A 130,634-nucleotide genomic window follows, 5' to 3' on the forward strand; every position below is an offset into this window, starting at 1 on the left:
ACACAAATAGAGGACATACTTCTTCTTTGAACAGATGCTTGCTGTACAGACATACCCTCAGTATGGGGAAGAAAAACGTCAAGGGAGCTGTGTGGTCATGTGACCATCAAATAAAAAAGGTACAAAAGTACATAACTTATTTTTTTATAAACGTCAATGTGATTTGAGTTTTAAAAAAATCCTATGTGCTACATTGCTATTGGCTTTAATAGTGCTGGTTTTCAAGTACTTTAATACCTATTGCCAGTGTCAATTTCCTTTTATCAGAAATAGCAGAGAAGTGAAGTGGTGTTATGGAGTGGAAAAGGGATGACTTGTCCTTTTTTTCCCCCAACACATAAAACAAACCTGTAGAGGCAAAAACATAACAAGAAAAACCTATAGGCTGGCCTTACATGGCTCAATCCCTTCCCAAGGCGTTAGGTCTTCAGTAAGATTTGGCCATGTAGGGGTCCACCTAAGAGTCAACAGTGAATATGTCTCTGTGCATGCTGGCTCCCAATGAGTAGAGGAAAGGAAGGCAGACACAGACACTGCTTTAGTCTGAGCAACAATGGCAGGCCCCAGCACTACAAATAAGAGGTAGACATCTTGGAGGGATATCTGTCTGTCTATGCCTAGCCTAATGCCGCATACACACGATCGGACATTCCGACAACAAAATCCATGGGATTTATTCCGACGGATGTTGGCTCAAACTTGTCTTGCATACAAACGGTCACGCGAAGTTGGTTGGAAATTCCGAACATCAAGAACGCGGTGACATACAACACGCACGACAAGCTGAGAAAATTTAAGTTCAATAGCCACTCAATAGCCAGTGCGGCTCTTCTGCTTGATTCCGAGCATGCGTAGAACTTTGTGCTTCGGAATTGTGTACACGCAATCAGAATTTCTGATGAAGGATTTTGTTGTCTGAAAATTTGAGACCCAGACCCCAAATTTTGTGCGTCGGAAATTCCAATGGAAAATGTCCGATGGGGCCTACACACGGTCAGAATTTCCGACAAAAAGCTCCCATTAAACATTTTCTGTTGGAAAATCCGACCGTGTGTATGGGCATAACAGTAATCAAAATGTTTGAAATGGAACTTAGGACAAAACTTTTTTTTTTTTTTTTACATTTAATAAAGAGTGAGAATGGTTAGAACTTACACTGATGTTTTAATTGCTGTCTGCATCTCTTCTCAATCTCCTTATGTTAGGGCACAGGAAGTAAAAAAAAAAAAAAAAAAAAAATCTATTCAAGTAAGCAACAAAAACCTGACAGGGGTTGTAACATTCAAGTGTGTCACCACTGAAAAGATTATCCTCACTTCCTGTCTAATAAGGGAATGATTTGGATGTTTTCCCATTTGGGACACATAGCATCAAATAATATTTTTTTAGAACAAATAAATAAATAAATAAATAAAAAGGTTCTTCTTGTCAAAGAATACCATGTATATGTTTTTACAGGTTGTAAGAGGCCACATGAGAAGCCCATTGTTGTAAAACACTTATGTGTGACTACTTTACAATGATCCTAGGAGTTGCATCTTGTCAAATCAGCTCTGTCAGTTACAGGGTTTACCGATTTTTGTTGTTCGTATTACTTCTTCGGAGGGAATTTTCTTCTTCAGTTGTGATAAGGCTTCCATGAGATTCTCTTTAGTCTGGCTGGGCAGCTCCAGAATACATTTCCATCTCTTTATATCTTCCAGCACCACCACCCGCTAAAGACAACAACAAGGTAGAAGGCATCTAGCATAATTAGTAAGCAATAATTAGATAAAAAGTAGACCTCTGATGTCTCATTAAAGAGAACCTGTCTTAAAATATTATACTTTTTAGTCCCCTATGTGATATAATGAAAGTTTTACTGAAAGCAAAAAAAGGGGGGTCAAAAAATAAAGTTACACCCAAGTTAAAATATTTTGGGCCTGCCCCACCCCCACATGCATGCACACACAAACATAAATGCACATAAATGTTGCTTGTCATACACATATATTTAAAGAAATACTAATGCGCTCCACCTAGCAGTTAACTATAGGACTAAGGCCGCGTACACACGCGGGGACTGTTCGCCCAACTTCGTCAAACAGTTTCGGCAAACAGTCCGCTCAAAATTAGCATGGACGGACATGGCCACACACGACGAACGAACAGTTTGCTGAAACCGTGCGCGATGACGTGAACGGCACGTACGACGGGACGAAAAATACGACGTCCTATACACTGCATTATAACTTTCGGCGTGAAAGTCCTTTCTGAGCATGCACGCAACTTTGTTTGACGAACAAGCCTACACACGAGCGGACTGTTCGCTGAAACAAGGTTTCAGCGGACAGTTTTACGGAATTTCCGAAAAACCTTGTTCGTCAAACTGTCCTCTGAAACTGTCCGCTGAAAGCCCACACACGAGCGGACTGTCCGCCCAAACACTGTTCAGCGGACAAAGTTGGGCGAACAGTCCGCCCGTGTGTACGCGGCCTAACTGAATAAATTTCCATACACAGGAAGCAGCCAGCAAAAGGAACGGTGATCTCAACACCAAAAATACGTGAATAAATAAATAAATAGATGCGGCGCTACCTAAAATTGCATAAATATAAATGAAAGTGAAATGTCCAAATAGGACTAAAGTGCCAGTGGGATACTACCCCACTACCGTGATAAATGGTGAAAATGCGAATGAAGCATATATTGAACAATAAATAAAATTAAAACACTGCATATATATTCCAAATAAATACAGGAATGCAAATAAAGTGTAAAAATATGTGAAAAGATGTGAAAAAAATAAATATATATACCAATCAAGTGGCTGTGTGCAAAAATAGCAAGTGATTGTCCACAAAACCATGCACAAATATTTATAAACTTTTCAGAAAAAACACAAAGTCCATGCAAAAAATGTAGAAGTGATTTCCAAAGGTGACAATTCACTGCAAACTTCAGTGCCTATTGTGTGCACCACCTATTTCCCCCAGCCTCTCACCTCCAATGAATGGCAAAAAGGCGCTGTATGTAATCAAATTGCTGCTAAATCCTCATCCATCCAGCCTCAGTATTTTACCGCTGTTAGTGTATCGCTGTATAGCGCTGTGTGCTAGCAGTTGTTATTCTCCCAATTTCTCCAAAGGTATCCAGTAAGTATGGAATGGAAGAAGACAAATAGGGCTTTTTGTCTTCTTCCATTCCATACTTACTGGATACCTTTGGAGAAATTGGGAGAATAACAACTGCTAGCACACAGCGCTATACAGCGATACACTAACAGCGGTAAAATACTGAGGCTGGATGGATGAGGATTTAGCAGCAATTTGATTACATACAGCGCCTTTTTGCCATTCATTGGAGGTGAGAGGCTGGGGGAAATAGGTGGTGCACACAATAGGCACTGAAGTTTGCAGTGGATTGTCACCTTTGGAAATCACTTCTACATTTTTTGCATGGACTTTGTGTTTTTTCTGAAAAGTTTATAAATATTTGTGCATGGTTTTGTGGACAATCACTTGCTATTTTTGCATTTTTGCACACAGTCACTTGATTGGTATATATATATTTATTTTTTTCACATCTTTTCACATATTTTTACACTTTATTTGCATTCCTGTATTTATTTGGAATATATATGCAGTGTTTTAATTTTATTTATTGTTCAATATATGCTTCATTCGCATTTTCACCATTTATCACGGTAGTGGGGTAGTATCCCACTGGCACTTTAGTCCTATTTGGACATTTCACTTTCATTTATATTTATGCAATTTTAGGTAGCGCCGCATCTATTTATTTATTTATTCACATACACATATATTGCCACACGTTAGAGAGAGAGCAAAAATTCCAGGGCCATGACTAACTCTAAACTGATGACCTGCAGGCCCCCTTCACATGGGCTTTCCGATCAGGTCCGCCTATCAGTTTATCAGGTGGACTCGATCGAATGCGCCATTCAGCCATATGGAGCGGTGGATGTCAGCGGTGACATATCAGCTGACAGCCGCTGCTATCTGATCCTATCTGTGAAATACAGATGGATGGAGACCCAATTTTCCATCCGTATTGCGAATTGGATGAAAACAGACAGGTGGCATTTTCACAATAAAATAGTACAAAAGTGTTTGTAATGAATGCGTAAAGCAGCAAATATAAACATAATGTATATTTATCCAAACATTTGCAGATCGGAATATTATCTCTTTTAATGTATGTTTCTTCAATTTGAGGTCTCTGCTGAAGATATTGTTGCCATTTTCCATATCTCTATGGGGTGACCCCTGTATTTGTTATTCTAAAATGTAACTTTATCAAAATGCTTCTCAATCTTCATGTATTTTTGACGAATAAAGCATTATGTCACATAAGTTCAAATTACCAATCAGCTTATGACACTCAGTAATGTACAGATATGCTGAATATTGATATTTCCCTGAAAGGAGTCTACCCTTAGAAACAAAGAGATCCCTTCCCTTGGCTTCCCAATTGAGGACCCCGGCTAGGGAGTAGTCCCCAATCTAGGCTTGTCAGGGAGTATGTAAGAGGACCCTCATTTTATATCAGAGTTCATATAGGGTTAAAGATATAAAGGATAAAGAATGAGAGAAGAAAGAAGGAAGGAGACATAAAGAACGACCCTGCTCACCAATTCCAGCCACCCTGAGGCCGCTCTACCCTGGCATAGATCGGGGGTCCCCCATCACATACCGGACCCACGGGTCCCAGATTTTCTCAAACATCTGCATTCTATCGTTTAAGCTTTCTGTCATACGTTCAATGAGCATAATCCAGGAAAGTTTGCATTTGAGCTGGTCGAACGGCACTACTGCCGATTTCCAAGATTTCGCTATTATAATTTTTGCTGCCATGAATATAAACGCTATGAGACGTCTCTGGAACTTCCAACCCAGCAGTGCCTGTCTCGAGGACTTGATAAGGTTTACTTGGGTGAGAGTGTAAATAAAGTTATACATCCTAGTCCAGTACAGCCTCACCTTAGGGCACTGCCACCACACATGGTGCATCGTTCCCTGCTGTTAGCATCTACAGAAAGATAAGGGAGACACCCCCGGGATAAATGTAACCAGTCTTGCCGGGACCATGTACCATCTTAGTATTACATTATAATTTGCATCTATCATAGATGTGTTTATGATGGATTTTGAGGCCCCTTAGGCTATTGTATGCCATTCTTCCAGCTCAATACTTTCATGTAGGTCTGCTTCCCATCTTGCTATATACTCTAGATTTACAGAGGAGTATGCCAAAACAGTGTAAATTTTCAGAGATACTGTACATCCCTTGATTTTATCAAACTGACACAAATATTCCATAGGGGACATAGTAGTTATATCAGAATTCTGCAATATGGTATTCAAGTATGTTAGCTGCGTATTTAGGAAGAACTCTGAGGTCGGCATTTGGTATTTCTCTACTAGTACACTTCTTCTCAGTATTCCCTTATGAGCGCATAAGTCTGCTATAGGCAACACCATTCAAATGTTCTGGGGGTGAGGCCTGGGTGAAGTTCTCATTTCCAAGAATAGGAGCCAGTGGGGAATGCTTGGATTTAAATTTATGAGAGTTTGTCAATCTGTCCCAGGATATTCAAAGAGGTGGAGAGACCTGGGCATAAAATTGGGGACCTTTCCTTGGGTGATAGCCAAAGGATAGAGGTAATTGATCTCTCCCAACAGGCACAAGCATCTATCTGCATCCAGATTGGGTGGAGCTGCGTACTGTGGAATCTGGCTATGTGGGCCAACTGTGCTGCATAGTAATATTTTTGTAAGTCTGGGACCCCCAGCCTACTTCTTCTCGGGGGGGGGGGGGGGTGTAAATAACGTATGCTTGTTCACCCTAAGCCTCCTACCTCTCCAGATAAAGGATAGAAGTTTAGTCTGAAATATGCTCAAGTCCAATCGGACCAGTGCCACCAACATGCGAAACAGATATAGCACTTTTGGAATTACATTCATCTTCACTGAATACAGTCGGCCAAACTACGACATCGGGTGGAGCAGCCACCTGGCCTGATCAACTCCTATGCATTTAAATAATGTAGGATCATTTTGTGAATATAATGTGCTCTAGGACAGGATGAAATTAATACCCAAATATGAGAGAGCTTCTGCCTGCCATATGAAGTTATAGAAATGTTTCAGGATGGAGAGTGCGCTTTCCCCCAGTGAAATATTCATAGCCTGTGACTTATCATGGTTTATTTTGGAGTCCCGAGATTATGGTGAATGGCTTGAGTATGGTGTATAAGTTGGGGAGGGTGCTGATATGGATTGAAACCAACATCAAAATGTCGTCCGCAAAAAGGATGCATTTATGTTCACTATTACCACATTCTACTCCTTGAATAGCAATGGAGGTATGAATTTTTATTGCTAGAGGTCCTAGGGCCAAGGCAAAGAGTAATGGGGACAGTGGGCATCCTTGACGCACCCCCCCTTTAAATAGCAATGGTGTTAGAAAAGTAGCCATCTGTCAATAAAGCTGCTGTCAGGGAGCTGTGGAGGATTTGCAATGTGGACATAAAGTTTGATCCGAAACCCACCTGGGCCAGGACAAAAAAAAAAAAAGTAATCCCAAGACCAGCAATCGAATGCTTTGTGTATGTACCTGTCTTGGTCCTTTCCCATCTCAGCCAGAGTCAATTGCCGAAATGTCTATGACTCTTCTAGTTTGGTCTGTCGCTCGATGCCCAGGAACAAAGCCCGCTGGTCCGGATGGATATATTTGGCAAGAAATTAGTTCAACCTATCCACCAGGATTTTTGTCATAATATTTAAATCTGTATTTATCAACGAGATTGGGCGATGGATCAAGGGCTTTGCGTGAACTTTTCTCGGTTTCAGTATTGCGTGTATATACGCTGTGTTTTTCTGTGCTGGAAGACCTGTGCCCTGTCTGATTGCATAAAAAATAAAAAAAAATAAAATAAAAAAAACGTACAGAGACGCGGGGTTAAGACCTCTTGAAATTTCCTGTAGTATTGTCCTGAAAACCCATCTGGGCCCAGGGTTCAAACTTTTTATAGACTGTCCTATTTCTATTTGAGAATTCTTTATCCATTAGTTCCGAGTGTTCTTGCGTCAATTTGGGCATGGAAAGATTGCAAAATATTACTGAAAAACTCTTCCATTTTACCTTGTCCCACTTTTGCTGGGTCGCTGTACAATTTGGAGTAAATCTTGGTAAATTCTGTAATAATGCGTTCTGGGTTCTGACTCGACTGCCCGTTGTTTAGTCTAAGTTTAGGCAATGCTGGTGTGTAGGGGCGGGGAACTAGTTTTTGTGCTAATAGCGTGGTGGGTTTGTCCCCCATCCTGTAATATCTGTGTTGTGACCACCGTCTGCGCTTTTCTGCCTGAGTGGCGAGACTCAAGTTTAATGCCAGTCTGGCCCCATTAATTTTATGCCTAATATCTATCAGTGGCGATGCTCTTTGTTCACACGGTAGGTCATTCAATTCCGTCACTTGTTGTATAATTGTACTGTCTCTGGATCGTTTGAGTCTGGCCGTTATTTTTAATAACTTACCATGAATAGTGGCCATGTGGGCTGCCCAATTTATAATCAGGGACATGGCCGAGGACAAATTCTCCCTATGAAATTAGCGTATATCGGCTTCTATCTCCGTTAGCAGTCCCGGGACATTTAATAAGGTTGCATTGAGTTTTTACAGAGAGGGATATGGCTTTTTCCACAGGTCTGGAAGGGATAATCTAACAGGTGAGTGATCTGACCAGGGAGTGGTAAGAATTCTAACTGAGGTGAGCCTGCCTGCTCTGGGAGCTCCAGGGGCGCTCTGGGACACAGGGAAGGAGATTCAGCTTCATGATCCACCTCATGTTCCCCTGATGACTGGGAGGAGAAGGGTTCCCTCATATCTGCTCTGGGAGAGGGATCTGCATTATGTGGTGAGCTAGGCTGTTTATTGCTTAGGCCGCCTTGTGTGTCCTGCTTACCCGGCGCCATCTTGGGAGAAGGAGTCTGCCCAAGGGGTTGGTTTGTATTGCCTTTTCTGATGTTGCATGGCAGTCTCCGGGTGGTCTGCAACCCGATTCGGGTGTTCTCCCACTCCTCCTGCACTGATTATAGCTAGGTTTGTAGCCGGTGGTGTGCGGAGCTTGGTCGCAGCATGACCGGTCCCGTGGCCCTATGCATGCTCACTCCAGTCACCTGGTTTTACAGGTACCCACTCACACTTCTGCTTGCACTGCCTTGGTGATCTGCGCAGAGGTCCTCCCCGGCAGCAACCTTTTGGGATGCATCATAGGTCCCAGAAGACTGTGGGACTTTTAAAATGCAGCGCAGCTCGCACATGTGCAGTGGGCAGCCAGCTGTGAAGCTGCAAGAAGGTGGTGAAGAATTGGCCTGGGTGGGGATCGTGCGGAATCCCTGGACCGGTGAGTGTCTCGTTATTAAAAGTCAGCAGCTACAGTTTTTTGCAGAACTGACTGAAGCTATGCCGAGTATCAACTTACTTGGTGTAACCCAATTTTTTTTTTTTTGTGTGTGATATATTGCATCTGTGCCCCAAAACTAACTTTAGTGGGTTTTTTGTTTGGTTTTTTTACTGAAAATCTGCACCTGACAAACCAACCATATAGTGACAAAATTGGACTAAGGCTGCAACTAACGATTATTTTCACAATCGATTAGTTGACCGATTATTGTTTCGATTAATCGGTTAATAGCCTTAAAAAAAAGTGTGGTGTATAATTTAGTTAATATGTAAAGTTTTAAAAAAAAGGCAATTTATTCTTAAATATCTCTATATGCAGTGGTAAATATAAATAACCAACTATATGGTTGGGAGCGAAATATCTAATCCACTCTGAGATTAGAGGAGATATACTGTATATACTATATATACTATTAGAGGATATATACTGTATATACTATTAGAGGAGAAATATACTATTATAGGCTATATACTGTATATACTTTTAGAGGAGAGATACTGTATATACTATTAGAGGGGATCTATTGTATATACCATTAGAGGGGAGATATCGTGTATACCATTAGAGGGGAGATATCGTGTATATATTATTAGAGGAGAGATATAGTGTATATATTATTAGAGGAGAGATATAGTGTATATACTATTAGAGGAGAGATATTGTGTATATACTATTAGAGGAGAGATATAGTGTATATACTATTAGAGGAGAGATATAGTGTATATACTATTAGAGGAGAGATATAGTGTATATACTATTAGAGGAGAGATATAGTGTATATACTATTAGAGGAGAGATATAGTGTATATACTATTAGAGGAGAGATATAGTGTATATACTATTAGAGGAGAGATATAGTGTATATACTATTAGAGGAGAGATATAGTGTATATACTATTAGAGGAGAGATATAGTGTATATACTATTAGAGGAGAGATATAGTGTATATACTATTAGAGGAGAGATATAGTGTATATACTATTAGAGGAGAGATATAGTGCATATACTATTAGAGGAGAGATATAGTGCATATACTATTAGAGGAGAGATATAGTGTATTTACTATTAAAGGGTCAAGCTGGTAAATATCATCAGACTCATTAACTTTAACCCCATTTTGTTACTGGCCGATTAATCTATTATGAAAATAGTAATCGATTAATTTCATAATCGATTAATTTCATAATCGATTAATCGATTAGTTGTTTCAGCCCCAAATTGGACCTCACCACTGTTTCATTTGCCAGGGTCTCTGCTTTCAATAAATATACGTTTCGGGGATTTTAACTAATCTTCTGGCCTAAAATTGTTTTTAAACGTGTGCAAAAAAAAAAAATGCAAAAACTGGTTCTGGCAGTGAAAGGATTAAAAGCATGAACAAAGCTGCTGTGAACACAGATAGGGACGTGTACCCCACCCCCCACAGATATCATACAAGCTGAAGCCAAAGTGAACAAGGCCTATGTTACACTCAGGCGTGCAGACATTTTTTTTTTAGAAAAGAACACAGGTTTAGCAGGAGTGCCTGTAGCCAGCATTAATAATCACCTTCAAGGAGAACAGGGTGGCCTGGCCCATGGAACCTTTCTTTTTCACAGCTGGACCCTTCTCGTCCCTGGCCTGCGGTTTTGGGTTTCTGATGAGGAACCGGTCCATGTTGTTTGTATTGCTACTTTGCGTTTCACGCTGGATATCCACATCCGCTTCCGGTATCCGTCGCGCCCTGATGACACCGACCAACGCAAGCGGCGTGCTTGGCGTCAGGACGCGGCTGCAGTATCCGGAAGCGATTGAGAGGAGAAAGATGGCGGCATCACGGATGTTTTGCAGCGCAGCGTTGTTGCTGTTTTGTAGCTGGGGGGCTCTGGGCTCCTTGGACACCGCTCTGGGGGACAGCTCGTCCTGCCACCATGTCTGTGAGGGCACCTACCCCCTGCACACCTACCCTGAGGTGAGTGTGAGACCAAACACGCCGGGCTCCGCCTCCTCCAGTTCTACAACATAAACATCCATGGCCGGGGTGCAGATCTGAGCACAACATCCGGCATGGAGCTTCTCTCTGCAGCTTATTCTGGACACAGACAGGCAGATGTGGGAAATCAATCATGAATATATAGATCAGAAGTGCAGCCATTGGGGGTGATGATGTCCCTGTGTACATCCCAGTGCTGTACTTACTATGTACTCCACCTGGAAGCCTGAGATTGGGGCGGCGATCGCAGCGTAACGAGAGGTTTAAAGGGTTAGTTCACCTCCACCGCAAAACGCCTAATCAGGTAGATGGAGATAAAGACAAACTGTGCAGCTTTGACCAAATAATAGGTGTAGATTTTTTTTTTTGGAGTGCAGCTGTCCAGAGTCTTCCAATTATCCTCAGCAATCAAAGGGGTTAAAGTGGTTGTAAACCCTTACAACAAACTTTGACCTACAGGTAAGCCTATATTAAGGCTTACCTTTAGGTCCAAGAAATATCTCCTAAACGGTTTAGGAGATATTTGCCGAAAGACAGGCACCGCTGTCTACGGTGCACTGAGCGCGCCCGCGGTCAATGGCGATATGCCGCTAGTGGCGGCTCCCGTGCACATGCGCGGGAGTGACATCATTGCGGCTTCGCCGGTTGACAGCGGCGGAGTAGCAAGACCCACGAGAAGATGGATGCACCGCACTACAGGGGACAGCGGTGACTTTGCTGGCTCCTGTGTCAGGTAAGTGACACATAATGGACTACTATGAGATGCATAGTAGTCCATTATGCTTTACCTTTGCAGGTAATGAAAGAGAAAGTAAACTCATCAGGGTTTACTTCCTCTTTAACTGCGTGCCTAAGTTGTGCTTAGTCACTGTAGGGGAGGTGCTTTGACTAAGGGAAGGAACCTGTTCCTGCTGAGCAGAAACACACAGGATCTGTGCCTTCCCATCTGATAGAATGACAATCTGCCTTGTTTACATAGGCAGATTGTCATTCTGCCTGTGTAATCTGTGGGTGCTGGCGGACATCGAGTTCATGGTCTGGTCTCCCGCTGTGTGAGATCACAGCAGGAGCAGGTCGCAGGCGGCGCGTCCGCCCCAGTCCTGGAAGTGTCACTAGGTACGTGATCTGGTGCAGAGTGGCCGCCCTGCCTCAGTATATCTACAGTGGGCAGTCCGCAAGTGGTTAACTGGGGTTGTATAATTGGCTACCTTAGGAAACTGTGTGTGATTTCTGTTTTGCTTTTATATACCAAATATCTTTGTGGTAGTGTGTGACTAATAGAAATAGGTGAGGTTAGTATTCCAAATAGGGACAGTACTGAGGCCGAATGTAAACCTTGTAAATGATAGAAATTGAAGTGTTCTGTTCTCCATGGGTGTACCTGGATCCTGTTTCCTCCCACACTCCAATGACGTGCTGCTAGGTTAACTGTCTCCTCTCCAAATTTTGTCTAAATTCACCTTAGTATGTCTGTTGTATTTATGCATGTGCGTTAGGCCCTTTTCACACTTGTGCGACTTGTCCTTTGGCTTGGGACTAAAGTTGCATGACAAGTTGTACCCCATGATTTTCAATGAGGACCATTCATATTTGTGCGACTTCATCGTCCCTGCCCTATTTTGACCCGACTTTGATGTGAGTTGAGGTCTATGCGCCTCAAGGTTAAACGCAGGCATTTCCTGAAATTGTGCGACTTTCAAGTTGCGGCAGTGTGAATAGGGCATTAGTGACCTTTTAATTGCAAGATCCTTGAGAACTGGGACTGATATATGAATGTACAATATGTAAAGTGCTGCATAAATTGTCTGCAATATATAAATACCTATTATAATATTATCATAAATAACATCCTCTATTGCTGTACAGGAGGAGGAGCTCTTTGCCTGTCATAGAGGATGTCGTCTTTTCTCTATCTGTCAGTTTGCGGGGATTGGAGAAGACTTGAACAAGACTAAGCTGGAATGTGAATCAGGTGATGATACATACGAAGAGCGTACTTGCAATTTTTTAGGCCAATATACTGAGGGATTTTGTAATTTCACATCAAATGCCAATCGTACATGAACTCTTAGCAACCAATTACAAATCTGGTTTTGTTGGGCTTGCGACACCACACTGTAATGTTGGTAACAGGGCATTATGGAATGCAGTACTGAAGTACACTTGTGTTTATAATCTATTCTAATATAGGGTAAGTGAAGGACTGATATGGGGGGCAGTCAGAGATTAGATGCAGAACCGGCACACATAGTGGTGTAGTAGCTTTGTTCTCTGCCATGCTGTTCTGTCTAAGAACTGAAATCTGAAAAAAAAAAAATATATAATTTACATGGCCAGTGTAGAAAAAGTTGGGAATCCTGTTTGCTGCCGAAATTGCTGCTTTGTAATTCCAGCACCAGACGTGATCTCTACTAAGTGGGTAAATTAGAGTTTGGAATTACTCATTCTGCCCTGCGGTGGATCTCTTGTGGCTATTTGCCCATGCAGTTGCCACTGTGGAATCCCAGAGCAGAAGTTTATTTGGTGGCATTGTGATAAGCTGCAATATCATCTTGTTTTAAATCTACTACTATTGTCCCAATACCTGTTTAAAAAAACAAACAAACAAAAAAAAAAAATCTGCAGTAACATGCTTACATTTAACGTCTAGTTGTTTTAACTCCTATCATCACAATGTGTTTTGAGAGCCTTATATTATATCTTAAGACAAGCATCCCTGTTGATCTCAGTGGTGTGGAAATGAAAAAAAAATGTGCCCAAGGGACTAAATTGAGGTCCCAATCTACTTGGCCTGATAAAAATTATTATTATTTTAAATTATTATTAATTAGGGGTGCACAATACCATTTATATTTATTTTTTTAAGTACTCGCCCATACCTACAGCAACTGTTTTGTTTTAACTTCAGTTGTCAGCAATGGTACAAAGCATTGAAAAGTTATTTATAAATTGATATTTTTATTTTTTATTTTTTTTGCGCTTTTTCAATGTGAAATGTGTAAAAAAAATTACTAACAAAGCAAACAAAAGTTTGAAATGTTTGTTTATCTTTTATAAAATAGACAGGAACAAAAGAAAAAAATAGGAAAATAATAATTAAATGGAGGAGAGTAGGGAGTTAATTAAGGCTGATTAGAGTAAATTAAGGGTTAATAAGGGGTTAAACAGAGGAACATTTGTTAATCCCTTTGATCTGCAGATGAAGAAACAGAAATATACAAAAAGAAACAATGTTTCTTTTTATTTGTGTTTCAGGGCTGAGCAATGTTCTTAATAAACATTGCTGGCTGTTTTTTTTTTTTTTTTTTTTTTTTTTTTTATTTATTTTTTTTTTTGACGGCTCCAATTACCGGACTTCTTTAACACTGGGCAGACCCGCTGACAGCTCAAAGAACCGAGATTTTCAGGTATCGGTGCATTTGCGAGTACTGATACTTGTGCAAATACTCCAGTATCACTGCAACCCTAATAAATAAATACAAATATCTATATCTCAATGCATTTTTATTAGGTTTTAGTGTGTGTGTGTGTGTGTGTGTGTTGTTTTTTTTTATAAGCAGAAGGCCTAGAGAATAAGTGGATGTTGCAATTTTTTTGTCACAAAAATTTTCATTTTTAGCAATTTCTTTTAATGCAAAATAACACCATACATAACCCAGTTTTATGGTAAAATTATAAAAGATGTTACGCTGAGGAGTAAATAGATGCCAAACATCATCATATCACTGAGGCGGACAAAGACCGGAGCTGCTCTGTCGAAGCATGGAAGAGCTCAGGGATAGGGATGGAGGAATCCATGAATTATTATAAAGGTAGAGTGGAGGGGGCCAATGGCTAAAGGATGGAAGAGTTTGGAGATAGGAACTAAAGGATTATAAGAATTGGAGGATGGAGTTAGGAACTTTAAGAACTGAAGGCTGGAGGAGTCCAAGGATAGAGATGGCAGACGGAGAGAAGCCCTTGTGGTGTGACTTCTTACTATATGTGTGGCCCTTCTAGTATCAGTTATGCCCTCAGGTGAGATTGTCATTATGGAGTCATCCAGGTTAATTGTATCTGTGCTAGAGAAGCTCCTGTGATGTATAGATTGCAAAGCGAAATGTAAAAAAATAAATAAATAAAAAAACCTCTTGCCTGGTGCCTAGAACTGCATGTCCCAGGCTTCAGGTGATGGGAATTGCACATTTCTGTGATCTGGATAAGTATTTGGTTTTCCTATCGAGCAAACAAATCCACAGATGGTGCAATTTCAGTTGCTTTGCATACTGCTTTAACCACTTCAGCCCCGACAGAATTCACCACCTTCCTGACAGGCCAGTTTTTGCAATATGTCACTGTGTCACTTTAACTGACAAAAGCACTACAGAAGGTTTGTCACCTAATGCATAGAATGCATTTAAGGTTAAAAAACACAAGGGTTTACAACCCCTTTAAGGCTTTTGGTCCGTTTCTATCATTGCACCATTAAGATTATTCACCACTGTGCGGTAGTGTGGTATGCCAGCTGCAGGGCGGAGGATAAGTGTCTTGTGTGGTGAAAATGGCACAGATCTATCAAATTTGGATACAGCATATGCCAGCTGAAAAAAATACTAGGTAAAAAAAAAAAAAAAATACCAAGAATCGTATAATGGTTGGTTTGCGCAAAAGTTATAGCTTCTACAAACTAGGGGATATTTTTATTTTTTCTAGTGGGACTGCGATATTGCGCCGAGCACCGAGTCTGACTGCATCAATTTTAACTCCAGCTCTGCAACTTTCACTGGCCCTCTTATGACACCCCCCCCCCCCCCCCCAGCAAACTCTGTGAGAGGGGGGCTAGGTCTAGCCTGATGACCAGACAAACAGGAAGTGGGCTGTATAAGGGATTTATTGGCAAAAAAAAAAGTTTTACTATCCAACGTTAAAACCACAAGGGCAGAAGATTTAATGGCTGGAAAGTTGAAAGAAAAATGACTGAAGATCCACTTAAAGTTGTTGCTGTACTCTGCACAAGCACAGTGTGACACATTTAGTCTTTGTTCGCCGCTATGTGAAAATTTAGCAAAACTTGAAAGCTTACATTGCCCGGAGATGTTTACTGCATTCCATCAACTATTTATAAAACATGGTCTGCCCAGTTTGGTTACAGCCATGCAACAAGTCCTATTCTTTGCTGTACTCGGAGTGCATTCCTTGTACGTACTTCTGAAACTGTGCAGAAGATCTCTGCTGGGCCCTTCCCACTGATTGTATGCATATATGCAGATTGCAGCCTCATTGGGCTGGGCTTTTTTCTGTGGGGCCGCATATGTGCGTACCTCGATTTGTGCTGCGCGCTCACACTAACGATCAGGACCCGGATCACCTCATCTATGTGATGGCTCTGATTGATCAATCACTCTGCAGCCCGTCCATGTGTTTACTTCCTCTTCTGAACTTTGTAGCAGGAGAGGAAGCTGTTTAAAAAATAAAAATGTAAATAAATCAAGGATAGACCTAGGTCAGTGCCATGGTTAGTATTTGGCTCGGTTCACACTTGTGCGATGCCAAAGATCACATGTAATTTGCAGCGCTTTGCTGTGCAGCTCACATGCAATGTCTGTGTGATTGTGAATTCAGCCATACAGTTCAGCTGCAGATTCTCCACAGGATTACTTTTATAGGTGGCGGAGAGGTGACCCCCCTCCTGCCACTTCCTGGTCGTCTTAAGCAACAGGTCCAGTAAGCCCGGTGTAACGACATTCTGCAACCCATCTCGGTTTGCTACGGAAGTGACTTTCCGTCGCCGTCATCTTGCTACACCCCACACTCGTCCACAATAAGGAAGGGGAAAGCGGACATGTTACACCCATCGGGGTTTTGCATTTTACACATATTTATAACAGTAAAGTCAGTTTCTGTAGTGAAATACAGGACTTGCAACTCCGTATGACTACTTAGATGTTGAATTTTAAAAGCAGCGGCAACCCTGCTCATCTCACAGGTTTGCTAATCTAACACAAGTTCGCTGCTTTTAAAATTCAACATCTAAGTAGTCAGACGGAGTAGCAAGTCCTGTATTGCACTATAGAAACTGACTTTAGCATTTTACACGTATTTATAACGGTAAACTCCGGTGGGTGTAACATGTCCGCTTTCCCCGTTCTTAGTATATCCTTACTGTGGATGGGTGTAGCAAGATGGCGGCGAAGGAACGTCACTTCAGTAGCAAATTGCGATGGGTCGCTGAACAGTGGCACCAATCCAAACCTCTCCGTGGCTGCCCAGGAAGCCAGGGCAGGATAGCCTGCACTTAGAGCTGTGCCCTTGGAGGACCAGAGTGACATGCCTTCCAGCCTTAAAGGGATGATTTTTTTTTTTTTTTTTTCCATCTCTTAAAGGCAAAATTACTTTTACCTTTTAAAAAAAACCTTTGACCCCAGATCTCTCAATAAAGAGCACCAGTAATGCTTATTTCTATTACAATGTTTATATTCCTTGTAATCGGAATAATAAAAGTGATACTTTTCATTTTTACACCGTCCCAAAAAAAAAAAGTTAAATAAATGAGAAACAAATTAAAGTGCCCTGTCCCTTCTTGCTCACGCACAGAAGCCAACACATATGCAAGTCGCACCTACATATGTAAACGATTTTTAAACCACACATGTGAGATATCGCCAAAATCGTTACAGTGAGAGTAATTTAGCACTAGATCTCTTCTGTAACTTTAAACAGGTAACCAGTAAAACATTTTTTAAAGCATTGCTTATGGAGATTAAGTGTCGTAGTTTGTTGCCCTTCCACGAGTGTGTGCAATTTTAAAGCATGACATATTGGGTATCTAGTTACTCGGCATAACAACATCTTTCACATTATTAAAAAAAAAAAAATGGGCTAACTTTTTACTGCTGTGTGGTTGTGTGTTTTTTGAATAAAAAAGTGTGTTTTCCAAATAAATTGCGTTTGTAAGACTGCTGCGCAAATATGGTGTGACATAAAATTTTGCAATGGTCGCCATTTTATTCTCCAGGGTCTCTGCTAAAAAATAAGTGTATGTTTGGGGGTTCTGAGTAATTTCCTAGCAAAAAATACAAATTTTAAACTTATAAGCAAAGTGTTCCGGAAAAGCCCTTGTCTTAAAGCAGATCACATTGTCTGGCTGCTGTTGCTATAGTCCCAAGGTACTTGGAATATAAAGAAAGTGAGCGTGCTATGCCTTAAATGAAAATATATACTAACCCAGTCTGTGTAAATATTGGCAAGTTCTGTCTCTAATTTTTCCTCCAACCATTTTACCAATTAAAAAAAAAAAAAAAAAAAAAAACACCCCCATCAACTCCTGAAGTTGTAATACGACTTAAGACTGCAAAGTTGCATGACGATTGCTTTCCAATGACTACCGTTCATATTAGTATGACTTCAAGGAGAGCCAACCTGCCACAGTACAACTGTGGCGGCTGGTCGCTAAATGGTTTACCACTTGCTTACTAGGCACTTATACCACCACCCCGCCCCCCCTCCCGCCCAGACCAATCTTCAGCTTTCAGTGCTCCACTTTGCAAAATTGTTATAACTAAATATTCAGTGTCTTTCAAACAGGTAATTTTTCTCCTTCACTGATGAGGGGGCTCTGTTGGGCACTGATAGGTGGCACAGAAGCTGCGGCTTCAAAAAAATAACTGCCATCTGTTTTGTTATTTCCGTGATCAGCGGTCATTGGCTGACAGCTGATCACACGGTAAAGGGCCTGCTGTGATTAGCCCTTTACCTGACCTATGCTCAGCCGAGTCTCATGGACTCTGCTATCACAGACCGTGCTCCAGGAAGTGGGAGAACGTCTATGGATTCCCTCCTGGCAATTTAAGCCTGTGCTGTAGCCGACTTTCGGCTATAGTGTGGGCGGCAAATGGTTAATAAGAGATTGAACGCGGGGTAAAGATTCAGTTGCCGCATAGCAATGTGACTGCTTCTATCTCACCCAGTGAGAAACTGCAACATCCATATCCAGAACTATGTGTCCATATATGTGGTGTGTGTGTGTGTGGTGTGTTTTCTTTGTTAAAGGATAAGTTCACCTTTTGACAAAAATAATAAATGCATATATTTTGCAGGATAAAAAAAAAGTGCTTTTTATTTTTTTGGGGAGCCTATAAAGTTTTACACCAGCGATCAACAGATCGCTGGTGCCATGCAGGTCTCCTTCAGATCTGTCAGTGTATCGGTTTGCTTGTACCTTTTTTATAAGAAAGCCGATACATTCTGACAGGAAGACTCAATGAATTGCCACAGTGATCGCAGCACCATGGTAAGTGATTGAAAACTAAAAGCCGTCAGCTGCAAAGGCTGCTGAACCGTGTGATTTTTGCGGGGACCAGTACAGTCGTAACATGTTACACCCTGAATATGGGTGTGACATGTTATGAAAGATGAACTTCTTCTTTACAACCCATCATAAGTCCATACATATGAGAGACACTGTTGGTGTTAACCTGGCCTAATTTTTGTGTAACATCTCTCCTTGCCTTTTCCTACAGCCTGTACAGAAGCTTACCCCCAGTCCAATGAGCAGTATGCTTGTATCCTGGGCTGTAACAGCCAGATGCCTTTTGCAGAGAAGCGTCAAGAAGAGGTTGGTGCTACATTGGATTAATTAAAATGTTGCTTCTTTTATGCTTTGTTAAAATGGCTCGACTTTCTGTAATGGTCTTCATGATGATGTTTGTTAATATTTGCAGCTCTCAGACATGGTGCCTCGTATACATGTCCTCTTCCCTCTGACTATGGTGAAAGCTTTCTGGAGTGACATGATGGATTCTGCTCAAAGTTTCATATCATCGTCGTGGACATTCTACATTCAAGCAGATAATGGGCGTATTCTGATAGTACAGGTATGTGCAGGAGAAATAAACTATACACCTTTACAACAATGTATACATGGGATAAGGTAATTGTAATTATGTGTATTATTTCTACCTCTGTGGCTTTGAGATTAACTGGTTCCCACCAAGCCTATGGAGGAGTGACAGCCAGGCAGGCCTCTCGATCTGGGTGAACATGGCGCGATCTGTCACTACGCTAGACACAGCCGATGACTGATCACCGTACCTGCCCGCTGCCAGTACCTTTTGACCGCCGTTGCCAATCACAGCAGGTCACATGACCGTTGTAAACAATGGATAGCTTCCTTTCAAACCATCCATTTTGTGCTGCTAGCTGTGATTGATTACATGGGAAAAATCAGTCCCTATCTGTGCCATGTGATCAGCTGTGGCCAATCACAGCAAAATAAACAGTTAATAGAGTACACTGCTGATAGCTGAAAGTAAAAAAAATAAAACCATCGGAATCTGGAACCCCACTTTACTAACCCCAAGATCCCACCCCTTATATGAATGACTAATTCTGCTCGTTCACTAAAAAGTTAAAAAAATATAAAAAAACATTCCATTTATTAAAAAAAAAACGAAACCGTACCACCCAGTGTAGATCCAGCATCAACCACGCTAAATGCTGCCGCCTACTGACCCAGCCCAAATTGGGTCTGTGCTGTTATGGGGGGGGTGGGGTCACTTGGTAACCCTGCCCATTAGCTAACTGTCAGATGGCGGGCAGCGCTGTTCATCGTTATTGACATCGGATCTAAACTGGGGACATTGTTTTTTGTAAAAAATTTTTTTTAAAGCATGTAACTTCCACTTATCCAGTTAAAATCTATTTGGCAGATCTGATCTGCTTCTGCTGTGACAAGTCACGTGCCCTCTACCCAGAAGTGCAGAATCACATATGTGATTCTGCACGGCAACCCTTGTAGCAGTAAATCTGCTATGGGGCGGTTGGCAAGTGTTACGTTGCTACTTTATTTCTATTTACAATGTGTTTTATGTCTTTTGGGACTGGCAGAGTATTTAAAGAGGAAGTAAACCCTGATGGGTTTACTTCCTCTTTTTTTCCCTGCAAAGGTAAAGCATAATGGACTACTATGCATCGCATAGTAGCTCATTATGTGTCACTTACCTGACACAGGAGCCAGCGAAGTCGCCGCTGTCACCTGTAGTCCGCCGCATCCATCTTGGTTGTGGCGTCTCTCGCAGCTCCGACGAATGACAGCGGAGAAGCCGCGATGACGTCACTCCCGCGCATGCGCACGGGAGTCGCGTCTCGGAGCTCCGACGCTGCCATTCGCCGGAGCCGCGATGACGTCACTCCCGCGCATGCGCACGGGAGTAGACAAATTTGGCAAATCCATTCTTGGACTTGCCGCATTTAGTGCGCCTGCGCGCCGCTGTCTACGGCGCATGCGCCGTAGACAGCGGTGCCCATTTTCGGGCAAATATCTCCTAAACCATATAGGTTTAGGAGATATTACTTGGACCTACAGGTAAGCCTTAATCTAGGCTTACCTGTAGGTCAAAGTTGTTTGGAAGGGTTTACTTCCATTTTAATTACTGAAAATGATTTCCTTTTTTTCCTTGCCTGGTTAGTCTCCACCAGAAATTCAGCAAATGCCACCATTGTACTCAGAAAACCCATCTGCAAGAGGCAACTTGCTGGATACTGTTCAAAGTAAGTCTTGATACAAGATATTACGATCTCGTTTATATGTCAGTCTTCCTCCAGTTTAATGTCATGGATTTGACAGATTGTGTCTTGTATTTTGGCAGACCTAGTACCTGAAGACCGTGCAGGAGAGGGACCATGGAGCAAAAGAGGCGATTTCATGGAATTAGAAAGAGGAGCCAGCATTATGAAGTGTCTAGCAATGTATGTGGTGTGTGTGTGTGTGTGTGTGTGTGTGTGTGTGTGTGTATATGTGTGTGTGTATGTATGTATATATATATATATATATATATATATATATATATATGTATGTATGTATGTATGTATATGTGTGTATAATATATTTAGAAATTCACCCCCATGATTATACTCTACTTATTACATTAGTTTGTATTTGTTTTGTGCAGGAATTCCAACTGGCTCCTCACAGCCACATTGATTCTTTCTATCTTGGTTCTGCTCTGGATTTGTTGTGCTACAGTAGCTACCGCATCTGATCAGTGTGTACTTTCTGAGGTGAGTTCTGTGTATATGTCCAAAGAGAGTACCCTCCTGATGCTATTTTATTCGCAGTGCCACAGACATACTACATAAAGACTGAGGAGTGCTAAAACGTTGATGTAAACAACATATAGGCAATACTATTGCCTAGTTATTCTGAGCAGTTTGCAAGTGCTGGGTTACACTTACAAAGTGTGAACTGAAAATGGCAGGACTACAAAGTGATCAATCCAGGTTTGTTTTTGAGATGTCAGAAAACAAAAAAAAAACTTTCTTGGGCAGTTAGTCAGTGTGCATGTATGGTATAACATTATTTTAGAAAAGAGAAAAGAGTTGCTGCTGCCATACCCCCTGTTGCTCACAGCAATATCACCTTAATACCCTTTGGCAAAATCCTCTAGTTCATTACAGAAATATATTCTACCTTTTTATTTTACTTGGTTACATATTAAGCGCTCCTTCATTGGGTTTCCTATATCTCCACTAAATGCTATTGACATCATTAATATACTTTCAACTATAGGGGGTTTTAGCTGACTATTCTGTGATATTGTTTAAGCACTTCTTCTATAAAGGTATAGGGCATTGATCCCAATTGGAGTTTCACATTGTATAGCGCTGCTTTTATAAAGCTGTGTCGCCTTTATTCTTGTTTTGGTATTTTGAACAGCAGAAAAACTAGTCTAGCTTTCTGGGACCTAGGCCAAATGTTTGTGATTGTGGTTTGCCATGGCTACTATCAGTTAATCCTGGTACCTTTCTGTACATATACCAGAAATATTCAAATATTAGTGTCATATGTCAAGAAGATAAATGACTGCAGTCTTATTGCTAATGGATAATGTTCAGAAATGTAATGTTAAGTATTATGCAAGTGTGTATTTTCTGTTGAAGTTAATTTAAAGGCTAAGGTCCCCTTTTACAAAAAAAAAAAAAAAGAAATAAATGCACATCTTTTTGCAGGGTAGAGGCAGACAATAGATGCAGCACTACAGAAGGTTTTTTCACCTTAATGCATAAAATACATTACGGTGAAAAACTATGAGGGTTTACAACCCCTTTAAGCTTTCACAATAAAACCTAGAAGCTTATTGGTTACTGTGCACAGTTGCGCCAGAATCTGCGTGCACTAGTTTTATTAATTCTCCCCCATAGTGTTTGCATGGTCAGAACCCACTCCAATTCCTGATTCTCTCTCTCTCTCTCTCTCTCTCTCTCTCGTCTTCTCTCTCTGTCTCTCTCTCTCTGTCTCTCTCTCTCTGCTCTCTGTCTCTCTCTCTCTGTCTCTCTCTCTCTGTCTCTCTCTCTCTGTCTCTCTCTCTCTGTCTCTCTCTCTCTGTCTCTCTCTCTCTGTCTCTCTCTCTCTGTCTCTCTCTCTCTGTCTCTCTCTCTCTGTCTCTCTGTCTCTGTCTCTCTCTCTCTCTGTCTCTCTGTCTCTGTCTCTCTGTCTCTCGCTCTGTCTCTCTCTGTGTCTCTATCTCTATGTGTCTCTATCTCTATGTGTCTCTATCTCTATGTGTCTCTATCTCTATGTGTCTCTATCTCTATGTTCTCTATCTCTATGTGTCTCTATCTCTATGTGTCTCTATCTCTATGTGTCTCTATCTCCTATGTGCTCTATCTCTATGTGTCTCTATCTCTATGTGTCTCTATCTCTATGTGTCTCTATCTCTATGTGTCTCTATCTCTATGTGTCTCTATCTCTATGTGTCTCTATTTCAACTATCTCTATATCCATCCATCTCTCTCTCTCTCTCTTCTCTCTCTCTCTCTCTCTCTCTCTCTCTCTCTCTCTCTCTCTCTCTCTCTCTCTCTCTCTCTCTCTCTCTCTCTCTCTCTCTCTCTCTCTCTCTCTCTCTCTCTCTCTCTCTCTCTCTCTCTCTCTCTCTCTCTCTCTCTCTCTCTCTCTCTCTCTCTCTCTCTCTCTCTCTCTCTCTCTCTCTCTCTCTCTCTCTCTCTCTCTCTCTCTCTCTCTCTCTCTCTCTCTCTCTCTCTCTCTCTCTCTCTCTCTCTCTCTCTCTCTCTCTCTCTCTCTCTCTCTCTCTCTCTCTCTCTCTCTCTCTCTCTCTCTCTCTCTCTCTCTCTCTCTCTCTCTCTCTCTCTCTCTCTCTCTCTCTCTCTCTCTCTCTCTCTCTCTCTCTCTCTCTCTCTCTCTCTCTCTCTCTCTCTCTCTCTCTCTCTCTCTCTCTCTCTCTCTCCTCTCTCTCTTCCCCACCCAACATCCATCTATCTAACAATATCTCTCTCTCTCATTATGTGAGCACACTGCAGTTCCTGTTTTGTTTTTTGGGGAAATTTCTTTATTGTAAAACATACATTGATAAGGGACTATTAAATATAATGGCTTTACTACTCATTAAAAAAAACAAAACAAATCCATTGCTCCACCTTTTTAGTAAATTGTTCAAATATGATGTGTTAAGACTATTAACAGCAAAGCTGTGCGACTCTTTCTTTCAGAAGCTGAGTATATATGGGGATCTTGAATATCTAAATGATGAGAAGCTATACAAGTACCCTCCTGCATCGTTGGTGGTCGTTCATGGCGTCCCACAGGAAAATGAAGAAGCGGGTCCCTTTGCCTACAAAGGTAGACTTGGCCAAGTCTGCCATATAACCAGCCACGCAGCCTTCAATTATCGCTTCCTGTGACCATGTACAAGGGGCGGGCGCCCTGTAGCGCTATGGATTTCTAGAGAAACTACAGACTTCTATAAACTCTCCATCAGATTAACAACTTCCATGTGGTGTGTGGGATACGGGGTTCTCTAATCTGAGTTATATATTACCATCTAGGACTGGATCTAATTGCACAGCTAGTCTTTTGCATAATCTTTTTGCTGCTGGGTGAATATTCTCCTGATTTTGCATCCTGGTCTCATTGACTGTAAACCTGTTCTTATCCGAAGGTGGGATACAATGATACATCAATCTGTATCTGCTTTTCAAGCCTCTCCTACGTGACACACAAGTCCTGGATGAAACTGCCAATGTGTCTGTTTCACACAGTTACATTCACTGAGCACTTTGTGTTTGTTTACATGGGAACTTGTGAACTTTAGCAAAGGAATCGGTGACCTGTAATAAGCTTGCTTGTATAATTCCTACCAGAAAGCAGCAGAGCATTACATACAATGCACCATTGTTAATGAGCCGGAAAATGAGTCAGCCATTGAAGTGTACTATAAACGCAGTTTATTCTTAGAGGTAGGATACATTTTACTGTTTCAGCATAGGATCTTTGCATAAGGATTGATGAGCTTTGAATTGCACAGACACCTTCTATGGCATTTTAAGAATTAAGTGTATGTATTGTCAAAACAACTTTTTTTTTTTTTTTTTTTTTTTAGTTTTGGATAGAGCAGGAAGGATTAGAGCCTCTGTAGGTTTTTTGTTTTTTTACAGCTATTGCAAGCTCTGTGACAGATTTCCTCCCTCTTCCTTTTTACGTGGCAAGTTTCACCATGCAGGAAGTGAAGCACAATCTACAACAGGGAAATTAAGCAACAAAAGCTAATAGAGACTTTGCTACTGCAAGGGATCTGGTGTATGTATGCCACACATCAAGGATCACGTTTTCCATACCTGTCCTGGTATGTTTAGTAAAATGAAACTGCTTAATTCTCTTGTTTGTCTTGCTTAACTCTAAGATTTATTGTGAAGATGAAGTGCTTACTGCCTACTCACTGAAGGCATTTTCATTTCTAATGTTGCTGTTGCATATTTTCGCCTCTTCTCTGGTGAGCCAGGCTTGTAAAAGAGAAAAATCTTTATGAGGGAGCCAATATAGCAGTAAAAAATCAAAACCGAGGTTCTAACCAAAGCTAATAATATAAAAAAAACAAAAGAAAACTACATTTGGTTTGACATACACTTTATTGGTGTTCTCCTGTTGCATGTAAAATACTATTACTCATGCACTGTTGGTAGGTAGGCGAACACCATGCAGAAGTGTGGGTTGCCTGCTTGACTCTCTCTTTTTTTTTTTTTTTATTTTTTTTTTTTTCTAAAGGCGCAACCCTGCAAGTCTTTTTTTTTCTTTTTTAAATCTCTGTATTTTATTACTGATTGGGGCTGCCATTTCTGCTTTGAGCTCATTTTCGAAAAGTAGCTCAGGGCTTCCTACTCCTGGGTCCCGTGAAGGGGAGGGGAGGTTCAGTGGTGCTCCCGGTATGGAACTTAGTCTTGATGAAAGATTGAAGTAAAATCGTAGACTTTATTATAAATCCAATGTCTACAGTGAGATTGAAATGTTTTAGCCACCTATATGGACCTTGGTCATTTTATTATGACTAAGGCCCATACAGGTGGCTGAAACGTGTCAATCTTGCTGTAGGAGTTTTTTTTTTTTTTTTTTTTTATGTCTTGATGGATTTGTAATAAATTCTATGATTTTACTTCAAGCTGCTCCAGTGCTGGACCTCCTGTCTTTCATTGATTCTATAAATGGCAAGTACAGTGTGTGTCCAGGCATGGGCGTTTGATCGTCATCCTTTTTATGTGTGGGATAGGGGTTGTAGCATTGCAATCTGCTTCTTTCCATGGAACCTAGTCTGGACCTTGTAAAGAACATGGGCAGTCAATGTCCATTTGCTTTCTCTGATTTGTGTGTTTTTTTTTTTTTTTTTTTCCCCTCTGAATTCTGGTGTGTTTCCCCCTCAAAGTTCTCATGACACGTCTTACTCTTTATTGTAGACACATTCTTGCAGTCCTACATATATGACCCTCTGCATTTCTCTAGCCAGATGTTGGTACAGCGTGGTCCATTTTTAAACTTTAGTGCAGGGATCTCAAACTGGCGGCCCTCCAGCTGTTGCAAAACTGCCATATAGTACCATAAGTCCCATGAGGTATTGCAAGGCTGACAGTTATAAGCATGACTATCACAGGCAAAAGCATGATGGGACTTGTAGTTTTGCAACAGCTGGAGGGCCGCAAGTTTGAGACTATGCTTTAGTGTTTTATAATGCCCCTTTTACAACAAAGCTGTTTGAGAGATTGCAATCTAAAATGTATCTTGCTGTTCTAACTTTAACCTGGTGAAGTGCTTGATGTAAAGGTCTTCTAGTATCTAGGAGAGTTTTGAGATTCTTGAGAACATTGTGGATAACTGGTCTTGCCTTTTGTGTAGTACATAAATGTGGATTTTTCCATATAACCAGCTACACCTTTTTAGTCAGATCGAATGTTCTCAAGAAGCTCTCCATTGGTAGGGATTTTTTGACCTTGTGGTTTTACACCGACTGGTGGAACACACATCCCCTATGTTAATCATCTCTGCTTGCTGTAAGGCATTGGTGTTCTGTTTATCTCCACTCACAAAGGTCGTGGTTCATCTCCAATCAACAGAAAATCATTTTACTGACCCAAAATCTGGCCTGTTCGCAGCCTCTTTGTAATGGAGTTGGACAGCTGAGCCATAAGTTTTTGCTACTAGAGGACCAAGGTATAAGATGTCCAGTGATGTAACACAAACTAATATGTTCTTAAAGAAACCTAATGGATGAAAACCGCTACCAACAGATTATAAAACAATTTGGTAATGAGGATCTAAATGTTTACAAGGGGTTTGAAGTGTAATTATACAGTTTTCCTGTAATAAATAATCACAAACTGTGAGTTTCTTGGTGAGACTTTTATTTATTCTGTCCAGTGGTAAAATCTGTGAGTAAAAGACATACAGTATATTGGGGATATGCAATTAGCGGACCTCCAGCTGTTGTAGAACTGCAAGACTCTGACAGCCACAAGCATGACACCCAGAGGCATGATGGGACTTGTAGTTTTGCAACAGCTGGAGGTCTGCTAATTGCATATCCCTGCAGTATATCAATGCTGCAGTATATGTTTGATACTTTTATAAAGTAACCATTCCAGACTCCTGGTGCTTATTGACATATGGCCTTTATTTTATCACAGTTATGTGATAGTTTACATTTTTGGGGTTGTGTTCAAGATGTGCAGAAAGAGATCACACAAATACTTATAACATTTAATCGGTAATGACCGATACAGATGATAAATGTAATAATCAAAAATATAAAAAGAATACTTGACTAAAGATGCTGTTTCACCACGGGATCCCACCCGTTTCTTTTGGCGTGGCACAGATGATCAGATACATGCATGATCGCAGCTCTGATACGGGATTTAATATTCCAAGTTTTAGCTATAGTAAATGGCAACGTTTCTCAAACCCAGTCCTCAAGTACCCCTAAGAGGTCATGTTTTCAGGCTTTCCATTATTTTGCACAGGTGATTGATCCGTTTCACTGCCTTAGTGATTACCACAGCCGTTTCATCTGAGGGAAATCCTGAAAACATGACCTGTTGGGGGTACTTTACTGGAGTTGAGAAACATTAACGTATATATGACTTGTAAGCAATATGACCTTTTAAGGACTTGGTCAATTAGAAATTCAGTTTCTTTGGTATGAAGTCAGCTAAAGGTAATCAGGACATTGGACACTGTAGATATTGTGAGACAACGTTAATAAGCAAATATGCAATTTCCCCATCAGCCTTCCAGCACTGTTTTTTATTTTTTTTATTTTTTTTACACAATGAGCTGCAATTATTTAAATTTAAAGTAGGATTCTTGGATATGGTTAAATCTTAAACATACTCCTTTGCTTACTAACCTGTGTAAAAAGAGATGTACTGTACCTACTTATCTATTTTCATAACGCTTTGGTCTTGTCGCATGATCTGGCTCTCTTATGTCAGCCAGTGCCGCGGGAGGGGAGGGAGCGCCAAAAAACAGATGGGCCTTTGGGTGACGCCACTGCTCCCGGAATTACCAGCTGTTGAGTACGCTCTTCCCTCCCCTTTAGCTGGCCGCTGCCTAACACTGGAGATCACATGACTAGACCAGAGTGGCATGAAAATAGGTAGGTATATTTATCTTTTTTACACAGAATAGCAAGCTTGGGTGTTAGGAGGGGTATTTTTAAGATTAGTTCGGTTTAGGCTTGGTTCACGCCTATGCAGTTGCACTTTTGATTGTTTCTGCAGTGCTTTTTGCTGTGAATTTTTTGCTCATGTGATTTTAAAGCTATTTGCATTTCTAAGCTTATTTTTTTCTTTTGGGCAATTTGTTGTTGTGCAGATTAACCACTTCCAAACCGCACATATTGTGCAGCAGGGTGGACTGGCTGTACAAACTGATGTACCTGTACATCTGTCCAAGCATTAGATACAGCAGGCACGTGCCCATTGTGGGAGCTCGCCTCCGGGTCTGGTGGACTCAATGTCTGCTGGCCATCCGTGATGGTGGTAAAGAGAGGCCAAACGGGGATCTGCTTATGCAAAACAAGGCGGATCCCCGTTCTAACAGGGCAGGAGAGAGAGAGAGATCAGATGTTTCTAGTGACCAGGAACAGAAATCTCTCTCTACTCCCAGTAAGTATGTAACCCCTGACAGTTAGAAAGCACCTTCCTAGGGAACACTTAACACTTTGATCCTAGTGTTGAACACTTCCCGGCCAGTGCCATTTACACAATGATCAGTGTATATTTGTAGCACTGATCACTGTATTGGTGTAACTGGTCACCAAAAAGTGTCACTTGGGGTCAGATTTGTCCTCTACAGTGTTGTAGTCCCGCAAAAAAATCAATTATCCCCACCATTACTAGTAAAAACAAGAAGTCTCTAAATCTTTTCTCTATTTTGTAGACGCCACAACTTTTGTGCAAGCCAATCAAATATGTGCTTGTTGCGATTTTATTTATTTTATTTTTTTCTAAAAATATGTAGCAGAATACATATTGGCCTAAACTGATGAATACATTTTTAGTGTTTTTATTTATTTTTATTTTTTGTTTATAGAATGAAAACCCGCAGAGGTGATCAAATACCACCAAAAGAAAGCTCTATTTGTGGGAAAAAATGGACATCAATTTTATTTGGGTACAGTGACGCACGAGCGCTCAATTGTCAGTTAAAGCGACGCAGTGCTGTATAGCAAAAAATGGCCTGGTCATTAAGGGGGTAAATCCTTCTGATAAAAATGCAAATTTTGGCAAAATTGATGCAAAAAACGCACTACATGCTTTTCTGCAGCTTCTCCATTGAAGTCTATTAAGCAAAAATAAAAGCACTGTTTGTGTTTAATAAAAAAAAGATGCGCCTGGAAAAAGCATAGATGTGAACGTGTCGCATAGGAAACCATGTTAAATGAACTGTAATACATTTCTGCAAAAAGCGCCAATAAATGCATAGCTGTAAACTGAGCCCTACCTGGAATTCATATTTTAGATGTGTTTTGTATCATGGGCATATCAAGGGGCCAGATTTCACAAAACTGGTTATCTTAAAGAGGAGGTCCACCTAAAAAATAAAAAAATAAAATATATTAAAAGCCAGCAACTACAAATACTGCAGCTGCTGACTTTTAATAAATGGACACTTACCTTTCCAAGGGTCCAGCAATGTCGGAAGCCGATCAGTCACTCGGCTCTCTGCAGCTGCCGCTGCCATCCTCAGTGAGTGAATCAGGAAGTGTTGTGGCTTCACTTCTCGGTTCCCTACTGTGCATGCGTGAGTCACTCTGCACATTTTAACTGATCGCTGCTATCTCCTGGGACTTGTGCATGTCCCAGCAGACAGCGCGGGGGGACGGGAAGAGGTGTCGATTCCTGTGGGAATCTATGCCCCGAAGTGGGTGCAAATACCTGTCTTGTGTATCTGCACTACCCCCCCCCCCCCCGAAAGGTGTCAAATGTGATACCAGAGGGGGGGTTCCGAAAAGCGGAGGTTCAATTTTTGTGTGAACCTCCACTTTAATAATGAACAAAAGAGGGGTGTAACCTGACCACCACCACAATGTCAAACCTCCATCCCTGGTATACATATTAAATCAGAGGAGAAAAATAGTGGGACTTTAAAATGTGTATCGCCTGTATGTGGAATGTTCCAATGTATGTGTATATATAATTATTATATATATATATATATATATATATATATATATATATATATATATATAAAATTGTATTTTATTTTTTAAACACTATATGAAATATCTGTCTCCAGTGACATCCTTCATTTAAAGTCCCACTATTTTCCACCTCTGATTTTATAGGTTATCTTAATATATTTCAGGACTGGTATTCATAGAGCATGGGTTATGTGCAGGCTACCTTTTGGTGATTGGGCCTGTTCTGCTGTAGAGAAGTTTTTATTATTTTTTATTTTTAAACCATTACATTTTTTTTTCTCTCTGAAGCTTCTATCAAGATCTGACTGCTTATGGCCCTGAGCAGTTTCTGGATCCGTTCCTCTGTGTAGGACTGACCTGTAATACTTGCTTTGGGCACTGGATCCCGGGTTAGTTGCTTACTTTGGCATGCAGTTCAATGTGTGTATTTATTTAGCTGCAGGGTGCTATAGAGGTCCATGGAGATGGCCCATTTCTATGGTTAATCGAACCCTGCTGAACCCTTAGGAGGGATGTCCACCATGACAGGTAAAGCCTGGATCTCGACTAAGCCCAGCTTTGTGACTAAGGTAAGACTGGAGGTTTGCCATCTAATTTTATTTTTTTTGCATGAGTGTCCTGTCAGTCCACAGATGGGGAACACCGGTTAAAGAGCTGGACTGTGGATGCACAATTCTATGGGTCTACTCTGGTTGCCATTAATAAAAGTAGTTCTGGTCGAATGGCCATATCTGCTGGAATTTTTAGCAAAATTTGGTTTTGGTGGCACCTTTATCAGGTGGGTGCAGCTACTCTACTCAAAACCCACCGCTAGACTAAGAGTAAATGCGGCTGTGTCTGATCCCTTTCTGATAAAGAGAGGCACTAGACAGGGATGTCCCCTGTCGCCGCTGCTATTTGCATTGGCGATAGAACCTCTGGCGGCGCTAATAAGATCTAGTGGGGAGGTAGTGGGATTGACGATTGGGAGTCTGGAAGAAAAGGTATCTTTATACGCTGATATATTGATTTACCTGTCGGCCCCCCAATCGTCTCTCCCAACCCTGCTGGAAATTATTAGGAGGTTTGGACACTTTTCTAGGTTCCAGGTTAAATGGGACAAATCCATTATGTTTATGATAGACCAAGCAACATCAATAGTGTTACCTCCCTCCTGTCCCTTACAAATAGTCAGCTCCTTCTGATATCTGGGGGTTATGATGCAACAACCAATCTCCTACACCAAAATTAACCTAGATCCTCTTATCGGAAGACTAAGAACCACATTAAAGACGTGGACCAACCTCCCCCTAACACTGCTAGGTAGGATAAACATTTTTAAAATGATCTTTTTGCTGCGATTTCTGTACATCCCGGGTAATTCGCCAGTATGTGTGAATAAGGTCAAATTTAAGGAAATAGACTCAATTCTCACCACTTTCATTTGGAGGGGGGGGGGGGGGGGAAGCAGTTAGGATCCCGAGAAACACCCTACAGTTGCCAGTGATGGAGGGCAGACTAGCTTTACTTTGCCTTCAAACCTATTATATCGCCTCACAGTTGGCCCACGCGCACTGGTGGTTTTATCCTGAAACCAACAATGCTGTGCTCACCTCATATGAATCCCTTCAAAACTTGATTCATCGTATGTCCCTTAGAGGGAGGTAGGGCACGGCTATACTAGCGATGACCCTATGGATTTTTAGGCTCACTAAAATGCTGTCATTCAACGAACGCAATACCTACTCACCAAATACCCCGCTATGGGGAAATCCAAATTTGCAGGAATTCTACCATAGAACTGATGGGGGGTTTTGGCCTAAACGGGGAGTGAAAACGATCATGCACCTATTTTCAAATAATGTGTTCAGCCCTTTTGAGGAATTTTGTTGGGAATATAACCTACCCAATACGGCCTTTTTCTATATTTGCAGATATGTCACACTGCTGCAACGTAGTTTGGCCTTCGTAACATAGTTGTTCAACTCACTCCACTAGAATGATTGCTGACAGATTCTTCTCACACTAAACTGGTTTCAGCTTATTATAGATCCCTCCTACATTCTACAACTCATAGGCTTAGCAGTACGGCTGATAAATGGAGTGCTGACATCCCTGAATTGACAGAGGACATCTGGCAGGAAGTTCTTCCCCTCCAGGTCCCCTCAGTCATTTCTTCTCGTGATAAGGTGATGCAGACAAAATTGTTATATAGATCCTACTTTACACCATGTTTACTATACAAATTAAACAGATTGCCCTCTGCAGTATGCCCTCGATGTGGTACGACAGATGGCACATTTTTCTCAAATCGCCTTTCAGGACAACCCCGGAGAGAGTGTAGCTCCACCTTGTAATTAGGAAACACATGCCCACTTTAAAAACACCTCCTCTTCCTCCATGGCTTCAGTTATTGTGTTTCCTCCTTGGAGGAAGCATGTGCCTGAACCAGGGAGAGCTACACTCTCTGCAGGGGAGTAAGGCTTACCTTTCGTTGCAGGTTGTTTCTTTTTGACCCCCAGCAGCATCTCCACGGGGAGAGGACTCCTGGAGCTCCTGGTCCCGCCATCTCATGGGAGTAAGGACCCTCGGAGTGCCGGCGTCGGGTGCCCGGTGTCCGCTGGTTAGCGCAAGGAGGGCTCTGTTGCTGGCGGAGGCCGCTGTAGGTCAGCGGCATGGCTCCGTTTTCGGCGCGGGGTCCCGGGCGACGGCGTCGTTCACGGTGACGCGCGGGCGCTCTGAGGTGGGTGTGGCGCCGTGGTTCAAGCGCCTGGAACGCAGGGATCATGGGGCGGGTCAGGTGACCGCGTGCTTCCGCTTCCGGCCGGCCCTGATGACGCGGCGGCCGGGAAAATTTAAAATGACAGAGCTGTTTGTGATAGCTGCCTCACTCAAACGATGGAAGAGTGTAAGCCAGCTATGGCGAAGACAGGCGCCCCTAGCACCGGTCCAGCCCAGGTACGTAAGGTGCACTGGCACCCTCTGCTTTACTGTTGGGCTATGTCTTTGTCTGTTCCCCCCTCTTGGGGGCCTGTCGCTGCAGGTCAGAGGTGGACTTCGCTCTGACCGTTTGCAGCCTAGTTCTGGGGTCTCACTAGTGGTCTGTTTGGTGGTGGGTCTCTGCACTGGCCTGGTGTTAAGCAACTGGTTGTTGAGAGCTTTTAGTGAGTTAAACCTGTATGTCGTTTCAGGAAAAATCACTAGGAAAAGCTAGACCAGGTCAGAGAAAATGTCCTTCTTGCAAGACCCCCCTCAGAGATTCATGGCAGAAGGCAATGTGCAGAAATTGTATCAGAGAATTGGTGGAAGAGGAAACATCTCAACAATATAAGGATTTGTTTTCTTCGGTTAAAGAGCTGACAAACTCCTTGAGTTCAGTCAGGTCCATCCTGATACAAAACCCTCCCGCACAGACCGAGCCTCAGAACTTGCCGCCCAGCCCCAGGGCGTCGTCATCCAGACAGGTGGAAACTGAAGAGTCTGGAGTCGAAGGGGGTAGTACTCTCATCTCCTTCAGGGATTCTGAGGAGGAGGAAGAGGAAGAAGATAGCAGGGGCTCCAAATTCAAGCTATCACTAGAGGAAGTAGATGATATTCTTAAAGCAATCTACACTACTCTGGAAATTCAAGAAGAAAAAGTACAACTGTCAGTTCATGACAAAATGTACCAGTGGTTGGACGAAACAAAACGGAGAGTTTTTCCAGTCCACAGGGTCCTCTCAGACTCGGTGAGAAAGGAGTGGAAGGACCCAGAAAAAGCCCCTTTCTTCTCTAAAGCTCTCAAGAGAAGGTTTCCCTTCGAAGATAAGGACTCAGAGGTTTGGAACAAGAAACCCAGAGTCGATGCAGCTTTCTCGCAGGTATCCAGACGAACGGATCTAGCCTTTGAGGATATGGGGATCCTTAAAGACCCAATGGACAAAAAAGCTGACTCCATCCTTAAAAAGGCTTGGGATGCTGCGTCAGTCAGTCTAAAACCAGCTATGGCAGCTACGGTAGTGACCAGGAACCTGAAATGTTGGGTAGAGAAACTGAAGAGCCATATTGAGGCGGGGACACCCCGCAAGGATCTCTTAGAGTCCTTTCCACTGATCCTGAATGCAGTCAAATACATGGTGGATGCATCAGCAGAATCGGTTAAACTGGCCGCTAGGTCTTTGGCTCTTGTAAATTCAGCCAGGAGAGCAGTTTGGCTGAAAACATGGTCTGGGGACACTGCTTCTAAGGTCAAGCTGTGTGGTCTTCCCTTCTCGGGTGATTTGCTCTTTGGTCCCGATTTAGAGTCTGTGCTGGATAGAACAGCCGATAAAAAGAAGGCTTTTCCAGTTAAGAAAAAGCAGGTTGCCAAAAAGAATTTTCGTGCTTTTCAGCAGTCCCATAAAAAAGACCAGGAGTGCAAGAGCAGATGGGGTTCACAGAAGGGCAAAGGCAAGGGTGGAGTCCTCTTTAGATCTCCCCCAGAGCAGTCCCCTAAGAGCAAGTGACAATATCTCCCCAGTGGGGGGGAGACTGTCAGCTTTTCGCGAACAATGGGACAGGCTGTCTCCAAATCTGTTCGTGAAGAGCGTTGTCGATCAGGGGTACAGGTTGGAGTTTTCAGAACTACCCCCGAGCAGGTTTTACGTGACAACATTGCCAAGGGATCAGGAGAAGGCCTCTGCAATGAAGCTTTTGTTACAGGAGCTGATACAGCAAGAGTTTCTGATTCAAGTCCCAGTAAACCAGCAGGGCAAGGGTTTTTATTCACATATTTTTCTGGTGAAAAAACCCTCAGGGAAGTACCGTCTAATCCTGAATCTGAAAGTTCTGAACAGGTTCATTCGGTACAAACATTTCAGGATGGATACAATTTTCTCCATCACAAAGCTGTTGACCCCAGAATGCTTCATGGCATCCCTGGATCTAAGGGATGCCTACCTTCATATACCAATTCATCAGGCATCGCAGCAGTTCCTGCGCCTGGCATTGAAGGTGGGGAGTTCGGTATGGCACCTCCAATTCAGGGCTCTGCCATTTGGACTCTCGTCCTCTCCCAGGGTCTTTACGAAGATTATGGCAGAGGCTTTTGAGCCCCTGAAATTGAAGGGGATTCCAGTCGTCCCTTACCTGGACGACCTTTTGTTTTTTGCAGACTCCAGGGAGCAGGTCCTAGTCAATCTCCAGAGGGCCCAGTCTCACCTCGAGGGCCTGGGATGGCTTCTAAATCTAGAGAAGTCAATCCTGACCCCCTCACAGGAAATGACATTTCTGGGGTATACGTTAAATTCGATTCTCCAGAAAGTTTTCCTGCCGTTGGAAAAACAGGAAAAGTTGCAGCTAGCTGTACAGCGGATACAGAGCAACCAGACAGTCTCAGTCAGGACGGCTATGGCAGTTCTGGGCCTGCTTACGGCAGCAATCCCGGCTGTTCAGTGGGCCAGGTTCCATTCCAGACCCCTTCAGAGGGAGGTTCTGTCAAGCTGGTCCCATCAGGATCCTTTGGGAAAAACAGCTAAAAATTTCGTCAAGGACGAAAAGGGCTCTTTGGTGGTGGAGAGACCAGGCAAACCTCTCAAGGGGCCTGGTGTGGACCTTTCCTGTGGACCTTTCCTGTGGACAAGCGCCTTACTACAGACGCAAGTGCCTGGGGCTGGGGAGCCCATCTGGATGGTCAGACATCTCAGGGGGTTTGGTCCAAACAGGAAGCTCAAAGATCATCCAACTGGAGGGAGTTGAAGGCGATCTTTCTGGGATTAGTGGCCTTTCAGCAGAGTTTGAGAGGCCACCATGTCCAGGTGTTGTTAGACAACACAACAGCGGTTACCTACATTATGAAGCAAGGGGGAACCAGAAGCAGGAGCTTGATGGAGCTGGCCAATCTGTTGTTAGCCTGGGCAGAGCAGAACACAGCCTCACTATCGGCAGTGCATCTGAAGGGCTCTCAGAATTTGTTTGCGGACCTCCTAAGCAGGCGCAAATTGCTAGAGGCAGAGTGGAGTCTGAATCAGGAGGTGTTCCTGATGATCTCCGAGGCTTGGGGGGGTTCCACAGGTAGACCTTTTTGCCAGCCAGCAGAACTCAAAGGTGGACAGATTCTTTTCTCTTCACCGAGGAGATGCAGCAATAGGGTTGGATGCATTGGCTCACCCCTGGCATTACCAGCTGTGCTACACCTTTCCCCCCTTTCCTCTAATTCCACTAGTACTGAGGAAATTCAGGGAAGAAAGGACAGACTTAATACTAGTCACTCCTTTTTGGCCAAAAAGGCCCTGGTTCGCGGGTCTTCGAAACCTAGCCTCGAAGCCCCCATGGAGGTTACCACTCAGAAAAGATCTGTTATCCCAGGGGACAGTAAGTCATCCAGAGGTGGAACTCCTACAGCTAACCGCCTGGTTTCTGAGGAGGACCTATTAAAAGCCAAAGGTCTCTCAGATAAAGTAGTAAAGACCCTGCTGTCTAGTAGGAAGGCAGTTACACAGGCAATTTACATGAAGGTCTGCAAAAAGTTCAACTCCTGGTGCAGTTCTAGAGAACTCAAGGTCAAGAGCACGGTGTCCGTCTTGGAGTTTCTCCATGAAGGAATGGAGAAGGGTCTCGCAGCCAGTACCCTGAAGACTCAGGTGGCTGCCTTATCAGTTTTCTTTGAAAAGACTTTATCTAAAGAAACTTTAATTTCTAGATTTTTTAGGGCTCTTGCTCGAAATAGACCAGTAGCCCTTAAAGACTTTCCCAGTTGGGATTTGTCTACAGTTTTACAGGGTCTGTCGGGAGCACCGTTTGAACCCTTACAGGAAGCTTCTTTACAGAAGGTGGTTTTAAAAACAATCTTTTTGGTGGCCATCACCTCGGCCAGGAGAGTCAGCGAGCTCCAAGCTCTAGCTATTACAGAACCCTTCCTTAGAATTTATCAGGACAGGGTGGTACTGAGGACGGATCCAGCATTCCTACCGAAAGTATCCTCAGCTTTCCATCGATCGCAGGAAATAGTGTTACCTACATTCTCTGCAACCCCAGCAAATGCAGGAGAGGAAGTTTTTCACACATTGGATGTGAGAAGGTGTCTATTACAGTTTCTGAAAGTTACTAAAGATTTTAGAAAATCAAACGCCCTCTTTGTGATATTTTCTGGATCACGCAAGGGGGAGAAAGCTTCTAAAAGTACGCTGGGTAGGTGGCTTAAGTTGGCTATAACAGAAGCCTATAAAGCAAAAGGAGAAATGCCTCCCTCAGGTATTGCTGCCCACTCTACTAGATCCACGGCAGTTTCCTGGGCTGAAAGGGCCGGTGCAACGCCTGAACAAATCTGCAAGGCTGCTACTTGGTCCAGTTATTCGACATTTCTCCGGCACTACCGGTTAGATCTACTGTCTGCAGCAGATCAGGCCTTCGGCAGGAAGGTACTGCAGGCAGTAGTCCCGCCCTAGGGTAAGTTTCTCGGTTATCCTCTCCGGGGGTGTCCTGAAAGGCGATTTGAGAAAGACTAAGTTAGACTTACCGGTGACGGTATTTCTAAGAGCCTTTCAGGACAACCGTTACTTCCCTCCCTAGGTTATGCTTAGTAAATGTATTAAGTTCTACCATGGTGTTGTGCTTTCTGTGCTTTGTTTTCCAGCGTCGGAAGGCCACAATAACTGAAGCCATGGAGGAAGAGGAGGTGTTTTTAAAGTGGGCATGTGTTTCCTAATTACAAGGTGGAGCTACACTCTCTCCGGGGTTGTCCTGAAAGGCTCTTAGAAATACCGTCACCGGTAAGTCTAACTTAGTCTTTCCATCTGATGTGGGAGTGCACCCCGATTAGGAAGTTCTGGTCAGAGGTCACGGCCTTCATCAGCTCCTTGACCCAGATACCCAATATCTGCAACCCTCTACGGTGCTTACTGGGATATATTGATGATGAAGGTGTATCTAAAAAAGTACAAACCTTTCTGCGCATAGTATTGTTCTATGCTAAGAAATTGATAACTATATCCACTGGAAGTCTCAATCCTCACCCACCTTAGCCTTTTGGATCACTACCATTAATCGTGCAATACCATTATATAAGTTGAGGTATGAGGCCAGAGGATGCCCAAAAAAATTCCTTAAGATTTGGGGCTCTTGTGTCAGCTCCGAAAGTACCATACCACCGACTCCTTGTAAGAATAAATGAAGCCCCTTGCTCATTACTTGACTCCAATTAAGCAGAATGGACATTGAACCTTTAGGTTGTCACACATTCACTAAATGTATGCCAGTTTACCAGATTATGTATTGGTTTAAGCGATGTTCACTTTATCTCCAGTTTGTTTTCTGTATTGTTTTGTTGTGTATGAAAATAAATAAAATGATACTTTAAAAAAAAAAAAAAAAGTAGTTCTAAACACAAAAGGAGGTTCCTCCCCTCACAAAATGCATTAAGGTAAGAAATCTTCCACTAGCTATTCCACTTACCTTACCAGCAAAACCGCCTGGCTCAGTAGTAGTTTAGTAGTGCCCCCGTATGAGTACTCCCAAAGCATATCTTGCTATGAGGGCAATCGGAGAAGAGGAGGAGGGGAAAGTACCAGAGGGGAACCTGGAGAAAAAAAAATGAGGTAAGGGACTGCTTGCCACACCCCTAAACACATTGTCGTAAATTATCTCATGAAATTACGCTATTAAATGTTTTATACAGAGTTTAGGTTACAAAAAATAAATAACAATATTAACAAAACATATCAGTGCAGCAGGGATCACAGGGAGGATTGGCAGCCGGAAAAAAAACAGAGCGGGGATCTCCCGCTGTAATACGGCTTGAAGATAAAACACCGACTGCTGTCAAACAAATTCCTGTCTCCTGGACCAGAGGTTGTGTTTCATACCCAAGCTGTGTCACAGTGGTGATTCCCGCTCTGTGTGATCTGGCTGGCTCTCCTCCTGACAGTTTCCTGGCTAATCGCTTCAGCAAAAAGCGTTCAGCAAGGAAACTGTTGGCCCAGTCCGCCCCAGCTCCACACTCGACCTCAGCTCATTTTCACTCGCCAAATGCGAGCAGGCGTGTGGAAGTTTTGAGGTCTGCAGGTTTCCACAGGTGGCAAGAGCACCCATCTTCCAAAGAAACCTAAGGCACGTCTGGTAAGTCTCCTCCCTTGTTGGAGGTTAAGAAAAGTCATTTTCATTACTTCACATCTGCAAATTCCAAGTCCAGAACTAAGCCGGGCTCCCAGTTCAGTCACGAGGCCTGGAGCTCCAAGCTTTGCAAACCCCTAGGTGCCTTACCCCTAGGCACCAGTGAGCTCCGTTGGAGTTTACCTGCTCCGTAGGGAATCTGTCTGCTGATTCCCACTGATCGGGCAGATGGCTGGTCCGTGTCTGCTCTGCTTATACAGAGAGGACACAGACCCAGCCCGCTCTCCTGTATGGGTGGTCGGATGTAAATGGACCACCTGTTCGTTTATACCAAACTACCATCTGATCTGCCAGATGGATCCCCATCCGTCTGTTTTTAGCAGATCGGATTTGATGTTCATTGACACGTGCCACTACATAAAAGAAACTGGAGGGCACGATTTGGTCCGCCTGAAAAACTGACAGGCGGACCCGGTTGTCATGTGAAAGGGCCCTTAGCCAAATATGATTCAGCATTAAGGTGTGATGTCTGTTAGTCTTTAGGAATAATTGGATAGCATTAGGGCTGAAACGATTAATCGATATTATCGATAATAATCGATAATGAAAATCGTTGTCAACGATTTTCATTATTGATTAGTTGGTCCGCACCTTGCGATCTGCGGAGTGGGCCGCGGCCTTAGGAAAGGCCGTGGCTTTGGCCTAGCTCCGGAGCTGGCGGCCATCTTGGTACACCCGGCGGTGGCGGCGGCGAGCTGCGCGCTGACGTCACCCCCAGCGCGTTGTTCAGCCTGTGTCAGCCCAAGTGAAGGAATTCTGGAGGAGTCACGCTGGATGCCTTGCCTGCCCTCATTCAAAACTTCTTTTATGCAGGTACCACTACATTTATTATCTAATCTAACCTAATAACTAACTACTATCTATTAGATAGTAGTTGGTTATTATCTAATCCTATCTAAGTCTTTCCACTTGCTCGGCACAGCCACATTGTTGATTTAAATAAAAGGTACAACACTATCTCTCCCCCCCAATAAAATGCAGCTTATTACAAGCATAAAAACATAGCATGTCGCTGACGATTTGCGCCAATAGGCATCCCGGGACTCATCACAGAGGTCTGTTTGGAGGAACTTTGATCGCTGGTGAGCTTGGCGCAAATCATCAGTGATATGCTGACTATGTTTTTATGCTTGTAATAAGCTGCATTTTATTGGGGGGGAGATAGTGTTATACCTTTTATTTCAATAAACAATGTGGCTGTGGGGGGCGGGGATAGTGTTGTTGTTTTTTTTGCTGATCCGAAAATGTATCCGATCTGTGACTCTGATCCGAGGAACGATCCGATCCGTGAGTTTTTTGATCCGTTGCACCCCTAGTCCGCACCTTCCCCCCCTGCCGGTCCGTTAGAATCTTGTGTATCCTCCCGTGTCCTACGCATGTACCACGTCCATGAGCATGCAGCTATGCCTGCTTGCATTCTCCACCCAGCTGACGTCCCACCAGCAAAGCGCCTGCGCTGCTTTCGGCTCCTCCTCCCCCCTCTACCCAGCAGCCTTCCGATAGACCCGCCGCAGAGCACAGGCGCGGCAAGCCCTCGCCAGGCCGCTTTCCAGCGCTGCCGTGATTGGAGGTTGTGCTCTGCACATGCGTGCATCCATTTCCTGGCTTCGGGGTGCCCTTCGCTCCATTCGGAGGAGTTGGCCGAGTCACGTGTGGCGGGTCCGGACTGAGACTCCGCCCCACACCACCCCAGCACACCGAGGAGGAGCCTCTGTCACCATGAAGGGGTGAGAAAACCCGAGACATCGGAGGGGGGGGGGGGGGGGAGCACTGAGAGGAGGTGGGGCAGTGACACCATGTGAGAGGGGAGGAATGTGTCATTTATACTGGGGGGGGACACGTGTGTGTGTGTGTGTGTGTGTGTGTGTGTGTGTGTGTGTGTGTGTGTGTGTGTGTGTGTGTGTGTGTGTGTGTATGTGTGTGTATATATATATTTCTCCCCTTTTTCAGTTTTTTTTTTAATCCGATTAATCGTAAAAATAATCGGCCGATTAATCGATTATGAAAATAATCGTTAGTTGCAGCCCTAGATAGCATGCATCTCCGATGCAGTTGTGTTTTTTTTTTTTTTGTTTTTGTTTTACACCAATTTTTTCCTCAGTTTAGGCCGATATGTATTCTTCTACATATTTTTGGTATAAAAAAAAAAAAGCAATAAGCATGTATTTGTGCAAAAGCTATAGCGCCTACAAAATAGGGGTTCCATTAATGGCATTTTTTTTATTTATTTTTTTTATTTATTTTTTAAATTTTTTTTTTTTTTTTTTTACTAGTAATTAGGGATGAGCCGAACACCCCCCGGTTCGGTTCGCACCAGAACTTTCGAACGGACCCCAAATTCGTACGAACGTTAGAACCCTATTGAAGTCTATGGGACTCGAACGTTCGAAATGAAAAGTGTTAATTTTAACGGCTAATATGCAAGATACTGTCCTAAAAAGGGTTTGGGGACCTGGCTCCTGCCCCAGGGGACATGGGTCAATGCAAAAAAAACTTTCAAAAACGGCCATTTTGGCGGGAGCACTGATTTTAATGACGATTAAAGTGAAAAAAAAAGTGAAATATTCCTTTAAATATCGTGCCTGGGGGGTGTCTGTAGTATGCCTGTGAAGTGCCACGTGTTTCCCGTGTTTAGAACAGTCCCTGCACAAAATGACATTTAACGGAAATAACGTCATTTAAAGCTGCTTGCGGTTTTAATGTTATATCTGGTTCCTGCAATATGGTTGAAAATCATTGAGAAAAATGGCATGGGTAGCCCTCCCTGCCCATTACCAGCCCCTTTGGGTCTTGTACGCATATTAAGGGGAACCCTGTACCCATATTAAAAAAAGGAAATGCGTGTGGCCCCCAGGCCCTATATACTCAGAACAGCAGTATACAGGCGGTGCAAACAAGACAGGGACTGTGTAGGTTTGTTGTGTTAAGTTGAATCTGTTTGTAATTTTCAACCGGTACATTTTTAAAGTGTAGCTCCAGTCAAAAAAACTATTTTTAAGCTTTTTGGAAAACATAGGGAAGGGTTATCACCCCTATATAATTTGTTTTACCGTTCGTCTTTTTCAGAGCATGCAGACAGCACGCACAATCTCCTACCGCTGACTGCAAGCTCTATTTAAAACGAGCAAGATATTTAGTTATATAGGTGGATATAGCGGTGTATACTGCGTTCAGAGCACGCAGACAGTATGCACAATCTCCTAACACTGACTAAAAGCTCTATTTAAAACGAGCAAGATATTTAGCTATATAGGTGGATATAGCGGTGTATACTGCGTTCAGAGCATGCAGACAGCACGCACAATCTCCTAACACTGACTGACAGCTCTATTATAAAAGATAGATATATCGCTAGATATATAGGTGAATATAGCGGTGTATACTGCGGTCAGGGCACGCAGACAACAACCACTAAAGAAGAGCAAGAACGAAAAATCGGCCGATAACGATCGGTGTATACTGTGTTGAAGGTACACAGAACACCCACTAACTGCTACAGATGCCAACACACTACACAAGGCCGCCGCGCTGGCGGCCTTATATAGTGTGGGGCGTGTACTACACAGCCTGAGCTATGATTGGCCACAGGCATCCTGCCTGTGGCCAATCATGGCTCTCCTCGCTGCGGCGCTGTGATTGGCCAAGCATGTGGGGTCACAGTGCATGCTTGGCCAATCATGAGCCAGCAATGCACTGCGCCATCGCAGTGCATTGTGGGCCGGGAGCGCCACACGAATTTGGTGTGAACGGGCCATAACGTTCGGAATGGGCGAACAGCCGATGTTCGAGTCGAACGTATGTTCGACTCGAACACGAAGCTCATCCCTACTAGTAATGTAGGCGATCTGCGAATTTTATCATGCCTGTGACATTGCGGGGGGACATATGACACTATTTTGGGACCATTCACATTTATACAGCGATCAGTGCTATAAAAACTGGCAGGGAAGCGGTTAAATGTGTTACCTAGGGAGTTATTCTAACTGTAGGGGGAGGAGACCGATCAGTGTTCCTCTGTGCTGGGAACACACTATCAGTCTACTCACCTGACAAGACGTGGACACACAGATCCACGGTCCTGCTCTGTTTTCGTGCAACCGTGGGTGCCTGGAGGACATCATTGCCACTGGGCACGTGCATCGGCTCCCGAGTGGCGCAGCGGGCGTGCGCCCCCCTAGATGGCCGGGAAGCCGAGGACGTCATATGACACTCACTCAGGATGGGAGATCGCTCCTGCGGGCATCATTTGACGGTAGCTGGGATGGGAAATGGTTAAAGTGAGGTAAACCTGTACTGTTATTATGTTAAGATTATTATTATCTTCATTTTTTTAGTAGGTGAATGTGACCCTCCATTCATTCACATTCATTGAATCCGACCCTCCATGCATTCACATACATTGAATGCGGCCCTTAAGTGGAAGAAGGTTCCTGACCCTCGGCTGTAGACAAAGCTGGAAAGCAGTGTTCTACTCCCATACTATGACTGCTCATCTTGGCAGGCCGCATAGCTACTTCTTGGTGTGTCCCAAATGATTTTTTGGAATGAAATGAAGCATGTAATATGTGATTTCCCTGCTGGCAGACACACTGAGTTCAGGTCATTATCCGTGTAATAAGCAGGTGACTAATTGTGTACATCAGTGTCGGGTCCCCTCAGCTACAAAGTTGTCGGTGTTTGGCTGGTCTCCTGGTAACTGGAATCAGGGCTGGTTCTCTGTATAACCTTCTAGCAGGAACATAGATAGACGCACAGTGCACACCTGTGGAGCCAAAAAGTTCACCTGCAACTCAATCTGCGATTAAATAGCCCTAAACCATGAACCGGACCTACCCAAAGGTGAGAAAATGAAGATGGGATTGGGTCAGTTTACCCTACATGCTCGCTAGTTTTTAGGAAGCGATTGCAATATGAATTGTTTATAAGCTATTAGCAAAGAAAAGTTGTCATAGGAGAAATATGTCACAGGCACGGTCCAGCCATTTTTGTTTTTGATAGAGTGAGGGAAGGTTGTGAAATTGTCCGGTTCTTAAGGGTCCTTTCATATGATCGCAATCTGCTCCATTCAGCGGGGAATCCGTGAGCAGATCATATCAGCTGAATCACAGCAAAATGGGAGAGATGTCACTTTCGGTGACATTCGTGCCTGTTCAGTTTTGTGTCTGCATTTCTATGGTGGACTGTGGTGGACCCCGTGTTGGATCCAAGGACTCCTGGATGTAAAAAGGACTTGTCTGTTAACCACTGGACCTCTGAAAGATTTACCTCTCTTCATGACCAGGCCATTTTTTGCTTTTTGGTGTTGTGTTGCTTTAACTGATAATTGCATGGTCATGCAACGCTGTTCACTAATTAAATTTAGACCATTTTTTTTTCACACAATGGTGGTATTTCATCACCACTGGGTTTTTTTTTTTGCCCTATAAACCAAAAAAAGACATGAAAAAAACAAAACAAAAAAAACAATATTTTGTTGTAAAAGATCAACGTTCTTCATAAATTTAGGCCAATATGTATTCTGCTACATATTTTTGATAACAAAAATCCCAATAAGCGTATATTAATTGGTTTGCGTGAAAATTATATTGTCGTCTACAAACAATGGTATATATACTGGAATTTTTTTTATATACTAGTAATGGGAGTGACCAGCAACTTATAGCAGGAATGTGATCGTGTTAGATTGCCCACCACACTGACACTTTTGAAACTTTGTGGGAACCAGTAACACCAATACAGTGATCAGTGCTAAAAATATGCACTCTTACTGTACTAATGACACTGGCTGGGAAGAGGTTAATCATTCTAGAGCAATCAACGGGTCCTGCAAGCCGCATCTTTGCAGTGCTGTAGGAGCGGTGTATTTACCGTTCCTAAAGCACCCCTTTCCATAGAAAACTATGGGGCAACACTGCAAAGTGTCACCGCAGCGGTGCTTTGCGGGCAGTTTTAACCCTTTTCGTCCGCTGGCGGCCGAACAGCGCCGCTAAAACGGCGGTAAAGCGGTGCTAAATATAGCAGCGCTTTACCGCCCGCGCCCATAAACGCCCCAGTGTGAAAAGTAGCCTAAGGGATGTGCTAATTTTTATTCCCTGCAGCTACAAGCATAACCCCAGTATTAAAATTTTCAGCTGGCAGTTGCCTTTAATGCAAAAGTGATCTGGGTGACTGAACACTGCAACCCCCCCCCCCTGCCAAATATAGTAAAAACATTTTTTTTAAAAGCGCCCCCCTATGCTTATGTGCAAATCCGAACAGATACATAAGTCCTGCACGCATATGTAAACAGTGATCGCATCACACATATGAGGTATCCCTGTGAATAACAGAATGAGAGCAATAATTCTAGCACCAGATCTCCTCTGTAACTCTAAACTGGTAACCTGCAAACATTTTAAAACGTCGCTTATGGAGATTTTTAAGTACCGTAGCTTGGCGCCATTGCATGGGCATATGCAATTTGAAAGCGTGACATGTTTGGTATCTATTTACATTTATATCTTTTACATTTCACCAAAAAATTGGTTATTATGTTGTGTTTGTGTGCAATAAAATTCATTAAAGTGTATTTTTGGCGAAAAATTGCATTTGAAAAAAAAAATGACAGTGTGATTGAAAAAAAAATAAAAAAATTACAAAACCCACCAATTTATTCTACAGTGCCTCTACTAATATAAATAGAAGGGTTTAAACTGCAGGAAGAGGGGTTGCAATCACTCCATCATGGTTGGTTGGAAGTTGGGGAGTATTTTCCAATAGCAGGGTATAACTGTTCTGGCTGTGGATCAGAAATGCCTAAGGACATATTTTGTGCAGTCTTGAGGGGTCCAGGAATCGTGGAGAGGTGCACCACCATAGGGGAGAGTGAGTTTTGGGTACCCATGAGTTTACAGGATAGGGTAAGGATTCACAACCAAAATGCATGGATGGGGGACAGTCCCACTATATATGAGGCATGGAGCCTTTGGTTATTGAACACAACCCCAAAAACGTGACAAAACACACCTGCTTATAAGTTTGAACCCTTTTTCTTGAGTCTTGGTTGCACGTAATAATTAGTGGGTCAAAATGAAATACTTTTCCCAAAGGGGCTGACTTTTATTAATATTTTTTTAAAGAGGTGCCTCAGCCAGGTTCCAAATAATTAAAAGTCAGCGGCCACAAAAGCAGTGAAGAATCCTGTCTGAATCGCATGCATTTTCTCCCACCGCTCTTGTGTGTGTGAACCCAGTAAAGAAAGGGAAGCACCATATAGTGCAGCAATAGACAGTTTATTAACCACTTACAGACCGGACCATTTTGCTGGCTTAAGACCAGGCCACTTTTTGCGATTCGGCACTGCGTCGCTTTAACTGACAATTGCGCGGTCGTGCGATGTGGCTCCCAAACAAAATTGACGTCCTTTTTTTTCCCACAAATAGAGCTTTCTTTTGGTGGTGTTTGATCACCCCTGCGGTTTTTATTTTTTGCGCTATAAACAAAAAAAGAGCATCAATTTTGATTGGTTTGCGCAAAATTTATAGTGTTTACAAAATAGGGGATAGTTTTATGGCATTTTTATTATTATTTTTTTTACTAGTAATGGTGGCGATCAGCGATTTTTACTATGACTGCGACATTATGGCGGACATATTGGACATTTTTGGGACCATTGTCATTTATACAGCAATCAGTGCTATACAAATGCACTGATTCCTGTGTAAATGACACTGGCAGTGAAGTGGTTTACCAGGGGGTGGCAGTGTAGGGGTTATGTGTGTCCTAGGGGCGTGTTACTAACTGTGGGAGGCTGGGCTGTGTGTTAGTGAACACTGATGTCTGCTCCAATCACAGGGAGCAGAGATCAGTGTCACTTTTTTTTTTTTTATTCTTTTATTGAGTTTTAATGCAAGATATACAAAGTAAACAATACATTCTGAAAACATAACAATTTGGCTCGGTCATACACTTCAATTCAATGTATGAACAGTAAAAGATATGGAATTGAATGCTGAAAACGTTTAAACACCTATACAGTGTACACAAGCGCTGATCTGCATGGACGTACCGTGCCGTCCTTAGCAAAAAAAAAAAAAACTGGGAACCAGGGGGTCTCCAGTATCCCAGTGACACCTCCCAGAGAGCAACATTATAGATCAGCCGTTTCATAGCCATTCGGTCCATGCAGGTCCGTACCAGCGAGATCAGTGTCACTTGTTGCTAGGCAGAACGGGGAGATGCTGTTTACATCAGCATCTCCCCATTCAGCCTCCCCGTGAGACGATTGCGGGTATCCCCGCGGCGATTGAGTCCGCGGGACTCGCGGGGGTCCCGACCGGCACGTGCGCGGCAGGCTGGCAATTTCAACTGGACGTACCTGTACACCAGTTTGCCTGCCCGTGCCATTCTGCCGACGTACATCGTCATGCGCCAGTCGGGAACTGGTTAAAATGTTATAACAACTCACAAAGTAAATACCTCGTCAATTCCATATTTTCAGTGTCCCTGTCCCACTGATGATAGCAAACCATGGCTGCTGGAGGCGCTCACAGGGTTGGAGATGTTCCGGATCTCCTTTGGGTATAAGGCGGAAGTGATGTCAGCTTGGGGGCAGACCGCTGGACATCTCCCCCAGCCCTGTAAGCACCTTTAGCAAGTTTGGGGTGGAAGAACCTTACTGGCCTGCACAGAGTTCTGACCTCAACCTTATAGAACACCTTTAGGATGAATTAGAGCAGAGACTGCGAGCCTAACCTCACAAATGTGCTTCTGGAAGAATGGTCAACATTCCCATAGACACACTGCTAAACCTTGTGGACAGCCTTCCCAGAAGAGTTGAAGCTGTTATAGCTGCAAAGGGTGGGCCAACTCAATATTGAACCCTACGGGCTAAGACTGGGATGCCATTAAAGTTCATATGCGTGTAAAGGCAGACATCCCAATAGTCTTGGTAAAATAGTGTTTGTACCACAGTCCTTGTACCCACAAAATAAGCTTTATTTACTCTGCCAAATTTGAAAACTACAACATAGTTTTATAATTGTAAAGCTGGCCATACACACATAGTAATATTTAATTAGAAAATTTTTGTTTTAAGAATCTTTGTTGGATTTTCTAATTGTTAGTGTGGTTAAATTGATGATCGATTTCGACCGCAGTGATTAGAAAACTCAAAGCAGCAGGGTGGAAATGTATTTTTCTCAAACATTTACATCCACTTTAAGCAGGTGGCTTAACGGACAAATTACTGAAGTTTGAAGTTATAAATTCCATCTAGTAATTTCACAGTAAATAGATAAATAATAAATTATCTTATAACATATAGCATAATAATATATGATTTAGCTTGATTATAACAGTACCTTTTCAACAGCAGCAGATTCTCATTCTCCCTCTTAACGGTGCTAGAAAAACATGGGATTGTGAGTAAATATTTTACCCATAAACCCATGTATTTCCTTGTATTTAAGAGGGCTGGGCTGGAAGGGAGCATTTGTTTTCAGACATGTCTTCTATGATACTGCAGTGAGAGGCATGCCTCCACTGAAGCATTTTTATTGGACAGCTGGGGCTAATACACTTTACCATTGGTCCAAGACTCCAAGCTGTTCATTGAGCTCAGTGCCTCTGACAAGAAGTGAGGAGAGGCACTGTAAGCTCAACCTCTCAGTCTGCTGCTAACAGAGTGTGCCAGCTTGTATTTAAACGGGCTGCTCTGTATGTAGCTTCTGACAGGCTGCTCAAGGAGCCCTGGATCTCCGGAGCAATAGGTTGTAGGAGCCCCACATTTTTACCAGTGATGGGGTAGGACTTAGGCTACAGAGGGGACTTTCTGATCTCTGGTCACTGAACTACTACCCTCAAAGCTCAATTTGTTATTTTATTTTTTCATTTTCATGGCAGGTGAGGCTCTGCCTTCCCTGCCTCCTCTGACTGCACATCTCTGATATAATGTCCTCCTTCCTAAAAGGAAGTATTTTTTTTATTTCATGTAATTAAGATAAACTGGTTTAACCTAAACCCTGAATGCTGTCAGAATTGAATGCATTAACTGCCTGAAGCACTGGTAAAAACACTTTACTGATCAATTTATACCCCATTGATTCCATAGGTAAGGCTAGGAAAAACAAAACCAAAAAAATTTCCAGCTCAACTTACCGACTAGAATTAACCTGTCTAACAGTATGCCTTAAAAACTGAGGTTTTCGTTTGCCCACATTTGCAAATACATGCAGAAGCTGAAGAGCCCCTTCAAGGCACCCCAGTATTGTCTACAGTCGTATGACTAAATTTTGAGAGCCTCCACAGTGGAAGTAGGCAGAGGGCAGGTGAGCCTGGAGGGAGCTCACTCCACCTTAAAGGCACAGGGGTGCAATGGACACCCAGCATATAGCACAATGGCAGAAAAAGGTGTCCAGTGCATCCCCTCACCAATATTTCAACTGTACAAACAAATGGCTACTGCCCTCACCTATAACTAACTGGCCTTTGCAGCAAGGAGGTTAGGCTTTTGTCAGACTTAAAAAGGTCTGGCACAAGATCTTTGAAGATGATCTCATACCTGATTCTAACAACTCTACTAAAATGTGTTATTGTTTCTTTGTGTCCTCGTAAGATATTTGCCATCATTTCCTGTCCTGACAATTACAATAGGGGCATTGGCAGAAATAAAACAGAGTCCCTAAGGCACGGTTCACACAGGGGCGACTTGTCCAGGCGACTTCGCCGCCTGACAAGTCGCGCCCCGTTCTGTACTACGGAACCGTTCTAATAGAAGCGACTCAAGTCGCTCCGACTTCGAAAAAAGGTTCCTGTACTACTTTTGCGGTGACTTCGGGCGACTTGCATTGACTTCTATACAGAAGTTGTTTTGCAAGTCGCCGCTGAGGTCGCGGCAGGTTGCGGCGCTGCAAGTCGTGCCGCCCGCTGTGTGAACCGACCCTAACTTAGTCTCTCTCAACCAGGGTTCTGTGGAACCGTAGGGTTCCTCCAGAGGTTACTAGCAGTTCCTTGATCAATGAGTACTTTCTGCCTCTCAGATAAGCAACCACTAACACCAATGATCTTTTTAGCTATCTGTAAGAGGTGGGGTGATCTCTTTGTGCTCCACAAATGTAAGGAGCATTCTTCCCACTCACCATCATGCTAACGACCAATGAATTGTGGATATAATTATTATTAGCAGAGGTTCCTTAGGACCGAAAAGTTATTTCAAATGGTTCTCAATGTTAAAAAGACTTTGAAAAGCTGCTCTAAACCTACACTTTAGCAAGAATTGGACTTTATAGTATCTGAAAAAAAAAAATTTTGGACAGTGAAGTCATTTTACAGTGATGCCAAGAATGAAAGGAAGTATATGGTTACCGTTAGAAATACAATTCTTCAAACACTTAGATAACTAAGGCATGGTGGCATAAACACACAAGGACACCACTTTAATGGTGGCTTGGACACCCTGCAAACTGGGCCGTACAAAAAAAAAAAAAAGGGGGACCAGACAAACCAGTCACCCTGTTTCCCATGATCCATGAAAACAAATGTATCCCTAGCAGCTGACTACACGATTATAAATTATAACAGTTTGCCTTTAAAGTATTCCTGTTTGTGTTCATTATTCCAGAGGAGAAGTATGGATGCCACCTCGTTTGGCTCTACAGTGACAATGCTCTCCAGAACTGAAAAAGGTAATAGGACCAGATATTACCCATTTCTCTCCATCCCTAACTTTATCTAGCTTTGCTGTGTCCTGATAAAGGGGTGTTCTGTTTTTTCCTCAGACTTGTGTTGCGGCTGTACCAGACGTTGTGTGTGTATAACATCTCTCATTTTTTTCACCCTGATGATTGTTGCAGCTGTCATTGCATGTACAGTTGTTTTTGCCCTTCCTGCAAAAACACCAGGTAACTTGCGACCATATTAATATTATTACTCAGCTATAGGCATATTAATAATTAATAACAGTTCCTTTGTTTGCCTGTAGAGAGTCGCTATTGTGTCATAGGAAATTACACGGGATTCCTGTGCAATGATAGGATTACATGTCTGCTGCCATCACAGGTCTGTGACTCCCTCAGTGACTGCGGAAGTGGGGAGGATGAAGTTTCTTCTATGTGCAGTAAGTACAACCCGCTGTTGGATGGGATAGTCTAAGTATGGGCAAAATCAAAGATGAAATATTTGCTGCAGTTTGTTAATAGCATTAGTATGTTGGGGTTGTTTTCTGAGCCGCCCGTAGCAGTTTTTATTACCTGTTGTTGATTCTGCAAGTAGATCCGAAATGTTTCTACTTCTTGTAACAGACCAAGCTGTCCAGCAAAAAGGGCAATTATAAGGGTTGGGAGAAACCATAAACCATCCATGTTCAACTATTTCCCAAAAGAAAAAGAACAGCTACTGTAACTGCTAAGAAAGTGTTAGTTGGAGTTGTGCTTTAATTTGTCTAATGCCGTGTAACGTGACCGGACTTTCCGGCAGAAAAGGTCCGATGGTCTTCCCGACAAAGTTCCGACCAAACGGACGTGCCCACACACGAACAGACCAAAGTCCGTTAGTTTTGAACGTGATGATCTACAACGGGACTAGAAAAGGAAGTTCAATAGCCAGTAGCCAATAGCTGCCTTTGCGTTGTATTTGGTCCGTCGGACCAGCATACAGACGAGCGGTTTTCTCGATAGAAATTGATTCCGTCGGACAGATTTGAAACATGTTCTATTTCTAGGTCCGTCTGAATTTTTGAAGAAAAAAGTCCAATAAAGCCCACACACAATCGTACTATCCGACAGAAGGATTCGATCTGACCGGAAAGTCTGGTTGTGTGTACACGGCATAAGGCTACATTGACGTGGAAGTTTAGCCATGGATAGGGGTAGCTAAGCACTGCCTCTGCACGTAGCAACAGCCTGCACTGTGGCCGCATACAAACTGGCTGATTACTCCTGTGCATTGCGCACGGGAGCCGTCACTAACGGCATATCGCGATGGCAAACCGCAGGCTCTTGAAGAGGATACCAGGGTTATGGTAGCTAGCTGCTACCATAACAACGGTATTCCTCTTCAAAGACAGGACGTATATAGTTCTCCTGCAGGAAGGAAGCGGTTAACTAAAATGAATTTGTCATCTCCCTGCTTGGCCCCTTCCACATGGGCTGTCTGATCTGGTTCGCCTGTCAGTTTTTCAGGCGGACCTGATGGGACCCTTAGCGGGGATATGGCGGTCTTGTGTCCCTGCAAGGCAGGAAATAAAAGCAGTCACATTCGTTCTAGTTGTCTTTCTGTGTAAATTTAAGATTGGTTAATTTTTATATTGAAATTAAAGCTTTGTCAGTCGTTAAAAAAAAAAAAAAACACAACACCTGGCTCCTAACTTTTTTAGCTGGCTCCTAGATTCCAGGCAAATTTGTCATGCCCTGCAGTAATACATTCCAATTTCAGAATTCCCCACAACGCACTGAGGGGGAGGCACTGTGCCCCCCACATACTGTAAAAGATAGGAAACATTGTTTGGTTCTCTAACTTTGCTGTAGCTGTGATCGTCAGCTTTTGTGATGGGGAAGAGATTGGGTGCAGTTCTGCTGAGGGGGGGGGGGGGCAGTCCCTGTTTCCAGGAGGAGGAGGACTGTCATGACTACTACTAAAGCCAATCACAGTCCTGCTAGCCCCACCCACCATTTGGAGGAAGATGACTCGCTTGGTTGCCACTACCAATCTCAGAAAGAAGGGATTTCACTGTGATTGAGAAAACCACAATCAGGTGACAGTTTGTGGAATTACTGTTGAGCTTCTGGGAACTTTGTTGAAATTATTCCTGAACCTTTGTGTCACTTACTACTGAACCCCGACACTCTGTGCCACAGCCAGTATTCAGAGCAATGAAAATCACACCCAACCACTTTTTTCTCAGCTGCAGGGGCCCAATCTATGATCCTGCACACATGCCCACTGCTTTCAGAAAATGCCCCTGACCTGAGCTCATCATTGCGCATCCAGTCTAGATGCTTGTATGCGACATCCCATACATCACATACAAGCACGTGGGCTGGATGCGAGAGGTGGATCAGCAGGATGAATGTGCCAGGACAGGTAGATGTGTCTCATCTCTGCTTCCTTTCACCAGTCTGTATATCACACATATCATAGATGAGAAGAGGGTACAGCGGTGGGGAAAATGAGCAGGAGAGGTTCAGAAGTGGAGCAGATGAGCGGGAGGGTACAGCCGTGGGGAAAATTAGCAGGAGGGTACAGCCGTGGGGCAGATGTGCAGGGAAGTACAGTGGTGGAAGAGATGAGAAGGGGGTTCAATGATGGGCCAGATGAGCAGGGGGGTTCAGTGTTGGGGCAAAAAAGCAGAGGGGTAGAGCAGTAGGGCAGATGTGAAAGGAGGTGTAGTGGTGGGAGATATGAGCAGGGGGAACAGAGGTGAGACAGAAGTGCAGGAGCTACTTTGGTGGGGCAGATGAGTTCAGTGTAAGGACAGATGAGAAGGTGATTCAGTAGTGACACAGAAGAGTATGGGGATACGGCGGTGGAGCAGATGTGCAGGGAGGTACAGTAGTGGGGCAGATGAGGAAAGGGGTACAATGATGAGGCAGATAAACAGGGGGGTACAGTGGTGGGAGGGATGAGAAGGGGTTCAGTGGTGGGACAAAAAAACAGGGGGGTACAGTGATGGGGCAGATGAGCAGGGGGTTACAGTGGTGGGACAGGTGAATGGGGTTCAGTGTTGGACCAGATGAGAAGGGTGTTACAGTGGTGGGAAAGATGAGCAGGTGGGTTCAGTGTTGGGGCAGAGGAGAAAGGAGGTACATTGGTGGAACAGATGATCAGGGGGTACAGAGGTGGGGAAGAGATGTGCAGAGGAGAAAGGAGGTACATCGGTGGAACACATGACCTGAGGGTTACTGTGGTGAGGAAGCAGAAGTGGGGCAGATAAGAAAGGGGGTTACAATGGTTGGGCAGATGAGCAGATATGTTCAGTGTAAGAACAGATGAGTATATGATTCAGTGGTGGGGCAGGTGAGCAGGGGGTTACAATGGTGGGACAGAAGAGCAGGGTGGTACAGTGGTGGGGCAGGTGAGCAGGGGGTTACAATGGTGAGACAGAAGAGCAGGGTGGTACAGTGGTGGGGCAGACGTACAGGGGGTTACAGTGGTGGCACAGATGAGTATGGGATACAGAGGTGGGGCAGATGTGCAGGGTAGTACAGTGGTGGGGCAGATGAGAAAGGGGGTACATTGGTGGGACAGATGAGCAGGGGGTTACAGTGGTGGGGCAGATGAGAAAGGGGGTACATTGGTGGGACAGATGGGCAGGGTGGTACAGTGGTGGAGCAGATGAACAGGGAGGTTACAGTGGTGGAGCAGATGAGCGGGGGGGGGGGGGGTACAGTGGTGAGGCAGATGTGGAGGGAGGTACAGTGGTGGGAGGGATGAGAAGGGGGTTCAGTGATGGGCCAGATGAGCAGGGGGTTCAGTTTTGGGGCAGAAAAGCAGGAGGGTAGAGCAGTGGGGCAGATGAGAAAGGTAGTACTGAGATGGGGCAGATGTGCAGACGGTTACAGTGGTGAGGCAGATGAGAAAGGGGGTACTTTGTTGGGGTAGATGAGCCAGGGTTACAGTGGTGGGGCAAAATGAGAAAGGGGATACATTGGTGGGGCAGATGAGAAAGGGGGTACATTGGTGGAACAGATGAGCAGGGTGGTACAGTGGTGGGGCAGATGAGCAGGGGGGGTACAGTGGTGAAACAGATTTGCAGGAGGTACAGTGATCTGAGGTGTGAAGGTGCAGGAATTGGGGCTTATCTGAGGTGTGGAGTTGCAGAAAGTGGGGCTGATCTGAGGTGTGAGAGTGCAGGGTGTTAATTTCTCACTACTAAATTAGTTTACAGCATTTACTTTATAAAAAATCCTTTTCGTGATTAAGAGTGTGAAGTTGACATTTTTTTTTATAAAATCGGCACGCTGTGCTCAAGAGGTTGCCTACCCCTTGTTTATAGTATATGTTGTGTTTACAGTTTGTATTGTTTAGGGTATTATGATAAGGAGGGGAATATCCTCCTGTGGGGTATAAAATATATGCCTGAGTTTCAATAAAAAGTAATTCCTTTGGAGTTTACCTCAACATCTTGTATGTTTTGGGTAAAAGGCTAGTATTAGCTCTTGGTCTGCTTTAACGGTTTAGAGGGCAGAAGGCACTGTTTGGCGGAAGCACCTAATCGGGGTGCCAAGCAGTTCAGTCGCAGAAGCCTTAAAGTGTTACTAAACCCACATCTGTAAAATTAGTCTGTATATGCAGTAAAGCACTATACTCACTGAAGAACCAAAGGGGTTAATCCTCTGCATTGTGTAAAAAAGGCCGTTTGATCCTGTCTTCTCTGATCCTCCCCTTCTTCCAGTCCCCAATGGATCTCCTGATAGAACAGAGCTTGGGGCCACTCGGCACATGCTCAGTTTGATGTGTATTGCTAGAGTTTTTTCTTTTTGGGAGAGAATATGTGATTAGCACAAGGCCAATCAGCACTGTCCAGACAGAGGGTCAGGGGTCATGCAGCGGCCTGCAGGCGCACTATCGCTGTTAGCAGCATGCCGCTGCTAACGGCGATATGCCGTTAGGGACAGCTCCCATGCGCAATGCGCGGGAGTGATGGCATTGCTGCCCTGGCACTGTGAGTGGCCGGAGCAGCAATACCTGGAAGAAGATGGATGCTCCATGTTACAGGGGACAGCGGTGACTTCGCTGGCTCCTGTGTCAGGTAAGTGACACATAATGGGCTACTATGCGATGCACAGTAGTCCATTATGCTTTACCTTTGCAGGGAGACAAAGAGGAAGTAAACCCATCAGGGTTTACTTCCGCTTTAAAACATTATGTTACAGTATATCTATTAATCATGTTAGAATTTTAGTTCTGTGTTCACTTCTAGAGGAAACAGGATAGTAAATATCCCTCTGTATTTACAGTACAGGGCTACAGAATGATTGGCCTCTATGCTGTGGAAGTTGGAGAGTAGGGAGGGTCTGAGTAGTTTGTTAAAGTCTGGTACACACAGGCCAAAAATCAACTGGTTCAACAGAAACCGGCCAACGCTCGGGCCCATGCGTACGGCAGCCGGTCCGGCTTCTGTTGAATGGGCATGCTGGAAAAACAGCAGCAGTGTTCTAGCGGGAGGTGGGGGCTCTCCCCCTGTTAGGACACAATATTTCAAAGGGGAGATCACTAACATCACATAGTTAGTACAGAGACCTCCTCAGTTTTTTTTTTCCCGTTCAGCCTGCTGGGTTGAACAAAAAATAAAATAAAATGACCATGTGTACCAGGCATTTCTCATAACATCAATAAAAATCTACTGCAACAGGAAGGTTATATTCGGTTTACAACACTGCATCTATTGCAGGGTTTCTAGTAAACCTTGTCTTCATCCTGGTGCTTTGACGCCTGCTCTAGCTGTGATTGTGTAGGTGTTCTTTGTTGTATTGAGCTCTATCTAAACATCAGACAAGGAGCAATGCTAAATAAGAAAAGCACGCAACAACTTTGTTTATTGGTTACTGTGGAGTATTATCAGCCTACTCAGGGCCGCTGATAAGGCAGTACAGCCAGCCTCACCTGTTAAAAAAGGGGGGCCCGGGCCTCTGTTGAGCAGGACAACGGCTGTACTGTCTTATAGCTGACACTAGGGATCCAGTGCAGCTGAGGCTGCAGAGAAAGGGACTGATGAATCTCTGTCCTCAGTCCCTTTCTCTGTCTCTGTCTAAAATGTGATATTTCACCAAAGCCTTCCTGTCAACAGGGCAGTTAAAATAAATAAATAAAAAAAAAATTACATTCTTGAAACCAAATTATTATTATTTTTTTCTTAGGACTTGTTCAAATGTTTTATATTGCCTCCTCACTGCCTGCTTTAAACCCACACTAGCACACCACAATGGCATGCTTTGCATAAGGGTATTGTTTCTGCCATGGCTGTGAAGCATACAATCACAAGCCATGGCATTTTAGCAAAAATATAATTTGATATTTTCGGAGGTGGGGAGGGCTGTATGGGGTCCTGTGATTTCTAACAGCAGCCCTGAGCCTATTTCACTGCACCTTGGTTCTAACGACCTGTATTCTGTGCTGTATTTACTAGGCAACCTCCCTAATAATCTACCTGGATATCTGATATTCCGCTGTGGAAACCCGCAGATCTGGATCTACAGTAATTACAAGTGTAATGGGATCAATAACTGTGGTGACTGTTCAGATGAATCTACAGCATGTAAGTATAAGAGACATTGTACTGTGATCAGGAATTGATAGTATGAAAACTCGTTTTGTACGTTTGCATAACAAAGTTCCATATGACTAATGTGCAACTTTTAACTAATACATTGCTCAATTATAGCATGTTGTATGCTGCTATGCCTTCCAAAAAGCCATTAAGTAATGTATCATAGCACATAACATGACCAGGAAGAAGGTTCTGTATGGGGCCAGGGATAGCAAGAAACGAGGCATCGGAAGCAGTGGATAATTCTATAGAAACGGTAGTAAAAATATTTCCCATCACAAGTTGTAGACCTCAATGTGTTCATTTCTAGCTGGCCATAGACATAGCAAACTGCCGCTGGTTCCTGATAAAGTTCACTCAGTGGGACGCCCCGCTGGCCACATCCCACCCAACATCCTTCAATTGAAAAATCGAAGGAGCCAAGCAAGATGCAGATGCAGGCATTGTTCAGATATTTTGGCAGCTGACGGGGCCGGTTCTCAAAATACAATGGTCACAGCAAGAGATTCGACCATCCGCACCATACAGCATGGATGGAGGGATCTGTTAAGACTAAATCTATACTGTATGTGTATGGCCAGCTTTAGGCTTTGGTAGCAGTGAGCTTCCTGACCAAAAAGGCAGCAGGTGGCAGTCGCATGACTGCCAGGTTCCCACCTATGCTTTTTTTAGAGCGTTTTGCAGTTTTCAGAAACACACTACAGTCCATTTAACATGGTTTCCTATGGTACAAGTTCAGATCTATGCGTTTTGTAGCCGGTGCGTTTTTGGAAAGGGTCGGAGACTTTTTTTTACCGTGATTTGTGGGTAATAGACTTCAATGGAGTTGCACCAAAAATGAGTGTTGTGTTTGTGATGCGATTTTTTTTTTTTTTTTTGCGTTTTGCATTTTTTATTTTTAAACACTGTATATAGCTGGTTCCTAAGCAGGGGGGCGGGAAACTGGCCGCTGTGTCCTTAACAACTTAGTCAATGAAAAAGAAAAAAACGGCATGGCCCCCCCCCTCCCCCCAAAAATCAATACCAGACCCTTATCTGAACATGCTGCCTGGCAGGTCAGGAAAGGGAGGGGACGAGCAAGCAAGTGCCCCACCCCCCTCCTGAACCATACCAGGCCACATGCCCTTGCCCATGGCAAGGGGTGGTGTGCTCTGCTTCCCCCACCCCAAAACACCTTGCCCACATGTTGCGGAGAACAAGTGCCCTGGTTGATGGTTGTCAGGGTCTGTGAGCAGGGGGCTTATCAGAACCCGTTTAAGAACGGGAGCCCCCAGATCCCCCCCCCCTTATGTGAATGGGTATCGGGTACATCGCACCCCTATCCATTCACCTGAAAAAGAAGTGAAATGTAGAAAAAAAAAAAAAAAAAACTGTTTTTCACAAGTCCTTTATTAGTAAAATAGCTCTGAGCTGTCTTCTCCCCGAGCCGTCATCTCCAAGTGTCGTCTGGTCTTGTAGTAAGGCGGTCTTTCTCCGTTGTGATGTTCCTGCTGTCCATCAACTCTTATATTAGGCATGGGGCGTGGCGTCACCCGGACAGCCTGCCCCTTACGACATCACTTGATGGCCTGGTGCGGACCTGGGAGCGAGAACCGCACGCCGTTTTTTTTCATAATTTTATTTGCCGGCAATTTTTTTTTTTTTTTTTTTACATTGAGCAGGGAAGCCCACTGATGACTCATCGGTTGTTAAGGATGTGGCAGGCGGCTTCCTGGCCCCCATCGTTCGCAAGCAGCTACAGTTGTGCTCATAAGTTTACATACCCTGACAGAATTTATGATTTCTTGGCCATTTTTCAGACAATAAAAATGATAACACAAAAAAAGTCTTTCACTCATGGTTAGTGTTTGGCTGAAGCCATTTATTATCAATCAACTCTTTTTAAATCATGACGACAACAAAAACTACCCACAATGACTCTGATCAAAAGTTTACATACCCCGGTGATTTTGGCCTGAGAACATGCACACAAGTTGACACAAAGGGGTTTGAATGGTCATTAAAGAGGGGTGTGGGGGTGTGTGTGTGTGTGTGTGTGTGTGTGTATCAGCAGTGTTCAAACTCTAATCAAGAAGTGGAAAATGAGGGGTTCTGTTGAAACCAAACCATGGTCAGGTAGACCAACTGCTGGGAAAATTGTTTGGGATGCAAAGAAAACCCCACAAATAACTTTAGGTGAAATACAGCACTCTCTGAAAACATGTGGTGTGGCTGTTTCAAGATACACAATAAGGAGGCACTTGAAGAAAGATGAACTGCATGGTGGAGTCACTAGAAGAAAGCAATTACTACACAAATGCCACAAAATATCCGCTTACAATATGCCAAACAGCACAGAGACAAGCCTCAAACCTTCTGGCACAAAGTCATTTGGAGTGATGAGACCAAAATGTAGGTTTTTTGGCTACAACCATATAAACACTACATTTGGAGAGGAGTCAACAAGGCCTATGATGAAAGGTACGGAGGTGGATCGCTGATGTTTTGGGGATGTGTGAGATACAAAAGGCACAGGAAATTTGGTCAAAATGGTTGGCAAGATGAATGCATTATGTTATCAAAAAATACTGGAGAAACATTTGCATTCATCAGCTACGAAGCTGCGCATGGGACGTACTTGGACATTCCAACATGACAATGATCCAAAACACAAAGCCAAGTCGACCTGTCATTGGCTACAGCAGAATAAAGTGAAGGTTCTGTAGTGGCCATCTCAGTCTCCTGACCTCAATATCATTGAGCCACTCTGGGGAGATCTCAAACGTGCAGTTCATGCAAGACAGCCCAAAAATTTACAGGAACTGGAGCCCTTTGCCAAGAGGAATGGGCAGCTTTACCATCTGAGAAGATAAAGAGCCTCTTCCACAAATACCACAAAAGAATTCAAGCTGTTAATACACGGTATTAAGAACTGGGGTATGTCAAGTTTTGATCAGGGCAATTTGAGTAGTTGTTGCCATGATTTAAAAAGAGTAAACTCAGTTGATTAATAATAAAATCAATCATATTCTCTGAAAAATGGCCAAGAAATCAAATTCTGCCAGGGTATGTAAACTTATGAGCACAACTGTATATACAGTGCATTTAAAGGGGGGGGGGGGGGGGAATTTAAATGTTGGTTTAAAAACACAGAATGCACTGCAAAACGTGCCTGAAAAGCACAGCCACATGTGAACCGAGACTTAGTGCTGCACTCAGCAGCCATATTACACTAGGCTCTGGCCTAGAAGACCAGAAGAGAAATCCAGACCTGTAAGAATGTTAAGGTAATGCAAGCCTATGATCCCTTAGTATCGTAATAAAGAATTCAATTGATAATTTAAAAAGAAATGTATAGTACTGTTGTAAACTAACCCTAAAGTTCAACTCTTGGAAACCTGCTCATTTAGTCTAGGAAGCCTTTACTTACATGATCCTCAGCTCCTCCAGCAGATGGCGCTCCCCTACAGTCCAGTGATGGACTGTCCCCCAGTGTCCTCAAGTCCAGTGCAGGGCAGGGCTATAGACTCTGCACTGGTCTTGATGTCAGGATCTTAGACTGGTGAAGTGTGGGGGAGAACACAGTGTGGAGAGCGGTCTAGCAGTGGGGAGGAAGTAAATCAGCTTTTCTGTGTCTTTTCTTAAAAAAGCAATTAACCCTTGCAGTGTGCAATTAACCCTTCCCACTGCAAGGTATAATTTTATGGTTTCCTGGAGTTGGGCTTTTTTTTTTTTCTTAAAAAAGCCCATTTACACATCTAGCTGATTGATCAGGGGAGTGACTCATCCCTCCTCTATTCATGTAAGACTTATGCCACGTACATTCAATCTGACTTTCCGCCAACAAAACCGTGGATTTTTGTTCGAAGGTTGTTGGCTCAAACTTGTCTTGAATACACACAGTCAAACAAATGTTGGGCAACAATTCCGAGCGGTGACATACAAGACATACGACAAGCCACGAAAAAGGAAGTTCAATACCCAGTGCAGCTCCTTCTGCTTGATTCAGAGCATGCAAGAACTTTTGTGCGACAGACTTGTGTACACACGAGCGGACTTTCCGCCAACACTTTGTTGGCGGAAAATTTGAGAACCTTCTAGCAAACATTTGTTGGCGGAAAGTCCCACAGCAAATGTTCGATGGAGCATAGGATTTTCCGGCAACAAGCTCACATCCAACATTTCCCGCCGGAAAACCCGATCATGTGTACACGGCATAAGGCTGGGTTCACACATGTGTGGCTGCGGTTAACAGTCTGGAGTCCAGTGGGTTTCTGGCGCCAGTTTTTTACCTGAATTTGCACCTGAACCAGACCCAAAAACACACTAAACCTTTTTCAAAACTACACCACGGCCCTGCACATATGTGAACCAGCTCCATTGAAAGCCGGTCACATTCACGTGTTATGCAAATTGGATGCGGTTAAAAATACATAAAAATTTTATAGAAAAAATAAAACAAAAATACATTTTACAAAAAATAAAAATAAACCAAACCCATTTTAGTTATCCTTTGATTTAGGAATAGTACAATAAATTGCTCAGACCCAGCAGATGAAGGATCTGAACTTGGCATGTTTACAACGTCCTAAACTACTCTAGTGTTCTGCTAAGAATCTCTTATCTATCTGTGCTCTCTGTCTCTTAGTGGCATCCTGTCCTGCATGTGGTTCTCAGTGGTGGTCATGCAACCCCGTCCTTTACCAATACTGCTACTGCATCCCTCGCAGCCTGTGCCAGAATGGAGTCCAAGACTGTGAGGACTGGTCTGATGAATACGTGTGCATCAAATAACAAGGACAGAGATCTCAATATGTACGATATACTGTACTTGTATATACACATTACGGTACAAAACTGGAGCTTACAATAGATTAGCACTAACAGTATATAAGATTAAGTTGTTTTTTTTTTAAAGTTCAAAGCAGACTCCAAAAACTTTTTTTTTTTTTTTAATCTTAGGAGGCTGACAGATCTGCTCTCCATAGAAAAAATAAATAAAAGCCTATCTCCAAGAAAAATAAAAACACTCCTGCCTCACACCACAAGGGCTAAAAGCCTGTTTATGTCTAGGGTATCAGAAAAAACAAAACAAATTTAAACTTTGCTCTGCTCCCCTATACTCTAGCAGTGGCATGTCTATTATGCAGGGCTATGGACCATGCAACATACTTGAAGACCTCAACTGCCATAGCATAGGGGTAAAAAGGCTGCAGAGACCCATATAGCAGTGCATAAGTACCCTGTGGGAGGATTAGGTGAGTAAAAGTGCTTTTTGCTCTACCCTGGACCCAACAAGCATTTAACCCTTGCAGTGAGGAGGCAGCCGCACTGAAAGGGAGAATTTTGTGCGTTTCCTGGGAGTTTAGCTTTAAGATTTCAATGTCTGTGTTGTGAAAATGATCATCTCCACAATGCTTACAGATACAGAGGTGAATGCAATCTTGTTTTAAAGTCCTTTTACTGCCTGTTCATAAGATGTAAATACTGCAATGTGCATGATTTGGCCACAGGTTCTCTTTAATTATGAAAAGCAACTGGCAACAAATAGTTCCATATTTTGTACTTAACAGAAGAAGGCAATTTAATGCCTGGCATGCAAGGATACTTTATGTCCCTTTCACACGGGCATCATCTGTTCAGTCATGTTTTTGGTAACAAAAAACAGATTCCGTTTTTCATCTGTATGAATCTGTTTTCCTCTGCTTCCATTTTAAATGGAAGAAAAAACGCAGACGCGTTCCATTCAAAAACTGAATCGGACGAAAAAAACTGATGTAAAACGGTAATCTGTTTGCCCACAGGAATCCATTGCTGTCCGTTGTTCATCCATCAATAGACGGATGAAAGGAAAATGGACAAATGGAACACCCGTGTGAAAGGGGTCTTTGCTCCCACACCTGAAATAGAAGGAGTGGGACTCTGTCACAAACTTCAGCCAAATGTTTTTGTTTTTACATTTTTTATTGCTGCCTGTGTCTTTGTTTTTACATTTTTATCTGTGTCCCCACAAATTTAACCTCACTTCCTTGCCTTGTGTAAAGATGTCAGAGGGACAGGAAGTGAAGAGATATCCCTACAGTGAGGACAAACAGCAATACCCAAGCACATGCAGATGAATATAATGCAGCTGATCTTTGAAAGTGAAGCTCCAGCTTAAAGCTGGATTACCTTTACGGTCAGTTTAACAAGTTTGTTTGGGCCAAGCTGGTCCAAGACAACTATTTTCTACACCAACAGATGCAACTGCTGGGAGCACTAAATAAACTGTATGTAGCCTCAGCTACATGCAGTATACAGCGCTGTGTTTTGGCAGTGGGATGGGAACGTCCCTTTCCACACCTGGAACAAAACTTGAATCAGGCCAAGGGCTGCTCAGGCATTCATAGGCCCCTTTCACACGGGCTGGCCAATCAGGTCCACCTGTCAGTTTTTCAGTGGACCCGATTGAACCCTACAGTCTCTTCTATGGACAGCGGACATGACAACCGCCACTTTCCGATCTGCCAAAAACAGATGGATGGTTGTCCTATTCTTCATCCGTCTGGCAAATCGGAAAGAAAAGAGGCAGTCCGTTTCCACCTGATTGCCCCATAGAATGAAGTGGGACCGTGTCCGTTCCGCTATGCAGGATCCATCATCCGCCTGTTCAGCGCTGAGCAAGCGGATTTGGCTTAGCAGAGGCACCCGTGTGAAAGGGGCCATAGGCAGCTTTGTAATCGATGAATGAATACAAGGCTACCGCTAAAGCGTAGAGGTAGGTGGGTGGGTGAGGTCAGGATCTTCAACAGGAGGAAGCTTTGTATTCAGACACTGTACAAATACTGTACAAAGCTCAGCCTGACTATTTTGTTCCGGGTGTGAGAAGGCTACATATGGTGTATACAGCGTTCCCAACTGTCAGTGTAAAATTAGTTCATTTGAGCTAGCTTGGCCCAAATCAAACTACCGGTAGTTAAAAGTGACGATAAAAGGTGAAGATTATTATTAAAGGCTGCAGAAAAATAACACCAAAAACTTAGCTGAAAGAAAAAACATGACTCACAGGCAACAGATTGGAAAAAAAAAAAAAAAAAAAACACACCACCACACACTTCTGATTGTTAACCAACCAACAGAAAGATTGTTGTTGACATGAATTACCTGCACATACACTTTTAGGAATGCACTTTTATACAGTTACTGTAGGTTGAAGATCCCTTACCTCTGGCAGATCATGAACCACTAAATGGTTATTCTGATGATGCAAGCTTGAATTGTTGGAGTATATTTTTGCCCTGATTTTCAGTTCTATTCTATTGACAAATGTCTTTACCAGTGTATTACAGCATAGCAGATAGGATAAATGATGAAAGAAATGTTAAGTATGCAGGAAGCTGTACAAAGTACCAAAATAGAGTTTATTTTGAGAACATAAAAACACAGAAACCTTATTATTTTCTATATACAGTATATTCTTTGTAAATGCCAACTTTCACAGGGATGTTTCAGTCTTCATATTCCAAATAAGGACACTGCATATCAACAGATATTTTCTGTACCTACTGCAAATGTTCTTAGCTTGAATACAAATGCAGCCACCACATCCAAGGAATAAGCTGCAATTTATTAGTTTTGATTTTGGGCTTCACTATCCGTTTACAATCCCTGCACTCTTGTGAAACTATATGACCCCCCACCTATTGTTCCTAAAGAACCATTGACCCCCACAAACATCCAAAACCTCGCTTAAGCCTTGCAATTAATAGTTTACAATGATGAACATCTTGCTGACCACATAACACATATGTGCAGTAGCAAAGAAGATAGGTCCCAAAGCCTGGTTCACACCTACGCGTTTGAGGCTTTTTGCAGAAACACACTACAGTTGATTTACCATGGTTTCCTATAGAACGCATTCACATCTATGCTTTTTTCAGCCACTTTGTTTGTGAAAAGGGTCAGGGACTTTTTTAAATGCAAAACTGTGCTTTTTTGGGGTTAATCAATTGCCACTAAATCATGTACCTGTACTACATTAGACTTCAAGTGGTTATACCAGAGTGATACCTGCATAAAAAATAAATAAAAAAAAAAGTATTTTTTTGCTCCCAAAAACTGCATTTAAAAAAACGCTGCACAAATACCGTGTGACAAAAAAAAATTGCAAAACCCACCAATTTATGAAAAAAAAAAAAAAAAAAAAAAAAAAAAGTATGATGTTTGGGGCTCCAACTTTTATATTTTTTTGCTAGAAAATAAGTTGGAGCCCCAATCATACTTTTTTTTTTTTTGCTAGAAAATAAGATTTTCACTTGTAAACAAAATGTGCCAGAAAATGCCTGGTCTTCCACTGGTTAATAGACTTCAATGAAGAAGCTGCAGAAAAGCATGTAGTGCGTTTTTGCGGTGATTTGTGGTTTTTAATCTGCCCAAAAAAAAAAAAAAAAAAGAAGAGCACAAATAATGCAAAATCACGTGTGCAAACAAAAAAAAAAACACACACTACAGAAAGGATCAAAGGCAAATTGCATAGGTGTGAACCAAGCCTAAACATCCATCCATGGCAGCTGAAGTTTCTGTGCTGAGAGTATGTTTACCGTGCGCTACCAGCACAGTGACGGAGCTGTCCCTGACGGATCCAAACCTCTATTTGTGATCAGGATCCAGCAAAATGGGCTCCCAGTCATGTGACCATTGTGAAAGCCAATCACAGTGGTCACATGATCGGAAAATCTGTTCCGTTCTCATACCTAAAACGGATTGTGGTGGGCATAAAGGGGCAATAGACACTAAAAAAAGTCTTCAGTTTGCTTTTTTTTTTTTTTTTAAAGATAGGCATATGTTTAAAAAATGTAGGGGTCTGAAATCATTTAAATGCATCCAGACTATGGACGTTTAACTTTTTTGTTAAGAATATGTAAATCGTTTAGGAGCTTTAGAACAAGCCATCCCTGATCTTTCCAAAGTGGAGATTTACTAAAACAGGAGTACTCAGAATCTGGTGTAGCTGTGCATGGTAGCCAATCAGCTTCAGCTTGGATAATAAAACCTAGAACCGGATTGGTTTCTATGCACCATATTTTGCACTGTCCAGCTTTAGTAAATCACCACCAAATGTGAAGTTGATCTATCACAAGGTTCCTCAAATATCACACCACACACCTTGAAGTCAGGTTTCAGACAGTTTCCAACAGCTCAGAAATGCCTAACGTGTGTTTATATTAAGGCTGGCAGGCTGCCCAGATCTGCTCTTATAGAAAAAAAAAAAAAATTAAGATTTCAAGGCCTGTGTTGTGAAACGTGAAAAGATTTCTGCACAATGCTTATAGATACAGGGGTGATGAGTGGCTCGTTTTAAAGTGCTTTTACAGATTGTTCACAATAGGTACATATTTTAGTGTGCATTAGCAGGGCACAAGCTCACTTTAAATTATTAACAGCAACTTGCAACAAATAGTTCTGCATTGTGTATTTAGCAGAAAGGGCTAGTTTAGTTTAGAACTGCTTGGTATGCATGGTTGCTTTATTCTGTTTGCACACTACAGTTGCTGGGGCAATAATTGTGCCCATACCTGAAATACAAGGAGGTGGGTTCTGTGTTGGGCTTGATCTACCATAAACAGTTAAGCAGATAAATCCCCTCCCATCTCAGCTGGAGATCAGGGGTGAGCAAAAGCGATGGTATTAGATGTGGCATGTAAATAAACTTTAGAGATTGGAGACTAGGTAGTGCTAAACAATCTTTAAAAAAAAAAAAGGAGATAGTAACCAAAGCTTTATCATTTTGCAGTGTGGAATCGGTCATTCTCTTAGTGGTTGATGGGTCTTTTTGTAAATTAAGGTTCGTATCTAAGGTTTGACAAACCAAGTAACCCCAGGCGAAGGCAAATCTTATCCAACCTTTAGTAAAGCATTCACATCACCATGTTCCTGCTGGAACCATGCAGTGTCACGTGGGTACAGATGTTCTCTGTGCTATATAATACCAAGCAGGTTAGTTTTCCCATTCTGCGCCAAATAAACAGTGTGTACTCAGTGTGGCTCCTCCTTGATCGTGGAGACAGAATTAGGTAAGCAGTGGCTCAGTAAGAATTTAGCAAGTCCAAGTCCTCTGCAGATAAAGACACACAAAGTCTTTTTGCAGGAGCAGAAGAGATGGCGTCTTGAGTTTTATCATCGCGAGTCCTTTTCACTGGAAATTGTCCCGATAGGGTTGTAAATATCTCTTTGTCCTGACTGTAAAACTGCAGTGGTCTAAATTGTGCTATTGCTGAAAAATTTATGGTAGAGGCCTGCAGATCTCTATGGCTTACCTTTTCTTTTCCATCTATATAAAAAAAAAAAAAAAAAAAAAAATTATGAATTATAATTGCATTACATCATCGAATTACAATAATAAGGGGGATCCACAAGTAATGCCCACAGCAAGTAAATGAAGTGGGGAAAATGATGCAAAAGGTCCCCAATAGTGGTGCACCAAAATGAAAATTCTGGACCAAAGCTGAAAATTCAGGATGCCCTTGGCAGAAAACCAAAATGGAGTTTTAAAATACATTTAAAAAAAATTTTTTTTTAATTTTTAATATCAAGAATTTAAATGAATATGAATGTATTTTTGGTCATCATCTGTCCCTTTTTTGGCCGACAGGCTGCTTTCACATGGAGCAGGTTTTAAAGCACCTTTGCGTTAAAAACAGCGCAAGAAAAGCTCAAGAAAAAAATGCCTCCCTTTAACTTCTATGCATGTCTTCACACTGGTCTGTTTGTGTTAAAAATCCTGCCTACCGCATTTTTGGTGCATATTTGGTCAGTAAAAAAAAAAAAAAAAAAAAAAAACGTACCTCCCAATTGAAAACATAGCAAAAAAACACACCAGTGTTGCGTTTTTGAGTCACATGACCTATGAAAAATGCACTGTAAACCTGCGGCAAAATTCAGTGTCGAATATACATTTCACACAAAATTATATATATATAGCGATATGAAAGTATTTCCAGACACTTACAAAAGTACTGAGCTGCAGTCCTGGATTTCAAGGACTCTTTTGGCTTAGCAGCTGATGCAACAACTGTGTTCCACTGATTCAAAAGCTGAAATACAAGATTCATCAAACTAAGTGGACTAGTCTCAGATCATACTGTGTACAATACAACACAGATACATTTACAAAATTCCTTCTTAAATCCTATGCTGATGAAAACATTTTTGCAAACATTCCAACAGGTGCTAATCAACATTTACCAACCCTTCTGATGTGAACATTCCTCCTTTGGGGCAAAAGTATATCATTTAGCCTAAAATATTTACTTCAATTGCAGATTAAGCAATGCATCCTCCTCCAATATCTGCTGAGGCACACACTGCCACCATGTATCTTCATTACATTTCCACTTTCTTCCCTTATTCCTGCAAAATGAAGGTTCAGTCCTAAGCATGTCTCTCCCTCCGATTCCTGCTTTGTTGTAGAGGTTATGCTCTACAGCTAAATTTGTAATGGGTTTTGAATAAATCTGCATTATCTACCACCGTTTTTAGCTTTTATTCCCCAGATAGATAATGAAGGTTTTTAAAATAATTATCATCATCTTCCATATACCGAGCTGAAAATATATTTGCCCTTGCATGTCCCTCCAAAATCAGAAGCCAAACCTCCCTGTGTCGATGGGCTTGTGTTCATGCTAGAGGGGTTTTTCATTCCCCAACAAGTCTATAGGAATGCAAAACCTGCTTGAAGTAGGTCAACCACTGGTCAGAAGGAGGTCAACTGCCAGTCAGGTGCACCTGCCATTGAATTCTGAAGGATTTCAAACTGATGCCATTGACACAAACCCATCAAGTCCATCTGCATAGACAGGGACAGACTTCAGCAGGACTCCAGGATTTTGAATCTGTATTAAATTAAATCTGTCATGAGCACTGGGCCTGTCATTGTGGATTTCCTTCTGACAATGCTAGCGTTCTGGCTGTTATGCACACACATCAGATTTTCTGCAGAATTTTTCCTTCAGATTTACCAAAACCATATAATATGAGGTCAAACCTTAGGCGTTTCAATTTGTTTGCAATCAGGCAGGCCCTTGCACTACATGGTTTTGGTAAATCTGAAGGAAAAAAAATAATAAAATCAGCAGAAAATTGGATAGTGTGTATGGGGCTTGACTTTAATACTTTGAATTACTGACAAAAAAAAAACAAATCTTCAGGCCCAGGTCAGGGACTCGAGGTATTGAGGCCAAAGTTCAGCAAGAAGCAAGAAAAACCAGCTAGCTACAGCTGCAAATAATTAATTAGGGTTGTAGCTCCTTCCCTTTTAGGCTGGATTCACATATGTGCGAATTGGATGCGCATCCATTTCACATGACATGAGAGTGTGCCCGAGAGGCGGCCACAGTCCATATTCCAAAAGGGTTATGGGTGTCTTTGGGTCCTATTCAGGTGCAAATTCAGGCAAAAGTTTGGACCCGATTTGCACCTAAACTGGTGAACAAGCACACACCGCACCCCATGCTGTGAGCAGCGGTCACACATGTGAACCTGGCCTTAAAAAGGAAGTGTAAAATTGTTCAATAATCATGGGGGGGAGGATACTAAAACTGGAGCACACAGAACCTGGTGCAGCTGTGCATAGTAACCAGATTCTAACTTCAGCTTCAATTAAGCTTTAACAATAAAACCTAAAAGCCGATTGGTTACTATGCACAGCTGCACCAGACCCTGTACGCCAGTTTTAGTAAATCTCCCCCATGGTGTTGATTTGTTATTCACCCATGTTCCACCACCCTAAAATACCTTGCATGTGGCTAAATACTGGCCACACTATTAAAAGTTACAAGGACTATCGCTCACCTCTACTACTTTATGGGTAATGTCTGTGCTTACTCTTGACCAGAAACGTGTCCTTAAATATACACGAAACTCTGCACTCTACAAGAGTCTCCATCTAAGAACATGTAGACAAAAGGGGCCCACATTCCCCTGAACATTAGTATTGCGGTGCTTTGTTTTGAGGTTTCAGTCAATGCATGGTTTGCCCACATAAAAAAGTGAACCTGTGCCCAGACTATGCACATTAAACTATTACATATTCTCAACAAGCAGTAAAAGCACTTTGAAAAACAAACCCTCATTTGTCTCTTTAACAATGGCCATTGTTGAAAAATTAATCTTCAAATTTCACAAAGGCACTAAAATGAGCAGTATCTTAAAAGAGAAATACAGGGTTTACATTTTTTTTTTTTTTTTTAAGAATCATACTTGCTTAGCTGGATGCAGCAGCAGACTGATGCTGCATCTGTCCCCTGTCATCTCCAACAATGAGATCTGAGGGATCAAACCCTGCTGATCGATCATTTCTCAGGGCTGCCTGAGCAAAGAGCTGGTGACTGTCAGCCACAGCTCTCTGCTCTGCCCCACGCCCCCCACTCACTGGAGCGCTGGGCTGTGGAGGGCGCAGGAGCAGCCAAGCTTAGGCAATCAGCGGCTTGCTTAGAGGCTGAGCCGGGTGTCAGTCCAGGCATGTGGGCAGATCCAGACCATATGGTCACGATCTTGCCCAAGCCTGGACCGGCTCTGTGACGTCAGCCAATAGCGGGCTTCAGCAAACATGCTTTGGCTGTACTTTAAAGGAATGTCTTGTTTTAAAAGTTTTTTTTTACCACTTGTTAAGAATATGTAAATACTAAATTGTCCATAATCTGAACACAGGTCCACTTTAAATATATCTTTCATTACTTTTATGACTTTTCCACACTATTCTATATTGAAAGCATATAAACTGCTTTGGTTTATTGTTATTCCCATTTGAAACATTTAAGAATTTGTTCTTCACAGCTGTATGGTTTACATTAAACTAACAATTTATTTTTCTGTTACATTAAGATATATCTAAATCATGTACATATGTTTGTGATGTGCCAATCATATTATTTAAATTAAGCATTATTTATACAGCAATTATGTATATTTTCAAACCCTTTGCATTGTGTAATTTTGTATCTGATTAATTATTGTTAATAAAGAGACTTTCAGTATATATCTTTTTTGCATGAGCGTCCATAATTTAGGTAAGTACACTGCCCTCTATATAGCATAGTGGGAATCCAGTGTGCTGGTTGAGTTATCACATTCTCCCACAAGTCAGGCCATACAGCACACATCACATCCATATTGCAGGTCAGCATTTCTCAACTGGGGTCCTCCAGAGGTTGCTAGTTCCTTAAATAATGAGCAATTTCTGCCTCTAAAATGAGTAATCAACACCACAAATCATTTTAGATATTTGTAAAAGGGGCATTCGTTTAACTGTCCACCAATGTAAGGGGAGGCATTCTTCCAACTGATCACCAATGCAAGGGGTGGGGTGGAGGGACATTCTTCCCACTGACCACTAATGCAAGAAATATTCTTCCCACTGACCACTAATGTAAGTGAAGGCATTCTTCTAACTGCTCATCAATGTAAGGAGGAGGTGGCATTCCTCCCACTGATCACCAATGTAAGGGTGGGGCATTCTTCCTACTGGCCACCAATGTAAATGGGCCATTCTTCTCATGGGCCACCAATGTAAGAAGCGTTCTTTCCACTGACCACCAACATAAAGGAGACATTCTTTCCACTAACCACCAATGTTAAGGTGGGCATTCCTCCCACTGACCACCACACTAATGTACTGCAAGTTGTAGATTATATTAGTAATATTAACAGGGGTTCCCTGAAAGCTGAAATTGAAGAATTCCTGTATTAAAGGCCGCTGTAGGTGGTGGTACAGGTTCCACAATTTCATTTAGCAGAATCTATCATTTTATCCAGCATCATAAACAATATCATATGTATTCAATCTGCTTATGGCCACTAACTCTGCATTTGTTTTTCTTACGCATGACCAGGGTTCTTAAGACAAATATATGTAATTGTTTCCTCTTATGTCATAGAATTGTATTTACAGCTGTTTGTATCAACAGGCTTTGCGTGTTTCAAGTCTGTAAGCATTTTCTCTTTGTGTTTCCACTGCTGTAACCTTGCCTCTGTTTGTTTGCCAGGTAAACAGAGGGAGCGTTAAATGCGATTAAATTATACCCATCAGTCATAGTTTCCTGTGGATAATACTGTAAGAGAGCAGTGTGGTTTAGAAATACCTGTTCAGCCCAGCCTTGAGTCCTGCAGTTTATGTGATCAAACTGAGATAGGGGTTTTAGGGAAAGGTGCAGTCCCATCCTTGTTTCTATTGTCTTACGTGTGACAATGGAATCCTATTGAAGAAAATAAACAAAACCAAGGTCATAGAATTCAGGTTCCTTGAATCTAAGAAACATATAGATTAGAACCACATATTTTTATCTGAGATAAATGGTAGGTGGATACACCAGGTACCACATTAGAAAGCAAAAACTGACTAACTTTAAAAGAAAACTCCAATTGCTTTACAGTAGTGGAAATTTTCCTTTTCTGATACAGATGTCCAATGCTATTGATTGCTGAGGATTTTACATTGACTCGGGCTGGAATTAGGAGTTAAGCAACTACTGAGGACTATGTAATCCTATATATTTTCACAAGAGGATCCATCCTAAGGAAAACAGGAATGAGCACTATTCACCTAACCAGTTTTTTCAGCCAAACCTGCTTACACCTAAGCTGTCAGAGGATATATAGGACGCTGCTACTGTGCTGGTTTAACAATGATACTAATGCCGCATACACACGATCGGAATTCTCGTCGGAAAAAACTCTGATGGTTTTCCAGACGGAATTTTGATAGAATTCCGCTTAACCTGTCTTGCCTACACACGGTCACACCAAATTCCAATCGTTTAAAGGAAGTTCAATAGCCAGTAGTCCATAGCTTCCATCTCGTAGTTGAATCTGAGCATGCGTGATTTTTGGCGTGTCGGAATTGCATACACACTATCAGAATTTCCGTCTGGAAAATTGAGAACATGCTATTAATTTTTGGCTGGAGGAAATTCGGACAGCTAAATTCCGATGGAGCATACACATGGTCGCATTTTCCGATGAAAAGCTCCGTCTTTTCCTGGCCGGAATTCCGTGTGTGTACGCGGCATAACACTTATGTCCAACGTACACTGTAGAAGCAATATCACTCTGAAGTATTGATGTATAGCTATGAAGTGAAAAGGACACGTCATCTACATGCATTATATATGAAAATTCTGTCAGTGAAGAGAGGACCTTGATATTGCTGCTAGGTTTTACGAGCTACAAACTACACTACTATCATCTAGATAATTTACACGGATGGAGGATGCCATCGCGGAGAGTAGAACTTTTACCTTTTTGCAAAAGAGAGAAAAGTATAATCAAAGCTATTTTTGCCCTACTTCTCCTGGTCGATCACAGGAGTGCAGTTTGTTCAGTACTCCTTGGATACGTTTTCAGCTGACAGTGCATGGGGTAAAGTCACTCAGCCATTCTAGGCTCTGGATCAATCCTGACTTTATTGGTCGGGATCCACCCAGACACCTGGCTCAGCCTCTCAGGAAGCCACTGAGAGCTTGAGCCAACTGTTCCCACCCCCTTCACAGCCCAGCATTCCAGGGAGCGCTGAAGGGGCAGAGCAAAGAGCTGTGACTGACAGTCACCAGCTCTCTGCTCACTGAAGACTGAGAATTGAGCGATTAGCAGTGTTTGGATTGCTCAGTTCCCAGTCTTAGAAGCAGCAGGGGACAGATGCCGCATAGGAGCAATGTTGCATCCACCTAGGTCAGTGATGGCGAACCTTGGCACTCCAGATGTTTTGGAACTACTATGTTCAACTATACTGTACAGTTCATGAGCATCATGGGAAATGTAGTGCCAAAACATCTGGGGTGTCAAAGGTTCGTCATCACTGACCTAGGTGATCATTTATTTATTTTTAACCTGAACTTCTCTTAGCTAAGTGGATCCTGACTTTTGAACTGTACCATAGAGTTTGTGGTCTATGTGGAATGGTATGAATATAAATCCCTTTTTGGGGGCCACCAAAGAATTAATGATATCATACGGTAATAGTGGTTGTTTACCATTGTCCAGTCTCAATGTAACTATATATTAGGTGCCCATACTATCAGATTAAGGTTATACCTTGAATACTCATTTTTACTTTAGGATCACAAGATTGGTCAATGTAAAAGTTATACAATATAAGGCATTTTTTTTGTCCTTTGGGATATTGCCACTGGATAGCTTTATATATATTATGGCATCTACAGTGAATATAAAAAGTCTACACACCTGTTAAAATATCAGGTTTCTGTAATAAAAATAAAATAATAATAATAATAATGATAAAAATACAAAATATCATTTCAGAACTTTTTCCACCTTTAATGTGACAAAGAAGAGGTAAAAATAAAATAATGTGGTTGCATAACTGGGGATGTAGCTGTGTTTAGAATTAAGCAATCACATTCAAACTCATGATAAATAGGAGTCAGTACATACCTGCCATCATTGAATGTGCCTCTGATTAACCCCAAATAAAGTTCAGCTGTTCTAGTAGGTCTTTCCTGACATTTTCTTAGTCATATCCTACAGCAAAAGCCATGGTCCACAGAGAGCTTCCAAAGCATCAGAGGAATCTCATTGTTAAAAGGTATCAGTCAGGAGAAATTATTTCCAAGGCATTAGATATACCATGGAACATAGTGAAGACAGTCATCATCAAGTGGAGAAAATATGGCACAGCGGTGACATTACCAAGAACTGGACGTCCCTCCAAAATTGATGAGAAGGCGAGAAGAAAACTGGTCAGGGAGGCCGCCAAGAGGCCTACAGCAACTTTAAAAGAGCTGCAGGAATATCTGGCAAGTACTGGCTGTGTGGTACATGTGACAACAATCTCCCCTATTCTTCATATGTCTGGGCTTTGGGGTAGAGTGGCAAGATGGAAGCCTTTTCTTATGAAGAAAAACATCCAAGCCCAGCTAAATTTTGCAAAAACACATCTGAAGTCTCACAAAAGCATGTGGGAAAATGTGTTATGGTCTGATGAAACCAAGGTTGAACTTTTTGGTCACAATTCATTCATAATTCCAAAAGATATGTTTGGCACAAAAACAACACTGCACATCACCAAGAGAACATCATACCCACTGTGAAGCATTGTGGTGGCAGCATCATGCTTTGGGGATGTTTTTCTTCACCTGGAAACGGGGCCTTAATCAAGGTAGAGGGAATTATGAACAGTTCCAAATACCAGTCAATATTGGCACAAAACCTTCAGGCTTCTGCTAGAAAGCTGAACATGAAGAGCAACTTCATATTTTAGCATGATAATGATCCAAAGCATACATCCAAATCAACAAAGGAATGGCTTCACCAGAAGAAGATTAAAGTTTTGGAATGGCCCAGCCAGAGCCCAGACCTGAATCCCATTGAAAATCTGTGGGGCGATCTGAAGAGGGCTGTGCACAGGAGATGCCCTCACAATCTGACAGATTTGGAGTGTTTTTTTCGCAAAGAAGAGCGGGCAAATATTGCCAAGTCAAGATGTGCAATGCTGATAGACTCATACCCAAAAAGACTGAGTGCTGGAATAAAATCAAAAGATGCTTCAACAAACTATTAGGTTAAGGGTGTGCACACTTATGCAACCATATTCATTTTATTTTTACTTCCCTCCACCTAAAAGATTTCAGTTTGTTATTCAACTGAGTTGTACAGTTTATAGGTCTCATTAAAAAAAAAAAAAGGTGGAAAAGGTTATTCATCTTTGTCTATTTTATTTTTTATTTATTTTTTATGAGCACATAGTACAAGTTAGATGTCTGTTGAACAGTTCAAATCAGGAAAGTGCAATTTTTCTTCAACTTTATTCACATGTGGTTGTTAGGAGTTATCTGCTGGGTACCTATAAAGGATGTAGGCATGCATTTTAATAAGCATTCTCTATGGTGTTTTAATAGCTTTGTGTACAATAAAATGTCTTAGAAAGAATACAGCTCTTTGTACACATTTTCTTTATATAAAAGTTTATTACTATACCGATAAGGGTTTTGTGTGAGTCTGGTGTAGACTATTTTAGACACATCTTTCTCTTTGAGTGTTTCTACAGTTACAGTTATGTAAAACAAACATCTCTGATACAATTTTAGAAGCACTCTGGCCTTGTGTGGGGAGAGTGCTCTGGGACTGAAGTGGTTAATAGTTCACTTACCTGCACACCTGTATCAGAAAGGTCCAAGAACTGGAGTTGTTTAAAAACAAACAGGAATTTGAGCCCCACATCTGTGATTCCGGGGTTACCTATAATAGAAATATGAAAAAACATGGGCTGCTACTGTAAACCTCTTTCTGAAAATGTAAAGTTCCTGTCCGTCTCCGGCTTTTCAATTTACCGAGCCACTGACCCCCAACAAGCATGTAGCCAGTGAAATTATTAAAACTAACCCCTGAGCTGCCTGGCTGTCATGCTGGAACAGCATGACAGCCAGGAAACTATAATTTTCAGAAGGGAAGGTTAGCAGTGGCAGCCTCCCTCCACATGTCTCACAGTAGAGGTTTTCTTTAAGTATAGTCATAGTGTCAAATGAACCACTTCAATACCTTAGGGCGTCATATGATGTCCTTGACTTTGTGTGGGGATATCTGAATGATGCCTGCAGCTACAGGCATCATTCAGATATCATTCTTTCCAGCTGGCGAATCTGTGCATGATAAGAATGATCATAGCGCTTGATCATTCTTATAGGCGACGGGAGGGGACCCCCCCCCTCCCACCGCCATCCGATGCTTCTCCCGGCTCTCCCGTGCCATTGGTGGCCCAGAGAAAGAATCGGCTGGCGCCGGATGACGATGATAGAGATTTTCGATGAACCAGATGGTCACCAGTCATTTCTATGACTGTCGGAGGCCCGGGCGCGACGTTATCACTTCACGTCCAGGTTCCCGGATGTAAACAAAGCCGCGATCGCGGCTGTCAGCAAAAGATTGGTGATTCTGACCCCCTCCCCCCCTCGATCTCATGCTTTCCAGCCTGGAGGAGAGATGTGGGGTCTTATTGACCCTGCATCTCTCCATAAAGAGGACCAGTTAACAATAGATACCTATTACAAGGGATGTTTACATTCTTTGTAATAGGAATAAAAGTGATAAAAAAAAAAAAGGGGAAGGGTAAAAAAGACATTTTAAATTTAAAAACGCCCCTGGTAGCTCGCGTTCAAAAGCAAACACATGCATAAGCCCCGTCCACATATGTAAACGCTGTTTAAACCACACATGTGAGGTATCACAGCGTGCATTAGAGCGTGTACAACAACTCTAGCACTAGCTCTGTAACTCTAAACTGGTAACCTGTAAAAATGTTCAAACTTCGCCTATGGAGATTTTTAAGTACCGAAGTTTGGTGCCATTCCATGAGTGTGCACAATTTTAAAGCGTGACATGTTAGCTATTTACTTGGCGTAACATAATCTTTCACATTATACAAAAAAAATAAAAATTGGGCTAACTTTACTGTTTTGTTATTTTTTTTAATTCATGAAACCATTTTTTTTTTTTAATAAAAAAAAAGGATGTTTGAATAATGATTGCGCAAATACCGTGCAAGATAAAAAGTTGCAATGACTGCTATTTTATTCCCTAGGGATCTGCTAAAAAAATAAATAAATAATAATAAAAAAAAAAGTTTAGGGGTTCTGAGTAATTTTCTAGCAAAAAAAAATTATGATTTTTACATGTAGGAGAGAACCGGCAGAATAGGCCCGGTATTGAAGTGGTTAAATAGGTAGCCTATATAAAATTCAAATATCTCTGTGAGTAATGAGATTTGCTGTTGGCAATGTACATCTTGCCAAATAAAGATGCAAATATAAAACTGTAAGAATAGACTTACAAGAAAGATCCATCAGTGTCAGGCTTCCCAGTCCCCTGTGTAGGATCCTCACTGGAGCCGTCATTTTCCTGATCCCAGCATCGGACAGGCAATTATCCCTTAGGTAGAGCTCTCTCAAGCTGCATAGAGAGCAAAACAAGCTACATAGTATAATGTCAGATATACACAGAAAACAATGGGTACTCAAGAACAGTATACATAAAAATAAAAAAAATACACACACTTTTTACATTTTTAATACAACTCCTAGCCAAACCCCAACACCCGACCCTTTCTTTGTTCAAGCCCCAAAACGTAACCCTTGAATGAACATGTATATATTGCAGCCTACCAATTAGATGTGGTGGCTGCATTTGTTTTCTTTGTTTTTGCTTTTTTTCACCCCTTTGTTTTCACCTGGTGATCGGTTTAGTAACACACCTCCTGTATAATGCCCTATACACACGGTCGGACTTTCCAACAGAAAAAGTGCGCTCGGATCGGGTTGTCGGAAAATCCGACCGTGTGTGGGCTCCATTGGACTTTTTCCATCAGAATTTCCGACACACAAAGTTTGAGAGCTGGATCGAAAATTTTCTGACAACAAATTCCAAGCGTTTAAATTCCGGCGGACAAAGTGCCACACATGGGAAACAGAGGAACGCCGCGCTTGACAAAAGAATTTAAACAAAAAACTAAAAAAAGAAGCAGCAACCCAAATGTTATACTACATTTGGCATAAGAGAAAAAAGGAGTGGGTTGCGCTACAAAAAATAACTAAACTAAAACAATTTAAAAATTATACCCATGTGAAACAACTCACAAAAAAGTTTGAACTTAGTGGTGTATTTGTCGCATGCCAGAAAGGAATTAGAATGCGACAAAAAAGGACTATCTAATAAAGATAGAAAATACTAAGTCAGTAAGAATAACAGATACTTCTTAGTGTGGTTATACAAAGAATACCCTTAATAGGAGTGAATAATCCAATAAATGTGGAATAATGCAAACAAAACTCTGCTAACAAAACCCAAACGTATAAAAAGAATATATTACACCAATGATACCTAAAAATTGAAATCGTATTGGGTATCAGAAAGTATATGTGGTGAAAAAATAAAAATACCTTAAGTAATATTCATATAAGGTGAACCTGCAAAAAACAATATAACATCCAAAAATCTGTTGTCTTGAAACAATAGTGAAACAATGTGACATCCAATGGTCCGTTATCTCATAACATTAGTGAAACATGAATATGGAAATTGTTTGAGAACATAATGAGAATGGAACAGTGTTCAAAAAGTCCATATACAGTCTCTATTTGCAAGGTTTCCCACAGTGAAGTAGTGACAGTAGAAATATCCAACACGAACGTGACTTGTGCTCAGCCTCCACCAATGATATTATTGCCGCTTACCAGAAACGAATGGTTCCTTATTACAGAGAACCATATAAAGCAGTTGACTGATTCCCCAGTCCAGGGTCTACACGGATGAAATGTAAGGGACTTCAGAGCCCGCTCGTCTCTCGATACACTCCCGTTCGTGGATTTACATAAAAGGCAATGAGACTCACAATAGTGTAAAACCCAAATATAACTTTAATCGAACGTAAGAGACAAAATGCGCACTTACAGAAATGAAGATTAAAACGATCGTTACAGCAAAACCGAGCCGGCCGGTCTCGGTTAGCGCCCGTTACACCGAAAACATACAACACGAGATGGTGGCGTCAGGACGTCGCTCCTCCTCCCTACGCGTTTCGTCACGATAGGACGTGGTCACGGGGTACAGGCGGCGTCCTGACGCACCGCTTATATAATACAAACATTAAACCATGCCTCGGTTTGACCCCGAGGCCGAGACAGAAAACGCCATATTGGTTTAGGGAAATTAACAATGACTAGTGCTGCCAGGAGCGGCCACCACATGAATTACATGGATTTAGCACGCCAAGGTTAGGGAAAGATAAAATATAAGTTGAGACTCCATAATTCTACTGAAGAGAATATAACCCAAAATATACATTTAATAAAAGATATAAAAATGTAAAGATAATTTTTGCCCATAAATATATGGCAAAAACAAAATTCCTATAGTATAAATGTGGCCGCCCCGGGAAGGATTTCATAAGGAAAAACCCAAAAGGGGCAACATTTAAACTAAATAAAACAAGTGAGCAGATAATTTAACCACATGTGTATTCTGCTCAATTCCAAGGGCCAAACCATACCTGTACAGCTCTTATAAAACAGTTTTGAGCTACAAACAACTCTAATGCCCATATAGAAAAAATGATAAATAAAAAATAAAATATAAAAAAGAGAAAAATTATTTGTATGTAATACATCCATAATTACGTCCTAGTCACGGAACCATAAATATATGTATAGACAATACTAACGTACATAACATCAGGATATAAAGACCTGAAAGGGCCCCTTAAATAAATTTGGCCACATAAAAATATCCAACCTAAAAATGTAAATATATCTTATATTGAATAAGTGGCCATAACAAGATTAAAATTAAGTTGCACTATGTCGATAATTACAACAAGGTAAACTGGACGATAAACCAAATTCCGCCCAAGGGCTAAGAACTATATGCAACATAGAGCCATACATGACTCCCAAAATTGATACCCAAGTTCAAAAATTCAAAAAACTAAAATATAAAAATTATAAAAATTAAATTGGAATGACGGAATCATCTTTAATAAACAGGGGGGGTAAAAGGTACACAATATTTAAGAGTTGTCAATAAAACAATTGACGTCGACATCAATATTCAACCCAAAAGGGGTGTAGCTCTTTAATTTGTGTACCCAGGCCATCTCCAACCTGGAGATACTACGGACCAAGCAACTACCTCTCCAGTTTGGCCTGTATTTGTCTATGCCAAGAAAAAGAGTATCTGAAGGATCCCTATTATGAACAGATAGATAATGTTTGGAGACTGAATGTTTAGTAAACCCTTTCCTGATGTTGCTTATGTGCTCATTAATCCGGACCTGAAGAGGTCTTTTGGTCCGGCCCACATATTGTAGGCCGCACGGACATTGGAGCAAATAAACAACACCTGTAGTGGAACAGGTGATAAAGGAATCTATAGAGAAAGTTTTGGAGGTACAGGTAGACGAAAAACTAGTAGTTCTTCTCGTAGTACATTTGTTAAGCTGGCACACCTGACATCTTCTACATTGATAGTACCCCTTTAGCTCCGAGAACAGATTTGTTTTCTCCCTCGGGGGGTTTACAACGTTAGGGGCCAGTTTGTCTCTAAGGTTAGGTACACCTTTAAAGACAACCTTTGGTTTGTCAGGTAAGATGGCACCTAAAACCCTATCATTCTTTAAGATGTGCCAATATTTATTCATAATGTTCTTTACGCTAAAATGTTGGCGCGAGAAGGTAGTAATAAAAGGACATCTGTAAGAACCAACATCCCCCCGATTGTTCTTTCTGGCCTCCAATAAGTCTCCACGGTTGGTGCCAATAACCTGGCCTAAAGCATCCTTAAGGAATTCAGGATTATACCCCTTATCCAGAAACCTCTTAGTGAGGACATCCGCTTGTGTCAAAAAGGTACTATCCTCTGAACAATTGCGTTTAATTCTGAGGTATTGGCTTTTTGGAACTGAGTTAAGCCATGATTTGTGATGGCAGCTGTCTCGGGGTATGTAAGTGTTTCTGTCTGTAGGTTTAAAGTAGGTGGAGGTGATAAACCTATCTTCTTTAGCAGAAATGACCAGATCCAAAAAATGAATTTGTTCTAAACTCGCTTCATAACTGAAATGTATCCCTCTGTCATTAGTATTCAAGAAGTCCATATACTCAGAGAGGGCAGGTAGGTCACCATCCCAAAAGGAGAAGGACGTCATCTATATATCGAACCCAGAGGATAACCTCTGACCTGGGTTCGGCATAGATGACGTCCTCCTCCCACTGGGCCATAAAGAGGTTAGCCAAGCTGGGGGCATATTTAGCCCCCATTGCAACTCCCTTATCCTGACGATAAAAATGTCCGTCAAACCAAAAAAAATTATGTGTTGCTGCATAATTTAAAAGAACCATAATAAAATCAATCTGCTCCTGTGGGAGATTAGACCCCCTTTCAAGGAAACAACGAACAGCCTCTAGACCCAGATTATGAGGTATCACGGTGTAAAGTGAGGTGACGTCGGCTGTTACCAGCCACATCCCTACTTTTGGTTTATACTGAGACAAAAGATTAATGACATCCCTTGTATCCTTCAAATAGGAAGGAATAGAGCGTACTAGGGGTTGAAGATAAAAATCAATGTACTTGCCCACCCGGGACGTAACTGAGTCAATTCCACTCACGATAGGGCGACCCGGGGGGCAAGAAACATTTTTATGTATCTTTGGTAAGTAATACATAATCGGTACTCTAGGAGCACGAGGCACCAAAAAAGCTTTTTCCTTCCTATTTAAAATCGAGTTGGCAAAACCCATACTAACAATATATTCCAACTCCTTCCTGTACTTTTCGTTGGGATTATAATGTAGTGGAGTGTAAGTGGTGGTGTCCCCTAAAATGCGACGCATCTCTATCAAATAGTCATCCTTATTTAAAACGACAATCCCCCCTCCCTTGTCAGCTGGACGGATGACTAAGTTCTGATTGGTACAGAGGGATTCAATGCCCTTGTCTATGCTCTCCTTGTTTTTCACCTGTCGAACCCGCATAGCCTCTAGATCTCTAAGAGCAAGATCCCTGAACACCTTTAAAGATGGAGCTAATTGTCCTGGCGGGTTGAATGTAGAAGCATTCGCGAGGCCAGAATGAGTAAAGGTAGATAATAGGGCTCTAGGTGGATTATATGAATTAGAGGCCATGTACCGCTGTACATTGAGTTTGCGTACATATTTTTGCAAATCCATGTAAGTTTGAAATTTGTTAATGTTATGAACAGGGGCAAATTTTAAGCCCCTATCCAAAACATCCACTTCCAAACTTGTTAATACATGGGAACTTAGATTAAAAATACCTGTGCCCGCTATGTCCTTGCTCTTTTTGGACTTCCTGCGCCTCCCCCCTCTAGTTCCTCTCGGAGCTCGACTATTCTTTTTACTCCTTGACCGGTTTTGGGAAAACCCCAATTTTGTTGTGGGTATACCATGGTATTTCTGGGATCCTGATGACCCACCTGTTCAAAACCGGAATGCCCACTATTAATGTGGCCATTGTTTTGTGGTCCCAAAGGAGGGTCGCAGAAACCCTCGTTAGAATCCACATGATCTCTCAATGGAAAATACTGGTTACCGTATATACTGGAATGTTGTAATCCGGTACCAAATTACTATCATAATGTATTACCCGTTGGTCACCAAAGTGACCGGATGGGCCATAGTTATAAACAGAAGACTGTGTTGGACCATAACCCTGATCAGAAGGATAGTTATGCCCTGATACAAAGTTATCCGCATACCTCAAATTGGGGTTGGAGACTTGTCCCCTAGGGGTACCTTGACTACGCCCCCGACCTCGATTGCGTTGGGGACACCTCGGTTGACCTTGTCCGGAAGGTCTACCCATCGGAGCCCCGTTATAGGGACCTGTTGGCCCCCTATTTTGATTGTAGTAAAAAGGGGGACCTACTCCTCCTCTACCAGTGTTAGAAGAAGAAGAAGGGCGAGCCCCTCTTCCCCTCTGATTGGATGGTCGTGTAACACCATTTGGGGAGCTATTTTGGCCCCCCCCTGGAACAATTGGAAGATAAGGTGGACCCAAATATTGATTAGCCCCAAGGTTGGAACCAAATGGTGCTACTTCCATAGCGACATTGGTACCGTCCCCCTTTTCCGCCAATAGTTTCTTTTGCCATTCGAAGACCAATAACGACTCGTAGTCGCCCAAATCTCTATTATATTTCTTTTTCTTTTTGATTTTTTGATCCTTTTCTTCCTTTTCTAAAATCTTAAGTAGATTTTTAGATCTCTCTATGTATTCCTCTCCAGCACTAAATGGAGTCAATTTATCCTTGATGGATTTGATCTCATCATCCAATCTAGTTAATTTGAATTGCTTCCTATCGATCAAAAATCTAAGTAAATTAACACCTGCTTCGTTAAAATACTTGTACCAACCCTCAAGGTCGGTTTCCCCTTTCTGGGGGCTCACCTCCCAACGCAAACTGCGTGGTACCATATGATTTTTTATATATGTCTCCAAAAAGACTATGTCCCATTTGGTGTGCATTTCTGAAACAATCACATTTTTCAGTCTCACAAATAAACCACCCAAATTATCACCATTTTTGAAAGGTTCAAAAACGCCATCGGAGTCAAAGACTCTCGTGGCTCTAAATTCGAAAACGTCCATGTGATCCCTTTAGGGAAAAACAAAAACAGCAGCAGCAATCAGTATAAGAACAGTAATGGGAAACAGAGGAACGCCGCGCTTGACAAAAGAATTTAAACAAAAAACTAAAAAAAGAAGCAGCAACCCAAATGTTATACTACATTTGGCATAAGAGAAAAAAGGAGTGGGTTGCGCTACAAAAAATAACTAAACTAAAACAATTTAAAAATTATACCCATGTGAAACAACTCACAAAAAAGTTTGAACTTAGTGGTGTATTTGTCGCATGCCAGAAAGGAATTAGAATGCGACAAAAAAGGACTATCTAATAAAGATAGAAAATACTAAGTCAGTAAGAATAACAGATACTTCTTAGTGTGCTTATACAAAGAATACCCTTAATAGGAGTGAATAATCCAATAAATGTGGAATAATGCAAACAAAACTCTGCTAACAAAACCCAAACGTATAAAAAGAATATATTACACCAATGATACCTAAAAATTGAAATCGTATTGGGTATCAGAAACCCCTTTTGGGTTTTTCCTTATGAAATCCTTCCCGGGGCGGCCACATTTATACTATAGGAATTTTGTTTTTGCCATATATTTATGGGCAAAAATTATCTTTACATTTTTATATCTTTTATTAAATGTATATTTTGGGTTATATTCTCTTCAGTAGAATTATGGAGTCTCAACTTATATTTTATCTTTCCCTAACCTTGGCGTGCTAAATCCATGTAATTCATGTGGTGGCCGCTCCTGGCAGCACTAGTCATTGTTAATTTCCCTAAACCAATATGGCGTTTTCTGTCTCGGCCTCGGGGTCAAACCGAGGCATGGTTTAATGTTTGTATTATATAAGCGGTGCGTCAGGACGCCGCCCGTACCCCGTGACCACGTCCTATCGTGACGAAACGCGTAGGGAGGAGGAGCGACGTCCTGACGCCACCATCTCGTGTTGTATGTTTTCGGTGTAACGGGCGCTAACCGAGACCGGCCGGCTCGGTTTTGCTGTAACGATCGTTTTAATCTTCATTTCTGTAAGTGCGCATTTTGTCTCTTACGTTCGATTAAAGTTATATTTGGGTTTTACACTATTGTGAGTCTCATTGCCTTTTATGTAAATCCACGAACGGGAGTGTATCGAGAGACGAGCGGGCTCTGAAGTCCCTTACATTTCATCCGTGTAGACCCTGGACTGGGGAATCAGTCAACTGCTTTATATGGTTCTCTGTAATAAGGAACCATTCGTTTCTGGTAAGCGGCAATAATATCATTGGTGGAGGCTGAGCACAAGTCACGTTCGTGTTGGATATTTCTACTGTCACTACTTCACTGTGGGAAACCTTGCAAATAGAGACTGTATATGGACTTTTTGAACACTGTTCCATTCTCATTATGTTCTCAAACAATTTCCATATTCATGTTTCACTAATGTTATGAGATAACGGACCATTGGATGTCACATTGTTTCACTATTGTTTCAAGACAACAGATTTTTGGATGTTATATTGTTTTTTGCAGGTTCACCTTATATGAATATTACTTAAGGTATTTTTATTTTTTCACCACATATACTTTCTGATACCCAATACGATTTCAATTTTTAGGTATCATTGGTGTAATATATTCTTTTTATACGTTTGGGTTTTGTTAGCAGAGTTTTGTTTGCATTATTCCACATTTATTGGATTATTCACTCCTATTAAGGGTATTCTTTGTATAACCACACTAAGAAGTATCTGTTATTCTTACTGACTTAGCATTTTCTATCTTTATTAGATAGTCCTTTTTTGTCGCATTCTAATTCCTTTCTGGCATGCGACAAATACACCACTAAGTTCAAACTTTTTTGTGAGTTGTTTCACATGGGTATAATTTTTAAATTGTTTTAGTTTAGTTATTTTTTGTAGCGCAACCCACTCCTTTTTTCTCTAAAGTGCCACACATGCTCAGAATAAATTGAGACCACAGCTCTTGGCTACTGGCCCATTTATAGTCCCGACGTACGAGTTGTACGTCACCTCGTTAAGAACGATCGGATTTTCCGAGAACTTTGTCCAAACGTGTGTATGCAAGACAAGTTTGGTACAAAATTCATCTGAAAAAAATCTGATGGATTTTGCTGTCAGAATGCCCGACCGTGTGGGTGGGGCATTAGAGTACCTACACTCTGAATGAAGGGAGCATATAATGCCTTTGGGCAGCAGCATTGTCAGTCTAAGGCAGGGTAGGCAACCTTTGAGAGGTGGAGATCCACTTAAGCAACTTTTTTTTTTTTTTACTAAATGAACTAGCAAGGCCTCAATAAAACAGAATAGCATAAAGAAAACATAGAAATATAATAAAAATAAATAAATAAACCCTTAGCCTACCTTAAGGGCCCATTTACACTAGAAACTGCATGTGAATCTCATGCAGTTCTGTGCAGTGCAAATCACTTTTGGGAGAGGAACTGCAACTGGATTGTATGGTACTTTTGTACCATGTGATTCAGAGCAGGCAAATACACTACCTGTGTGACCTGTATTTGGGGTGTCATTAACTTTGCACTGACACCAACTGCAGTTCGCAAGGGCAGTGCGGTAAACTGGCACGGAACACGCCACATTCTGATATGAATGGGTCCTAAAAGGTAGAAATGTAGCTTCAGTGATAAACTGTTGGTCACTCCCACAAGTCTGATGCAGGAGTATGTAGGGCAGTGTACAGAGGTCAGTAGTTTGTATGGTAGCGTACAGAGGTCAGAGGGGCAGAATATAAAATCATTAGGGCAGAGGACAGAGTTCAGAGGTAAGTAGTAACACAGCTCAAGGTCAGTCGAATGTAAGCAGAGGTCAGATGTACATAAGACACAGTGCAGCAGTCAGTGGTGTTTAACAAGCAGCTGCCCGTTTCCTACTCTCAGGCAGCTGCCACTACAATGCAAAATAAATGCTGATGTCTAGCAGGTACACACATGTACATTATAGGCAGCAGCAGCCTTCTATAATAATGCCAGTCTCCCTGAGGACCTGTGATTACAGCCTCCTGGCAGCGAGCCCCTACAGCTTTTTCACCTCCAGTTACCTGCTTTGCGAGATGTGCCCCATTAGACCCTCCTGTGGCTTCCCTAGCACAGATACCTCTCCCATTCCCATACAGCCCCTTTCTCACTACTTTTCCCAGCTCGACTTTACAAATTGTAAATCACCGCTGTGATTTCTGAGGTGGCAGACTTGGGCAGGTTTTGGCACCATGTCAGGTTGTGATCTACCTGTCAGATGGTGGCGATCGACGGGTTGCCGACCTCGGTCTAGAGGGAGAACATGTTAGATGTACTAGCCGATTTGGATACACTAACAAATTAAAGCCAAGCTCCAGCTAATATTTTTTAAGCAGTTGCAGCAACAGTTTTCTTCTTTTTGAGATAAAGGTTTTACATAAATAAAAGCGGACCATCGTATGCACACCTATCAACGTTATACGGTTTGTCTCATCCCTCAAACTGCTATATCTGAGGGACAGCTTGTTCTGTTGAAAAATAAAAAAATACTTTCTGGCCAGATCACCAGATACAAATAATGGAAAGAAAGACTAAAAAAAAAAAAAAAAAAAAAAAAAGAAAAAAAAGGAACGCAGCCATCATATCCAAGTATTGGTAAGCTGCAATATAATATAATAAAAGGTTTGCTTTTGGCTTTAATATCGCTTTAACCCTAACTGAACGCTGAAAATGAAACCTAACATGTATTCACATTTATACAGCCAAAACTATTTATTTGTCCAGTGAGCGGCCACATGTCACACCTGAGCAGCTCTCTGAACACCCATGTCCCATTATTCATTGGGACTCCTCTGATAGTGGTGGGCGCTAACAATTACAATATTGACAGCATACCTTTTTTTCCCCCTCATGAGGCAAGTATTCTGCACTATGTTTAGGCTGCCAATCACTTAAAGAGATAACACACATTATACTTACCTGCTCTGTTGCAGTGGTTTTGCACAGAGTAGCCCAGATCCCCCTCTTCTCAGGTCCCTCTTCTGTGCTCCTCTCTCCTATTTGGTGCCACCACAGCAAGCAGCTTGCAATGGGGGCACCTGAGCCGAGTCACAGCTCTGTGTGTCCATTCAGAAACGGAGCCCTGCCCCCTCTCTCCCGTGATTGGCTAGCTGACTTTGATTGACAGCAGTGGAAGCCAATGGTGCTGTGTCTCAGCCAATCAGGAAGTGGACACTCGTGGACATTGGTTGACAGAGAAAGACCTCAGGTAAGTATTAGGGGGGCTGATACACACAGAAGGCTTTTTATCTTAATGCATAGAATGCATTAAGATGAAAAACCTTCTGCCTTTACAACCCCTTTAATGAGATGGGGCATCTTCATAAAAGGATGTGCCCACTGAAAACCGGATGGTAGAGTGGCTCTTGTGAAACATCTCCATAAAAGTTCTACAACTTGTTGCTGTGCACAATATGTAAAGTAATGGCAGCTGGTATTGAGAGCCAGAAAAGCCTTTCCTGCGGCCTGTGATATGATCGGATCCCAGCGCCAGTGTAGAGGAGGGACAGCCAACAACAGATGCACCATAGTGAGCCTATAGGTGACGTCCTCACCCAGGCTCTGCAGTTGTAATCGTTGCCTCTCCTCTACATTGAAACCAGAGCTGGAACCTCATCATGTGACCGGACCAGAGTGACTTCAGCATCTTTCAACATCTTTACTTTCACAGGGTAGTTAGAATAGTGGTGGGAGTAGGTTTAGGCTTAGTTAGGATTTGACTGAACATATTCCTTTTTGTGACATATTGAAGGTCTCATTTTAGAAGACAGGCTGCAAATATTAAATATTTGCTGGAAAATGGAACAGATTAGGTTTCAGTAAAACAAGGAAATACCAAGGGTACATACTCTAAGTTCAGTGATTCTTTTAGTCCTGGATGGAAGTCTCAATTAAGTAATGCTGTAATCATGTCTACATACCTGTTCATAGTGTCAGAGGTAATATGTTGTAGCAATTCATGATCATCCCCTAATTTACAACATGACAAGTCCAAACTGCATAGATCTCGAAATGATTTAATCTCTTCCAACTTCTCGGACACTAGGAGGTACCTGTACACATCAAAATTAGTTATACTATTAGATTTGTATAACTTACCCCCTCCATTTAATATAAAGAGAGAGGGCGAAAAAACAAAACAAAAAATAAAACACAATTAAGTGATAATGGGATCCCCATTTGAAAAGTCAAGTTTAAGCACAGTGGATGAAGAAGAGCTAGACACAGTGGGGTTGGTTTACTAAAGGCAGACTATTCACTTTGCAAGCACAGTTCCTTCAGAGTTTAGTAAATGCCGCCTTCCATCGTCCAATCATATCAAAGCAAAAATGCTGTTCTTTTTCATTTCCTTTCACGTGATTGGGTATTCTTTATAAAGTGAAGCGTTACCTTATTTACCAAGCTCTGGTGCAACTGCAAAGTCTTTACTACTGGGGTGTCAAACTCGATTTCATTGTGGGGCGCATCAGCATTATGGTTGCATTCAAACATTCAAAGGGCTGGTTGTATCTGTAAGACTAGATGTCCAGAGCACCCCCACCCCCTACATCAGATGTCACGCCCCCACCTCTTACATCACAGTGCACCCCCCCCCTTACCATGTGCTGCTGGGAAAAAGCTGGAGGTGGAGCTGGAAGCAGAAAGTGCAGGGTCTGGTGGAGGACCAAAGGAGGGCTGGAGTCTGCTGAATGCTGAGGCCAGGGGAGATGGAGACTAGAAGGTGCAGCAGCTGCACAAAGAGGCACAAGATCTGTAGGAGGAATTCTGTCCTCTCTGCTGCCGACTGCGGAGACAGGGGGATGGGGGAAGCCACAGCTGCAGGAGAGGTGAGAGGGCCACATGAAATGACCTGGGAGGGCCGGATTCGGCCCACGGGCCTTGTGTTTGACTCATGTGCTTTAGTAAATCAACTCCAGTAGGTTTGGAATAGAATTTAGAATAATCATGGAGAGACCAGAATCACAGAGGTGGTTCGTAATCGGGTCCCTGGCCCTTTGTGTCCCATCCCATCTGCTATAACGCAACTGGAGTTTAATTTGCTTATATTTTGCATCCCTTGGTCCTTCCTCCCACACTCCTCCCATTATGAACATGCTAATGAAAATTATCAAAATGTCTTGATGGGTGAGGATATTGTTAAATTTAATACGCGACATGTATACTATGACTGTATATAATTCCTTTGCAGAAGACGTTGTGATGTTCTATATTGTATGGTATGTTTTGTTACCTCACAAACAAAAGATTTGCCAGCACACTTGCTGACCAACCTGAAAAACAACCAAATTGTCCCCGTGTAACAGTTTACATTAAAAGCAGTGTTTTGTTTGCACACATTTGCAAATACATATGTTTAAGCCCACGGCCAAGGGACCTCTGTATATACTGTGGTCCCAACTCTAAATTTCCAGAGCTTATTAGGGGGAGCACATAGAAGAATGGATAGATTAAAAGAGCAGGTATGCCTGGAGGGCATCTTAGGACAGGTTACCACCTGTCACATTTCTGCTCATATGAAATAAGGCCTTAAGTAGATTCAATTTATATTCTTAAGCAGTCTAATGCCAAGCTATATTTTTTTTCATGACTTTTAAAAATTTCTAATAAAAATATATTTAGGTTAGGGTTGCACCAATACCGTTTTGTATCGTTAAGTACCGATACTTTCGGTCACGTAGTCATGGATACTTTGTGGTACAATTTGTGTCCATACAAAATGAATGGGCTTGAGCCCATTCAATCTGAATTGCACTGCAAAGAAACACATGCAATTTGAACAGGAATGCGGTGCGGGTCCTATCTGAAATTGCATGCGGTTTCCCCCACCGCTCCTGTATGTGTGAACCCAGTATAGAACGGGAAGCGCCATCTAGTGCAGCAATGAACAGTTTATTACAAATGTTATAACAACTCGCATTAAAAAGTACATATTTCGTCCAATCCAAATCTGCATAGTGTCCTTTTCCCACGATGAAAAAAAAAAAAAAAAAGAAACACCAAAACATGGCCGTTGGGAGGTGCTCACATGGCTGGACAAGATGTTCCAGGACCCCTGTGGGTATATGGCGAAAGTAATGTCAACTAGGGGCAGACTGCCTATTCATCTCCTTCATCCCTGTAAGCACCCCCAGTGGCCGTGGTTTGCCATCATCGGCGGGGCGGGTTCTAGAGATTGAAACTTTCTAATACAATATATAAAATACAGCACAATACAGTACAACACTGCAAAACACAAATGTCTTTAAACCTATAAATACACTGCTTTCCAATCACCCCAGAGGAAGACATACTTGCCCCGCAGACACAGTGAAGACAGCATCAGATCCCCGTAGGCCTCGGTAAATTTACGAAGGGCCACAAGGCCGCTGTGTGGTTTGGAGAACTGTTGCCTGGACTCTGCAGCAGTGAACAGCCTCTCTGCAATCTGTTCAGGAAAACCCAGCAAGGAGTCAACATGCTGAATGTTATCAGCAATGAGATCCAGAGTCAAGGTGAAGAGAGACTTTGCAGAATAACGCAAGCTGCCCTCCTCTGTGTATGTGAAGATAAATGGCTTTTCTTTGGGTTTACAGTTATCTTCTTCCTTCACACATAGCTCCACAGAGAAACCTTTAGAGAACAGGCGAGGGGGACAAGAATTCACATTTGAGGGCTGTGAACCTGCCAAGAACAGCCGACCCTTCTCACGCACGTAGACAGGTCCCATGTCTCCATTGTTCTGTGATTCTGAGGACCTAAACATAATCTGGAAATGAAGAAGACAAAGGATTAGGACCTTTATCATAACTTTGGTTATAATCCGGTTATATACTTCAGTTTACCATTTGCACTCTGCCTCCCATACAATATTGATTTTTCAGATGTATGCAGCACTTTAAAGTATATGGAACCATTATATCAGTCCCTGTCACCTTAAGAGCTTGCAATCTAATAGATCTGCTTTACTTGCACCCTAAGCCAATTTGGAAGAGCACCAATTAAAGTAGATCCAAACTCTACAATCTCATGTGTGCTTTAAAATGTAACTAAAGGCAAAAAATATTTAGTTTTCGATGTTGTGGAGAGGGATTAAAACCCCTGTCAGTTTTTATTGCTGTCTGTGCCCCCAGTTAAAGTGGTTGTATACCCACATTTTTAACTTTTACCTACAGGAAAGCCTATAATAAGGCTTACCTGTAGGTAAAAAAAATATCTCCTAAACCTGTACGGTTTAGGAGATATTCCCCTCGGTATGCGCCGCTGACTGCAGCGGCGCATGCGCACAAGGGGTTTCTCGCCGTCAAAATCCGGCAGCAGCCGAGCGGCCGGACTGAAATCTCCCGCGCGCATGCGCGGGAGTGACGATATCGCGGCTCCGGCCACTCACAGCGCCGGAGCCGCGATACCCGGGAAGAAACGCAGAGGGAGCATGTCAGCTCCCTCGGCGTGGATCGGGCCAGATGTCGGGGCCTCGTTCTAAGGTAAGTATTTCATAATGAGCTAGTATGCGGTGCATACTAGCTCATTATGCTTTTTGCTACCGCTTTAAGGAGATTCCTCCTCTATTTATCCTGTTTACTAGAGCTGCACAATTAATCGTCAGGAATCGCTATTGCGATCTTGATTAAAATGTTTCACAATTCTTTCTATGCAAAGAATTCTCTCTGCTCTTCAGCCCTCAAAGGAAGAGAAAAACTGGGCAGTTGCCAAGTATCAAAACATTCTTTATCAATTGAGCATAAACATTGTAACAATTTGTCAATGGAATAGACTTTGCGTGTAAGTGAAAAAAATTTAAAGCGGGAGTCGGCGTTTTTTTTTTTTTTTTAAAAGCCAGCAGCTACAAAATACTGCAGCTGCTGACTTTTAAAATAGTGACACTTACCTGTCCAGCGCGCCCGCGATGTCGGCACCCGAAGCCGATCTCTCGATCGTCTCTCGATCGTCTCTCGGGTGCTGCCGCCGCCATCTTGGGTATGGGAATCAGGAAGTGGAGCCTTTCGGCTTCATTTCCCGGTTCCCTACTGCGCATGCGTGAGTCGCGCTGCGCAATAAGGATGGACCCGCTGCCTCTGGGATCTGTGTGTTTCCCAGCAGGCAGCGGGGGACTTTCGGAAAGGGGCGTAATCTACGCCCCTTTCCGCAGAGAGCTATCCCGGAAGTGGGTGCAGATACCTGTACTGTACAGGTACCTGCACCCCCCTCCCCCCTGAAAGGTGCCAATTGTGGCGCCGGAGGGGGGGGGGGGAGGGTTCCGATGAGCGGAAGTTCCACTTTAGGGTGGACCTCCGCTTTAACCACTTAAACACTAAACCTTTTTCTGACATTTGTTGGTTTCAAGTTAAAATCTTTTTTTTTTTGCTAGAAAATTACTTAGAACCCCCAAACATTATATATATATTTTTAGTAGACACCCTAGAGAATAAAATGGTGGTTGTTGCAATATTTTATGTCACACTTGCGCAGCGGTCTTTCAAATTACTTTAATGAATAAAAAAAAAAAAAGCTAACCAGTAAAGTTAGCCCATTTTTTGTATAATGTGAGATTTTATGTCGCAAGAATATCGTAATCTTTTTATTCTAATCAAAAAAATTGTGATTCTCATTTTGGCCAAAATCGTGCAGCTCTACTGTTTACCATTATCATTGAAGGTGAATGTAAAAGAAAAAAAAAAAAAAAAAAGAAATAATCACACATTTTGTGCTGTCCCCAGAAAAGTAATAGAGGGGAAATCTTCCAATGGGGACACTAGTTCTGGTGACCTGGGGGTCCCCAAGAAATGCCCCTTATTTGCAGGGATTTCATCTGCAACACAACAGAAATCTCCTCACAGTAATAGGAAATCCCCATCCAACTCTGTTATTGCCAAATCAGGTACCTCCTTTAGAAGATTTGTCAATGGAATAGACTTTGCGTGTAAGTGAAAAAAATTTAAAGCGGGAGTCGGCGTTTTTTTTTTTTTTTTTTAAAAGCCAGCAGCTACAAAATACTGCAGCTGCTGACTTTTAAAATAGTGACACTTACCTGTCCAGCGCGCCCGCGATGTCGGCACCCGAAGCCGATCTCTCGATCGTCTCTCGATCGTCTCTCGGGTGCTGCCGCCGCCATCTTGGGTATGGGAATCAGGAAGTGGAGCCTTTCGGCTTCATTTCCCGGTTCCCTACTGCGCATGCGTGAGTCGCGCTGCGCAATAAGGATGGACCCGCTGCCTCTGGGATCTGTGTGTTTCCCAGCAGGCAGCGGGGGACTTTCGGAAAGGGGCGTAATCTACGCCCCTTTCCGCAGAGAGCTATCCCGGAAGTGGGTGCAGATACCTGTACTGTACAGGTACCTGCACCCCCCTCCCCCCTGAAAGGTGCCAATTGTGGCGCCGGAGGGGGGGGGGGGAGGGTTCCGATGAGCGGAAGTTCCACTTTAGGGTGGACCTCCGCTTTAACCACTTAAACACTAAACCTTTTTCTGACATTTGTTGGTTTCAAGTTAAAATCTTTTTTTTTTTTGCTAGAAAATTACTTAGAACCCCCAAACATTATATATATATTTTTAGTAGACACCCTAGAGAATAAAATGGTGGTTGTTGCAATATTTTATGTCACACTTGCGCAGCGGTCTTTCAAATTACTTTAATGAATAAAAAAAAAAAAAGCTAACCAGTAAAGTTAGCCCATTTTTTGTATAATGTGAGATTTTATGTCGCAAGAATATCGTAATCTTTTTATTCTAATCAAAAAAATTGTGATTCTCATTTTGGCCAAAATCGTGCAGCTCTACTGTTTACCATTATCATTGAAGGTGAATGTAAAAGAAAAAAAAAAAAAAAAAAAGAAATAATCACACATTTTGTGCTGTCCCCAGAAAAGTAATAGAGGGGAAATCTTCCAATGGGGACACTAGTTCTGGTGACCTGGGGGTCCCCAAGAAATGCCCCTTATTTGCAGGGATTTCATCTGCAACACAACAGAAATCTCCTCACAGTAATAGGAAATCCCCATCCAACTCTGTTATTGCCAAATCAGGTACCTCCTTTAGAAGATTGCGCCAAAAAAGAAAAAAAAAGTTTTGGGCTTTATTACATTAAAAGGCCACCTTTTTCAAAACTGTAATAAAATGCACATTTAAAAAACAAAATGGGCACTTAATACATTTTTGCATTGAACTGTGATCAGAGTGTTGCGCAGCCTCCTGCATGGTTTTCATTCCATCTCAGGTGTGAACGCTGAGGAATGGGCCCATCATTGTGAGGCTGGAGGAAGTAAACAATGAACTACAAGTGTGGTGATGTCACTGTATTTGTGCTCTACTCAGACCTATGCATCCCTCTGCCATGGTGGCAGATGAGTAAATCGAGGCCAAATTCAAACAAAGAGAGGCACGCTGCAAAAAAAAAAAAAAAGTGTTTATAATGTTTTGCATTTCTATTTTAAACTGAATGGATTTTACATATACTTTAAAGCTTCATTTTCAGACACTTCCTGTGACACCAGTTGTGTTCCTACGCTGTCACCTGCTCCCCTGGCTGAGGCTACAAGCAGCCTCGCAAACGCACATTGTCCAGACACGGTCAGATATTACCACTATCAGGAGCTCCATGCAGAGAAATGATGTGCAGCCATTGGGATTTTGTTTTTCATTCATAGAAGCTAAGTATGTTTACTATGAATGGAGGGGATTGGCAGAAAGTGCGGGGGCATAGTTGGAACTCTTGATGGGTCCCCCCCGCCACACTGGATGCTTACAGCAGATAGAGTGGGGGGCAGCATGGGTATTCCCCTCCCCCCCGGCTTTAACTACTTCCCACCCAGGCCAACTCTGCCATTTCTCTCCTACAATCATAATTGTTTGCTAGAAAACTACTTAGAACCCCCATACATATACACACACACACACACACACACACACACACACACACACACGATTGGTGACAAACTCGGATACTTTCTGGCAGTTATTGGCATCTTTCACCCTTTAAGGAATGAGTGTTTGGATTCCATTGTGAACCCACCTGAGCTATCCCTCCAAGAAGTACACAGCCAATCATAGGCTGCCCAGGCATTCCCTGCCCCCACAATTTCACATGTACACCCCCTTTCCCCCCCAGCTGCAGGGGGCAGAGAATGCCTCAGCTGCTTGTGATTGGCTGTGTACTTATTGGAGGGATAGCTCAGGTGGGTTCACACTGGAATCCAAAACACTCATTCCTTAAAGGGTGAAAGATGCAAATAACTGCCTAAAGTATCAGAGTTTGTCACCAATAGGGATGATCTCAGGCGTGTTCGCATGGACCATGTGCAGAGCCCGCCAGGAAGTTGGCACGGCGCTGCGCTAATCACATGCAGTGAGACATTGCTCCGATGTGTGGCTGCAGAGATCACTGCCTGTGATTAGCGCAGCCCTTCATTTTTTGTTTTTGTTTTATTATTACACACAAAGAAATATTTGAGGGTTCTAAGTAATTTTCTAGCAAACAAATTATGATTTTTACACTTAGGAGAAAAATGTCAGAATGGAGGGACAGCTCGGTTGAGGTCACACTGGGATCTGAACACACCTAAGCTTATCCCTATTGGGGAGATTTTCCCAGATTTCATGGAAGGACAGAAAGTGACGAGTTATCTCTCCAGTGAAGTCACAGACATAAATAATACTTCAAAGGGGGGTGAGAGGGGTTACAACATCTGACAATGTTTTTTTTAGCTATCCATTCTGTGTTGGGTACAGTCCCTCTCTCTATTTCCTGTATGGGTGACACAGGGACAGGAAGTGAGGGGAAACTTCCTCAATAGGAGGTCACAGGTGGAAATAAAATTCAAACAGAAACTTCCGCTTTTCCCAGCTCTATCAATAAACGAAGGAAAGCATGTCGGCTTTACACGTCTTGTACTTACCTCAGTAATGTAAAATCTGGCCTCACTATTTATAAGTGCCCCCACTGACACTTTACATCTTCATACAGAATGGGAGTTTCCTATAGTTCACTAACCTATAACCCCCAACTATAACATCATCACATTAGTGAGGGAAACTTTCTCCAGGACTATAATTTCAAATACCAGTATAAAGAAAGTAATGGAAGACTGTATATCATACCTCACCTCTGCAGTGCACTGTAGCCCAGCATATAGAGAGGATTATAGCAGGACAAGGCGCTCATCTCTCGGTACCCCAGGCATATCTGATATAAGATAATGACTGCCGGGGAAGATCACAGCCGCTTGAGGTGCTATTTGCCCCTAGGAACCTTTGTCATCCGGAACCTTTCCTCTTAGCAAAACGAGCACATTTTGAGCTTCGCTTCCGGGTTATGTGATTCTACTTCCGGGATCTGCTCCTGGTTTCCTAGCAACCCGAAGCAGCATTCTACAGCAGTGGGCTTGTAGGGAAAAGAAGGCAGAGTGAGGTGAAATGACTCGAGCCGGGGACCTGTGCCTGAGCTCCGCCGGGGCTGTTCTGGCTTTGGCCACCTCTGGTGATGGCGGACACCCGGCTCAGCACATCATAGACGGGTGAGCGCTACACACCGAGCATTTGTAGAGCATTATAGACCATGCAGTATGAGGTCTCTGCATCACCAGTCATTAGGCCTCAGGACAGACTGTAGAGCAGACTGTGTTTCCATCTTAGCAACCAATCAGAGCTTCTCTTGCAACTGGAATGGCAGGGCCTGATTGGTTGGTAAGATAGAAATACATTTCCCCAGATATTCCTTCTATGAGGCCCAATAACGGAATGTCCCGATTGTCCCGGTGTTCTCGGAGGCACGTACAGCTCTACTCTGAGTATGGTGCCCAGCCATGAACCGTCATCCTCTATGGCAGGCTGTCACCGGAAGGCCCTGAATGCTCTACTGAGTGGCATTTGCATTCGGCCCCATTCACATCTAGTGGACGGTGTCAGTAGTTTTTTATTTTTACACATTGATTTTTTATTTTTTTTTACAATTTAATTTGTTTTAAAAAAAATTCACAATGCTTTTTAAGGGTTTGGATAGTGTTGGTAGGGCAGGGGAGAAAACCTTTTTTTTATTTTGGATTGCGTAGGGGAGAGATATATCTAGAAATGAGCTTGGGTGTCATTCGAATGCAGTCGCAACAGCAGCTCATTAAAGTACAAAAAAAATGCGGGAATTTGGGTTGGAAATAAGTTTGGAGAATGCTCAAGCTCATCTCTAGTTAAAGCGGAGCTCCACCCTAAAGTGGAACTTCCGCTCAGCGAATTCTCCCCCCCCCCCCGGTGCTACAATTGGAACCTTTCGGGGGGAGGAGGGTTCAGATACCTGTATAATACAGGTATCTGCACCCACTTCTGGGCATAGCGAGCCACAGAATAGCCGCAGATGCCTGCCCCCCCCCCATTGTGTTCTGGTTAACACACAGTTCCCAGAGCACAATGGGGACCAGTGAAGACGCGCTGCGCGACTTGCGCATGCGCAGTAGGGAACTGGGCAGTGAAGCCGCAACGCTTCACTTCCCGATTTCCTGACAGAGGATGGCGGCGGGAGCAGCTGAGAGACTAGTGATCGTCATCTGCCGCCGACATCACGGGCACCCGGGACAGGTAAGTAGCAGCTGCAGTATTTGTAGCTGGACAGGGTGCTCGTCTCTCGGTACCAAATGTGGCATGTCAGGGGGTCACCAGTACTTAAAGCGGAAGTTCAATTTTTGGGTATAAATCCGCTTTAAAACCTCTGTCAGTTTTTGTCATCTGTGTCCCATTGAGAGGATTTCCAGTCCCATAGCCAAAATAGGAGGCGAGAGGAAATCCCTGTTAGTCACCAGAACTAGTGTTCCCCTTGGATATTTTCCCTTCTATTCCTGCTCTGGTGACAACCCAAAATGTGGATTTTTTTTTTCATTTTTATTGATGACAGTAAAACGGAAAAATGGAGAGGTTACATCTTCTTAAGGCTGGGTTCACAATGCTGCGGTGACTAGATCGGATGTGATTTGCACCGCACTGCAGTGCAAATCACATCCGATCTCTGTGCGATGCGAGTTCAGCCATACAGATAGTATTGCTGAATTTGCATCGCATCCGGCCCAAACTCACACAGGACCCTTTTTTTGGTCTGCAGCAGAATCGGATAGCATGGGTGTTCACACCATGCAATCCGATTCCTGTCCGAGTTTGCAGATCGCACTGCGATATGCGAACTGATCTGGGGGTGTCATTAACTTTTCACTGACACTCCCAGCAGTTTGCATAGGGCAGTGTGAACTGCCGCCGGGAGGTATGCGATGCGGGAACCCACAGTGGATTTGCAGCGTTCCCGCATCGCAGCAGTGTGAACCTAGCCTTAAGGGGACACAGTCAGCCATAACCTGACAGGTGTTCTAATCCATCTCCACTGTATCCAAAACTAAAAAAAAGTTTTTTGTCTGCACCAGAATTGGATCTCATGTTCACACCCACGCGATCCGATTCCTGTCCGAATTCACAGTTCGCACTGCAATATGCAAACCAGTCTGGGGGTGTCATTAATTTTCTATTTACACCCGCAGTGGTTCATATAGGGCAGTGTGAACTGCCTGCGAGTTCTATGCGATGTGGGACTGGAATCGCGCTGGTGTGAACCGACACTTAGTACTTATCATATTTCAGCTTATTGAAGATCTTCATTTCTTTTCAGGAAGCCTGACACATTCTGGACTACAACAGGAATGTTCCCCCAGGAATTCATCATCAGCTTGAACACTTTGCAAAAAATTGGCAAAATTACCATCGAAAGCTCACAAAGTAAGGCCAGAAGGGAGATTTACCTTCTATCCATAGCATTAAAGGAGATGTACGGGCAAAGTTGTGCCAGCTGTGACCGCCCCCTCCCCAGCCTGAGCACTGGGCAAACAGAGCAGAGATCAGTGACTGACATTCACTGCTCTCCACTTGAAGCAGACGGAGAACTGAGAAATCAGCTGTCATATAATTAATCAGTTTTCTGTGTTAGAATTGGCTTGGAACAGCTGAAGGATCATACAGATATCGCAGCATGGAGGTGAGTATGAATGCTTTTTTTCAAAAGCTCATACTTCTCCTTTACTGCCTCCTGCAAGGGTTTTTAATGGATCAGTATCTAAATATACAGCAGTTTACTAATTTCAAGTCATTTGCTGAGTCCAATTTTATTGAGAATACAGACACAATGTAATACAGTCTTTACTGTGGGCTCAGCCATCTTGATAGATTGCCTGCTGCTTCCAGGCACTGAACAGACCTACAGTAGGTATAGAAAAGAATCACCCCTTTAAAATAATCACATTTTGTTGCTTTGCAGCCTGAAATAAAGACATACACAGATTTCCTTTTAACCAGCTGTATTTATAACATCCAAGTGAAAGATATAACACCAATATGTCAGAAAATAAAATAAAAAATAATAAAATAAAAAATAAATTCAAAAACACAGAATCACTGAGTTGGAAAAAGGATCACCCCCCCCCCTTCTTTTTTTGAACCACCCTTTGCTTTAATTCCATCCCTTAGTCTGTTGGGATATGTCTCTACTAACTTTGTGCATCTAGGCTGCAGTATTTGCTCACTCTTCTTTGTAGAACTGCTCATGTTCAGTTAACCTTGATGGCGACTGTTTGTGGGCTGCAGTCTTCAAACCATGCCACAGATTTTCAATGGGTTTTAAGTCTGGGCTCTGACTAAGTATTAAGTATTAATGGACTGTACCACAGTCCACAGGTAACACAAGCGATTTATCACAAGCGATTTACCACAGGTAACCAGGCGATTTACCACAGGTAACAGGTAAAGAAATCACTTGTGTTACTTGTACCACGGGTAACACAAGCAATTTCTTGTGTTACCACAAGATGGCAGTACAGTCTTGGGCTCACAGTACTCAGCTTCCTTTATTAATATTTTTTATCCTTCTTCTTTTACAGTAAGAAGTTTACGTATTGAAACAAGCACTTCCAAGGAACCAACAAATTTTGAGCACTGTGTGGAAAGAGGTGAGCGTGTTATTGTGAGCAATGAATTTGTACCTCTTTTGAATTCGATTAAAGCAAAACTACAGGAAACTTTTTTTTTTCTTTGGAAACATCACATTGTAAACAAAGTACCTCTGATTTAAGAGTATTATATGCTCAGCATCCAAATAATGGGCAGAACACCAAAGATGTTCAATTCCAGCTAAGGTTTATTGCTTGGGGGTGTGCTGTCATTGAAGCAAATCTTAGCTGGAGTTTATCATCTTTCGTGTGTGGCCCCTTGTTTGGATAATGGATTGGAGTGGAGAAGAGCAGACTACAGGGTCTTGGCACCTGGATGATTTCAGACAATCAAAGAGGATACAGGCTGGCCTATGAGCAGAGAAAATGTTATTCTATATGCCCAAATTGCTGCAGGTTACTTTACAAATTTAAGTTTTATTTATCCCAGATACTACACATAGTGCTCTTCTTCCTGAGCTGTGACTGTAGTAAAGGATATCGTTGCTCACTTTCCCCCTTCCTCTCTTTTCGTCCATTCACCTTAAATTTTTATCTGAATGGACCTGCCCCTCCTTTCCCCTTGTCTACAGACAGAACAGCTTGCATTATTTGAAACAATTACAAGAATTTTTGTGAATACACAATTGAGAGGAAAGGGATAATGAACAAACGGGATCCTTTACTGTATGAGAGCCTGAACTTGCAGTCTCAGCGCCAGAAGAAGAGCGCTGTGTTTAGTATGCAGGATGAATGAAACTAAGATTCATACAGTAACCAGCAGCGATTCAGGCATAGGATAGTCTTAATTAGAGGTAACACTTTTACATTGTGATGTTTCCAAAAAAAAATCATGGACGTCCTTCTTTAAAGTCCAACTCCAGAAAAAAACAAAATGTAAATAATGGATTGTGCATCAATTACCTTGCTCTTCAGTTGTGATTCCAAACACCTCTTCCTAAGCCATCCTGTAGTCTACTTGACCAAAGTCACAGTTTCCTCTATGAGGCAAGCTTATTTTCTGCCCTGGGGACCAGACATTCGTCCCTGCTCATTATCTTCTTAGGGGCCAGTCCCGGCACTGCCTCTGGAGCCTATGAGAGAGGACCCAGCCACTGGAGGTGTTGCTTCCACCATAAGAGGTGCCCAAATCACGCAGGCAGTGATGTGGATACCCGAAGAAGGACCCCAGGAAGTAAATATGAGAAGAGAGAGGGATTGTCATGTGACTGTGGCTTCTGATAGGTAAAATATGTATTTGAATAGCGTTTTTTTTTTCCATACTAGCGGGTAGCTAAGAAGAGTTGGGAGGGGTTGCTAATATCTTGAAGTTAGGCTTTAATATGGTTGTAAACTTCTGGACATTTTTATTTTTTTCTTACCTGCAAGGTAATGTCCTAATGTGCTAGAACATTATGTGAAACTTTCTTGAAAACAAAGCATTCCAGCGATGCATTGTCATCGCTGGAGGCCACTTCTATCTTCACCCATCTTGCTTCCGGGTTCACGGACTTTGGCTCTGGGGCTGGCCGGAGCTGCCATGGCATCACTCCTGCGCAGGAGCGCGGGCACCACCGTTTATGGCACAGGGCTCTGAAGGAACGGTGCGGGTGGCCATTCCTTCAGAGCGCATGCTATACCACTGGCTGCATGTACAGTAAATATTCCCTAAACAGCACATATTTAGGAGATATTTACACTACCTATAGGTAAGCCTTATTTATAGGCTTACCTATAGGTAAAATTTAGTGATGGAAGTTTACTTCCTCTTTAAAGAGTAACTCCACTTTTGTTGAGGAAAAAAAAAAGCATTCCCTTATGGGTAATCTATGTACATTGCAGGGATTTTAACACATTTTGTTCCAGATTCCTATCTATATGAAAAATAGCTGTTTGTCAGTATCCATGTGTAGAATAAATGTGAATGGGAGTGACTTTAAAATGATCATTCTGCTGCTACACTTGCAGGGTACTAATGAGAAAAGTGGCACAGCCTGTATCTCTTTAGACATGATTAACCCTTTGGCAGTATATCACCAAAACTGAAATTTATGTTGCAGAGGACACCCAAAATCTGACTTGTATCTTAGTACAGACTTCTGTGAAAATCAGTGAGCCAATGACACCTCCAGGTAGCCATATTGCATTGCATTCTACAGAAAATTACAGCGCTACAGTTTAAAAAGGGAAAGGTAATTTTTAATAATGTTATATTACAATATGACTTGTGTAGCAAGTCATTAGCTGCTTATTATTGTACTGATGTAATTAGTTTGTTTCTAGGTCTCAGAAGTATGGGCTTTTCAGCAATTTTCTTGTCACGTGTGTTACATCTATACTGATGTATTGTTACAGCATTGTGACTGAAATGGATTTTCTCTCCACTTGGTTGCAGAATTTGAACATGTTGAAGGACAGTTCCACAATGAAGAAATTACTGTAAGTGTGAAACCACTCAAACTTTCAATGAACCTTTTTACCATCTTAAACATTTGGAGTGGATGTAAACCTCAGATTTGAAATATGAAGAAAGCATATCCCTCTATAGTGTGTCAGTTAAGAGCACTAATGCGCTGTACACACGACCGGTTTTCTGTCTTGCGTACACACGATACACACAATCACACCAAAGTCTGACCGTCAAGAACGCAATGATATACAGCGCATACGATGGGATTAGAAAAAGGAAGTTCAATAGCCAGTAGCCAATAGCTTCCGTCTCGTACTTGCTTCAGAGCATGCATCGTTTTTGGTTCGTCGGAATAGCATACAGACGAGCGGTTTTCCGATAGGAATTGGTTCTGTCATAAATTTAGAACATGTTCTATTTCTAGGTCCATCAGAATTTTCGACGTAAAAAGTCAGATGGGGCATACACATGATTGGAATATATGATGAAAAGCTCCCGTCTGACTTTTTCTGTTGGACATACCGCTCGTGTGTATGCGGCATTAGTGTCATTTCTGTCTGCTGCTTCATTCCTCTGTTATTAGCATGAATCACTTCTGACAAGTTTTCCTGGCACCAAGAGCAATATGGTGACATGGGAGGGATCTCCAGCTGATTGACAGCCTCAGCTCTGTTCCTGTGTGCTGTGTGGCACAGGTCAAATTTGCAGCCACAAAATAATTACTAGCTGTGCAAACATAATCCCACCACGTGGCCAATGACATAACATATGTATGAGGTGAATCTGGGATCGACAACTACAAGCATTCTTTTTTTATATGTGAAATTGTTGTGACAATTCAGGACTGTGGAGCGCATGAAGGCAATGGAGGAGAGGGAAGGTCAGGGTAGGCAAAGAAGAGGGTGCAGGAGATGATCACCATCAGCGTGACATACAGCAATGACACCTGCACCGTGATAGAGTCATCTGACACCAGCAGCCTGACATACAGCAATGACACCTGCACCGTGATAGAGAGCACTGACATCAGCAGCGTGACATACAGCAATGACACCTGCACCGTGATATACAGCACTGACACCAGCACCGTGATATACAGCACTGACACCAGCACCGTGATATACAGCACTGACACCAGCACCGTGATATACAGCACTGACACCAGCACCGTGATATGCAGCACTGACACCAGCACCGTGATATGCAGCACTGACACCAGCACCGTGATATGCAGCACTGACACCAGCACCGTGATATGCAGCACTGACACCAGCACCGTGATATGCAGCACTGACACCAGCACCGTGATATGCAGCACTGACACCAGCACCGTGATATGCAGCACTGACACCAGCACCGTGATATGCAGCACTGACACCAGCACCGTGATATGCAGCACTGACACCAGCACCGTGATATGCAGCACTGACACCAGCACCGTGATATGCAGCACTGACACCAGCACCGTGATATGCAGCACTGACACCAGCACCGTGACATGCAGCACTGACACCAGCAGCGTGACATACAGCACTGACACCAGCAGCGTGACATACAGCACTGACACCAGCAGCGTGACATACAGCAATGACACCTGCACCGTGACATACAGCAATGACACCTGCACCGTGATAGAGAGCACTGACATCAGCAGTGTGACATAAAGCACTGACACCAGCACCGTGATAGAGAGCACTGACATCAAACGCGTGACATAAAGCACTGACACCAGCACCGTGATAGAGAGCACTGACATCAGCAGCATGACATAAAGCACTGACACCAGCACCGTGATATACAGCACTGACACCTGCACTGTAAGCAGCCCCAGGAGGAAGTCAGCATAGCACAAGGATGGTGGGAGCCCCTCATAATGAGCATAGCACAGGGATGGTGGGAGCCCCTCATAATGAGCATAGCACAGGGATGGTAGGAGCCCCTCATAATGAGCATAGCACAGGGATGGTGGGAGCCCCTCATAATGAGCATAGCACAGGGATGGTGGGAGCCCCTCATAATGAGCATAGCACAGGGATGGTGGGAGCCCCTCATAATGAGCATAGCACAGGGATGGTGGGAGCCCCTCATAATGAGCATAGCACAGGGATGGTGGGAGCCCCTCATAATATGCACAGCAGAGGTACAGCCTCAGGAGGAAGTCAGCACAGCACAGGGATGGTGGGAGCCCCTCATAATAAGCAGCCCCAGTAGAAATATGACACCGCTCAACCTCTTCAAACAGGAGGGTACGGGCATATAGTACGGTGTGCTTTTTTTGGACAAGGAAGTGAGCCAAATGAAGAAAGAAGGTCTGTGTGCTCGATTAAAAAAATCGTTTCTAGACATATACATGGTCTACTGGTCACATGTGTTGAATTTCTCAGAGATCCATGCATCATTCATTTTTAGAAATGTGAGGTAGTTAACACTGTCGTGAGCTAGGCGAGTACACTTATCGGTCACGATCCCCCCTGCTGCGCTAAACGTCCTTTCGGACAGGACACTGGACGAGGGGCAAGCCAACAGTTCGATTGCAAATTGGGCAAGCTCTGGCCAGTGGTAAAGCCTGCCCACCCAGTAGCCGTTAACCCGATGTAGTCGGACACCTGACGGTCTAGGCGTTCCCTGATGCTGGCCCTGGATGACACCTGTCGATGGGTCGGCTGAAAGAATGACCTCATATCCAAAGTCGCCAACACATCTTCAAACCGGCCTCTTCTTGCAGGCGGTGTTGGATTGGTACCCGCAACTCCTTCTCTGGGAGTGGGAATTGCTCCTCTGCCAGCGCACGCAAAAGCAGAATGCAGCATTTCTCGAAGCAAGGCCTGGAAGTGCTCCATTCTGACAGCCACAGAGGGCGGTAACATTTTTCCGTTTTGTGTTTGTACCGGGGGTCTAAGTACGTTGCCACCCAGTACTGGTCCTTGACCCTTATGCTTTTTATACGGGGGTCCCTATTAAAACACTGGAGCATGAAGGGCCCCCATTTGCACTAAACTGGAAGCAGTGTGGTGGCCTGGCTCCTGCTCATCATCCAGGATAATGTCGTCCTCTTCATTCTCCTCTCCCCATCCACGCACAACAACAGGGATCCCAGAAAGGTTTAAAGCATGCTCTTCTTGCCCCTCCTCATCCGCCCGGCACCATCCTCCTCTGACTCCTCTTCAGACTCCTGTTGTTCACTTGTCTCAGATAGAGTAGCCCCCCCCCCCCTGGGAATTCATCCAGCATTGCGACTTCCTCATCTTCCCTCTCCTGCTCCTCCACAGCTTGATCAATGACACGACGCAATGCACGCTCCATAAAGAAGGCATAAGGTACCATGTCACTGATGGCGCCATGGCTGCAACTCACCAGTTTGGTGATCTCCTCAAATGGCCGCAGAAGTCTGCATGCGTCGTGCATGAGCAGCCACTGGCACAGTGAAAAAAAAACCAGCTCCCCAGAACCTGTTCTGCCGCAGAGTTCATACAGGTAGACGTTAACTGCACGTTTCTGCTGGAGCAGCCTATCAAGCGTATAGAAGGTTGAGTTCCATCACGTCGGGCAATCGCAAATAAGACGCCTGACCGGCAGATTGTGTCGCCGCTGAATGTCAGTAAGGCGAGCCATGGCCGTGTAAGATCTTCTGAAATGGGCCGAGATTTTCCTTGCCTGCCGCAAGATGTCCTGGACCCCAGGGTATTTGACAAGGAATCGCTGCACGGCCAAGTTTAAGACGTGTGCCATGCATGGAACGTGCGTAATTTTGCCCTGTTTCAATGCGCTAAGCAGATTGGCACCGTTGTCACACACCACTTTACCAACTGTCAAATTGAGCGGTGTTAGCCACTGATCTGCCTGTGAACGCAAAGCTGAAAGGAGTGCCGGGCCAGTGTGGCTCTTGGCTTCCAGGCACAACAGACGCAGCACGGCATGGCAACGTCTCACCTGGCATGTCGAATAGGTTCTGGGGAGCTTGGGCGGCGCAGCGGAAGAGACGCTAGCAGCGGAAAAGGAGAAGTCAGCCGAGGAGGAGAGGAAGGAGGATGAATGAATGAATGAATGAAATACTTATATAGCGCACAATGCGAACTGAATTGCCTCTAGGATGGAGGAGGAGAAGGAGAAGAAGAGCCAGGCCTGCATGCAATCCGTGGCGGTAAAACCAAATCTACACGAGTGCCACGGGTTACATGCTTGACGGCCGTCAGAAGGTTCACCCAGTGGGCAGTAAAAGTGATATACCTTCCCTGCCCGTGTTTGCTAGACCACGTGTCTGTGGTCAGATGTATCTTGGCACCGAAACTGTGTGCCAGAGATACATTCACTTGCCGCTGAACATGGCCATATAGCTCTGGGATGCCCTTCTCTGAGAAATACTTCCTTCCTGGGACCTTCCATTGTGGTGTTCCAATGGCCACAAATTTGCGAAAGGCCTCCGAGTCCACCAGTTTATATGGCAGTAGTGGGCGGGCTATGAGTTCTGACAAGCCAGCCGTCAACCTTTGGTCAAGAGGGTTATCCGGCGTCATCATTTTTTTATGCTCGAACATTAGGCCCACGGAAGCCTGCCTTTTTGCAGAAAAACGTGAGCTTGGCGTGATGGAAGGTGGAGTGGAGGACAATTGTGAGGAGAGAGGAGAAGTAGAAGACGAGGCTGGACGGTGAGAGCCTGGAGTGTGGCTTTGTGTGTTCCGTTGCTCCCACTGGGCTCGGTGATGGCTGCTCATGTGCCTTCTTAAAGCGGTCGTCCCTAGGTGAGTGTTGGGCTTACCGCGACTAATGAGTTGAATGCAAAGATTGCAGATGGCAATGCTATTGTCAGCAGCGGACACGTTAAAAAAAAAAAAGCCCACACTGCGGAGCCATGTGCCGGTGTCCTGGGAGCGCCAGATGTGACCGTACATGGTCGATGACTCGCTCCTGATAAAATTGCAGTCTGCTTTGTCCCTCCTGTGAAATGTAAGTTATTCCTGCTTCTCCTCCTTATCTGCTGGTCTACATCTCCCTCTGAGCTCCCCTCCTCTTCCTCTCTTGTGGGCACCCACGTGACATCACTAGACACGTCATCATCGACGTCACCTTCCCCACCGCTATAAGTAGAGATCTCGGAGTAGGCAGCAACAGCGGGAACCAACCTCCTCCTTGGGCTGATCTGGGTACTGTCATCAGACTGCTGAGTGGCGGTTGTTGCTACCTCCTCTTCCTGATCCAATACCAAGAGTGGCTGCGCATCAGAAATGTCTTGATATGGATCAGAAAATAATTCCTGTGACTCAAGCGGAAGGTATGTGGTGGTGGTGGTATTGTTGGTGGTAGTGTCTTTGGGGGTGCACATAGCAGAGAGTGAAGAAGAGGGTGCAGATCGAGAGGATGAGGAGGGTGCAGAAGAGTAAGGCTGAGTGAGCCACTCAACCAAGTCTGGTGCGTCCTTTAAAGTAATTGAACGCACCTTCTGCAACTTCCCACTTTGGCTCAAGCCTGTTGCTCCTGCCCTACCCCTACCACCCCTGTGGAAGGGCCTGCCTCTTCCTCTGCCTGTCATTTTTTTAAATGACCCTGTGACAAAACTCTCAGTCCCTATACTGATAAAGGACTGCAGTATAGGGCAGCAGTCAGCAGTAGTGCACCTTAACCCTATGTATTGTGGACCTATACCAGTCCTTAAGGAATAGCAGACTGTACCTCACTCAACCCTGTGTACTGTAGTACCCTATACCTTACCAGTCCTTATAAGGACCTTTGTGGAACAAGTAGGTTGTGAATGATTAGCAGACTGTACCTCAGTCCCTATACTGATAAAGGACTACTGCAGCAGAAGGGCAGCAGTCAGCAGTAGTGCACCTCAAGCCTATGTATTGTGGACCTATACCAGTTCTTAAGGAATAGCAGACTGTACCTCACTCAACCCTATGTACTGTAGTACCCTATACCTTACCAGTCCTTATAAGGACCTTTGTGGAACAAGTAGGTTGTGAATGATTAGCAGACTGTACCTCAGTCCCTATACTGATAAAGGACTACTGCAGCAGAAGGGCAGCAGTCAAGTATAATATTCTTTCTATATTTGGAAGAAAGAATATTATACGTGTACAAGCCTATTACCATACCAGTCCTGAAAAGAACCTTTGTGGACCTAATAGTAACAGCTACTGATTAAACTGACTGTCCCTCACTGCTTCACACACAGCTCCCGGCCTGCCCCTATTTAAACTGACAAAACAGAGGCTGCTGGAACAATAACTTGAATAGCACTTTTGTGGACCTAATAGTAACAGCTAATGATTAAACTGACTGTCCCTGCAGCACACAGCGTCCTGTCCCTCTCTCTACACTGACAAGACAGGCTGCTGCAAAAATCAGTAGCACAGCAGTGCCTCAAACCTATATCCTGAACTACACCTAACACCTATACCAGTCCTGAAAAGAACTTTTGTGGACCAAATAGCTAGCGATTTGGGTCACTGCAGTCTCTCCCTGCTCCACACAGCAACTTCTCCCTATAGTGACAGAAGAAAGAATGTAAAATGGCCGCCGGATCGGGTCTATTTATAAGTTAGGGGGAATGTCCAAGTGTCCATGTGCTGTAATGTCTCAATTGGCTGTCCTGTACCCCATGATGGATGTGCATCATAGGTCAAAGTTCTTTTACACAGTAAACACGGAAGTCCGCCGGGCGAACGGCGGCAATAGTCCGCCGATCGGGCGGATGGCGAACAGCCGAAATTTGCCGCGAAACGACCGCCGGGCGAACCGTTCGGCCATCCCTAGTGGCCAGGTCTGATGAATCACGTATTAATTTACATCATGTGGATTGTGTGTTTCGCTTACCTAGGGAAGAGGTGGCATCAGGATGTAGTAGGGATAAGAATGCAAGCCGGTGGAGGCTTGGGCAATTGCTTTGGGCAATGTTCTGCTGGAATACCTTGTGTCCTGCCTTTCTTGTGGATTTTACTTGACATGAACCACCTGCCTAACCATTGTTGCTGACCAAGTACACCCCTTCATGGAAATATTATTTCCTGATGGCAGTGGCCTCTTTCAGCAGAATGATGCACCCTGCTACACTGCAAAAATGGTCCGAGAATGGTTTGAGGAACAAAATGAGTTCTCTAAATATCAATCTAAATCGGCATCTGTGGGATGTGCCAGAAACATAGGCCCAATTCATGGAGGCCCCACCTCGCAACTTACAAGACATAAAGAATAGCAGCGCCACATACAGGGGTTGAATTACTAAAACTGGAGAGTGCAAAATCTGGTGCAGCTCTGCATAGAAACCAATCAGCTTCCAGGTTTTATTGCTTAAGCTTAATCGAACAAGCTGGAGTTAGAAGCTGATTGGATACCATGTATAGCTAAACCAGATTCTGAGAGCAGCAGTTTTAATAAATTTCTCCCAAAGGATCTGCTACTGCCTTCCTGGTGGCAGATACCACACCATTCGTTCAGAGGTCTAGTGGCATCCATGTCTCGATGGGTCAGAGCTGCTTTTGTGGCAATAGAAAGACCTTCTCTATATTAGGTGGGTAGTCCTAAAGTTATAGTTGATTACATAACTGAACTAAAGAGTGTTCTTTATATTTGCCTGGAGTTTTGTATGAATTTACATTCTATATACGAACCTTGTTTAGCTAAGGGCATTCTTATTGGCCTTTTTAGGATAAAATAAGTTAACTGACCGGGTGACAATGGTGTATTCTAGATAAAAAGTCAACTGTTTGTAGCAGAACAGGTCCTGTCTTATTATTATTATTATTATTATTATTATTATTATATATTATACAGGATTTATATTGAGCCAACAGTTTACGCAGTGCTTTACAATATAAGAAGAGGGAGACAATACAGTTATAATACAATGAAATACAGGAGGATTAAGAGGGCCCTGCTCAGAAGAGCTTACAATCTAATGCGTGGGGCAGGTGGTACAAAAGGTTGTAGCTATGGGGAATGAGCTGATGGAAGTGGTAAAAGATAAGTTGGAGACGTGATAAGTTTCCCTAAAGAGATGAGTTTTCAGGGATTGCCTAAAGGTAGCAAGAGTAGCAGATAGCCAGACAGGTTGAGGTAGCGAGTTCCAGAGAATGGGAGAGGCTCTGGAGAAATCCTGTAGACGAGCATGGGAGGAGGAGACAAGAGAGCTAGAGAGAGGTCTTGAGAAGAACGGAGAGGACAGTTTGGGTGATATTTGGAGACAAGATTGGTGATATATTGGTGTTGAGCGGTTGGTAAGGTGGATAAGTCTGGCAGTAGCATTCATGATAGACTGAAGAGGGGATAGCCTATGGAGAGGCAGGCCAATGAGACGGGAGTTGCAATAGTTAAGGCGAGAGATAACAAGGGAGTGACTGAGGAGCTTGGTGGTTTCATTTGTTAAAAAGGGGCGAATTAATTTAAGGAAGTGGTGCGACATCCATGCTAATATGTAAGTTAGTAATGCGGGAGGAGTCTGAAGGAGTGAGGGGAGGAGTAGAAAGATTTGTGTGTCATCGGCGTATAAGTGGTATTGGAAGCTGTGCATAGTTATCAAGTGACCAAGGGAGGAGGGAGGTGTAGTAAGAGAAGGGGTCCAAGAACAGAGCCTTGGGGGACCCCCACAGAAAGGGGCAATGGAGAGGAGGAGACAGAGTTGTAGGTAACACTGAAAGAGCGCTGTGATAGGCAGAGAACCAGGATAGAGCAGAATCTTGGAGGCCAAGGGAATGGAGTTTAATGAGAAGGAGCAGGTAGTCAACAATATCAAAGGCTGCAGAGAGGTGAAGTAGTAGTAGTATGGAGTATTGGCTGTTGGTTTTAGCAGTTAGTAAATCGTTAGTGAGTTTTAGTAAGGCAGTTTCCGAGGAGTGCTGCGAGCGAAAGCCAGAATGTAAGGGGTCAAGTAGGTTATTTTCACTAAGGTAGTAGCTAAGACGGTTGTTGACTGAGCATTCTCAAACAAGAGGGGGGTTTGGGACTTTAAATGAAGCACATCATGGTGCTTCCATCCCGGTAATAAAATTAAAAGATAAAGGATAGTTGGGACTTTAAATGAAGCAATTGTATAGTGGAGATAAGTTGTAAATAAATAATATTTAATTGATGACATTGTTCTAAAAACATAAAGAGTATTCATTTAATTCATATATATACATAATGCACATGAGGCATAAACATGATGAGTAAACTGATATAATCATATCGGTACATGATCAGAAATAAAAATAAAATAAATAAATAAATAACTATAAGGAATTAATATAATTACCATAGCACATAAATGCCCCAACAGCAGACAGTCATGATACAATCATAACGACACATGATCAAAGTGAAGTAAATAAATAGATAACTAAAAAAAATTTATATAATTACTATGGCACACACGTGCCACAACGACAGACCCAAGACTGGCACGTGCACCCACAGAGTGTATGTGGGTCTATTGGCTGGTATAAAAACAGTATTATACAGTATTAATAGTAACTGGATAGGGATCAACCCATATGGAATACAACTGTGTCATCAAGTGTATCTCAACGCATTTCGTGGATTTTTCCACTCGTCAGGAGCAGATGCACCAAAGATTCCTATAGGGTATATAAAATATGTCAATGTTTAAAATGAAATAAAATTATACATGGTGTTGTATGTCAATAGACGGCTCACCAAACACACTCACCAACCCAGACAGCGCATGCAGTGCATGGTGACCGGCGCAGGGTAGGCCACGGGTCTAAATCCACAAAACGCGTCGAGATACACTTGATGACACAGTTGTATTCCATATGGATTGATCCCTATCCAGTTACTATTAATACTGTATAATACTGTTTTTATGCCAGCCAATAGACCCACATACACTCTGTGGGTGCACGTGCCAGTCTTGGGTCTGTCGTTGTGGCACGTGTGTGCCATAGTAATTATATTACATTTTTTTAGTTATCTATTTATTTACTTCACTTTGATCATGTGTCGTTATGATTGTATCATGACTGTCTGCTGTTGGGGCATTTATGTGCTATGGTAATTATATTAATTCCTTATAGTTTATTTATTTTATTTTTATTTCTGATCATGTGCCGATATGATTATCAGTTTACTCATTATGTTTATGCCTCATGTGCATTATGTATATATATGAATTAAATGAATACTCTTTATGTTTTTAGAACAATGTCATCAATTACCGTAAATATTATTTATTTACAACTTATCTCCACTATACAATTGCTTCATTTAAAGTCCCAACTATCCTTTATCTTTTAATTTTGAGCATTCTCAAAGTTTAGAGGTGAATGGGAGCAATGAGATGGGTCTTGAGTTGTTCAGGTTGGTGGGGTCCACTGAGGGCTTTTTTTGTATGGGAGTGATCTGCACATGTTTTAGAGGGCAAGGTGCCAGTAAAGATTGAAGATGAGAGTGAGGGAGCATATGATAGAAGAAGAGGGTGACCCTAGTAGTTGTGAGGGAACAGTTGGTTAGGTAGACATCTGAGAAAAGATTTGTAACCTTTTCAGTAGTAGTCTATTCAAAAGAGGAGAGCGTTGAATGTGCTGTTAGACAAGGTATGTTGGGTGGGGAAGATGTACGCACAGTGGAAGTGTCCTCACAAATTGCATCAATCTTGATTTTGAAGCGATTGGCAATCTCTTGGGCAGTGAGTGAGTTAGTGGGTAGAGGGGGGTGGGGGACAAAGCAGAGAGTTAAAGGTTGGGAGGAGCCAACAGGGACTGGATGACAAGGTATTTATAAGAGAGACAAAGTAGACTTGTTTGGCAGCAATTGTATTTTAGAAGGGCAGATTTATATAGGGTGAAGTCCTGCAGGCATTTGATTTTACGCCACAGTCGTTTAAGAGCATGGCAATGTCTCCTGAGATTTCTAGTCTTGTCAGTTTGCCAGGGTTGTAACGGTCGGGGCCTGATTCTGCTTGTGGTTAGAGGAGCAAGTGCATCTAGTGATGATAACAGTGAACTGTTGTACACAGAAGTGGCCAGGTCAGGTCAGGACAGGACAGGGGAGAAATGATGTCATATAGGTGGTCAGTAGCAGAATAGCGTAGAGAAGGGTTAAAGTGGCAAAGGTTCCTACAAGTAATTGTTTGCTGCTTGGAGGGATGGGTGGTTGGAAGCAAGGATACAGTGAAACTTATGAGGTTGTGATCAGAGAGATGAAAGGGGCTGTTGGTGAGGTTGCCAACATTGCACAGATGGGAGAATACAAGGCCAAGGGTATTACCATTGGAGTGAGTAGAAGTATGTGTCCATTGGGTTAGGTCAAAAGATGAGTTTAAGTTGAGCTGTAGTTGGGCTGTTAACATTGACGGGAATCTTGAAGTCAGCAAGAAAGATGGTGGGTATTTCAGAGGAGAAAAAGTAGGGTAGCCAGGCAGCAAAGTCATCAAGAATGTGAGATGCCAGTCCAGGAGTCCGATAAATTGCTGCAATCCTCAGAGAAATAGGAGAAAACAGACAAATACAGTGCACCTCAAAAGAAGAGAGGGATAGAGAGGGAGGCATAGGAAGGACTTGGAAGGTGCTTTGTGGGGATAGAAGAAATCCAACTCCATTGGTTCTGGGGGAGTGAGTCCAATAGAGACCACCATGGGAGAGGGCAGCAGGAGAAGCTGAGTCAAAATTTTGAAGCCAGGTTTCAGTTATGGTGAGGGAGTATGTTAAAATCATGATAGATGAAGAGATAATGTGAAGATGTTAGCTTGTTACAGATGGAGTGGGCGTTCCAAAGGGTGCATGAGATTGGTGTGCTGCTTTGAGGAAGCGGGGGATAGAAAGTGAGTGGATTGCGGTGGTTGTCAGAGGAGGAGGGATATTGGATATGTGGCTTGCAGTTGGAAAATGGCGGACCAGCATTAGGAGAAATGTCACCTGAGACTAGGAGAAGGAGGAGGGGGTGAGCAAGGCAAGATGGGAGTGGGGTGTGCATGAGCGCATGTCTAATGGCCCTGGAGTTTATGTCAGCATGTGGGTGCAGCCAATGCAGGAGATGATGGGTGCAGTAGTAGGGAGAGGGTAGGAGTGAGGGTGATATGTGCATGCTGCAAGGTAGAGAGAAGGGGTAGAGTAAGGATAATTTGAGCATAGAAGACCCCAATGTGAGAAGGAAGAGAAGAAGGAGCATGTTAGTGGATAGAGAGATGCTGGTTTGCTTGTTGTCTTTCAGAGTGGAGCAAAATTCTTGTATCTTCATCCAGCTTTAGTTATCCTGCTTACGTTAAATTGCGGCAGTGAAACTGCACATCACTCATGACGGAGCCCCTCAGGAAAGAGCCATGTTGTCTGCGCCACCCCATAGGCTGCTTTAAATGTATAGGGAGAGTAAGCAGGCATGCATTTCTCAATTGGTCATTATAGGGTCTGATTTGAGGCGCCTGAATATGGGAATACCAGACCAGCTACAGACACAGGCTGGGGTCATAAAGCTAATTTGCAGCTTCATCTAATGCTTTCAGTTTAGCTGATTCTGTGATATATCTGGTCTGCTGATCTTTCAATACTGTGTGGAAATGTGCATTAAGAGTAATGCCCTGTACACACGGTCAGAAATTCCAATGGAAAAAGTCTGATCGGATTATGTTGTCGGAAAATCCAATCGTGTGTGGGTTCTATCGGAATTTTTCCATAGGAATTTCCGATGCACAAAGTTTGAGAGCAGGATCTAAAATTTTCCGACAATAAAATCCGATCGCATAAATTCCGATTGTGTGTAGAAAATTCAGACGGACAAAGTGCTACGCATGCTCAGAATAAACTAAGAGATGAAAGCTATTGTATAACCACCTACCAGTCCTTGGTGGCTGCATTCTTTTAATCTTTCAGGCCAAAAACCTTTTTAGCAAGTACAGACATGCATTGTCCTTGTCCCTTCCTGTAAACCAAACTGCAAGCAAGAAATGTTATCTATCTCCTGTAAACTACTAAACCCCCACCCACCATGAAAGTCAAAGAAGTCAAACAAAGGCAGACATGTTTCTGGTTCAGCTAGTGACAACTTTGGCTCCTTCCATGGACACCATTGAGGTGTGAGCGTAGCCACCCAGGGGCAGGCAATGTATTATTCGTGGCATTACCAGGTGAAAAATAAATAAAAAAGAAAACAAATGCAGCCATCACATCTAAGGACTGGTAAGCGACCATACATTTCCTTTTGCTTTTGCATTTAGATCCACTGTAAGTTATTGCGCATACGTATATATCTTCACTGCATACAAAGCTGTATTTGCATTGTATAAAAAAGGTAACTTTTTTAAATGTATTTTATTCCCCAGTTTCCTGGAGTGCAAGCGATCCATTTGCGCTTTGTGATCTTGTCCGGATTTGATCATTTTGTAGCTGTGCGCAGCGTGTCAGCAGAAAGTGTCCTATAAATTGCAGCTTTATGTAACATACCATATGGGTCCCTTAATAACAATACGTACAAGAAGACAGAACAAGTAGAATCACTACATGGTATAACTATTTATAATTGATTACATTTGTTTATTGTATTTTTATAAATAAATAAAAAAATATTGTGTGTGGGCATGCTGTGTATTTAACCACTTCACCCCCGGAAGGATTTGCCCTCTTAATGACCAGGCCATTTTTTGCAACACTTTAACTGAAAATTGGGCAGTCGTGCAATGCTGTACCCTAAGAAAATTGGCATCCCTTTTTTCCCACAAATAGAGCTTTCTTTTGGTGATTTTTGATCACCTCAGCGGTTTTTATTTTTTGCACCATAAACAAACAAAGAGTGCCAATTTTGAAAAAAAATAAAAATATATATATATTTTTTATTACTATAATATGTATCCAAAATAAATAAATAAAACAACACATTTATTTAGCAGTTTAGGCCAATATATATTCTTCTACATATTTATGGTTAAAAAAAAAATCTCAATGGGCGTATATTGATTGGTTTGCGCAAAAGTTATCTTGTCTACAAAATATGGGATAGATTTAGGGACTTTATTGTTTTTACTAGTAATGGTGGGACTGCGACATGTGCCAACCTGCCGCAGTATATCTGTGTGAGCTGGTCGACAAGTGGTTAGTTAGCCACTTCAGCCCCGGAAGGTTTCACCCCCTTCCTGACCCGAGCACGAGCACTTTTTTTTACAATTTGGCACCGCGTCGCTTTAGCTGGTAATTGCGCGGTCACATGTGTTGCTGTACATAAACAAAATTTGCATCCTTTTTTTTCCCCCCACAAATAGAGCTTTCTTTTGGTGCTATTTGATCAACTCTGTGGTTTTTATTTTTTGCGCTATAAACAAAAAAAAGAGCGACAATTTTGAAAAAAACTATATTTTTTACTTTTTGCTATAATAAATATCCCCAAAAATATTTTTAAAAAACAAATTTCTTCATCAGTTTTAGGCCAATATTCTTCTCATATTTTTGGTAAAAAAAATCACAATAAGCATATATTGATTGGTTTGTGCAAAAATTATAGCGCCTACAAACTATGGGAAAGATTTATGGCATTTTTTTAAGTACTAATGGCGGTGATCTGTGATTTTTAGCGGTATTGCCACGGACAGATCAGACACCTTTGACACATTTTTGGGACCATTGACATTTTATACAGTGATCATTGCTATAAAAATGCACTGATTACTGTGTAAATGTCACTGGCGGAAAAGGGGTTAACACAAGGGGGCGATTGAGGGGTTAAATGTGTGTTCTAACTGTATAGGGAGAGGAGACATATTGCTGTTCCTTCTTACACATCTCCCCACCTGACAGAACAAGGATTTGTTTGTCGTGCATGCGATCGCCAGCCACATGCATTGGGTCCCTAGCGCGTCCTCTGGCGGCTCTTAAAGGAAACCCCGTGTGGGTACGGGGTTTCACACAGGGGTGCCATTCTGCCCCGTAAATTGATGTGAGCTGGTCAGGAACTGGTTAAAGAACACTCATCACTGGCTACATCTAAATTGACCATGTAATATAACATCAACTCCACTTCATAAAAACAGCAAACCTGTGCTCAGATCCCAATAGCTTATACATGCATACGATCTGTCGGGTGCTAAAGAGATGTGACCACATGTTGGCACTAAAAATGCTTGATTAAACCTTTGCACACTGCTATACACCCTTTATTACGTACCATCTGGGAGAGCCTGATGAGTAGAGGGAGACCTCTCGTACAGCCCCTGCTTAAGGACTACTGGAGTTGCAACAGTGGCCGCGAGAGCACGGCGAGGTAAGAGCACCTCCAAAGTCCTCCGTTGGTAGCCGTAGTGGCAGCTGACGAGTAGCAGGACCAGACTGGATTGCTGAGCAGCAGAAGGTAGCAGGAACAGTGGATGCAGGTATGCTGTGGATGCAGGTAAGCTGTGGATGCAGGACGGCAGTACTGGAGCTACTCAGGCTGGAAGCAAAAAGACTGGAGCAGAGTCAGACAAGCCAGGTCATACATGGAGGATCAGTCTATCATAAACAGCAGGCAAAGAATGGTCAGAGTTCAAGCTGGGTTTGGCAACAGGAAATGGGGCAGACAGGCAGGAATAATCAGGGTCAAGGCAAGCCAAAGGTCTTGCAGCATGGTCAGAAGCAGCGTGGTCAGAAAGCCAGGTCAAATACTGGATCAGATACAGGCACAGGATCAGAACACAGGGTAAAGCTGCAGATCAGACAGCAGCTGCTGTCTTTATATAGGCCATTTGGTGCCAGCATTAATGGCTAACGTGTGCGCATATTTTCGCAAATGCGCATATGCGTTTGGCTGTTAGTGCAAATGTTCCTGTGCATAGGCTTTAGCCTATGCCCGGCAAGATGGGCACCTGCTAATGCACGTCTGCGCATGCCATGTCCCTGACACCCTTTTTAGCAAACTTTGCAATAAAAACAGAGATATTTAGTTCACACATATTACAATACATGTTTATGCTGTCCAACTTTCTCAAAGTAATCCCTCTTTAGCCAGTCCTACTCTGCTCTGCCACTACAAATCCTACTGTGTAAAGTTTGCTAGAATTTTTAGTGTTATCATGTGGTTACACCCCTTTAGCACCAGGTAGATTATATGCATATACACAGGTATATCTTGTTTCTGTTGTATTGCAGGTCAGTGGCCAAACCTAAACCTTGTAGCTCTCCCCCATTTTGTGTCTGTTTGCCCCATGTTGGCATTGTGTCCACAGTAGCATTTGCAGTGGCAGAGCAGAGTAGGACTGGCTAAAGAGGGATTATTTGAAGCAGTTGGTCAGCTTAAACATGTATTGCAATATGTGTAAACTTATTGCAAAGTTTGCTAGAAAGGGTGTATAGCAGTGTGCGGAGGGTTCATCCATTAATTTTAGTGTTAATGTGTGGTCACACCCCTTTAGCATTTGGTAGATTATCATTATATGCATTTACAAGCTATTGGGATTTGAGCACAGCTATATCTTGTTCTGAATAAACTAAAAACCCCGACATCCTTTGCAGGCTGTCAGTTAGTAGTTCTCAATGAACTTCCACAGCGTTCATGGTAGTTCATTCATTCTTCCTGTCGGTGTATGTGACTGCTCGTACGGGCACACAGATACATTGACAGATCTGCTGGAGACCTGCATGGCACCAGATATCTGCTGATCACTGGTGCAATGCTTTACAGGCTCCAAAATTTTTTAAATAATAATAAATGCAAATTTTTTTACTTGGAAATAAAGAAACATTAAACATGCTGGTTTTGACGGAATTAAACAGATCATATAGTACACAGAGGGAGGAAAAGAAGAAAGGGGTTAATGTACTGGGTATATACAGTGGGAGCAAGGAGATGAAGGAGTTAATGTGTCAATGTACAGGTCACTGAAGAGACACGCTGGACATCATAGGTATGGAAGAATAGCGGGGTCAAATGGTTAAACCTTATTTGAATCTGCAACTGCCGCTGATCTCTGCTGTCTTTAGAAACTAATGATAGGCTCGTTCATTTATTGGTTTCACTTTCTCTCTCAAGTAATCACTGCGATTGGTCTCTCTGTGACCAATCGCAGTGATCCTAAGGTAAAGAGCCACTTGGATCGGCTCTGTATATAGTGTCTGTGGGGGGGGGCTCTGATGAGGACACACATTCAGGGGGGATTATGATAGGGACACAATTGTCCAGGGGGTCTCTGATGGGGGCACAAGTGTGGGAGGGGGACGCTGATAGGAGACACAAGTGTTTGGGGGGGGGGGGGTGTTCTGATGGGGACACTGATGTATAGGGATGAGCCGAACACCCCCCGGTTCGGTTCGCACCAGAACTTGCGAACGACCCCCGCGTTCGGTACGAACGTTAGAACCCCATTGAAGTCTATGGGACTCGAACGTTCGAATTGGAAAGTGCTCATTTTAACGGCTAATATGCAAGATAGTGTCCTAAAAAGGGTTTGGCGACCTGCCTCCTGCCCCAGGGGACATGGGTCACTGCAAAAAAAAGTTTTAAAAACTACAGTTTTGGCGGGAGCACTGATTTTAATGACGATTAAAGTGAAAAAAAAAAAGTGAAATATTCCTTTAAATATGGTGCCTGCGGGGTGTCTGTAGTATGCCTGTGAAGTGCCACGTGTTTCCCGTGTTTAGAACAGTCCCTGCACAAAATGACATTAAACGGAAATAACACCATTTAAAACTGCTTGCGGTTTTAATGTTATATCTGGTTCCTGCAATATGGTTGAAAATCATTGAGAAACATGGCATGGGTAGCCCTCCCTGCCCATTACCAGCCTATTTGGGTCTTGTACGCATATTAAGGGGAACCCCGTACCCATATTAAAAAAAGGAAATGCGTGTGGCCCCCAGGCCCTATATACTCAGAACAGCAGTATACAGGCGGTGCAAACAAGACAGGGACTGTGTAGGTTTGTTGTGTTAAGTTGAATCTGTTTGTCATTTTCAACCGGTACATTTTTAAAGTGTAGCTCCAGTCAAAAAAACTATCTTTAAGCTTTTTGGAAAACATAGGGAAGGGTTATCACCCCTGTATAATTTGTTTTGTCGTCCATCTTTTTTCATCTCACTTGCTGCTGTCTCCTTGCGTTTGCAAGTAGGAGATGTTTGTAAGTTGGATGTTTGAAAGTAGGGGCCTGCCCTATATTATAGCGGTATGTACTGGGTACAGAGCACGCAGACAGCACGCACTATCTCCTAACACTACTGACTGCAAGCTCTATTATTAACCACTTGTTAGCCCAATGTTTGCATAAAGTGAAAGATGAAGTTATGCTGAGTAAATAGATATCAAACAAGTCACTCTTCAAAATTGCACATGCCCGTGGAATGGTGCCAAACGTCGCTACTTAAAAAATCCCCATAGGCGACGCTTTAAATATTTTTTTACTGGTTACATGTTTTGAGTTGCAGAGGAGGTCTAGGACTAGAATTATTGCTCTCGCTCTAACATTCTCGGCGATACCTCACATGTGTGGCACATGCGAGCACATGGGGACATGGGCGCTTTAATTTTTATTTTATTTTTTTATTGTTCATTTTACTTTATTTATTTTAGTTTGAAATTTTTTTTTCCCAAAAATATATTTTTGATCACTTTTATTCCTATTACAAGAAATGTAAACATCCCTTGTAATAGGAATATGGGGTGACAGGTCCTCTTTACAGTGAAATCTGGGGGGTCAATATGACCCCACATCTCACCTCTAGGCTGGGAAGCCTGAAATAAAAAATAAAAAAAAGATTCTGGCTTTGATCGTACTGGCGAGTTGGTAGAAGCACCGGAGGGCGGTGAGGGGTGGGGGGCGTCTATGGCTGGGTATTTCAGCGTATCACCGAGTATGGCTGGGTATCTCTGAGTATGGCTGGGTATGGCAATTTATGGCAGGGTATTAGAGTATTGGCGGGGTATTGGCGGGGTACTACAGAGTAATAGCAGGGTACTGCACTGCAGAGTAATGGCAGGGTACTGCACTGCAGAGTAATGGCGGGGTACTGCACTGCAGAGTAATGGCGGGGTACTGCAGAGTAATGGCGGGGTACTGCACTGCAGAGTAATGGCGGGGTACTGCACTGCAGAGTAATGGCGGGGTACTGCACTGCAGAGTAATGGCGGGGTACTACAGAGTAATGGCAGGGTACTGCACTGCAGAGTAATGGCAGGGTACTGCACTGCAGAGTAATGGCGGGGTACTGCACTGCAGAGTAATGGCGGGGTACTGCAGAGTAATGGCGGGGTACTGCACTGCAGAGTAATGGCAGGGTACTGCACTGCAGAGTAATGGCGGGGTACTGCACTGCAGAGTAATGGCGGGGTACTACAGAGTAATGGCAGGGTACTGCACTGCAGAGTAATGGCAGGGTACTGCGCTGCAGAGTAATGGCGGGGTACTGCACTGCAGAGTAATGGCGGGGTACTGCACTGCAGAGTAATGGCGGGGTACTGCAGAGTAATGGCGGGGTACTGCAGAGTAATGGCAGGGTACTGCAGAGTATGCACTGGTATTGCAGAGTATTGGCAGGGAATTGAGGGGTTAAATTCGGTGAGCAGCGATGTGGGCACTGCAGATGCAGCCCACATCGCTGCTGACACCGATCTCTTTCCCCTCCGCTGTACCGATCGGTACAGAAAGGGGAGGGAGGAACAGGCGTCATAACATGACGCCGGTTTGTTTCCAAGTGATCACTCCGTCATTTGACGGAGCGATCACGTGGTAAACGGCCGCTATGAGCGGCCGTTTACCGTGATGCGCCGGGTCCTATGGACCCGGCGGTCACGGATGCTCTCGAGTGCGCACACCTCGGGGCACGCGAGAGCAGAATTCTGGGAGGCCGTTAATTAACGGCCTCTCTGAGTTAAACAACCGCCCTGAAGCCGTTAATCGGCAATGGGCAGTTGTTAAGTGGTTAAAGCTAGATCACTAGCTATATAGGTGAGGTGAATATAGTGGTGTATACTGCAGTCAGGGCACAGACAACAACCACTACACAGCAGCAAGATAGGAAATCAGCCAAAAACGATTGGTGTGTACTGTGTTGAAGGTACACAGAACACCCACTGCTTCAGATGCAAAGTAACACACTACAGGAGGCCGCCTTAAAGGCGGCCTTATATAGTGTGGGGCGTGCACTACACAGCCTGAGCTATGATTGGCCACAGGCAGGATGCCTGTGGCCAATCATGGCTCTCCTCGCTGCCGGCGCTGCGATTGGCCAAGCATGCGGGGTCACAGTGCATGCTTGGCCAATCATCGGGCAGCAATGCACTGCGCCAACGCAGTGCATTGTGGTCCGCGCGCGCGTCACTCGAATTTTGACGCGAACGGCCAAAACGTTCGGAATTCGCCGAACGGCCAATGTTCGAGTCGAACGTACGTTCGACTCGAACACGAAGCTCATCCCTACTGATGTACTATATGGGGAAAGTCTAAAGCCTCGTATACATGATCGGACTTTCCGCCAACAAAACCGCAGAATTTTGTCCGAAGGGAGTTGGCTCAAACTTGTCTTGCATAAACATGGTCACACAAATGTTGGCCAACAATTACAAACGTAGTGACATACTATGTGGTTTTTCAGCTCTTTAGTGCCACCCTTTTAGGGCTCCTTCTGCTAATTTTGTGTTAGTAGAAGTTTGGTAAATGCTGATTCACGCTTTTCATTTTGCACTTTTAAGTTTGTTTCTGAACGGCCGTTTGTCAACCAGACATGTTGCGGAATCAGAGGAGATAACGTGTTATTTATTATTGGCCTTGGAGTTATTGCTTTGACTTTATTTTTTTGGTTGAATAATGATTTGATTTGGTATATTTTCTATATTTTTGGATGCACAGAATGCACTTTTGGTAAAGTTCTATTGGTAGATAGGATGTCTAATTTTATTTGTTTTCTTTTTTTAATGCACAATAAAAAAAATTGTGGAGAATAATACTTGGCTATGTGTTTTACTTCAAATGACAGTTTGGAAGTAGGCAGTTACATTTTATAACATACAATGTAAAATTAACAAGGGACACCAACATAGTTGTATCTTTGATCTTAAAAACTATGGGATAATGGTGTTGTGTTAACTTGCCCAAATAAAAAAATAAAAAGCATAATAATAATCTTGATATCACTAGAAAAAAAGCCTTTGAAAATTTGTTGGCAATAACTCCATCAGTGTCACCAGCAAAGCAGCTTCATTATTATCCCATTGAAGAAGAAGAGAATGTGCGCTGCATTTCGAGAATTCATAATTTGCCACGTCAGGAATGTTAATTCTCCATTACGAACGCTAGTTTACAAGACCGACCGCTTCTGGCTCGTCCTTGCTTCAGAGCATGCATGTTTGTACTTTGGACTTTTGTCCAACGGACTTGTGTACACACGCTCGTAAAATCTGACAACACACATTTGTTGGCGGAAAATTTGAAGACATCCTAGCCAACATTTGTTGGCGGAAAATCCAACAACAATTGTCCAATGGAGCGTACACACAGTCGGATTTTCTGCCAACAGCCTGCCATCAAACATTTCCCATCAGAAAAACCGATTGTGTGTACGAGGCTTTAGTGTTTAGCCCTGGTGCACGAGGCTCCAGTCTCTGATGGCAGCCTTTATACTTAATGTGATCATGGCAGCCTTTCAAATTCTATTTTATTACATGGCTGAGGATTCATTTCTAAATAACTTTTTTTTTTGCCCCACGAATATCTGTGAAATATATGATGCAGCCCTTGAATTAAAAAGTTTGGAGACCCTTGGTGTAGGGAAAACACTTATGAAAGGTACAAAGCAGACACTTTCCTTTTTGTGACCTTCTATAATAAACACCTTTTGTATCCCATTTTATGAAGGTTTTAATTGCTACAAGGATTTGTGAAACAGATCCAACATATATTAGCTATGCAAGTGCAAGTTACACAAAAATACAGTAAACCTAGTGTGTATTTACTACTGAACTTTTGTTTTTTATATATATATATATATATATATATATATATATATATATACAGTGCCTACAAGTAGTATTCAACCCCCTGCAGATTTAGCAGGTTTACACATTCGGAATTAACTTGGCATTGTGACATTTGGACTGTAGATCAGCCTGGAAGTGTGAAATGCACTGCAGCAAAAAAGAATGTTATTTCTTTGTTTAATTTTTTTTTAAATAGTGAAAAGTTTATTCAGAGGGTCAATTATTATTCAACCCCTCAATTCAACAGAATTCTGTTTGGTTCCTCTAAAATATTAAGAAGTAGTTCAGGCACAAAGAACAATGAGCTTCACATGTTTGGATTAATTATCTGTTTTTCCAGCCTTTTCTGACTATTTAAGACCCTCCCCAAACTTGTGAACAGCACTCATACATGGTCAACATGGGAAAGACAAAGGAGTATTCCAAGGCCATCAGAGACAAGATCGTGGAGGGTCACAAGGCTGGCAAGGGGTACAAAACCCTTTCCAAGGAGTTGGGCCTACCTGTCTCCACTGTTGGGAGCATCATCCGGAAGTGGAAGGCTTATGGAACTACTGTTAGCCTTCCACGGGCTGGACAGCCTTTGAAAGTTTCCTCCCGTGTCGAGGCCAGGCTTGTCCGAAGAGTCAAGGCTAACCCAAGGACAACAAGGAAGGAGCTCCGGGAAGATCTCATGGCAGTGGGGACATTGGTTTCAGTCAATACCATAAGTAACGTACTCCACCGCAATGGTCTCCGTTCCAGACGAGCCCGTAAGGTACCTTTACTTTCAAAGCGTCATGTCAAGGCTCGTCTACAGTTTGCTCATGATCACTTGGAGGACTCTGAGACAGACTGGTTCAAGGTTCTCTGGTCTGATGAGACCAAGATCGAGATCTTTGGTGCCAACCACACACGTGACGTTTGGAGACTGGATGGCACTGCATACGACCCAAAGAATACCATCCCTACAGTCAAGCATGGTGGTGGCAGCATCATGCTGTGGGGCTGCTTCTCAGCCAAGGGGCCTGGCCATCTGGTCCGCATCCATGGGAAGATGGATAGCACGGCCTACCTGGAGATTTTGGCCAAGAACCTCCGCTCCTCCATCAAGGACCTTAAGATGGGTCGTCATTTCATCTTCCAACAAGACAACGACCCAAAGCACACAGCCAAGAAAACCAAGGCCTGGTTCAAGAGGGAAAAAATCAAGGTGTTGCAGTGGCCTAGTCAGTCTCCTGACCTTAACCCAATTGAAAACTTGTGGAAGGAGCTCAAGATTAAAGTCCACATGAGACACCCAAAGAACCTAGATAACTTGGAGAAGATCTGCATGGAGGAGTGGGCCAAGATAACTCCAGAGACCTGTGCCGGCCTGATCAGGTCTTATAAAAGACGATTATTAGCTGTAATTGCAAACAAGGGTTATTCCACAAAATATTAAACCTAGGGGTTGAATAATAATTGATCCACACTTTTATGTTTAAAATTTATTAAAATTTAACTTAGCAACATAACTTTTTGGTTTGTAAGATTTATGCATCTGTTAATAAATCTTGCTCTTTTTTAAAGTTTGAAGGCTCTAACTTATTTGCATCTTATCAAACCTGCTAAATCTGCAGGGGGTTGAATACTACTTGTAGTCACTGTATATATATATAGCTAAAAATTTCAAGTCCTGAGCTACTAGCCAGGCCTCAAGGGTTTCTCGTCACCAATTGCCCCGCCCAACCCCTACCCTGCCCCGCACCTAAACCCACCCTCATAAATTATCTCATGAAATGACACATTCATGTTTTATGCAATTAAGTTATAAAAATATTAACTTTATCCATGCCCGCCAATGCAGCCTGTGTCCCATGTGCAGCCTGTGTGCCATGTGCAGCCTACCTGTGGAGGGGAAGAGAGGAGAGCCGCCGGCTGGATGATCAGAGCAGGGAACATCACAGCTTTCATTTCAATAGCTGTGTGTTCCCCCGCCATGCCCCGTCACATAAGCCCCTCCCCTTGTCCGGGGAACTTTGATACATATCACCCGTCCTAGGATTGGATGGGTGATCTGTCTATCAAAGTCCTGGAAAAAGAGGAGGGGCTTATGTGACTGCGCACCGCGGGGAACACACAGCTATGGAAACGAAAGCTGTGATGTTCCCTGCTCTGATCATCCAGCCGGCGGCTTTGCTCTCTTCCCCTCTGTGATCGGCGGTGCTCGCAAAATGTGAGTGTGCGAGCGATTTTTGAGGGATATATATAAATTATTCTTCTTTTTTTATTTTATTTTTTTTATTGAGAGTGAAGTGAGACAAGGTTTGATCACTCTGCAGGTCATTACTAATGGCTATAGGTGTGGTGAGGAAAACCAGTTACGCACCCAGCCTGGCTGTGAAGTGAACCTCCTAGTTTCCTCTCTGGTGAGATTCTCCATATATACTATATTCATATGGATGGTCCACAAAATCATCTATTTTCATCCGCTTCTGCTATCATCCATTTTTTTGAATGGAGGAAAGCCCTATTTTTCATCCGTTAAAAAAAACGGATCAGATGAAAAACGGATGTAAATAGATGAAAGGTCCGTTGTTGCATCCATTTTTGCATTGGTTGTTAGGAGCAACCAGTCACTGCCAATGCCAATGGCTGTGCTGCTATCAATCTGGTGTGCTCATCCTCTGGGGGGCAGCTGCGCCACAGGAGTTCTTTCACCTTAATGCATAGAATACATTAAGGTGAAAAACCTTGAGGGTTTACAACCCCCTTAAGCCTGGTACACACTAGTAGTTTTTTTTGTTCAACCCTGCGGCAGTGGCGGCTGCTGTTTTTTTTTTTTTTTGGGGGGGGGGGGGGCAGCGTCAAACAGCAAACAATAACAGCATCCAGGGACACACCCCCCCCACCACGGGGAGAGGTCCAGCACTTACCAAACTGTGGCGATGGTGTCTCCTGTGTTTTCTCGGGATGCAGGCAGTCTTCTCCAAGCCTTATGTCTCCTGTGTGGGCAGTAGCAGCGGCGGAGGTGTCTCTCCAGCGTGTGTCTCTCCAGCGTGTGTCTAGTCTTCCTAAGCGCCAGGCATCCAATAGGCTTTGACGCTTTGGTCATTCTGGAAACAGGTCTCACAATCTGCCTCCTGATTGGACTAAAGGAACCTTAGTGTGAAAATAGCGATACCGTATATACTCGAGTATAGGCCGACCCGAATATAAGCCGAGGCCCCCAATTTACCCCCAAAAAAACTGGCAAACTTATTGACTCGTGTATAAGCCGAGGGTAAGACATGCCTGTCCATCCCTGTGTGTGTGTCCGTCCATCCCTGTGTGTCCGTCCATCCCTGTGTGTCCGTCCATCCCTGTGTGTCCGTCCATCCATCCCTGTGTGTGTGTGTGTGTCCATCCATCCATCCATCCCTGTGTGTGTGTGTCTCTATCCATCCATCCATCCATCCCTGTGTGTGTGTGTCTCCATCCATCCATCCATCCCTGTGTGTGTGTGTATCCATCCGTGTGTGTGTGTATCCATCCGTGTGTGTGTGTGTGTGTGTGTGTGTGTGTGTGTGTGTGTGTCCAGCCTACCTGTGTCCCGAGCCTTTGTCCCGAGCCTCCGTCCCGTGCCGAGCCTCCTTGCCTCCGTGCCTCGCCGCTGTGCCTTGCCTCCGTCCCGTCCCGTGCCGTGCCGTGCCTTGCCTTGCCTCCGTCCCGTGCCCTCTTCGTTCGTCGGCGCCTCGGCGGCCATTGTAAAATTCAAAAGCTGCGCCGCCGCCTTCGCCTGTGATAGGCGGAACACTGAATTTCCCAGCAGCCTGTGTTCCGCCTATCACGTACATCGTATCATCCTCGTCCGTAGTACGAGGATGATACGATGTCCGTGATAGGCGGAACACAGGCTGCTGGGAAATTCAGTGTTCCGCCTATCACAGGCGAAGGCGGAGCCGGAGGCGCGGCTTTTGAACTATAGAATGGCCGCTGTCTGTCTGCTCGACACGCTGATCGAGCGGGCAGACAGCGATGACTCGAGTATAAGCCGAGGGGGGCACTTTCAGCCTCAAAAAAGAGGCTGAAAATCTCGGCTTATACTCGAGTATATACGGTAATTCATTTGCTATGGTCACACATTTGGGAGGGATTGGGGCGCACTCTGTGCGCCTGGGGCCCACCCCATCCTGAAAGGGGCCGGGTGCATGGATAGGGGGGCGGCAGAAGGGATGGGGGGGAAGCGTCGCCCCTGCGCCCTTAATGCATGGATCACCACTGCCCAGTGGGCTGAACGAAAAAAAAGAAACTGAAGAGCTTGGGAGGAGTGGTTGTACTGAATATGTGATGTTAGTACGGTGATTCCCCAAGCCCCACGCCATACACGCCGGCCAAATTTTGGCCGATTTCTATTAAAACGGCTGATGGCGCCTGATATTCAGCCCATGTGTATGGCCCTGTAAGCCGCACATACATTGCTGAACTGATTCCCCATCCACACATTTGAGTTAGATGGGAGAATCTTCCTCATTGTGCTATTGACATGGGGGGACTTCTTCACTGTCACAATACACAGATCAGCGCTACAGCCAGTGATTGAGTGGCTTTT

General features: G+C 43.1%; 5 protein-coding genes across 6 annotated transcripts in view; 3 read left to right on the plus strand and 2 right to left on the minus strand.

Moving 5' to 3' along the window:
- TCEANC2 (transcription elongation factor A N-terminal and central domain containing 2) overlaps positions 1–10,155 on the minus strand; it is a 20,287-nt gene extending 10,132 nt beyond the window's left edge. Inside the window, exons 1-2 of the mRNA XM_077453286.1 lie at positions 10,017–10,155; positions 1,574–1,715 (exon numbers count right to left, since the gene is read on the minus strand). Of these exons, the coding sequence (XP_077309412.1) occupies positions 1,574–1,715; positions 10,017–10,124 (250 nt within the window). The 5' untranslated portion in view covers positions 10,125–10,155. The remainder of the gene's footprint in view (positions 1–1,573; positions 1,716–10,016) is intronic.
- A 24-nt stretch (positions 10,156–10,179) lies between these two features.
- Positions 10,180–27,081, plus strand: TMEM59 (transmembrane protein 59). Its single transcript, XM_077453285.1, is given in 9 exon segments — positions 10,180–10,419; positions 12,307–12,412; positions 18,939–19,033; positions 19,140–19,292; positions 20,886–20,967; positions 21,066–21,165; positions 21,369–21,477; positions 23,923–24,036; positions 24,038–27,081. Coding segments are annotated over 9 exon segments (1,026 nt in total). The 5' UTR covers positions 10,180–10,194; the 3' UTR covers positions 24,080–27,081.
- A 17,114-nt stretch (positions 27,082–44,195) lies between these two features.
- Positions 44,196–67,542, plus strand: LDLRAD1 (low density lipoprotein receptor class A domain containing 1). The gene is made up of 6 exons (XM_077453289.1): positions 44,196–44,345; positions 51,106–51,169; positions 51,263–51,385; positions 51,466–51,600; positions 57,610–57,738; positions 62,378–67,542. Exons 1-6 carry the CDS (start codon positions 44,325–44,327, stop codon positions 62,521–62,523), a joined length of 618 nt encoding a protein of 205 aa, XP_077309415.1. The 5' UTR covers positions 44,196–44,324; the 3' UTR covers positions 62,524–67,542.
- Positions 65,111–98,128, minus strand: LRRC42 (leucine rich repeat containing 42). Of its 2 annotated transcripts, none has more exons than XM_077453287.1 (8): positions 97,970–98,128; positions 92,193–92,647; positions 89,823–89,954; positions 78,545–78,663; positions 76,868–76,956; positions 72,846–72,959; positions 68,717–68,801; positions 65,111–68,038 (listed from the first exon to the last, which is right to left on the minus strand). In XM_077453287.1, exons 2-8 carry the CDS (start codon positions 92,642–92,644, stop codon positions 67,794–67,796), a joined length of 1,236 nt encoding a protein of 411 aa, XP_077309413.1. In that variant the 5' UTR covers positions 92,645–92,647; positions 97,970–98,128; the 3' UTR covers positions 65,111–67,793. The 2 variants fall into 2 exon arrangements, with proteins under 2 accessions (XP_077309413.1, XP_077309414.1); XM_077453288.1 differs by having other exon boundaries at positions 97,975–98,127.
- Positions 98,129–98,205: 77 nt separating this feature from the next.
- On the plus strand, positions 98,206–117,730 carry IFT25 (intraflagellar transport 25). The gene is made up of 5 exons (XM_077453290.1): positions 98,206–98,385; positions 100,509–100,615; positions 101,770–101,838; positions 104,213–104,256; positions 117,477–117,730. Exons 1-5 carry the CDS (start codon positions 98,285–98,287, stop codon positions 117,573–117,575), a joined length of 420 nt encoding a protein of 139 aa, XP_077309416.1. The 5' UTR covers positions 98,206–98,284; the 3' UTR covers positions 117,576–117,730.
- The last annotated feature ends 12,904 nt before the right edge of the window (positions 117,731–130,634 follow it).

The sequence above is a fragment of the Lithobates pipiens genome, unplaced genomic scaffold (assembly GCF_037356315.1).
Source record: "Lithobates pipiens isolate NorthernLeopardFrog02 unplaced genomic scaffold, aLitPip1_a1.2 Scaffold_23, whole genome shotgun sequence".
NCBI classification, from domain to species: domain Eukaryota; kingdom Metazoa; phylum Chordata; class Amphibia; order Anura; family Ranidae; genus Lithobates; species Lithobates pipiens.

What these genes read in the sequence shown, in the direction of transcription:
- LDLRAD1 (XM_077453289.1), top strand. Translation starts at nt 44,325, where the DNA reads ATGAACCGGACCTACCCAAAG. An exon ending in CCTTCCTGCAAAAACACCAG is followed by an intron (nt 51,386 to 51,465) that starts GTAACTTGCGAC and finishes GTTTGCCTGTAG; the next exon opens with AGAGTCGCTATTGTGTCATA. An exon ending in TGAAGTTTCTTCTATGTGCA is followed by an intron (nt 51,601 to 57,609) that starts GTAAGTACAACC and finishes TGTATTTACTAG; the next exon opens with GCAACCTCCCTAATAATCTA.
- LRRC42 (XM_077453287.1), bottom strand. Translation starts at nt 92,644, where the DNA reads ATGTTTAGGTCCTCAGAATCACAGAACAATGGAGACATGGGACCTGTC. An exon ending in TCACTGTGTCTGCGGGGCAA is followed by an intron (nt 89,955 to 92,192) that starts GTATGTCTTCCT and finishes TGATGTGTACAG; the next exon opens with GTACCTCCTAGTGTCCGAGA. An exon ending in ACCTCTGACACTATGAACAG is followed by an intron (nt 78,664 to 89,822) that starts GTATGTAGACAT and finishes CTCTCTATGCAG; the next exon opens with CTTGAGAGAGCTCTACCTAA.
- IFT25 (XM_077453290.1), top strand. Translation starts at nt 98,285, where the DNA reads ATGACTCGAGCCGGGGACCTGTGCCTGAGCTCCGCCGGGGCTGTTCTG. An exon ending in GCTCAGCACATCATAGACGG is followed by an intron (nt 98,386 to 100,508) that starts GTGAGCGCTACA and finishes ATTTCTTTTCAG; the next exon opens with GAAGCCTGACACATTCTGGA. An exon ending in TCCACAATGAAGAAATTACT is followed by an intron (nt 104,257 to 117,476) that starts GTAAGTGTGAAA and finishes TTTATTCCCCAG; the next exon opens with TTTCCTGGAGTGCAAGCGAT.